The 143,222-nt window shown below is 55.9% G+C and overlaps 1 protein-coding gene across 1 annotated transcript; it reads right to left on the reverse strand.

Moving 5' to 3' along the window:
- Positions 1-26,469: 26,469 nt before the first annotated feature.
- On the reverse strand, positions 26,470-65,642 carry LOC140385662 (rac GTPase-activating protein 1-like). Its single transcript, XM_072468051.1, has 9 exons — positions 65,570-65,642; positions 61,902-62,044; positions 60,393-60,557; positions 45,908-46,003; positions 37,822-38,020; positions 33,251-33,353; positions 31,755-31,887; positions 26,625-26,733; positions 26,470-26,546 (listed from the first exon to the last, which is right to left on the reverse strand). Exons 1-9 carry the CDS (start codon positions 65,640-65,642, stop codon positions 26,470-26,472), a joined length of 1,098 nt encoding a protein of 365 aa, XP_072324152.1.
- Between the last annotated feature and the right edge of the window lie 77,580 nt (positions 65,643-143,222).

The raw sequence follows: 143,222 nt of genomic DNA on the forward strand, positions 1-143,222 counted from the left end.
GCTGCACTGTCAGAGGGTCAGTACTGAGGGAGTGCTGCACTGTCAGAGGGTCAGTACTGAGGGAGTGCTGCACTGTCAGAGGGTCAGTACTGAGGGAGTGCTGCACAGTCAGAGGGTCAGTACTGGAGGAGTGCTGCACTGTCACAGGGCCAGTACTGAGGGAGTGCTGCACTGTCAGAGGGTCAGTACTGAGGGAGTGCTGCACTGTCAGAGGGTCAGTACTGAGGGAGTGCTGCACTGTCAGAGGGTCAGTCCTGAGGGAGTGCTGCACTGTCAGAGGGTCAGTACTGAGGGAGTGCTGCACAGTCAGAGGGTCAGTACTGAGGGAGTGCCGCACTGTCAGAGGGTCAGTACTGATGGAGTGCTGCACTGTCAGAGGGTCAGGATGAGGGAGTGCTGCACTGTCAGAGGGCCAGTACTGAGGGAGTGCTGCACTGTCAGAGGGTCAGTACTGAGGGAGTGCTGCACTGTCAGAGGGTCAGTACTGAGGGAGTGCTGCACTGTCAGAGGGTCAGTACTGAGGGAGTGCTGCACAGTCAGAGGGTCAGTACTGAAGGAGTGCTGCGCTGTCAGAGGGCCAGTACTGAGGGAGTGCTGCACTGTCAGAGGGTCAGTACTTAGGGAGTGCTGTACTGTCAGAGGGTCAGTACTGAGGGAGTGCTGCACTGTCAGAGGGTCAGTACTGAGGGCGTGCTGCACTGTCAGAGGGTCAGTACTGAGGGAGTGCTGCACTGTCAGAGGGACAGTACTGAGGTAGTGCCGCACTGTCAGAGGGTCAGTACTGAGGGCGTGCTGCACTGTCAGAGGGTCAGTACTGAGGGAGTGCTGCACTGTCAGAGGGCCAGTCCTGAGGGAGTGCTGCACTGTCAGAGGGTCAGTACTGAGGGAGTGCTGCACAGTCAGAGGGTCAGTACTGAAGGAGTGCTGCACTGTCAGAGGGCCAGTACTGAGGGAGTGCTGCACTGTCAGAGGGTCAGTACTGAGGGCGTGCTGCACTGTCAGAGGGTCAGTACTGAGGGAGTGCTGCACAGTCAGAGGGTCAGTACTGTAGGAGTGCTGCACTGTCAGAGGGTCAGGATGAGGGAGTGCTGCACTGTCAGAGGGTCAGGATGAGGGAGTGCGGCACTGTCAGAGGGCCAGTACAGAGGGAGTGCTGCACTGTCAGAGGGCAAGTACTGAGGGAGTGCTGCACTGTCAGAGGGTCAGTACTGAGGGAGTGCTGCACTGTCAGAGGGTCAGGATGAGGGTGCGCCGCACTGTCAGAGGGTCAGTCCTGAGGGAGTGCTGCATTGTCAGAGGGTCAGTACTGAGGGAGTGCTGCACTGTCAGAGAGTCAGTACTGAGGGAGTGCTGCACTGTCAGAGGGTCAGGATGAGGGAGTGCTGCACTGTCAGAGGGTCAGTACTGAGGGAGTGCTGCACTGTCAGAGGGTCAGTACTGAGGGAGTGCTGCACTGTCAGAGGGTCAGTACTGAGGGAGTGCTGCACTGTCAGAGGGTCAGTACTGAGGGAGTGCCGCACTGTCAGAGGGTCAGTACTGGAGGAGTGCTGCACTGTCAGAGGGCCAGTACTGAGGGAGTGCTGCACTGTCAGAGGGTCAGTACTGAGGGAGTGCTGCACTGTCAGAGGGTCAGTACTGAGGGAGTGCTGCACTGTCAGAGGGTCAGTCCTGAGGGAGTGCTGCACTGTCAGAGGGTCAGTACTGAGGGAGTGCTGCACAGTCAGAGGGTCAGTACTGAGGGAGTGCCGCACTGTCAGAGGGTCAGTACTGAAGGAGTGCTGCACTGTCAGAGGGTCAGGATGAGGGAGTGCTGCACTGTCAGAGGGCCAGTACTGAGGGAGTGCTGCACTGTCAGAGGGTCAGTACTGAGGGAGTGCTGCACTGTCAGAGGGTCAGTACTGAGGGCGTGCTGCACTGTCAGAGGGTCAGTACTGAGGGAGTGCTGCACTGTCAGAGGGACAGTACTGAGGTAGTGCCGCACTGTCAGAGGGTCAGTACTGAGGGAGTGCTGCACTGTTAGAGGGCCAGTACTGAGGGAGTGCTGCACTGTCAGAGGGTCAGTACTGAGGGAGTGCTGCACAGTCAGAGGGTCAGTACTGAAGGAGTGCTGCACTGTCAGAGGGCCAGTACTGAGGGAGTGCTGCACTGTCAGAGGGTCAGTACTGAGGGAGTGCTGCACTGTCAGAGGGTCAGTACTGAGGGAGTGCTGCACTGTCAGAGGGTCAGTACTGAGGGAGTGCTGCACTGTCAGAGGGTCAGTACTGAGGGAGTGCTGCACTGTCAGAGGGTCAGTACTGAGGGAGTGCTGCACAGTCAGAGGGTCATTACTGAAGGAGTGCTGCACTGTCAGAGGGCCAGTACTGAGGGAGTGCTGCACTGTCAGAGGGTCAGTACTGAGGGAGTGCTGCACTGTCAGAGGGTCAGTACTGAGGGAGTGCTGCACTGTCAGAGGGTCAGTCCTGAGGGAGTGCTGCACTGTCAGAGGGTCAGTACTGAGGGAGTGCTGCACAGTCAGAGGGTCAGTACTGAGGGAGTGCCGTACTGTCAGAGGTCAGTACTGAAGGAGTGCCGCACTGTCAGAGGGTCAGGATGAGGGAGTGCTGCACTGTCAGAGGGCCAGTACTGAGGGAGTGCTGCACTGTCAGAGGGTCAGTACTGAGGGAGTGCTGCACTGTCAGAGGGTCAGTACTGAGGGAGTGCTGCACTGTCAGAGGGTCAGTACTGAGGGAGTGCTGCACTGTCAGAGGGTCAGTACTGAGGGAGTGCTGCACAGTCAGAGGGTCAGTACTGAAGGAGTGCTGCGCTATCAGAGGGCCAGTACTGAGGGAGTGCTGCACTGTCAGAGGGTCAGTACTTAGGGAGTGCTGCACTGTCAGAGGGTCAGTACTGAGGGAGTGCTGCACTGTCAGAGGGTCAGTACTGAGGGCGTGCTGCACTGTCAGAGGGTCAGTACTGAGGGAGTGCTGCACTGTCAGAGGGACAGTACTGAGGGCGTGCTGCACTGTCAGAGGTCAGTACTGAGGGAGTGCTGCACTGTCAGAGGGCCAGTACTGAGGGAGTGCTGCACTGTCAGAGGGTCAGTACTGAGGGAGTGCTGCACAGTCAGAGGGTCAGTACTGAGGGAGTGCTGCACTGTCAGAGGGCCAGTACTGAGGGAGTGCTGCACTGTCAGAGGGTCAGTACTGAGGGCGTGCTGCACTGTCAGAGGGTCAGTACTGAGGGAGTGCTGCACAGTCAGAGGGTCAGTACTGAAGGAGTGCTGCACTGTCAGAGGGTCAGGATGAGGGAGTGCTGCACTGTCAGAGGGTCAGGATGAGGGAGTGCGGCACTGTCAGAGGGCCAGTACAGAGGGAGTGCTGCACTGTCAGAGGGTCAGTACTGAGGGAGTGCTGCACTGTCAGAGGGTCAGTACTGAGGGAGTGCTGCACTGTCAGAGGGTCAGGATGAGGGTGCGCCGCACTGTCAGAGGGTCAGTACTGAGGGAGTGCTGCATTGTCAGAGGGTCAGTACTGAGGGAGTGCTGCACTGTCAGAGGGTCAGTACTGAGGGAGTGCTGCACTGTCAGAGGGTCAGTACTGAGGGAGTGCTGCACTGTCAGAGGGTCAGTACTGAGGGAGTGCTGCACAGTCAGAGGGTCAGTACTGGAGGAGTGCTGCATTGTCAGAGGGCCAGTACTGAGGGAGTGCTGCACTGTCAGAGGGTCAGTACTGAGGGAGTGCTGCACTGTCAGAGGGTCAGTACTGAGGGAGTGCTGCACTGTCAGAGGGTCAGTCCTGAGGGAGTGCTGCACTGTCAGAGGGTCAGTACTGAGGGAGTGCTGCACAGTCAGAGGGTCAGTACTGAGAGAGTGCCGCACTGTCAGAGGGTCAGTACTGAAGGAGTGCTGCACTGTCAGAGGGTCAGGATGAGGGAGTGCTGCACTGTCAGAGGGCCAGTACTGAGGGAGTGCTGCACTGTCAGAGGGTCAGTACTGAGGGAGTGCTGCACTGTCAGAGGGTCAGTACTGAGGGAGGGCTGCACTGTCAGAGGGTCAGTACTGAGGGAGTGCTGCACTGTCAGAGGGTCAGTACTGAGGGCGTGCTGCACTGTCAGAGGGTCAGTACTGAGGGAGTGCTGCACAGTCAGAGGGTCAGTACTGAGGGAGTGCCGCACTGTCAGAGGGTCAGTACTGAAGGAGTGCTGCACTGTCAGAGGGTCAGGATGAGGGAGTGCTGCACTGTCAGAGGGCCAGTACTGAGGGAGTGCTGCACTGTCAGAGGGTCAGTACTGAGGGAGTGCTGCACTGTCAGAGGGTCAGTACTGAGGGAGTGCTGCACTGTCAGAGGGTCAGTACTGAGGGAGTGCTGCACAGTCAGAGGGTCAGTACTGAAGGAGTGCTGCACTGTCAGAGGGCCAGTACTGAGGGAGTGCTGCACTGTCAGAGGGTCAGTACTTAGGGAGTGCTGCACTGTCAGAGGGTCAGTACTGAGGGAGTGCTGCACTGTCAGAGGGTCAGTACTGAGGGCGTGCTGCACTGTCAGAGGGTCAGTACTGAGGGAGTGCTGCACTGTCAGAGGGACAGTACTGAGGTAGTGCCGCACTGTCAGAGGGTCAGTACTGAGGGCGTGCTGCACTGTCAGAGGGTCAGTACTGAGGGAGTGCTGCACTGTCAGAGGGTCAGTACTGAGGGAGTGCTGCACAGTCAGAGGGTCAGTACTGAAGGAGTGCTGCACTGTCAGAGGGCCAGTACTGAGGGAGTGCTGCACTGTCAGAGGGTCAGTACTGAGGGCGTGCTGCACTGTCAGAGGGTCAGTACTGAGGGAGTGCTGCACAGTCAGAGGGTCAGTACTGAAGGAGTGCTGCACTGTCAGAGGGTCAGGATGAGGGAGTGCGGCACTGTCAGAGGGCCAGTACAGAGGGAGTGCTGCACTGTCAGAGGGTCAGTACTGAGGGAGTGCTGCACTGTCAGAGGGTCAGTACTGAGGGAGTGCTGCACTGTCAGAGGGTCAGGATGAGGGTGCGCCGCACTGTCAGAGGGTCAGTACTGAGGGAGTGCTGCATTGTCAGAGGGTCAGTACTGAGGGAGTGCTGCACTGTGAGAGAGTCAGTACTGAGGGAGTGCTGCACTGTCAGAGGGTCAGGATGAGGGAGTGCTGCACTGTCAGAGGGTCAGTACTGAGGGAGTGCTGCACTGTCAGAGCGTCAGTACTGAGGGAGTGCTGCACTGTCAGAGGGTCAGTACTGAGGGAGTGCTGCACTGTCAGAGGGTCAGTACTGAGGGAGTGCTGCACTGTCAGAGGGTCAGTACTGAGGGAGTGCTGCACAGTCAGAGGGTCAGTACTGGAGGAGTGCTGCACTGTCACAGGGCCAGTACTGAGGGAGTGCTGCACTTTCAGAGGGTCAGTACTGAGGGAGTGCTGCACTGTCAGAGGGTCAGTACTGAGGGAGTGCTGCACTGTCAGAGGGTCAGTCCTGAGGGAGTGCTGCACTGTCAGAGGGTCAGTACTGAGGGAGTGCTGCACAGTCAGAGGGTCAGTACTGAGGGAGTGCCGCACTGTCAGAGGGTCAGTACTGAAGGAGTGCTGCACTGTCAGAGGGTCAGGATGAGGGAGTGCTGCACTGTCAGAGGGCCAGTACTGAGGGAGTGCTGCACTGTCAGAGGGTTAGTACTGAGGGAGTGCTGCACTGTCAGAGGGTCAGTACTGAGGGAGGGCTGCACTGTCAGAGGGTCAGTACTGAGGGAGTGCTGCACTGTCAGAGGGTCAGTACTGAGGGCGTGCTGCACTGTCAGAGGGTCAGTACTGAGGGAGTGCTGCACTGTCAGAGGGACAGTACTGAGGTAGTGCCGCACTGTCAGAGGGTCAGTACTGAGGGCGTGCTGCACTGTCAGAGGGTCAGTACTGAGGGAGTGCTGCACTGTTAGAGGGCCAGTACTGAGGGAGTGCTGCACTGTCAGAGGGTCAGTACTGAGGGAGTGCTGCACAGTCAGAGGGTCAGTACTGAAGGAGTGCTGCACTGTCAGAGGGCCAGTACTGAGGGAGTGCTGCACTGTCAGAGGGTCAGTACTGAGGGCGTGCTGCACTGTCAGAGGATCAGGATGAGGGTGCGCCGCACTGTCAGAGGGTCAGTACTGAGGGAGTGCTGCACTGTCAGAGAGTCAGTACTGAGGGAGTGCTGCATTGTCAGAGGGTCAGTACTGAGGGAGTGCTGCACTGTCAGAGGGTCAGGATGAGGGAGTGCTGCACTGTCAGAGGGTCAGTACTGAGGGAGTGCTGCACTGTCAGAGGGTCAGGATGAGGGAGTGCTGCACTGTCAGAGGGTCAGTACTGAGGGCGTGCTGCACTGTCAGAGGGTCAGGATGAGGGTGCGCCGCACTGTCAGAGGGTCAGTACTGAGGGAGTGCTGCATTGTCAGAGGGTCAGTACTGAGGGAGTGCTGCACTGTCAGAGAGTCAGTACTGAGGGAGTGCTGCACTGTCAGAGGGTCAGGATGAGGGAGTGCTGCACTGTCAGAGGGTCAGTACTGAGGGAGTGCTGCACTGTCAGAGGGTCAGTACTGAGGGAGTGCTGCACTGTTAGAGGGTCAGTACTGAGGGAGTGCTGCACTGTCAGAGGGTCAGTACTGAGGGAGTGCTGCACTGTCAGAGGGTCAGTACTGAGGGAGTGCTGCACAGTCAGAGGGTCAGTACTGAAGGAGTGCTGCACTGTCAGAGGGCCAGTACTGAGGGAGTGCTGCACTGTCAGAGGGTCAGTACTGAGGGAGTGCTGCACTGTCAGAGGGTCAGTACTGAGGGAGTGCTGCACTGTCAGAGGGTCAGTCCTGAGGGAGTGCTGCACTGTCAGAGGGTCAGTACTGAGGGAGTGCTGCACAGTCAGAGGGTCAGTACTGAGGGAGTGCCGCACTGTCAGAGGGTCAGTACTGAAGGAGTGCTGCACTGTCAGAGGGTCAGGATGAGGGAGTGCTGCACTGTCGGAGGGCCAGTACTGAGGGAGTGCTGCACTGTCAGAGGGTCAGTACTGAGGGAGTGCTGCACTGTCAGAGGGTCAGTACTGAGGGAGGGCTGCACTGTCAGAGGGTCAGTACTGAGGGAGTGCTGCACAGTCAGAGGGTCAGTACTGAAGGAGTGCTGCGCTATCAGAGGGCCAGTACTGAGGGAGTGCTGCACTGTCAGAGGGTCAGTACTTAGGGAGTGCTGCACTGTCAGAGGGTCAGTACTGAGGGAGTGCTGCACTGTCAGAGGGTCAGGACTGAGGGCGTGCTGCACTGTCAGAGGGTCAGTACTGAGGGAGTGCTGCACTGTCAGAGGGACAGTACTGAGGGCGTGCTGCACTGTCAGAGGTCAGTACTGAGGGAGTGCTGCACTGTCAGAGGTCAGTACTGAGGGAGTGCTGCACTGTCAGAGGGTCAGGATGAGGGAGTGCTGCACTGTCAGAGGGTCAGGATGAGGGAGTGCGGCACTGTCAGAGGGCCAGTACAGAGGGAGTGCTGCACTGTCAGAGGGTCAGTACTGAGGGAGTGCTGCACTGTCAGAGGGTCAGTACTGAGGGAGTGCTGCACTGTCAGAGGGTCAGGATGAGGGTGCTCCTCACTATCAGAGGGTCAGTACTGAGGGAGTGCTGCATTGTCAGAGGGTCAGTACTGAGGGAGTGCTGCACTGTCAGAGGGTCAGTACTGAGGGAGTGCTGCACTGTCAGAGGGTCAGTACTGAGGGAGTGCTGCACTGTCAGAGGGTCAGTACTGAGGGAGTGCTGCACAGTCAGAGGGTCAGTACTGGAGGAGTGCTGCACTGTCAGCGGGCCAGTACTGAGGGAGTGCTGCACTGTCAGAGGGTCAGTACTGAGGGAGTGCTGCACTGTCAGAGGGTCAGTACTGAGGGAGTGCTGCACTGTCAGAGGGTCAGTCCTGAGGGAGTGCTGCACTGTCAGAGGGTCAGTACTGAGGGAGTGCTGCACTGTCAGAGGGCCAGTACTGAGGGAGTGCTGCACTGTCAGAGGGTCAGTACTGAGGGAGTGCTGCACTGTCAGAGGGTCAGTACTGAAGGAGTGCTGCACTGTCAGAGGGTCAGGATGAGGGAGTGCTGCACTGTCAGAGGGCCAGTACTGAGGGAGTGCTGCACTGTCAGAGGGTCAGTACTGAGGGAGTGCTGCACTGTCAGAGGGTCAGTACTGAGGGAGTGCTGCACTGTCAGAGGGACAGTACTGAGGTAGTGCTGCACTGTCAGAGGGTCAGTACTGAGGGAGTGCTGCACTGTCAGAGGGACAGTACTGAGGTAGTGCCGCACTGTCAGAGGGTCAGTACTGAGGGCGTGCAGCACTGTCAGAGGGTCAGTACTGAGGGAGTGCTGCACTGTCAGAGGGCCAGTACTGAGGGAGTGCTGCACTGTCAGAGGGTCAGTACTGAGGGAGTGCTGCACAGTCAGAGGGTCAGTACTGAAGGAGTGCTGCACTGTCAGAGGGCCAGTACTGAGGGAGTGCTGCACTGTCAGAGGGTCAGTACTGAGGGCGTGCTGCACTGTCAGAGGGTCAGTACTGAGGGAGTGCTGCACAGTCAGAGGGTCAGTACTGAAGGAGTGCTGCACTGTCAGAGGGTCAGGATGAGGGAGTGCGGCACTGTCAGAGGGCCAGTACAGAGGGAGTGCTGCACTGTCAGAGGGTCAGTACTGAGGGAGTGCTGCACTGTCAGAGGGTCAGTACTGAGGGAGTGCTGCACTGTCAGAGGGTCAGGATGAGGGTGCGCCGCACTGTCAGAGGGTCAGTACTGAGGGAGTGCTGCATTGTCAGAGGGTCAGTACTGAGGGAGTGCTGCACTGTGAGAGAGTCAGTACTGAGGGAGTGCTGCACTGTCAGAGGGTCAGGATGAGGGAGTGCTTCACTGTCAGAGGGTCAGTACTGAGGGAGTGCTGCACTGTCAGAGGGTCAGTACTGAGGGAGTGCTGCACTGTCAGAGGGTCAGTACTGAGGGAGTGCTGCACTGTCAGAGGGTCAGTACTGAGGGAGTGCTGCACTGTCAGAGGGTCAGTACTGAGGGAGTGCTGCACAGTCAGAGGGTCAGTACTGGAGGAGTGCTGCACTGTCACAGGGCCAGTACTGAGGGAGTGCTGCACTGTCAGAGGGTCAGTACTGAGGGAGTGCTGCACTGTCAGAGGGTCAGTACTGAGGGAGTGCTGCACTGTCAGAGGGTCAGTCCTGAGGGAGTGCTGCACTGTCAGAGGGTCAGTACTGAGGGAGTGCTGCACAGTCAGAGGGTCAGTACTGAGGGAGTGCCGCACTGTCAGAGGGTCAGTACTGAAGGAGTGCTGCACTGTCAGAGGGTCAGGATGAGGGAGTGCTGCACTGTCAGAGGGCCAGTACTGAGGGAGTGCTGCACTGTCAGAGGGTCAGTACTGAGGGAGTGCTGCACTGTCAGAGGGTCAGTACTGAGGGAGGGCTGCACTGTCAGAGGGTCAGTACTGAGGGAGTGCTGCACTGTCAGAGGGTCAGTACTGAGGGCGTGCTGCACTGTCAGAGGATCAGTACTGAGGGAGTGCTGCACTGTCAGAGGGACAGTACTGAGGTAGTGCCGCACTGTCAGAGGGTCAGTACTGAGGGCGTGCTGCGCTGTCAGAAGGTCAGTACTGAGGGAGTGCTGCACTGTTAGAGGGCCAGTACTGAGGGAGTGCTGCACTGTCAGAGGGTCAGTACTGAGGGAGTGCTGCACAGTCAGAGGGTCAGTACTGAAGGAGTGCTGCACTGTCAGAGGGCCAGTACTGAGGGAGTGCTGCACTCTCAGAGGGTCAGTACTGAGGGCGTGCTGCACTGTCAGAGGATCAGGATGAGGGTGCGCCGCACTGTCAGAGGGTCAGTACTGAGGGAGTGCTGCACTGTCAGAGAGTCAGTACTGAGGGAGTGCTGCATTGTCAGAGGGTCAGTACTGAGGGAGTGCTGCACTGTCAGAGGGTCAGGATGAGGGAGTGCTGCACTGTCAGAGGGTCAGTACTGAGGGAGTGCTGCACTGTCAGAGGGTCAGGATGAGGGAGTGCTGCACTGTCAGAGGGTCAGTACTGAGGGCGTGCTGCACTGTCAGAGGGTCAGGATGAGGGTGCGCCGCACTGTCAGAGGGTCAGTACTGAGGGAGTGCTGCATTGTCAGAGGGTCAGTACTGAGGGAGTGCTGCACTGTCAGAGAGTCAGTACTGAGGGAGTGCTGCACTGGCAGAGGGTCAGGATGAGGGAGTGCTGCACTGTCAGAGGGTCAGTACTGAGGGAGTGCTGCACTGTCAGAGGGTCAGTACTGAGGGAGTGCTGCACTGTCAGAGGGTCAGTACTGAGGGAGTGCTGCACTGTCAGAGGGTCAGTACTGAGGGAGTGCTGCACTGTCAGAGGGTCAGTACTGAGGGAGTGCTGCACAGTCAGAGGGTCAGTACTGAAGGAGTGCTGCACTGTCAGAGGGCCAGTACTGAGGGAGTGCTGCACTGTCAGAGGGTCAGTACTGAGGGAGTGCTGCACTGTCAGAGGGTCAGTACTGAGGGAGTGCTGCACTGTCAGAGGGTCAGTCCTGAGGGAGTGCTGCACTGTCAGAGGGTCAGTACTGAGGGAGTGCTGCACTGTCAGAGGGTCAGTACTGAGGGCGTGCTGCAATGTCAGAGGGTCAGTACTGAGGGAGTGCTGCACTGTCAGAGGGACAGTACTGAGGGCGTGCTGCACTGTCAGAGGTCAGTACTGAGGGAGTGCTGCACTGTCAGAGGGCCAGTACTGAGGGAGTGCAGCACTGTCAGAGGGTCAGTACTGAGGGAGTGCTGCACAGTCAGAGGGTCAGTACTGAAGGAGTGCTGCACTGTCAGAGGGCCAGTACTGAGGGAGTGCTGCACTGTCAGAGGGTCAGTACTGAGGGCGTGCTGCACTGTCAGAGGGTCAGTACTGAGGGAGTGCTGCACTGTCAGAGGGTCAGTACTGAAGGAGTGCTGCACTGTCAGAGGGTCAGGATGAGGGAGTGCTGCACTGTCAGAGGGTCAGGATGAGGGAGTGCGGCACTGTCAGAGGGCCAGTACAGAGGGAGTGCTGCACTGTCAGAGGGTCAGTACTGAGGGAGTGCTGCACTGTCAGAGGGTCAGTACTGAGGGAGTGCTGCACTGTCAGAGGGTCAGGATGAGGGTGCGCCGCACTGTCAGAGGGTCAGTACTGAGGGAGTGCTGCATTGTCAGAGGGTCAGTACTGAGGGAGTGCTGCACTGTCAGAGGGTCAGTACTGAGGGAGTGCTGCACTGTCAGAGGGTCAGTACTGAGGGAGTGCTGCACTGTCAGAGGGTCAGTACTGAGGGAGTGCTGCACAGTCAGAGGGTCAGTACTGGAGGAGTGCTGCACTGTCAGCGGGCCAGTACTGAGGGAGTGCAGCACTGTCAGAGGGTCAGTACTGAGGGAGTGCTGCACTGTCAGAGGGTCAGTACTGAGGGAGTGCTGCACTGTCAGAGGGTCAGTCCTGAGGGAGTGCTGCACTGTCAGAGGGTCAGTACTGAGGGAGTGCTGCACTGTCAGAGGGTCAGTACTGAGTGAGTGCCGCACTGTCAGAGGGTCAGTACTGAAGGAGTGCTGCACTGTCAGAGGGTCAGGATGAGGGAGTGCTGCACTGTCAGAGGGCCAGTACTGAGGGAGTGCTGCACTGTCAGAGGGTCAGTACTGAGGGAGTGCTGCACTGTCAGAGGGTCAGTACTGAGGGAGGGCTGCACTGTCAGAGGGTCAGTACTGAGGGAGTGCTGCACTGTCAGAGGGTCAGTACTGAGGGCGTGCTGCACTGTCAGAGGGTCAGTACTGAGGGAGGGCTGCACAGTCAGAGGGTCAGTACTGAGGGAGTGCCGCACTGTCAGAGGGTCAGTACTGAAGGAGTGCTGCACTGTCAGAGGGTCAGGATGAGGGAGTGCTGCACTGTCAGAGGGCCAGTACTGAGGGAGTGCTGCACTGTCAGAGGGTCAGTACTGAGGGAGTGCTGCACTGTCAGAGGGTCAGTACTGAGGGAGTGCTGCACTGTCAGAGGGTCAGTACTGAGGGAGTGCTGCACTGTCAGAGGGTCAGTACTGAGGGAGTGCTGCACAGTCAGAGGGTCAGTACTGAAGGAGTGCTGCGCTGTCAGAGGGCCAGTACTGAGGGAGTGCTGCACTGTCAGAGGGTCAGTACTTAGGGAGTGCTGCACTGTCAGAGGGTCAGTACTTAGGGAGTGCTGCACTGTCAGAGGGTCAGTACTGAGGGAGTGCTGCACTGTCAGAGGGTCAGTACTGAGGGCGTGCTGCACTGTCAGAGGGTCAGTACTGAGGGCGTGCTGCACTGTCAGAGGGTCAGTACTGAGGGAGTGCTGCACTGTCAGAGGGCCAGTACTGAGGGAGTGCTGCACTGTCAGAGGGTCAGTACTGAGGGAGTGCTGCACAGTCAGAGGGTCATACTGAAGGAGTGCTGCACTGTCAGAGGGCCAGTACTGAGGGAGTGCTGCACTGTCAGAGGGTCAGTACTGAGGGCGTGCTGCACTGTCAGAGGGTCAGTACTGAGGGAGTGCTGCACAGTCAGAGGGTCAGTACTGAAGGAGTGCTGCACTGTCAGAGGGTCAGGATGAGGGAGTGCGGCACTGTCAGAGGGCCAGTACTGAGGGAGTGCTGCATTGTCAGAGGGTCAGTACTGAGGGAGTGCTGCACTGTCAGAGAGTCAGTACCGACGGAGTGCTGCACTGTCAGAGGGTCAGGATGAGGGAGTGCTGCACTGTCAGAGGGTCAGTACTGAGGGAGTGCTGCACTGTCAGAGGGTCAGTACTGAGGGAGTGCTGCACTGTCAGAGGGTCAGTACTGAGGGAGTGCTGCACTGTCAGAGGGTCAGTACTGAGGGAGTGCTGCACTGTCAGAGGGTCAGTACTGAGGGAGTGCTGCACAGTCAGAGGGTCAGTACTGGAGGAGTGCTGCACTGTCACAGGGCCAGTACTGAGGGAGTGCTGCACTGTCAGAGGGTCAGTACTGAGGGAGTGCTGCACTGTCAGAGGGTCAGTACTGAGGGAGTGCTGCACTGTCAGAGGGTCAGTCCTGAGGGAGTGCTGCACTGTCAGAGGGTCAGTACTGAGGGAGTGCTGCACAGTCAGAGGGTCAGTACTGAGGGAGTGCCGCACTGTCAGAGGGTCAGTACTGAAGGAGTGCTGCACTGTCAGAGGGTCAGGATGAGGGAGTGCTGCACTGTCAGAGGGCCAGTACTGAGGGAGTGCTGCACTGTCAGAGGGTCAGTACTGAGGGAGTGCTGCACTGTCAGAGGGTCAGTACTGAGGGAGGGCTGCACTGTCAGAGGGTCAGTACTGAGGGAGTGCTGCACTGTCAGAGGGTCAGTACTGAGGGCGTGCTGCACTGTCAGAGGGTCAGTACTGAGGGAGTGCTGCACTGTCAGAGGGACAGTACTGAGGTAGTGCCGCACTGTCAGAGGGTCAGTACTGAGGGCGTGCTGCACTGTCAGAGGGTCAGTACTGAGGGAGTGCTGCACTGTTAGAGGGCCAGTACTGAGGGAGTGCTGCACTGTCAGAGGGTCAGTACTGAGGGAGTGCTGCACAGTCAGAGGGTCAGTACTGAAGGAGTGCTGCACTGTCAGAGGGTCAGTACTGAGGGAGTGCTGCACAGTCAGAGGGTCAGTACTGAAGGAGTGCTGCACTGTCTGAGGGCCAGTACTGAGGGAGTGCTGCACTGTCAGAGGGTCAGTACTGAGGGCGTGCTGCACTGTCAGAGGGTCAGGATGAGGGTGCGCCGCACTGTCAGAGGGTCAGTACTGAGGGAGTGCTGCACTGTCAGAGAGTCAGTACTGAGGGAGTGCTGCATTGTCAGAGGGTCAGTACTGAGGGAGTGCTGCACTGTCAGAGGGTCAGTACTGAGGGAGTGCTGCACTGTCAGAGAGTCAGTACTGAGGGAGTGCTGCACTGTCAGAGGGACAGTACTGAGGTAGTGCCGCACTGTCAGAGGGTCAGTACTGAGGGCGTGCTGCACTGTCAGAGGGTCAGTACTGAGGGCGTGCTGCACTGTCAGAGGGTCAGGATGAGGGTGCGCCGCACTGTCAGAGGGTCAGTACTGAGGGAGTGCTGCACTGTCAGAGAGTCAGTACTGAGGGAGTGCTGCACTGTCAGAGGGTCAGGATGAGGGAGTGCTGCACTGTCAGAGGGTCAGTACTGAGGGAGTGCTGCACTGTCAGAGGGTCAGTACTGAGGGAGTGCTGCACTGTCAGAGGGTCAGTACTGAGGGAGTGCTGCACTGTCAGAGGGTCAGTACTGAGGGAGTGCTGCACAGTCAGAGGGTCAGTACTGAAGGAGTGCTGCACTGTCAGAGGGCCAGTACTGAGGGAGTGCTGCACTGTCAGAGGGTCAGTACTGAGGGAGTGCTGCACTGTCAGTGGGTCAGTACTGAGGGAGTGCTGCACTGTCAGAGGGTCAGTCCTGAGGGAGTGCTGCACTGTCAGAGGGTCAGTATTGAGGGAGTGCTGCACAGTCAGAGGGTCAGTCCTGAGGGAGTGCCGCACTGTCAGAGGGTCAGTACTGAAGGAGTGCTGCACTGTCAGAGGGTCAGGATGAGGGAGTGCTGCACTGTCAGAGGGCCAGTACTGAGGGAGTGCTGCACTGTCAGAGGGTCAGTACTGAGGGAGTGCTGCACTGTCAGAGGGTCAGTACTGAGGGAGTGCTGCACTGTCAGAGGGTCAGTACTGAGGGAGTGCTGCACAGTCAGAGGGTCAGTACTGAAGGAGTGCTGCGCTGTCAGAGGGCCAGTACTGAGGGAGTGCTGCACTGTCAGAGGGTCAGTACTTAGGGAGTGCTGCACTGTCAGAGGGTCAGTACTGAGGGAGTGCTGCACTGTCAAAGGGTCTGTACTGAGGGCGTGCTGCACTGTCAGAGGGTCAGTACTGAGGGAGTGCTGCACTGTCAGAGGGACAGTACTGAGGTAGTGCCGCACTGTCAGAGGGTCAGTACTGAGGGCGTGCTGCACTGTCAGAGGGTCAGTACTGAGGGAGTGCTGCACAGTCAGAGGGTCAGTACTGAAGGAGTGCTGCACTGTCAGAGGGTCAGGATGAGGGAGTGCTGCACTGTCAGAGGGTCAGGATGAGGGAGTGCGGCACTGTCAGAGGGCCAGTACAGAGGGAGTGCTGCACTGTCAGAGGGTCAGTACTGAGGGAGTGCTGCACTGTCAGAGGGTCAGTACTGAGGGAGTGCTGCACTGTCAGAGGGTCAGGATGAGGGTGCGCCGCAATGTCAGAGGGTCAGTACTGAGGGAGTGCTGCATTGTCAGAGGGTCAGTACTGAGGGAGTGCTGCACTGTCAGAGGGTCAGTACTGAGCGAGTGCTGCACTGTCAGAGGGTCAGTACTGAGGGAGTGCTGCACTGTCAGAGGATCAGTACTGAGGGAGTGCTGCACAGTCAGAGGGTCAGTACTGGAGGAGTGCTGCACTGTCAGAGCGCCAGTACTGAGGGAGTGCTGCACTGTCAGAGGGTCAGTACTGAGGGAGTGCTGCACTGTCAGAGGGTCAGTACTGAGGGAGTGCTGCACTGTCAGAGGGTCAGTCCTGAGGGAGTGCTGCACTGTCAGAGGGTCAGTACTGAGGGAGTGCTGCACAGTCAGAGGGTCAGTACTGAGGGAGTGCCGCACTGTCAGAGGGTCAGTACTGAAGGAGTGCTGCACTGTCAGAGGGTCAGGATGAGGGAGTGCTGCACTGTCAGAGGGCCAGTACTGAGGGAGTGCTGCACTGTCAGAGGGTCAGTACTGAGGGAGGGCTGCACTGTCAGAGGGTCAGTACTGAGGGAGTGCTGCACTGTCAGAGGGACAGTACTGAGGTAGTGCCGCACTGTCAGAGGGTCAGTACTGAGGGAGTGCTGCACTGTTAGAGGGCCAGTACTGAGGGAGTGCTGCACTGTCAGAGGGTCAGTACTGAGGGAGTGCTGCACAGTCAGAGGGTCAGTACTGAAGGAGTGCTGCACTGTCAGAGGGCCAGTACTGAGGGAGTGCTGCACTGTCAGAGGGTCAGTACTGAGGGCGTGCTGCACTGTCAGAGGGTCAGTACTGAGGGAGTGCTGCACAGTCAGAGGGTCAGTACTGAAGGAGTGCTGCACTGTCAGAGGGTCAGGATGAGGGAGTGCTGCACTGTCAGAGGGTCAGGATGAGGGAGTGCGGCACTGTCAGAGGGCCAGTACAGAGGGAGTGCTGCACTGTCAGAGGGTCAGTACTGAGGGAGTGCTGCACTGTCAGAGGGTCAGTACTGAGGGAGTGCTGCACTGTCAGAGGGTCAGGATGAGGGTGCGCCGCACTGTCAGAGGGTCAGTACTGAGGGAGTGCTGCACTGTCAGAGGGTCAGTACTGAGGGAGTGCTGCACTGTCAGAGATTCAGTACTGAGGGAGTGCTGCACTGTCAGAGGGTCAGGATGAGGGAGTGCTGCACTGTCAGAGGGTCAGTACTGAGGGAGTGCTGCACTGTCAGAGGGTCAGTACTGAGGGAGTGCTGCACTGTCAGAGGGTCAGTACCGAGGGAGTGCTGCACTGTCAGAGGGTCAGTACTGAGGGAGTGCTGCACTGTCAGAGGGTCAGTACTGAGGGAGTGCTGCACAGTCAGAGGGTCAGTACTGAAGGAGTGCTGCACTGTCAGAGGGCCAGTACTGAGGGAGTGCTGCACTGTCAGAGGGTCAGTACTGAGGGAGTGCTGCACTGTCAGAGGGTCAGTACTGAGGGAGTGCTGCACTGTCACAGGGTCAGTCCTGAGGGAGTGCTGCACTGTCAGAGGGTCAGGATGAGGGAGTGCTGCACTGTGAGAGGGTCAGGATGAGGGAGTGCGGCACTGTCAGAGGGTCAGTACTGAAGGAGTGCTGCACTGTCAGAGGGTCAGGATGAGGGAGTGCTGCACTGTCAGAGGGCCAGTACTGAGGGAGTGCTGCACTGTCAGAGGGTCAGTACTGAGGGAGTGCTGCACTGTCAGAGGGTCAGTACTGAGGGAGTGCTGCACTGTCAGAGGGTCAGTACTGAGGGAGTGCTGCACAGTCAGAGGGTCAGTACTGAAGGAGTGCTGCGCTGTCAGAGGGCCAGTACTGAGGGAGTGCTGCACTGTCAGAGGGTCAGTACTTAGGGAGTGCTGCACTGTCAGAGGGTCAGTACTGAGGGAGTGCTGCACTGTCAGAGGGTCAGTACTGAGGGCGTGCTGCACTGTCAGAGGGTCAGTACTGAGGGAGTGCTGCACTGTCAGAGGGACAGTACTGAGGTAGTGCCGCACTGTCAGAGGGTCAGTACTGAGGGCGTGCTGCACTGTCAGAGGGTCAGTACTGAGGGAGTGCTGCACTGTCAGAGGGCCAGTACTGAGGGAGTGCTGCACTGTCAGAGGGTCAGTACTGAGGGAGTGCTGCACAGTCAGAGGGTCAGTACTGAAGGAGTGCTGCACTGTCAGAGGGTCAGGATGAGGGAGTGCTGCACAGTCAGAGGGTCAGTACTGAAGGAGTGCTGCACTGTCAGAGTGTCAGGATGAGGGAGTGCTGCACTGTCAGAGGGTCAGGATGAGGGAGTGCTGCACTGTCAGATGGCCAGTACTGAGGGAGTGCTGCACTGTCAGAGGGTCAGTACTGAGGGAGTGCTGCACTGTCAGAGGGTCAGTACTGAGGGAGGGCTGCACTGTCAGAGGGTCAGTACTGAGGGAGTGCTGCACTGTCAGAGGGTCTGTACTGAGGGAGTGCTGCACTGTCAGAGGGTCAGTACTGAGGGAGTGCTGCACTGTCAGAGGGTCAGTACTGAGGGAGTGCTGCACTGTCAGAGGGTGAGGGACTGAGGGAGTGCTGCACAGTCAGAGGGTCAGTACTGAGGGAGTGCTGCACTGTCAGAGGGTCAGTACTGAAGGAGTGCTGCACTGTCAGAGGGTCAGTATTGAGGGAGTGCCGCACTGTCAGAGGGTCAGTACTGAGGGAGTGCTGCACTGTCAGAGGGTGAGGGACTGAGGGAGTGCTGCACTGTCAGAGGGTCAGTATTGAGGGAGTGCCGCACTGTCAGAGGGTCAGTACTGAGGGAGTGCTGCACTGTCAGAGGCTCAGTATTGAGGGAGTGCCGCACTGTCAGAGGGTCAGTACTGAGGGAGTGCTGCATTGTCAGAGGGTCAGTACTGAGGGAGTGCTGCACTGTCAGAGGGTCAGCACTGAGGGAGTGCCGCACTGTCAGAGGGTCAGTACTGAGGGAGTGCTGCACTGTCAGAGGGTCAGTATTGAGGGAGTGCCGCACTGTCAGAGGGTCAGTACTGAGGGAGTGCTGCACTGTCAGAGGGTCAGCACTGAGGGAGTGCCGCACTGTCAGAGGGTCAGTACTGAGGGAGTGCCGCACTCTCAGAGGGTCAGTACTGAGGGAGTGCCGCACTGTCAGAGGGTCAGTACTGAGGGAGTGCCGCACTGTCAGAGGGTCAGTACTGAGGGAGCGCTGCACTGTCAGAGGGTCAGTACTGAGGGAGTGCCGCACTGTCAGAGGGTCAGTACTGAGGGAGTGCTGCACTGTCAGAGGGTCAGTATTGAGGGAGTGCCGCACTGTCAGAGGGTCAGTACTGAGGGAGTGCTGCACTGTCAGAGGGTCATAGAACATAGAACATAGAACATAGAACAATACAGCGTAGTACAGGCCCTTCGGCCCACGATGTTGCACCGAAACAAAAGCCATCTAACCTACACTATGCCATTATCATCCATATGTTTATCCAATAAACTTTTAAATGCCCTCAATGTTGGCGAGTTCACTACTGTAGCAGGTAGGGCATTCCACGGCCTCACTACTCTTTGCGTAAAGAACCTACCTCTGACCTCTGTCCTATATCTATTACCCCTCAGTTTAAAGTTATGTCCCCTCGTGCCAGCCATATCCATCCGCGGGAGAAGGCTCTCACTGTCCACCCTATCCAACCCCCTGATCATTTTGTATGCCTCTATTAAGTCTCCTCTTAACCTTCTTCTCTCCAACGAAAACAACCTCAAGTCCGTCAGCCTTTCCTCATAAGATTTTCCCTCCATACCAGGCAACATCCTAGTAAATCTCCTCTGCACCCGCTCCTAAGCCTCCACGTCCTTCCTATAATGCGGTGACCAGAACTGTACGCAATACTCCAAATGCGGCCGGACCAGAGTTCTGTACAGCTGCAACATGACCTCCCGACTCCGGAACTCAATCCCTCTACCAATAAAGGCCAACACTCCATAGGCCTTCTTCACAACCCTATCAACCTGGGTGGCAACTTTCAGGGATCTATGTACATGGACACCTAGATCCCTCTGCTCAGCCACACTTTCAAGAACTTTACCATTAGCCAAATATTCCGCATTCCTGTTATTCCTTCCAAAGTGAATCACCTCACACTTCTCTACATTAAACTCCATTTGCCACCTCTCAGCCCAGCTCTGCAGCTTATCTATATCCCTCTGTAACCTGCTACATCCTTCCACACTATCGACAACACCACCGACTTTAGTATCATCTGCAAATTTACTCACCCACCCTTCTGTGCCTTCCTCTAGGTCATTGATAAAAATGACAAACAGCAACGGCCCCAGAACAGATCCTTGTGGTACTCCACTTGTGACTGTACTCCATTCTGAACATTTCCCATCAACCACCACCCTCTGTCTTCTTTCAGCTAGCCAATTTCTGATCCACATCTCTAAATCACCCTCAATCCCCAGCCTCCGTATTTTTTGCAATAGCCTACCGTGGGGAACCTTATCAAACGCTTTGCTGAAATCCATATACACCACATCAACTGCTCTACCCTCGTCTACCTGTTCAGTCACCTTCTCAAAGAACTCAATAAGGTTTGTGAGGCATGACCTACCCTTCACAAAGCCATGCTGACTATCCCTGATCATATCATTCCTATCTAGATGATTATAAATCTTGTCCCTTATAATCCCCTCCAAGACTTTACCCACTACAGACGTGAGGCTCACCGGTCTATAGTTGCCGGGGTTGTCTCTGCTCCCCTTTTTGAACAAAGGGACCACGTTTGCTGTCCTCCAGTCCTCTGGCACTATTCCTGTAGCCAATGATGACATAAAAATCAAAGCCAAAGGTCCAGCAATCTCTTCCCTGGCCTCCCATAGAATCCTAGGATAAATCCCATCAGGTCCCGGGGACTTATCTATTTTCAGCCTGTCCAGAATTGCCAACACCTCTTCCCTACGTACCTCAATGCCATCTATTCTATTAGCCTGGGGCTCAGCATTCTCCTCCACAACATTATCTTTTTCCTGAGTGAATACTGACGAAAAATATTCATTTAGTATCTCACCTATCTCTTCAGACTCCACACACAATTTCCCATCCCTGTCCTTGACTGGTCCTACTCTTTCCCTAGTCATTCGCTTATTCCTGACATACCTATAGAAAGCTTTTGGGTTTTCCTTGATCCTTCCTGCCAAATACTTCTCATGTCCCCTCCTTGCTCGTCTTTGCTCTCTCTTTAGATCCTTCCTCGCTACCTTGTAACTATCCATCGCCCCAACCGAAACTTCACACTTCATCTTCACATAGGCCTCCTTCTTCCTCTTAACAAGAGATTCCACTTCCCTGGTAAACCACGGTTCCCTCGCTCGACGCCTTCCTCCCTGTCTGACCGGTACATACTTATCAAGAACACGCAGTAGCTGATCCTTGAACAAGCCCCACTTATCCAGTGTGCCCAACACTTGCAGCCTACTTCTCCACCTTATCCCCCCCAAGTCACGTCTAATGGCATCATAATTGCCCTTCCCCCAGCTATAACTCTTGCCCTGCGGTGTATACTTATCCCTTTCCATCATTAACGTAAACGTCACCGAATTGTGGTCACTGTCCCCAAAGTGCTCTCCTACCTCCAAATCTAACACCTGGCCTGGTTCATTACCCAAAACCAAATCCAACGTGGCCTCGCCTCTTGTTGGCCTGTCAACATATTGTTTCAGGAAACCCTCCTGCACACACTGTACAAAAAACGACCCATCTATTGTACTCGAACTATATCTTTTCCAGTCAATATTTGGAAAGTTAAAGTCTCCCATAATAACTACCCTGTTACTTTCGCTCATATCCAGAATCATCTTCGCCATCCTTTCCTCTACATCCCTAGAACTATTAGGAGGCCTATAAAAAACTCCCAACAGGGTGACCTCTCCTTTCCTGTTTCTAACTTCAGCCAATACTACCTCGGAAGAAGAGTCCCCATCTAGCATCCTCTCCGCCACCGTAATACTGCTCTTGACTAGCAGCGCCACACCTCCCCCTCTTTTGCCTCCTTCTCTGAGCTTACTAAAACACCTAAACCCCGGAACCTGCAACATCCATTCCTGTCCCTGCTCTATCCATGTCTCCGAAATGGCCACAACATCGAAGTCCCAGGTACCAACCCACGCTGCCAGTTCCCCTACCTTGTTTCGTATACTCCTGGCATTGAAGTAGACACACTTCAAACCACCTACCTGAACGCTGGCCCCCTCCTGCGACGTCAAATCTGTGCTCCTGACCTCTATACTCTCATTCTCCCTTACCCTAAAACTACAATCCAGGTTCCCATGCCCCTGCTGCATTAGTTTAAACCCCCCCAAAGAGCACTAACAAATCTCCCCCCCAGGATATTTGTGCCCCTCAGGTTCAGATGTAGACCATCCTGTCTGTAGAGGTCCCACCTTCCCCAGAAAGAGCCCCAGTTATCCAAAAATCTGAAACCCTCCCGCCTGCACCATCCCTGTAGCCACGTGTTTAAATGCTCTCTCCCTATTCCTCATCTCACTATCACGTGGCACGGGCAACAACCCAGAGATAACAACTCTGTTTGTTCTAGTTCTGAGCTTCCATCCTAGCTCCCTGAAAGCCTGCCTGACATCCTTGTCCCCTTTCCTACCTATGTCGTTGGTGCCAATGTGGACCACGACTTGGGGCTGCTCCCCCTCCCCCCTAAGGACCCGGAAAACACGATCCGAGACATCACGTACCCTTGCACCTGGGAGGCAACATACCAAACGTGAGTCTCTCACGCTCCCACAAAATCTCCTATCTGTGCCCCTGACTATAGAGTCCCCAATTACTAATGCTCTGCTCCTCTCCCCCCTTCCCTTCTGAGCAACAGGGACAGACTCCGTGCCAGAGGCCCGTACCCCATGGCTTACCCCTGGTAAGTCTCCCCCCCCCCCCCCAGAAGTATCCAAAGCGGTATACTTGTTTCTCAGGGGAACGACCGCAGGGGATCCCTGCACTGACTGTTTTTTCCCAGTCCCTCTTACAGTTACCCACCTATCTCCAATCTTTGGTGTAACTAATTCCCTGAAGCTGCTATCTATGACCCCTTCTGCCTCCCGAATGATCCGAAGTTCTTCCAACTCCAGCTCCAGTTCCCTAACTCGGTCTTGGAGGAGCTGGAGATGGCAGCACTTCCTGCAGGTAAAATCAGCAGGGACACTAACTGCATCCCTCACCTCAAACATCCTGCAGGAGGAACATTGTACTCCCTTCCCTGCCATTCCTCTAACTTTCTACCAAGATCTGGCTAACAACTAAATTAAATTTTTATAAAAAATAATAATAATATAATAAAAATATGGTACTTACCTCAGACCAATGGGTTTTATTATTAGGTTAGAGGAGGGGGGCGGGTGGGAGACACTACACGTGTAGTGTCTCGGGTTTCCTCTCCACCAGAATTTATTGGTGAGGGTCTTCCCAGACGTCCGCGGGTCGACTTCCTGATCCCGCCTAAAAAACTAATTTAAAGAAAAGAGAAAAAGTCTCAGCTCCTGCTGAAACTGACTCACCAGCTGCTCTCACGCCGCTGAAATCGACTGGCCTGCCCCTGCAAAGAGAAGTGCTTTTAAAGGTTGACTTACCTCCCAGCACCCTCCTTCCGCAATGCTCCCGCTGAAACTGACTAACCAGCTGTTCTCACGCCGCCGAAATCGACTGGCCTGCCCCTGCAAAGAGAAGTGCTTTTAAAGGTTGACTTACCTCCCAGCACCCTCCTTCCGCAATGCTCCCGCTGAAACTGACTAACCAGCTGTTCTCACGCCGCCGAAATCGACTGGCCTGCCCCTGCAAAGAGAAGTGCTTTTAAAGGTTGACTTACCTCCCAGCACCCTCCTTCCGCAATGCTCCCGCTGAAACTGACTAACCAGCTGTTCTCCCGCCGAAATCGACTGGCCTGCCCCTGCAAAGAGATCAGTTTTGAGGGAGTGCCGCACTGTCAGAGGGTCAGTACTGAGGGAGTGCTGCACTGTCAGAGGGTGAGGGACTGAGGGAGTGCTGCACTGTCAGAGGGTCAGTATTGAGGGAGTGCCGCACTGTCAGAGAGTCAGTACTGAGGGAGTGCTGCATTGTCAGAGGGTCAATACTGAGGGAGTGCTGCACTGTCAGAGGGTCAGTACTGAGGGAATGCCGCACAGTCAGAGGGTCAGTACTGAGGGAGTGCCGCACTGTCAGAGGGTCAGTACTGAGGGAGTGCCGCACTGTCAGAGGGTCAGTACTGAGGGAATGCTGCACTGTCAGAGGGTCAGTACTGAGGGAGTGCTGCACTGTCAGAGGGTCAGTATTGAGGGAGTGCCGCACAGTCAGAGGGTCAGTACTGAGGGAGTGCTGCACTGTCAGAGGGTCAGTATTGAGGGAGTGCCGCACTGTCAGAGGGTCAGTACTGAGGGAGTGCTGCACTGTCAGAGGGTCAGTACTGAGGGAGCGCTGCACTGTTAGAGGGTCAGTACTGAGGGAGTGCCGCACTGTCAGAGGGTCGGTACTGAGGGAGTGCTGCACTGTCAGAGGGTCAGTACTGAGGGAGTGCTGCACTGTCAGAGGGTCAGTACTGAGGGAGTGCCGCACTGTCAGAGGGTCAGTACTGAGGGAGTGCTGCACTGTCAGAGGGTCAGTACTGAGGGAGGCCGCTCTGTCAGAGGGTCAGTCCTGAGGGAGTGCTGCACTGTCAGAGGGTCAGTACTGAGGGAGTGTCAGAGGGTGAGGGACTGAGGGACCTGCTCCCTTACGACGATATAATAAGTGATCCAATCACATCATTTTGAAGAGCAGCAGAGCTCCCAGATCATCAAAACACATCTCCGATGATTCCACTTTCCAAAATGGTGCTTCGAAAATGTCTTCCTTCTTCCTCAACCGTGATTTCCCACCGACAGTTGTGGACAGGGCCCTCAGTGTGCGGTCCATCTCCCGCACCACTACCCTCACCCCCTCCCAGAACAAGATCCCCCTCGTTCTCACATTTCATCCCACCAGCCTCCGAATCCTCCGCCATTTTCGCCAACTCCAGCGTGATGCCACCACCAAACACATCTTCCCTTCACTCCCTCTGTCAGCATTCCGCAGAGACCGTTCCCTCCGAGACAATCTGGTCCACTCCTCCACCATACCCAGTACCTCTCCCATCACCCATGGCACCTTCCCATGCAATCGCAGGAGGTGTAACCCCTGCCCCTTTACCTCTTCCATGCTCAACATCTCAGGCCCAAAACACTCATTCCAGGTTAAGCAGCGTTTCACTTGCACCTCTTCCAATCTGGTCTCCTGCATTCGCTGCTCCCAACGTGGTCTCCTCTATATTGGAGAGACCAAACGCAGTCTGGGTGATCGCTTTGCTGAGCATCTTCGGTCTGTGCGCATTCAGGACCCTGCCTTCCCGTTGCTTGCCATTTTAACACAAGACCCTGCTCCCAGGCCCACATGTCTGTCCTTGGCCTGCTGCAGTGTTCCAGTGAAGCTCAACGCAAACTGGAGGAACCACATCTCATCTTCCGGTTAGGCACGGGTCTCAACATCGAATTCAACAACTTCAGATGATCAGCTCTACCCCACCTCGACCCATTGTTCTCATCCCATTTCATTTTAACTGTCTTTTACCATTTCTTTCGTTCGTAATATATATTTAACCCACCCCCACCACCATTTTATCCACCTTTCCTTACCCTTTCTCCTCTTTGCTTCCCCCTTCCCTTCCCCCACATCTACAGTTCACCCTCTGATGTTAGTTTCTCTGCTGTTTGGCCTTTCACATATTTTGTTCTCTCTGGAGACTGCCATTAGCTCTCTTTCCCCTGGGTTACTGTGGCCATTAGCACCCGGTTTCCCTGGGTTACTGTGGCCATTAGCACCCGGTTTCCCTGGGTTACTGTGGCCATTAGCACCCGGTTTCCCTGGGTTACTGTGGCCATTAGCACCTGGTTTCCCTGGGTTACTGTGGCCATTAGCACTCTGTTCCCTGGGTTTCTGTGGCCATTAGCACCTGGTTTCCCTGGGTTACTGTGGCCATTAGCACCTGGTTTCCCTGGGTTACTGTGGCCATTAGCACCCGGTTTCCCTGGGTTACTGTGGCCATTAGCACCCGGTTTCCCTGGGTTACTGTGGCCATTAGCACTCTGTTCCCTGGGTTTCTGTGGCCATTAGCACCCGGTTTCCCTGGGTTTCTGTGGCCATTAGCACCCGGTTTCCCTGGGTTACTGTGGCCATTAGCACCCGGTTTCCCTGGGTTACTGTGGCCATTAGCACTCTGTTCCCTGGGTTTCTGTGGCCATTAGCACCCGGTTTCCCTGGGTTTCTGTGGCCATAAGCACCCGGTTTCCCTGGGTTTCTGTGGCCATTAGCACTCTGTTCCCTGGGTTTCTGTGGCCATTAGCACCCGGTTTCCCTGGGTTTCTGTGGCCATTAGCACCCGGTTTCCCTGGGTTTCTGTGGCCATTAGCACCCGGTTTCCCTGGGTTTCTGTGGCCATTAGCACTCTGTTCCCTGGGTTTCTGTGGCCATTAGCACCCGGTTTCCCTGGGTTTCTGTGGCCATTAGCACCCGGTTTCCCTGGGTTTCTGTGGCCATTAGCACCCGGTTTCCCTGGGTTTCTGTGGCCATTAGCACCCGGTTTCCCTGGGTTTCTGTGGCCATTAGCACTCTGTTCCCTGGGTTTCTGTGGCCATTAGCACCCGGTTTCCCTGGGTTTCTGTGGCCATTAGCACCCGGTTTCCCTGGGTTTCTGTGGCCATTAGCACCCGGTTTCCCTGGGTTTCTGTGGCCATTAGCACCCGGTTTCCCTGGGTTTCTGTGGCCATTCGCACCCGGTTTCCCTGGGTTTCCGTGGCTATGACCCATCTTTCATTCTCACTCCACAGTATAAATATTCCCCAATTTCTCTGTTCACTTTGACAAAGAGTCATCGGACTCGAAACGTTCGCTCTTTTCTCTCCCTGCGGAAGCTGCCAGACCTGCTAAGATTTTCCAGCATTTTCTCTTTCGTTTCAGATTCCAGCGTCCGCAGTAATTTGCTTTCATCGAAACACATCTGGTCATTATCAAATTTGCGGGATCCTGCTGTGCTCAAGTTGGCAGCCGAATTTCCTACAATTATGGCTACACTTCAAATAGATACTTCATTGAGTGGATGGGATGACCATGTACGTCAAGCACTCGGTTGTTTTAGTCCGTGTCCATTGACACTCTCTGTTCACCCCTCATTCCTCGGTAACTGTCCAAACTGCCCTCTGCCACCATTGATACTCCCGGCAGAGTCTGGCATTCAGGCCATCCACTCATTTTCCTGTTCTTGTGCACCTGGAGCAATGGCCTGTCGCCCAAGAATACTTGTCACTGTACCTTGGGGCACGTGACAATAAACAAAATCAAAAACCCAATCTAAGATTTCCCCCAAAACTAAAAGAAGAGCATTCTCACCGGATAAGACGAGACCGGATTCAGCGCTGCTCGATCCCGTCTGGGCTGTCTCCTCTCCCACCATCTGGTTCCAATAGTCAGAGGACAACGAGAGAAGATTCTCCACAATCTGAGGGAATGAAGGATATGCAACAGCAGCGAAGGGATAGAGACCACCCTGACAGGGCTCAGCATCTGCTCATCAACATTTCATCAAACCCAATTAGGAGTAAAAAGTAATGTGGCCACAGCCCCAGAGGACCAGAGGCTGCTCGCCCCCATTGAGGGGGTGAGCTGACTGGTGATGGTTTGACCCGGCCTCAGGCGAGGGGCAAGCTTGAGAAGGCGGAGCCTTCATCAATAACCTCAGGTTAACGGGGAATCGAACCCACACTGCTGGCCTCACGCAGCATCACGGACCAGCTGTCCAGCCCACGGAGCTAAACAGGCCCCAATTAGGAGTAAAGAGATAACAAAATCTTCAAAGCACCTTCCAACCCACACACTCGACCAGGAAGGACAAGGGCAGGAGCTTCATGGGGACATCAACTCGAGGGAGGCAAACTAGTGACCGTTTTATCTGGGGTGGGGGGGGTCTGGCAGGAGCTAGGGCACAAATGAGGAAGGTAGGAACTGGAGAGCACGGATTTGAAAATACAGATTTCACTGCTTGGAAAGACAAACAGCAACTTTATCAGGTGGTCTGAAACATAAAAATTGAAAAGTAATGTTTCAACTGCACAGGGTGAGATACAGAGTAAAGCTCCCTCTACACTGTCCCCATCAAACACTCCCAGGACAGGTACAGGACGGGGTTAGATACAGAGTAAAGCTCCCTCTACACTGTCCCCATCAAACACTCCCAGGACAGGCACAGCACGGGGTTAGATACAGAGTAAAGCTCCCTCTACACTGTCCCCATCAAACACTCCCAGGACAGGTACAGCACGGGGTTAGATACAGAGTAAAGCTCCCTCTACACTTTCCCCATCAAACACTCCCAGGTCAGGTACAGCATGGGGTTAGATACAGGGTAAAGCTCGCTCTACACTGTCCCCATCAAACACTCCCAGGACGGGTACAGCACGGGATTAGATACAGAGTAAAGCTCCCTCTACACTGTCCCCACCAAACACTCCCAGGACAGGGACAGCACGGGGTTAGATACAGAGTAAAGCTCCCTCTAAACTGTCCCCATCAAACACTCCCAGGACAGGTACAGCACGGGGTTAGATACAGCGTAAAGCTCCCTCTACACTCTCCCCATCAAACACTCCCAGGACAGGTACAGCACGGGGTTAGATACAGAGTAAAGCTCCCTCTACACTGTCCCCATCAAACACTCCCAGGACAGGTACAGCACGGGGTTAGATACAGAGTAAAACTCCCTCTACACTCTCCCCATCAAACACTCCCAGGACAGGTACAGCACGAGGTTAGATACAGAGTAAAGCTCCCTCTACACTGTCCCTATCAAAAACTCCCAGGACAGGTACAGCACGGGGTTAGATACAGAGTAAAGCTCCCTCTACACTGTCCCCATCGAACACTCCCAGGCCAGGTACAGCACGGGGTTAGATACAGAGTAAAGCTGCCTCTACACTGTCCCCATCAAACACTCCCAGGAGAGGTACAGAATTGCCTCCTCCAATGAATGCACAATCTATTTAAAAATAAATATTTCCACCATGTCTGGCACTAACGGATTATTGTATTGTGCTTTCTCCTCACGCTCAAATCTCATTCTATAACTTCCACACCTCTCCAGACAAAACAAAAAATGGGGAAAAGATAAGTGAGATAGGTTAAAGTCTAGGACCAGAGAGCATAGCTGCAGAATAAAGGGAGGCCAGTTTGGACCAGAGAGCGTAGCTGCAGAATTAAAGGAGGCCAATTTGAGACTGAGATGAGGAAGTATTTATTCTCTCAGAGGGTTGGGAGTTTTGGAATTTCTTGCCCGGTCCTTGTGTATATTTAAGGCTGAGATGGATTCTTATCAGTAAGGGAATCAAGGCTTATGGAGAAGGACAGGAAAAGTGTCAGATCATCCATGATTCTATAGAATGGTGGAGCAGGCTCGAGGGGCCGAATGGGATGGCACGGTAGCACAGTGGTTAGCACTGATGCCTCACAGCTCCAGAGTCCTAGGTTCGATTCCCGTCTTGGGTCACTGTCTGTCTGGAGTCTGCACGTTCTCCCCGTGTCTGCGTGAGTTTAGAACATAGAACGTACAGTGCAGAAGGAGGCCATTCGGCCCATCGAGTCTGCGCCGACCCACTTAAGCCCTCACTTCCACCCTATCCCCATAACCCCTCCTAACCTTTCAGGACACGGAGGGCAATTTAGCACGGCCAATCCACCTAACCCTCCGGGTGCTCCGGTTTCCTCCCACAAGTCCCGAAAGACGTGCTGTTAGGTGAATTGGACATTCTGAATTCTCCCTCGGTGTACCCGAACAGGCGCCGGAATGTGGCGACGAGGGGCTTTTCACAGTAACTTCATTGCAGTGTTAATGTAAACCTACTTGTGACAATAATAAAGATTATCATTAATGGCCTACCCCTATTGCTTATCGTCTTGTGAGCAATCAGTCTGCATCTTGCACGCCCTGATTTGATCCACGAGGAGGTACATGGTGACTTTCTACCAGCAGGTCTGACTGATTCAAACCCAGCCGTCACTGCCCAGTTTGTTGCACAGTCTCCATTTAGAAAGCATTCCTAACATGGGCACATTTCCCAAACACGCTGCACAGGGAGTGCGTCAAACGCTGCGTTACACTGAGCCACAGGCAGATAGCCAGCTCTGCGACTCGCCCGAAAAGCAGAAACAGAGAGATGAATTTTAAAAGCATCATTAAGAAGAGATGGAAAGAGGCAGAGCGGTTTCGGGAGGTTATTGCAGAGCTCGAGGTCCTTGGCAACTGAAGACACGGCCGTAGTGAAGCAATTAAAGTCAGGGCGATGAGCCAGAGGGCCGAGTGAGAGGAACGCCTATCTCAGGGGGGTTGTGGGCTGGAGGAGATTCGAGGGAGGGGGAAGGGAAAGAGGAATTTGAAATCAAGGATGAAGCTGTTGCTGGACAGCGTAAAGACCAAAGGTCAAAGGTCGTGAGGGGGCAGCGTCTGCAGAGAGAAAAATCAAACAATGCCAGCGATCAATAATCCTGCATCAGTTCTGACCGATCAGCAACAAAGTGGTAAATTTGTGCATGGGGGAAACTTCCAGTATTTCAACGAGTCTCCTCCAACAACACCTTCCAAACCCACCGCCACTCCCATCTAGAAGGACAAGAGCAGCAGATACCTGGGAACCCCACCACCTGGAGGTTCCCCTCCGAGTCACTCACCACCCTGACTGGGAAATATATCGGCCGTTCCTTCACTGTCGCTGGGGCAACATCCTGGAACTCCCTCCCTAACAGCACTGTGGGTGTACCTACACCTCAGGGACTGCAGCGGTTCAAGGCAGCAGCTCACCCCCACCTTCTGAAGGGCAATTAAGAATGAGCAGCAAATGCCGGCCTAACCGGAAAAGCCTCCATTACTGAATAAACTGAAAAACCCAGGATTACTAGTGTTCAGGTGACTGGGGACGTGGAATAATTAGAACAGCGCATGGATTTCATTCAATCTCTATTTATTTTCAATTCTAACTTCACTCCGACAATTTTGATTGTAAATTGGTGATTACATATCCACACCAGTGAACCAGTGCTGCTGCCAGTGAGCCACTGCAGCTGCCAGTGAGCCAGTGCAGCTGCCAGTGAGCCAGTGCAGCTGCCAGTGCTGCCGCCAGTGGGCCAGTGCTGCTGCCAGTGCAGCTGCCAGTGAGCCAGTGCTGCTGCCAGTGCTGCTGCCAGTGAACCAGTGCTGCTGCCAGTGAGCCATTGCTGCTGCCAGTGCTGCTGCCAGTGAACCAGTGCTGCTGCCAGTGCAGCTGCCAGTGAGCCAGTGCTGCTGCCAGTGAACCAGTGCTGCTGCCAGTGAACCAGTGCTGCTGCCAGTGCTGCTGCCAGTGAACCAGTGCTGCTGCCAGTGAGCCAGTGCTGCTGCCAGTGAACCAGTGCTGCTGCTGCAGGATCAACAGAACAGGGGCAGTGTGTTTCCAGAGGCAATTCCCATTATAGCGGAGACAGAACTTCAATGGAAATAGCTGACAGATTAGTTTCATTCGGGTATAACAGGGCAAACGGAACTGACGGGATGTGTGAATAGGTTGAGGTGAAGAGGGTGGGAGGAGGCCCGTGTGGAGCAGAAACACCCAGAATGAATCAGTTGCCTTTGCAATAATTGTGTGTTTGACAAGATAGAAAAACACAAACTGTCCAAAATTCACTGGCAGAAAACAAGGCGATTAACCAACTTTCTATACATCAAGGCAGATGTTCCAGCTCTCCTCACCTTCCCCAAGTTGTTTGTCCATTTCCTAACTCCAAATGAACAGATCCCATCTCGATACAAGCAGTCAGTGAGGTCCATTCACTCCCTGACTGCAATAGTCGATCCACAGTCTGTTCCTGGGAGGGAAACATACCCAAATCTCCAGGTTTGATTGCGGCCTCACTGTTGGGACATCCAGGATCATTTCCCAATGTGGAGGCGATTTACTGGAATGGGACCAGGGTGAGGGACAGTTAAACTGGAGAGAGCGGGTAGAGAAGGTCAAGAGGAAATGGTGAAGGGGAGATTTATTGGAGGCGTTTTGAGAGGGTAAACAAGGAGATGGTGTTTCCAGTGATAGGAGGGAGATTTAAATTAGCGAAAGAACCAAAGCGAACGTGAAGACTTTTATCTTTAAAAGAAATGCAGAGTCTCTGCTGCCTGAAGGACGGCGGAAGCTGATTCAATAACTTTTGAAGAAGAAAGATTCTCAGAGCTATGGGGAAAGAGGAGAGGGACTGATACTAAGCAGATAGCTTTCACAGAGCTAGCACTGGCAGGATGGGATGAATGGCCACCCCCCGTGCTGTTTCCAAGTCCTCACTCTTCCCCGTTCCACAAAATCCAAGTTCAGCTGCTTGAACCTCCCTCCAGGGCCCAGAACTATCCGGAGACTTGGGGATGTGTTTTGCAATGAGACACTCGAAGCACGCCCTTCCCCAATCACACTGTGCTACTTACAGATAGAGCCCCAAGGATTGGACACAAACCTTTGGCTGGCGTTTTGTGTCTTCAAAGACCTCCAGTGGGTTTGGGTTGGGGTTCGAGTGACCCACGATGGTTGGACCAAAGATCCTGGCAATGCTCTGTTTGTCCATTTTACATTCCGGACTCACCATCACCCTGGCAAGAGACACAGACAGACCAGCTCAGCAATTATGGCTCCCTCTGCCTCTGGACGAACCCACGCTAGACCTTGCAACCTCAGCAACTGCTTCACTGGTTCCACGAACTGACTGGAAACCTTGAGCTGGGCCCACCCCAAACACTGAACCCCCAGTGGGAGCACCGTCAATGGGGCAGCTCCCCAGAGGCACATTATACTGAGATCCTGCCTGCTTGCTGGTTAAGAATCCAATGGAACTACTGGAAATGCAAAGACGTCATCCTTAAGTCAATCAAATGGTCATTTGTCACAGTGCTGCTTCTCTGGGATCTTGCTGTGTAAAACACTGAAGTCTTTGCTACATAGAGAGTAGCAATGGAAGGGTGCTTTTCTGATTGGAGGGCTGTGACCAGTGGTGTTCCACAGGGATCAGTGCTGGGACCTTTGCTCTTTGTAGTATATATAAATGATTTGGAGGAAAATGTAACTGGTCTGATTAGTAAGTTTGCAGACGACACAAAGGTTGGTGGAATTGCGGATAGCGATGAGGACTGTCAGAGGATACAGCAGGATTTAGATTGTTTGGAGACTTGGGCGGAGAGATGGCAGATGGAGTTTAATCCGGACAAATATGAGGTAACGCATTTTGGAAGATCTAATGCAGGTAGGGAATATATAGTGAATGGTAGAACCCTCAAGAATATTGACAGTCAGAGATCCAGGAGTACAGGTCCACAGGTCACTGAAAGGGGCAACACAGGTGGAGAAGGTAGTCAAGAAGGCATACGGCATGCTTGTCATCATTGGCCGGGGCATTGAGTATAAGAATTGGCAAGTCATGTTGCAGCTGTATAGAACCTTAGTTAGGCCACACTTGGAGTTTCGTGTTCAATTCTGGTCGCCACACTACCAGAAGGATGTGGAGGTTTTAGAGAGGGTGCAGAAGAGATTTACCAGAATGTTGCCTGGTATGGAGGGCATTAGCTATGAGGAGCGGTTGAATAAACTTGGTTTGTTCTCACTGGAACGAAGGAGGTTGAGGGGAGGCCTGATCGAGGTCTACAAAATTATGAGGGGCATAGACAGAGTGGATAGTCAGAGGCTTTTCCCCAGGGTAGAGGGGTCAATTACTAGGGGGCATAGGTTTAAGGTGAGAGGGGCAAGGTTTAGAGTAGATGTACGAGGCAGGTTTTTTACACAGAGGGTCGTGGGTTCCTGTGCTGTACTTTTCTTTGTTCTTTGATTGGTCAAGGACAGAGAAGTTTTGCAGTTATGTAGAATGACAAATCTGCAGAACCCAACCGGGACTTGAACCTGAAACTGGGTGAGGCGTTCAGAACATTGTGAGCATTTAACCAGCTTCAGATCCGTGAATCTTACCTCTGAAGGTGGACGATGAGAAAGGCCAATGTGTCTCGGTTAGCTCGAGGCAGTCTGTGCACAGCTCGACTGAGATTCTGGACGCTCTCATCATCTGGTAGGTCTAGAGAGAGAGAAACAAATGCAAACATGGACTGGAGTTCACGCAGCAAGCAGACATGTACAGGCCTCGTTCATCATTCCTGAACCTCTGACTAACAGGAAGGAGAGAGTACAGAAAAGGTTTACCAGGATGTTGCCTGGAATGGAGGGTATTAGCTATGAGGAGAGATTGAATAAACTGGGATTGTTTTCCCTGGAGAGACGGAGGTTGAGGGGCGACCCGAGAGAAGTTTATAAATTATTCGGGGTATAGATAGGGTGAACAGTTGGAGGCTTTTTCCCAGGGCGGAAATGACAATTACAAGGGGGCACAGGTTCAAAGTGAGGGGGGAAAGGTTCAGTGGAGATGTGCGGGGGAAGTTTTTTTACACAGAGGGTGGTGGTGCCCTGGAATGCACGGCCAAGTGAGGTGTGATCAATTACACTGAGACGAGAGTCGGATGTAATCAAGGCTTTATTACACTGAGATGTGTGGCCTCCTACAGCAGCTGACGAAATGGCTGCTGTACTGGGAGCACACATATTTATACTCCGCCTACTGGGCGGAGCCAGCAGGCAGGGATCTACCCTCGTACCTGTAGTACAGGGGCCTTACCGCAAAGCACCTATATCAACATCCTATAACACAATATATATATATCAGTGGTGACTACCACATTCACCCCCTGTTTATAAAATGAGTCCGGCGGGGGTGGTGGAGAACTATATACAGAAAGTTGTGTTTTAAAAGTACAGATAATATTACAAATTCAGGCAGTCCGGTGCCGTGATCTGTCGTTGAGAGCGCCGCAGTGCTGGTGGCGACTCCAGTGGCGGCTTGGTCTTCGGTGACCCCGGGAGCGTGTCGAAATCCTCTTCATCCCCGGGTGTGAGCGCTCACTGGCCACACATGGTTGTAGGAGGGGAAGGTGGCGGCGCCCACTGGCTGCACGTGGGGGGTGCCGGGACAATAGCGGCGATTGAGCGGGCCTGGCACACTGCAGCGAAATGTCCCTTCTTGCCACAGGCCTTGCAAAGGGCGCTCCGCGCTGGGCAGCGCTGTCGGGGGTGTTTTGACTGCCCACAGAAGTAGCATTTGGGGCCCCCGGGGTTGGTTGGCTGCCGCGCGGCGCAGGCGTGGGATTGGCTGAGGGCGGTCACTGATGGGGTCCACGATGGGGCGGCCGTCTGCGGAGTCCACGATGCCCAAGGGGGGTGGGCCGCGTGGTCGGGGGCATAGGCCTGAATGTTGCGTGATGCGACCGTAAGTGAAAGCGCTAGTTTTTTGGTCGCCGCGAGGTCGAGCGTGGCCCCCTCTAAGAGGCGCTGGCGGATGTAGTCAGACCCTATGCCCGTAACAAATGCGTCTCTCGTTGGCAAATTCGAGTGTTCCGTGGCCGAAACGGCCCGACAGTCACAGTCTCTGACCCGGGGAGCAGGGCGCGCCAGAAATCTTCCACCCACTCACCGGGAAGGTGACGCCGCGTGGAGAGGAGGTGCCTGGCGTAGAGTGTGTTAGTCCGCTGAGCGTAGTTTTCCTTCAGTAGCACCATGGCCTCTGCGTAGGTCGGCGCGCCCTGGACGAGGGGAAAGACGTTGGAGCTCAGCCGCGTGTAAAGGACCTGGAGCTTCTGTGCTTCTGGAATGTCGTCTGCCGCAGACCCGATGTCCGCTTCAAAACAGGCTCGCCGATGTTCACGGTCCTGTTTGCCGTTGTCTGCTGGCGGATGCAGCTGCTGCCGATCCGGATTGACGCGGATGCAGCTGCTGGCGATCCGGATTGATGCAGATGCAGCTGCTGGCGATCCGGATTGACGCGGATGCAGCTGCTGGCGATCCGGATTGACGCGGACGCAGCTGCTGGCGATCCGGATTGACGCGGATGCAGCTGCAGACGATCCGGATTGACGCGGATGCAGCTGCAGGCGATCCGGATTGACGCGGATGCAGCTGCAGGCGATCCGGATTGACGCGGATGCAGCTGCTGGTGATCCGGATTGACGCAGATGCAGCTGCAGGCGATCCGGATTGACGCGGATGCAGCTGCTGGTGATCCGGATTGATGCGGAGATCCATCTCTGAAAAACTCAGTGTAATAAATTGATGCTCGATCAATTACACAGAGACGAGAGTAGGATGTAATCGAGGCTTTATTACACAGAGATGTGTGGCGTCCTACAGCAGCTGGTGAAATGGCTGCTGTACTGGGAGCACACATATTTATACTCCGCCTACTGGGCGGAGCCAGCAGGCAGGGATCTACCCCCGTACTTGTAGTACAGGGGCCTTACCGTAAAGCACCTATATCAACATTCTATATATACAATATATACATCAGTGGTGACTACCACAAGGTGGTTGAGCAGATATGTTAGCGCCTTTAAGACTTATCTGGATAGGCACATGAACAGACGGGGTATAGAAGGATACAGGAGGTCGGTCTGGATAGGACACGTGATAGGTGCAGGTTTGGAGGGCCGAAGGGCCTGTTCCTGTGCTGTATTGTTCTTTGTTGTTGTGTGGGACTTTTTTTAATATCACAGACCGTAGGGGCTCCTGGGAGCTCACCATCACTTTCTGAAAGAAAAGAAACGAGCCTGGACAATAATACCCACTTCACTAACCTCACCTGATTTTGACCATGGCGTTTGGGGCAAACGGCAGGTGATGTTAGCTTACCTGCATTTAGTGCCTGACTCGAGGGGCGTGAACCATGTTGGTGTGTGGCTGGAGTCCTCCACCTCGACTGGGGTCAGAGACGTCGACCGGGGTCAGAGACCTCGATCGGGGTCAGGGACCGAGACTGGTTAAGGGTTCCTTCCATAAAGATGTCACTAAATCCACTGGACATCTGAACCAAATCAGGTTTCTTTGCATATTAAACGTGACCAAATTTAAGTGGACTCCACACTGGTGGGTTATTTATCCCAGGTGTAGAGCTCTGCACATTACAGAATCCCTATAGTACAGGAGGCCACTCAGCCCATCGAGTCTGCAACAACCTCCGAAAGAGCCAAGGCCCACCCTCCCCTCGTAATCCCACATTGATCGCGGCCAGCCACTTAACCGGCACACCTTTGGACTGGTTTGTCGTCCACTGACCTCAGGTTATAATGAAAAAGTAAATCAACATTTCCCACCAGTGTTGAACAAAACTGACGTGGTGTTGTTGAGACATTCCGATCTCAGATTTTTAAACCTCGGAATAACTTTGCCAATGACCAGGGGTTTGATGGCAGCCAATGGATTAATTCATGATTTTAAAATCTTTTTCCTGTAAATTTGGAGGACCCAATTCTTTTTTTTTTCCCAATTTAGGGGCAGGACTCACGCAGACATGTGGGAGGCTGGGCAATCTCCAAATGGACAGTGAGCCGAGGCGGGAATCGAACCCGGGCTCTCAGTGCTAACCACTGCACCACCTGCTGCCTGGATTTCAGCACGGTTAAGTGGGAAACTGCCATTACGCCGGATGGCATCGGCTGAGGCGACAGTAGCCAGCACTGACATGATGGGCCACATGGCCTGGTACTGTGTGTAACTGTGAATGAAGAGACACAGGACTGGGGACAAACCCAGTTCTGCTAAATCTGCATCAAACCTTGGTTGGAGCAGACTTGGGAACATTAAATAGTTCCTCTGGGGGATCTTCCGCTCTGCTGGCAGCGCACCCACGTCCGCGCGTTTCCCGACGGGGTAGGGTGACCCACAATGGGCATCCCCAGTGGCTGGGAACAGAGAATCCCGCTTCCGGCAGGGGGAGGTGGGGGGGGGGGGGGGGCGGAAAGCGGGGCTGGGGGGACCGAGAATGCCGTCCTCGGTCTCCATGTTAGACAGGAGATGGTTCAGATGGTGTGGAAAAGATGATTCCAAAATGGAGAGATCACAGCCTCCAGGGAAGTTTAGAAATCTAACCTGCTCATGGGGAACACGAGACGATTGAGGGGTGACCGAATCGAGGTCTTTAAAATTAGAAGAATGTTTAAAAGGCGACACGGCTGGAGATGATGTTTCGCTCGGAGGGCAGAGTTGATGAGGCGAATGGTGTTGCGTTCTTTATGTCGATATAAACACCATTCACTCAAAAGGGATTGGGTAAATATGTGGATCAATTGATTAAATTTGGGCACATGAGAATATTTATACAAAGGTGGAGAGTTGGAAAACGTCAGTAGCAGAGCTGCGCGTGTGTGATCTGCTCACTAGCAAAAGTGAAACTGAGACTGGGTCACGATACTTACCTGTGATGCCATGCTGCAATTCCTTAAAGGCATATTACAACCAATAGAAAGCTGGATTAAAAACAGGAGGGATAGAGAGATAGGAGGAGAAGGCCCATTTGGAGCAGATAGATCAGCAGAGATGCAGATGGCCTGAATGGCTTGTTCCTGTGCTGTTAATTCCATAAACACGAAGAATAAAATCCAGTCTACAGAAAGCAGAGGATGGGAGGTTGACCACCAGGATTGTCGAGAGAGAAGCAGCCATACCTGTCAATGCCATGAACGTTGAGTGGAGTTTAAAGGTCACCAGAGGCTCCTTCAGCTTGCGGAGAAAATCTTTCAGCAACCCACAAAGCACGTGGATGTTGGTGACTCGACTGAGCAATGGGAGGCCCTTCCCACGCACATAATTCTCTTTCAGCTCCCTCACCATTCGCTCACCACCAGGGACCCGATAAATCCCAGGCTGGCAGAGAGAGAGAGACAGCGCAGTGTCAGAACAATATATCACCCACACCAAGAATCGCAGCTTACCGCACCCTGGGCCTCAGCAATACTCACAGGGAGGCCCAAACCTCCACCTCCCGTCACCCACTCGCCCTTCCCAAAGCTCTGAAGCTAATAACCCCATACACAGATCCGCTGAACCCCTCACATAGCCTTAGTGTACGACACGCAAACACACACACTCAGACAGGTGCACACACACAGACACACACTCAGAGACGCACACACTCAGACACGCACACACTCAGACACGCACACACTCAGACACGCACACACTCAGACACGCACACACTCAGACACGCACACACTCAGACACACACACAGACACGCACACACACAGACACGCACACACACAGACACGCACACACACAGACACGCACACACACAGACACGCACACACACAGACACGCACACACACAGACACGCACACACACAGACACGCACACACACAGACACGCACACACACAGACACGCACTCAGACACGCACTCAGACACGCACTCAGACACGCACTCAGACACGCACTCAGACACGCACTCAGACACGCACTCAGACACGCACACACTCAGACACGCACACACTCAGACACGCACACACTCAGACACACACACTCAGACACGCACACAGGCACGCACTCAGGCACGCACTCAGACACGCACTCAGACACGCACTCAGACACGCACTCAGACACGCACTCAGACACGCACTCAGACACGCACTCAGACACGCACTCAGACACGCACTCAGACACGCACTCAGACACGCACTCAGACACACAGACACACTCAGACACGCACACTCAGACACGCACACTCAGACACGCACACTCAGACACGCACACTCAGACACGCACACTCAGACACGCACACACACATTCAGACACGCACACACTCAGACACACACACAGACACACTCAGACACGCACACACACATTCAGACACGCACACACACATTCAGACACGCACACACTCAGACACGCACACACTCAGACACGCACACACACATTCAGACACGCACACACATTCAGTCACGCACACACATTCAGACACGCACACCCACTCAGACACACACACACACTCAGACACACACACACACACACTCAGACACACACACACACACACTCAGACACACACACACACACACTCAGACACACACACACATACACTCAGACACACACACACATACACACTCAGACACGCACACATACACACTCAGGCACACACATTCAGACACGCACACACACTCAGACACGCACACACATGCACTCAGACATGCACACACTCAGACACACATACACACACACGCACACACATTCAGACACATTCAGACACGCACATACACTGACACGCACACACACACTCAGACACGTGCACACACACAGGCAGACGCACACACACAGGCACGCACACACACAGGCACGCACACACACACAGACATGCACACACACACAGACATGCACACACACACATATTCAGACAAGCACAGACACATTCAGACACGCACAGACACATTCAGACACGCACACACACACACATTCAGACACGCACACACACACACATATTCAGACACGCACACGCACACATTTTCAGACACGCACACACATACGCACACACACACTTACAGACACGCACACACATTCAGACACGCACACACACACATTCAGACACGCACACACATTCAGACACGCACACACACATTCAGATACGCACACACACACTTACAGACACGCACATTCAGACACGCACACACACATTCAGACACGCACACACACATTCAGACACGCACACACACATTCAGACACGCACACACACATTCAGACACGCACACACACACATTCAGACACGCACACACACACATTCAGACACGCACACACACACATTCAGACACGCACACACACATTCAGACACGCACACACATTCAGACACGCACACACATTCAGACACGCACACACACACATTCAGACACGCACACACACACAGGCAGACACGCACACACAGGCAGACACGCACACACAGGCAGACACGCACACACATTTAGACACGCACACACATTTAGACACGCACACACATTCAGACACGCACACACACACACATTCAGACACGCACTCACACACATTCAGACACGCACACACACACATTCAGACACGCACACACACACACATTCAGACACGCACACACACACACACACTTAGACACACACACACTCAGACACACACACACTTAGACACACACACACTCAGACACGCACACATACACACTCAGACACGCACACATACACACTCAGGCACACACATTCAGACACACACACAGGCACGCACACGCACTCAGACACGCACTCAGACGTGCACACACACATACACGCACTCAGACGTGCACACACACATACACGCACTCAGACGTGCACACACACACACACGCACTCAGACGTGCACACACACACACACACGCACTCAGACGTGCGCACACACGCACACACGCACACACTCAGGCACTCAGGCACGCACACACTCAGGCACGCCCACACTCAGGCACGCGCCCACACCCTGACACGCGCACACACCCTGACACGCACACACACCCTGACACGCACACACACCCTGACACGCACACACACCCTGACACGCACACACACCCTGACACGCACACACACCCTGACACGCACACACACCCTGACACGCACACACACCCTGACACGCACACACACCCTGACACGCACACACACCCTGACACGCACACACACCCTGACACGCACACACACCCTGACACGCACACACACCCTGACACGCACACACACCCTGACACGCACACACACCCTGACACGCACACACACCCTGACACGCACACACACCCTGACACGCACACACACCCTGACACGCACACACACCCTGACACGCACACACACCCTGACACGCACACACACCCTGACACGCACACACACCCTGACACGCACACACACCCTGACACGCACACACACCCTGACACGCACACACACCCTGACACGCACACACACCCTGACACGCACACACACCCTGACACGCACACACACCCTGACACGCACACACACCCTGACACGCACACACACCCTGACACGCACACACACCCTGACACGCACACACACCCTGACACGCACACACACCCTGACACGCACACACACCCTGACACGCACACACACCCTGACACGCACACACACCCTGACACGCACACACACCCTGACACGCACACACACCCTGACACGCACACACACCCTGACACGCACACACACCCTGACACGCACACACACCCTGACACGCACACACACCCTGACACGCACACACACCCTGACACGCACACACACCCTGACACGCACACACACCCTGACACGCACACACACCCTGACACGCACACACACCCTGACACGCACACACACCCTGACACGCACACACACCCTGACACGCACACACACCCTGACACGCACACACACCCTGACACGCACACACACCCTGACACGCACACACACCCTGACACGCACACACACCCTGACACGCACACACACCCTGACACGCACACACACCCTGACACGCACACACACCCTGACACGCACACACACCCTGACACGCACACACACCCTGACACGCACACACACCCTGACACGCACACACACCCTGACACGCACACACACCCTGACACGCACACACACCCTGACACGCACACACACCCTGACACGCACACACACCCTGACACGCACACACACCCTGACACGCACACACACCCTGACACGCACACACACCCTGACACGCACACACACCCTGACACGCACACACACCCTGACACGCACACACACCCTGACACGCACACACACCCTGACACGCACACACACCCTGACACGCACACACACCCTGACACGCACACACACCCTGACACGCACACACACCCTGACACGCACACACACCCTGACACGCACACACACCCTGACACGCACACACACCCTGACACGCACACACACCCTGACACGCACACACACCCTGACACGCACACACACCCTGACACGCACACACACCCTGACACGCACACACACCCTGACACGCACACACACCCTGACACGCACACACACCCTGACACGCACACACACCCTGACACGCACACACACCCTGACACGCACACACACCCTGACACGCACACACACCCTGACACGCACACACACCCTGACACGCACACACACCCTGACACGCACACACACCCTGACACGCACACACACCCTGACACGCACACACACCCTGACACGCACACACACCCTGACACGCACACACACCCTGACACGCACACACACCCTGACACGCACACACACCCTGACACGCACACACACCCTGACACGCACACACACCCTGACACGCACACACACCCTGACACGCACACACACCCTGACACGCTCACACACCCTGACACGCACACACACCCTGACACGCACACACACCCTGACACGCACACACACCCTGACACGCACACACACCCTGACACGCACACACACCCTGACACGCACACACACCCTGACACGCACACACACCCTGACACGCACACACACCCTGACACGCACACACACCCTGACACGCACACACACCCTGACACGCACACACACCCTGACACGCGCACACACCCTGACACGCGCACACACCCTGACACGCGCACACACCCTGACACGCGCGCACACTCAGACACGCACGCACACTCAGACACGCACACACACTCAGACACGCACACACACTCAGACACGCACACACACTCAGACACGCACACACACTCAGACACGCACACACACTCAGACACGCACACACACTCAGACACGCACACACACTCAGACACGCACACACACTCAGACACGCACACACACTCAGACACGCACACACACTCAGACACGCACACACACTCAGACACGCACACACACTCAGACACGCACACACACTCAGACACGCACACACACTCAGACACGCACACACACTCAGACACGCACACACACTCAGACACGCACACACACTCAGACACGCACACACACTCAGACACGCACACACACTCAGACACGCACACACACTCAGACACGCACACACACTCAGACACGCACACACACTCAGACACGCACACACACTCAGACACGCACACACACTCAGACACGCACACACACTCAGACACGCACACACACTCAGACACGCACACACACTCAGACACGCACACACACTCAGACACGCACACACACTCAGACACGCACACACACTCAGACACGCACACACACTCAGACACGCACACACACTCAGACACGCACACACACTCAGACACGCACACACACTCAGACACGCACACACACTCAGACACGCACACACACTCAGACACGCACACACACTCAGACACGCACACACACTCAGACACGCACACACACTCAGACACGCACACACACTCAGACACGCACACACACATTCAGACACGCACACACACATTCAGACACGCACACACACATTCAGACACACACACACATACACATACACACTCAGACACGCACACATACACACTCAGACACGCACACATACACACGCTCAGGCACACACGCTCAGACACGCACACACGCTCAGACACGCACACACACTCAGACACGCACACACACTCAGACACGCACACACACTCAGACACGCACACACACTCAGACACGCACACACACTCAGACACGCACACACACTCAGACACGCACACACACTCAGACACGCACACACACTCAGACACGCACACACACTCAGACACGCACACACACTCAGACACGCACACACACTCAGACACGCACACACACTCAGACACGCACACACACTCAGACACGCACACACACTCAGACACGCACACACACTCAGACACGCACACACACTCAGACACGCACACACACTCAGACACGCACACACACTCAGACACGCACACACACTCAGACACGCACACACACATTCAGACACGCACACACACATTCAGACACACACACACACATTCAGACACACACACACACATTCAGACACACACACACATACACATACACACTCAGACACGCACACATACACACTCAGACACGCACACATACACACGCTCAGGCACACACGCTCAGACACGCACACACACTCAGACACGCACACACACTCAGACACGCACACACACTCAGACACGCACACACACTCAGACACGCACACACACTCAGACACGCACACACACTCAGACACGCACACACACTCAGACACGCACACACACATTCAGACACGCACACACACATTCAGACACACACACACACATTCAGACACACACACACATACACATACACACTCAGACACGCACACATACACACGCTCAGACACGCACACACACTCAGACACGCACACACACTCAGACACGCACACACACTCAGACACGCACACACACTCAGACACGCACACACACTCAGACACGCACACACACTCAGACACGCACACACACTCAGACACGCACACACACTCAGACACGCACACACACTCAGACACGCACACACACTCAGACACGCACACACACTCAGACACACACACACATACACATACACACTCAGACACGCACACATACACACTCAGGCACACACATTCAGACACACACAGACACGCACACATACTGACACGCACACACACTCAGACACGCACACACGCACTCAGACATGCACACACTCAGACACACATACACACACGCGCACACACATTCAGACACACACACACAGACACGCACACACTCACAGACACATTCAGACACGCACACACTCACAGACACATTCAGACACGCACACACATTCAGACACGCACGCACACACACGCAGACACGTGCACACACAGGCAGACACGCACACACACAGACACGCACACACACAGACACGCACACACACAGACACGCACACACACAGACACGCACACACACAGACACGCACACACACAGACACGCACACACACAGACACGCACACACACAGACACGCACACACACAGACACGCACACACAGACACGCACACACACAGACACGCACACACACAGACACGCACACACAGACACACACACACACAGACACGCACACACACAGACACAGACACGCACACACACAGACACGCAGACACGCACACACGCAGACACACACACAGACAGACACGCACACACACAGACAGACACGCACACACAGACACGCACACACACAGACACGCACACACACAGACACGCACACACACAGACACGCACACACACAGACACGCACACACACAGACACGCAGACACGCACACACACAGGCACACACAGACACGCACACACACAGACACGCACACACAGACACACACACACACAGACACGCACACACACAGACACAGACACGCACACACACAGACACGCAGACACGCACACACGCAGACACACACACAGACAGACACGCACACACACAGACAGACACGCACACACAGACACGCACACACACAGACACGCACACACACAGACACGCACACACACAGACACGCACACACACAGACACGCACACACACAGACACGCACACACACAGACACGCAGACACGCACACACACAGGCACACACAGACACGCACACACACAGACACGCACACACACAGACACGCACACACACAGACACGCACACACACAGACACGCACACACATTCAGACACGCACACATACGCGCACACACATTCAGACACACACAGGGACACACAGGGACACACATTCAGACACGCACACACACAGACACGCACACATATTCAGACACGCGCACACACACACATACGCGCGCACACACACAGGCACACACTCAGACACGCACACACACACTCAGACACATGCTCACCTCCTGCAAGCCTCTCTGTTCAATTTCATTGGCACAATGGATGACCAGAGATGGGATCATGGGAACAGTCAGTGGAGCAAAATCTGCAACAGTTCCCTGGAAGAGAAGGTGTGGGTTAGTAATCCGGAAACTGACCAGTCAGCACAGAGAGCAAACTCTTTGTTAAACTCCGTTACTCAGTCGGTCCCTCCCATGGGGCCAAGCCGCTGGACATTAGCCCCGCTGGTTCCTCAAGAGGCCAGAATATTGAATCATGAGGCAGCAGGTTACATCTGACACCTCAACCAACACAAACCCAGGGTCACTGGACATGGGATGGCACGGTGATTATCACTGTCTGTGTGGAGTCTGCACATCCTCCCCGTGTGTGCGTGGGTTTCCTCCGGGTGCTCCGGTTGCCTCCCACAGCCCAAAGCTGTGCAGGTTAGGTGGAGTTACAGGAATAGGGTGGGGGAGTGGGCCCAAGGTAGATTATTCTTTCAGAGAGTCAGTGCAAACTCAATGGGCAGAATGGCCTCCTTGGGCACGGTGGGAATTCTATGGTCCTGTGGTCAGGAGTGAGGCCCCATTTCCCCCCCCACCCCCAATGGCACCGACACCGATTCTCTCCCCACCCTGCTCCCGTGACTTAGACCAACGCATTTTGCTCCAATTGAACTATAGGGAGCAGAGACTACGGATCTGAAACGTCACCTGACCTCACTCCAACCTCAGCTGCTACAGCCCCTCACCCTCTCCGACGGTTCAACCTGCTCCCGACCAGCGTCCCACATTCCTCCCTTTTCCTGACCAATTACCTCGGACCTGCGCTGGCTCCTGGTTAAGCAATGCTTTGCTTTTTAAAGTTCTCAACCTTGTTTCCAAATCCCGCCAGGATCTCTCCACGAGGCATCGCCATGGTTACCCTCCAACCCTACAATCCTCAGTCTCCAACTTAGGCCTCTGGAATATCCTGGATTTCCATAGTTTCCCCGGAGCTGCTCTGGAATAAACTCCTGACCCCCTCTCCCTCTCCTCATGGTGCATCTTCAAATCTACTCCCCCCCCCCCCCCCGCCCCCCCAGTCCGAATATCTCCTGATCAGGAAGGAAATAAAAACAGAAAATGCTGGATCAACTCGGCAGGTCTGGCAGCACCTGTGGAGAGAGACGGAGTTAACGAGACAGAGTGCAGCAGGGAAATGGGAGTCCAGGCTCGGAGTTCGGGAAGTGGGGAGAGCTCTGGAAAGGGGGGGGCTCCTTTAGGTTAGCCTTTTGTTATCTTTCCACACAGAGGAATTTCAGATGTTGTATTATTTATTGTGTCCAGATTTTTCTATCTTTCTCACCCTGGAGGACTGGTCCTGACTCTATCTCAGGGAAAGGAGCTGGTTGCGTGTGTAGAATCGGGTAAGCTCTTCTCTCTCCCAAAGATTTAAAACTATACACAACTTGGTGGTGAAGTTAATACAAAATGTTTTTAAAAAAGGAAAATAAGATAAAAAGTCGTAAATTCAAACACATTAAGGACGGATGATGCGTCAAGGCTGCAGCAAGTGGGATATCCTGGATTACATTACGATCCAGGCCAAACACGGTGCCTGTGGCTGGAGGACCATTGGCCCAGTCACTGAGCTGGAGGCTGATCTGCGGACACTGAATCAGCTCAGTCATTGAGCTGGAGGCTGATCTGCGGACACTGACATCAGCTCACTCACTGAGCTGGAGACTGATCTGCGGTCACTGACATCAGCTCAGTCACTGAGCTGGAGGCTGATCTGCGGACACTGAATCAGCTCAGTCACTGAGCTGGAGGCTGATCTGCGGACACTGACATCAGCTCAGTCACTGAGCTGGAGGCTGGTCTGCGGACACTGAATCAGCTCAGTCACTGAGCTGGAGGCTGATCTGCGGACACTGAATCAGCTCAGTCACTGAGCTGGAGGCTGATCTGCGGACACTGAATCAGCTCAGTCACTGAGCTGGAGGCTGATCTGCGGACACTGAATCAGCTCAGTCACTGAGCTGGAGGCTGATCTGCGGACACTGAATCAGCTCAGCCATTGAGCTGGAGGCTGATCTGCGGACTCTGACATCAGCTCAGTCACTGAGCTGGAGACTGATCTGCGGACACTGAATCAGCTCAGTCACTGAGCTGGAGGCTGATCTGCGGACACTGACATCTGCTCAGTCACTGAGCTGGAGGCTGATCTGCGGACACTGACATCAGCTCAGTCACTGAGCTGGAGGCTGATCTGCGGACACTGAATCAGCTCAGTCACTGAGCTGGAGGCTGATCTGCGGACACTGAATCAGCTCAGTCACTGAGCTGGAGGCTGATCTGCGGACACTGAATCAGCTCAGCCATTGAGCTGGAGGCTGATCTGCGGACACTGACATCAGCTCAGTCACTGAGCTGGAGGCTGATCTGCGGACACTGAATCAGCTCAGCCATTGAGCTGGAGGCTGATCTGCGGACTCTGACATCAGCTCAGTCACTGAGCTGGAGACTGATCTGCGGACACTGAATCAGCTCAGTCACTGAGCTGGAGGCTGATCTGCGGACACTGACATCTGCTCAGTCACTGAGCTGGAGGCTGATCTGCGGACACTGAATCAGCTCAGTCACTGAGCTGGAGGCTGATCTGCGGACACTGAATCAGCTCAGTCACTGAGCTGGAGGCTGATCTGCGGACACTGAATCAGCTCAGTCACTGAGCTGGTGAATCAGCTCAGTCACTGAGCTGGAGGCTGATCTGCGGACACTGAATCAGCTCAGTCACTGAGCTGGAGGCTGATCTGCGGACACTGAATCAGCTCAGTCACTGAGCTGGAGGCTGATCTGCGGACATTGAATCAGCTCAGCCATTGAGCTGGAGGCTGATCTGCGGACACTGAATCAGCTCAGTCACTGAGCTGGAGGCTGATCTGCGGACACTGAATCAGCACAGTCACTGAGCTGGAGGCTGATCTGCGGACACTGAATCAGCTCAGTCACTGAGCTGGAGGCTGATCTGCGGACACTGAATCAGCTCAGTCACTGAGCTGGAGGCTGATCTGCGGACACTGAATCAGCTCAGTCACGGAGCTGGAGGCTGATCTGCGGACACTGAATCAGCTCAGTCACTGAGCTGGAGACTGATCTGCGGACACTGAATCAGCTCAGTCACTGAGCTGGAGACTGATCTGCGGACACTGAATCAGCTCAGTCACTGAGCTGGAGGCTGATCTGCGGACACTGAATCCGCTCAGCCATTGAGCTGGAGACTGATCTGCGGACACTGAATCAGCTCAGTCACTGAGCTGGAGGCTGATCTGCGGACACTGAATCAGCTCAGTCACTGAGCTGGAGGCTGATCTGCGGACACTGAATCAGCTCAGTCACTGAGCTGGAGGCTGATCTGCGGACACTGAATCAGCTCAGTCACTGAGCTGGAGGCTGATCTGCGGACACTGACATCAGCTCAGTCACTGAGCTGGAGGCTGATCTGCGGACACTGAATCAGCTCAGTCACTGAGCTGGAGGCTGATCTACAGACACTGAATCAGCTCAGTCACTGAGCTGGAGGCTGATCTGCGGACACTGACATCAGCTCAGTCACTGAGCTGGAGGCTGATCTGCGGATACTGACATCAGCTCAGTCATTGAGTTGGAGGCTGATCTATGAACACGGACATCAGGGAGGGAGAGTTATCTGGCCAATTGGTTTCAGGAGTCGGTAACACCCCTTGGACAGGCCGGTGATCAGGGAGAGAGAGTGAGGCAGGTAAGGGGACTTTGTGAGGTTCTCTCACTGGTTAGAATGAGAGTGGGGCCAGAAGGTGGATGAGTTGACCTGACCATGGCACCATGGTACAGGAAGCCATTCAAGTGACAGGAGCAAACAGGAATGAAGTCGCAGCAAGGCCTGGGGAATTGATACCAGTCGCTGCCAGGGTCCAGACAGCTGTGTTGTCCGCCCAGTGCCATGGTTCGGGCCATGTGCTCGGGGCTGGAGGGGAACTTGCAGTGGGAGGATCCTGTTGCTGTGGTTCATGTAAGCCATGCCACAGGTAGAACGAGGAAAGAGGTTCTACATGGAGAGTGTGAAGAGCCAGGCGTCACATTAAAAAGCAGAATCCCAAAAGGTTACAATCTCTGGATTATTACCGGAGCTTTTTGCAAATTTGCATCAGGTGCATAAAATCAGCGAGATGAATACAAGGCTCAAAGACTGGTTGTTGAGAAGAGGGTTCTGCTGGCGGGTCACTGGAGTCTGTCCGGAGAAAGTGGGGGCTGGGACGCTGGGGCAGTCGACACCTGAATGGTGCTGAGAGCAGTGACTTGGGGAGTCACATAACTAGGAAAGTAGAGAGAGGATTTTAAACTAAACAGTTGAGGTAAAGGGTCAAATACAGAAAGATGTGGTATATCAAAGAGTAACGATATAAAAACATTGCAGCAATATCTGTAAACCAAGAGGTGGAAAGGAGAGGGGAACTTGGTGAAATTGCAATCTCTGGGGAAGCGGTCCTGAGCAAATTGATGGAGCTGCGGCCTGACAGGCCCCAGGGTCCTGATGGACTTCATCCCAGAGTCTTCAAAGAGGCGGCCAATCAGCTTGTAGAAGTGTTGGTGTTAATGTTCCAAAATTCACCCCATTCCAAAAACGCTCCATCCGACTGGAAAGTAGCAAATATAACCCCTCTATTCAAGAAGGGAGGGAGGCAGAAAACAGGAAACCCTGTCCCAGGGAGTGAGACACCCGTCATGGGGAAGGTGTTCGAATCGATCATTGAGGAGGTTACAGCTGGGCACTTAGAAAAACCCTAATCGAAAAACCCTAATCGGGAAGAGACAGCGCGATTGTGTGACAGGGAAATCATGTCTAACCAATTTAATGGAGTTGATTTGAAGGAGTAACATGCCCTGTAGATAAAGGGGACCCTGTAGTTGTACTGTACTTGGATTTCCAGAAGGTATTTGATAAGGTGCCCATGATTAACATAGGAATTTCAGAGATATTGTAGTCATTATTGTGTCCTATTTTGCTCTCCTTATGAGGAAGGATGTAGTGGCATTGGAGACAGTTCAGAGGCGGTTCACCAGATTGATTGCGGGGATGTATTTTGATGTATTTTGGGCTTATACAGTGCTAAACATTTTTCTAACACAGTATGTAGATTGTCCGACCAGAGGAGGGGCAATATTGGATTTAGTACTGGGTAATGAACCAGGGCAAGTGATAGATTTGTTAGTGGGGGAGCATTTTGGAGATAGTGACCACAATTCTGTGACTTTCACTTTAGTAATGGAGAGGGATAGGTACGTGCAACAGGGCAAGGTTTACAATTGGGGTAGGGTAAATACGATGTTGTCAGACAAGAATTGAAGTGCATAAGTTGGGAACATAGGCTGTCAGGGAAGGACACAAGTGAAATGTGGAACTTGTTCAAGGAACAGGTGCTACGTGTCCTTGATATGTATGTCACTGTCAGGCAGGGAAGAGATGGTCGAGTGAGGGAACCATGGTTGACAAGAGAGGTTGAATGTCTTGTTAAGAGGAAAAAGGAGACTTGTGTAAGGCTGAGGAAACAAGGTTCAGACAGGGCATTGGAGGGATACAAGATAGCCAGGAGGGAACTGAAGAAAGGGATTAGGAGAGCTAAGAGAGGGCATGAACAATCTTTGGCGGGTAGGATCAAGGAAAACCCCAAGGCCTTTTAAACATATGTGAGAAATATGAGAATGACTAGAGCGAGGGTAGGTCCGATCAAGGACAGTAGCGGGAGATTGTGTATTGAGTCTGAAGAGATAGGAGAGGTCTTGAACAAGTACTTTTCTTCTGTATTTACAAATGAGAGGGGCGATATTGTTGGAGAGGACAGTGTGAAACAGATTGGTAAGCTCGAGGAAATACTTGTTAGGAAGGAAGATGTGTTGGGCATTTTGAAAAACTTGAGGATAGACAAGTCCCCCGGGCCTGACGGGATATATCCAAGGATTCTATGGGAAGCAAGAGATGAAATTGCAGAGCCGTTGGCAATGATCTTTTCGTCCTCACTGTCAACAGGGGTGGTACCAGGGGATTGGAGAGTGGCGAATGTCGTGCCCCTGTTCAAAAAAGGGACTAGGGATAACCCTGGGAATTACAGGCCAGTTAGTCTTACTTCGGTGGTAGGCAAAGTAATGGAAAGGGTACTGAAGGATAGGATTTCTGAGCATCTGGAAAGACACTGCTTGATTAGGGATAGTCAGCACGGATTTGTGAGGGGTAGGTCTTGCCTTACAAGTCTAATTGAATTCTTTGAGGAGGTGACCAAGCATGTGGATGAAGGTAAAGCAGTGGATGTAGTGTACATGGATTTTAGTAAGGCATTTGATAAGGTTCCCCATGGTAGGCTTATGCAAAAAGTAAGGAGGCATGGGATAGTGGGAAATTTGGCCAGTTGGATAACGAACTGGCTAACCGATAGAAGTCAGAGAGTGGTGGTGGATGGTAAATATTCAGCCTGGATCCCAGTTACCAGTGGCGTACCGCAGGGATCAGTTCTGGGTCCTCTGCTGTTTGTGATTTTCATTAATGACTTGGATGAGGGAGTTGAAGGGTGGGTCAGTCAATTTGCAGACGATACGAAGATTGGTGGAGTTGTGGATAGTGAGGAGGGCTGTTGTCCGATGCAGTCAGAGTTAAACGCCTGGGTTAGTGCGTATGACTGCTGCAGTAGTGTTTTTTTAAATCCTGGTCTGCAAGGCAGCTAGGCGTTTTGGCAGCCTGATACGCAATTAAAGCATCATAAAAGTTTGGGCTGATGGTCTTTTATATGAACAGTGTTCCCTGCAGAATAGTTAAGCTCCTGAAGAAATACAGCCAGAGATAGTATGCATTGTTCTGACAGGGGTCAGGTCTCCTTTCTTACAAGCAGCCTCAAAAAATCTCTCTTCCTCAAAGTAGAGCATCCAGAATTTCTGAGTGCTAACTGGATTACCCAATTCTTTTCTTTCCAATTAAGGGGCAATTTCGGGTGGCCAATCCATCTACCCTGCACATCTTTGGGTTGTGGGGGTGAGGCCCACACAGACACGGGAGAATGTGCAAACTCCACACGGACAGTGACCTGAGGCCAGGATCGAACCTGGGACCTTGGCACCATGAGGCAGCAGTGCTAAACATTTTAGAGTCCATTAGTAAAGATGAGATCGCGGAGTACTTGGAAGTGCATGATAAAATAGGACTGAATCAGCACGGCTTTGTCAAGGGGAGGTCGTGTCTGACAAATCCGTTAGAGTTCTTTGAGGAAGTAACAAGGAAGTTACACTCCTGACTTGTACCTTGTCGATGGTGGACAAGCTATGTTATTGTGTCACTGTATGATTAGCATTGTTTCAGGGATAATTATAAGCTATTTCCTTGTGTGATGTTAAAGATATTTTAATCCCCAAGTGGGGAAATTCTCCATCTGTGGGTCGGAGGAGGTCTTCCACAGAACGTGGGAGCCATTCACTCAGTTGTTTAAAGACCTGTTTGTAGCCAACAACTGGGAGGCAAAAGAGCAGGAGGGGGTCGTCATGACACAGTGAGGAAGAATGGGGGTGGGGTGGGGGGGGGGGGGGGGGAGACATGGAACTCAACCAAGCCCAACAAGAGAAACAGGATTGGATTGGATTTGTTTATTGTCACGTGTACCGAGGTACAGTGAAAAGTATTTTTCTGCGAGCAGCTCAACAGATCATTAAATGCATGGGAAGAAAAGAAAATATATAATAGGGCAATACGGTAGCATTGTGGATAGCACAATTGCTTCACAGCTCCAGGGTCCCAGGTTCGATTCCGGCTTGGGTCACTGTCTGTGCGGAGTCTGCACATCCTCCCCGTGTCTGCGTGGGTTTCCTTCGGGTGCTCCGGTTTCCTCCCACAGTCCAAAGATGTGCAGGTTAGGTGGATTGGCCATGATAAATTGCCCTTAGTGTCCAAAATTGCCCTTAGTGTTGGGTGGGGTTACTGGGTTATGGGGATAGGGTGGAGGTGTTGACCTTGGGTAGGGTGCTCTTTCCAAGAGCCGGTGCAGACTCGATGGGCCGAATGGCCTCCTTCTGCACTGTGAATTCTATGATAATCTATTGTGGTAGTATGTATTGGGGGTCATGTGGGACTGGAAGCCCTAATGTCATTGGCTGACAGATCCCGGGTCCTGGTTGGCCGTTGACCTCATGCTCCGCCCTGAAGGCGAAGTATAAGAAGCCGGCGCCTTCCCCCGCAGGCCAGTTTACTATCGGGCTGCTGGGGAACAGACACGCTTAATAAAGCCTCATCGACTTCACTCTATTCGTCTCACGGAGTCTTTGTGCGCCACAATTTATTAAGCGTGTCTAAAAAGGACTATGGAGCTCAGGATCATTCCAGAATGCCTGAGGATCAGCCCCCACGCAGTGAATGCGGCAGCAGCCTTCAAACACTGGCAGACTTGCTTCGAGGCCTACATCACATCGACCACAGGCCGAGTCTCAGACGAACAAAAACTGCAGGTCCTGCACTCGAGGGTGAGCACGGAGATTTTCACCCTCATTGAAGACACCCGCGATTTCCAGACGGCGTTCGCAGCACTGAGAAGTCTCTACGTTCGCCCAGTTAACCAAATCTACGCTCGCTACCAGCTCGCGACGAGACGGCAAGCTCCCGGAGAATCGATGGACGAGTTCTACGCCGCGCTGCTGATTTTGGGACGAGCCTGCAGCTGCCCGTCGGTGAACGCAAACGAACATACGGACATGTTAATGCGCGATGCTTTTGTTGCAGGTATACAATCCTCCCAAATCCGCCAAAGACTTCTAGAAAAAGAGTCACTAGGACTCTCAGAGGCACGGGCCCTGGCAGCCTCGCTGGACGTAGCCGCGCGTAATACCCGCGCCTACGGCCCCGACCGCGCGGCAGGCCATTGGGCCCCGTACGTACCCGCCGCGGCAAACCCCCTACACCCCCCCCCGGACACCCCACAGGCTTGCGCAGTCCAAACGCCGAGTCGCACCGGGGGCGCCCGCTGTTATTTCTGCGGCCAGGCGAAGCACCCCCGACAACGCTGTCCGGCCCGCGCAGCCATCTGCAAAAGCTGCGGGAAAAAGGGCCACTATGCGGTGGTGTGCCGGTCCCGCGTGGTCGCCGCCGTCCCGGGAGAACAGGGAGCCCTACAGGCAGTCTATGCCTCCCAACCCCCCCCAGCACGCCATGTGCGACCCCCAGGCGCCGCCATTTTGGGTCCCGACCACCGCGGCCCCGGGAGAACTGGGAGCCCTGCACGCCGCCTACGCCCCCCAACCCCCCTCCCCGCAGCCCATGTACGACCCGCCGCCGGCGCTCCCGATTTGGGTGCCGGCCAACACTCTCCACGGAGAGGAAGGGGTTTTTCGTATCCCGAACGCCACCCTCACCCCCGTCCCGCGCCCCACGCCTGACCCGCCAGCGCCGCCGACCTGGGCCCTCGCCCCCGTCCCGCGCCCCACGCCTGACCCGACAGCGCCGCCGACCTGGGCCCTCGCCCCCGTCCCGCGCCCCACGCCTGACCCGCCGACCTGGGTCCTCGCCCCCGTCCCGCGCCCCACGCCTGACCCGCCGACCTTGGCCCTCGCCCCCGTCCCGCGCCCCACGCCTGACCCGCCGACCTGGGCCCTCACCCCCGTCCCGCGCCCCACGCCTGACCCGCCGGCAATACAACTTACCTGGACCCCGATCTCCGTCCCCGGCGAGGGACCTCCTCACGGTCCCAGCGCTCGCAGTACTGACCTGCCGGCCTTGGCCCCGAACACCGCGGTCCCCAGCGAGGGAGCTCCGCTCGGTCCTAGCGCCCGCGGCCCCGGAACTCCGCGCGGTCCTAGCGCCCCCCAGCACTCAATGTGCGACCCGCAGACGCCGCCATTTTGGGTCCCGACCACCACGAGGGGAGGAGGGGCCCCGCCATCTTGGACCGCCCCCGACCTGTACGACGCATGGGGGCGGCCATTTTGTCCACCCCCGACGCCATCTTGTGACCCCTCATCTACGGGCGAGGTATGGGGGTGGCCATTTTGTCCATCCCCGACGCCATCTTGGACGGCAACAACGGACCCCACCCCACTACTACAACCACGGCTCGCTTCGGTTACACTCGATCAGGCTCGGCCCCGGACTCTCCAGACGACGACGACAACGGTCCTAATTAACGGCCACGAGACGCCATGCCTAGTCGACTCCGGGAGCACGGAAAGTTTTATACATCCCGACACGGTAAGACGCTGTTCCTTAACTACCTACCCCAGCGCACAAAAGATTTGCCTAGCTGCAGGATCCCACTCCGTACAGATCCAGGGATTCTGCATAGTTACCCTAACGGTACAGGGGAGGGAATTCAAAAACTACAAACTTAACGTCCTTCCCCAACTCTGTGCCCCCACCTTGCTGGGCTTAGATTTTCAATGCAATCTACAGAGCCTTACGTTCAAATTCGGCGGCCCCATACCCCCACTCACTATCTGCGGCCTCGCCACCCTCAAGGTGCAACCCCCGTCCTTGTTTGCGAACCTCACCCCGGATTGCAAACCCGTCGCCACTAGGAGCAGACGGTACAGCGCCCAGGACTGGACCTTCATTCGCTCCGAAGTCCAGCGGCTACTAAAGGAGGGCATAATCCAGGCCAGCAATAGTCCCTGGAGAGCGCAGGTGGTAGTAGTGAAGACAGGGGAGAAACAAAGGATGGTCATTGACTATAGCCAGACCATCAACAGGTACACACAACTAGACGCGTACCCTCTCCCCCGCATATCCGACATGGTCAATCGGATTGCCCAGTATAAAGTCTTCTCCACCGTGGACCTCAAGTCCGCCTACCATCAGCTCCCCATCCGCCCAAGTGACCGCAAGTACACAGCCTTCGAGGCAGACGGGCGATTATACCACTTCCTAAGGGTCCCTTTTGGCGTCACAAACGGCGTCTCGGTCTTCCAACGGGAAATGGACCGAATGGTTGATCAACATGGGTTACGGGCCACGTTCCCGTACCTCGACAATGTAACCATCTGCGGCCACGATCAGCAGGACCACGACGCCAACCTCCAAAAATTCCTCCAGACTGCCAAAGCCTTGAACCTCACGTACAACGAGGACAAGTGCGTTTTTAGCACCGATCGGCTAGCCATTCTGGGCTACATAGTGCGCAATGGGATAATAGGCCCCGACCCCGAACGTATGCGCGCACTCATGGCATTTCCCCTCCCGCACTGCCCAAAAGCCCTGAAACGCTGCCTGGGGTTCTTTTCATACTATGCCCAGTGGGTCCCCCAGTACGCAGACAAGGCCCGCCCCCTAATACAGACCACGACTTTCCCGCTGTCGACAGAGGCTTGCCAGGCTTTCAGCCGCATCAAAGCGGACATCGCAAAGGCCACGATGCGCGCCATCGACGAGTCCCTCCCCTTCCAGGTCGAGAGCGACGCCTCTGACGTAGCTCTCGCGGCTACCCTTAACCAAGCGGGCAGACCCGTGGCCTTCTTCTCCCGAACCCTCCATGCCTCAGAAATCCGCCACTCCTCAGTGGAAAAGGAAGCCCAAGCCATAGTGGAGGCTGTGCGACATTGGAGGCATTACCTGGCCGGCAGGAGATTCACTCTCCTCACTGACCAACGGTCGGTAGCCTTCATGTTCGATAATGCACAGCGGGGCAAGATCAAGAACGACAAGATCTTGCGGTGGAGGATCGAACTCTCCACCTTCAACTATGAGATCTTGTACCGGCCCGGAAAGCTGAACGAGCCGTCTGATGCCCTATCCCGCGGGACATGTGCCAACGCACAAATTGACCGCCTCCAAGCCCTCCACGAGGACCTCTGCCACCCGGGGGTCACTCGGTTTTACCACTTCATCAAGTCCCGCAATCTCCCATACTCCTTAGAGGAGGTCCGTACAGTCACAAGAGACTGCCACATCTGCGCAGAATGCAAACCGCATTTTTTCAGGCCAGATGGAGCGCACCTGATTAAGGCTTCCCGTCCCTTTGAACGCCTCAGTCTCGATTTCAAAGGGCCCCTCCCCTCCACCGACCGCAACGCGTATTTCCTTAATGTAGTGGACGAATACTCCCGCTTCCCTTTTGCCATTCCCTGCTCCGACATGACCGCGGCCACAGTCATTAAAGCCCTGAACAGCATATTCACACTGTTCGGTTATCCCGCATACGTCCACAGCGACAGGGGGTCCTCTTTCATGAGTGACGAGCTGCGCCAGTTCCTGCTCAGCAAGGGTATAGCTTCAAGCAGGACGACCAGCTACAACCCCCGGGGGAACGGGCAAGTAGAAAGGGAGAACGGCACGGTCTGGAAGGCCGTCCTACTGGCCCTACGGTCCAGGGATCTCCCAGTTTCACGGTGGCAGGAGGTCCTCCCGGACGCTCTCCATTCCATCCGGTCGCTATTATGTACGAGCACTAATCAAACGCCTCACGAGCGTCTCCTTGTCTTCCCTAGGAGGTCCTCCTCTGGAACGTCGCTGCCGACCTGGCTGGCGGCCCCAGGACCCATCCTGCTCCGAAAGCACGTGCGGGCACATAAGGCGGACCCGTTGGTCGAAAGGGTTCACCTCCTCCACGCAAACCCCCAGTACGCCTACGTGGAGTACCCCGACGGCCGACAGGACACGGTCTCCCTGCGGGATCTGGCGCCCGCCGGCACCACGCACACCCCCCCGGCACCATCAACCCAACCGCCCCCCTTCCTGCCACCGCCGCACCCCGCGACCGCCCCCTTCCCAGGAGGATCAGTCCCCCTCCCCTTTGCACCAACAGCTAAAACCGTGCGGTTCCCGGAGGCGACAATGCTGGTACAAGCACTACCACCACCGCCGGGGCCGAGGCGATCGACACGGACGACCAGACCGCCCGACCGACTAGTGGCGTCGATGTAAAACAAAGATGGACTGTCCAATGAACATTTTGTTTTCCTATATCCTCTGTAAATAGTTGTAACAGGACGATACTGTCCAATACGGTACTACCATGTAACTGTTCTCTCCTCCCAGGACCAGTACTGTAAACCCTTACCACCATACGAAGCATCACCCCGCCGGGTTCATTTTTGACAAAGGGTGAATGTGGTAGTATGTATTGGGGGTCATGTGGGACTGGAAGCCCTAATGTCATTGGCTGACAGATCCCGGGTCCTGGTTGGCCGTTGACCTCATACTCCGCCCTGAAGGCGAAGTATAAGAAGCCGGTGCCTTCCCCCGCAGGCCAGTTTACTATCGGGCTGCTGGGGAACAGACACGCTTAATAAAGCCTCATCGACTTCACTCTATTTGTCTCATGGAGTCTTTGTGCGCCACATCTATGAAACTCTGAAGTGTAGAGGGACCTGGGTGTTCTAGTGCAGGAGTCAAAGTTAGTGTGCCGGTACGGCAAGTCATTAATATTATGGAATATTATCCTTTGTAAAAAGAGGAGATGCTAATGTCCAGTTACACAGGGCCGCCTGGTCTGGTTTCCACTGGAGCTCAGACGAGTGAGGGGTGATTGATTGAAGTTGAAAAGATTCTGAACGGTGGCAACAAGGTGGACGTAGAAAGAATGGCGAGTCTTTTGGACGAGTCGAGAACCAGGGGGACGGTTTGTAAATTAGAGGTGGCCCTTTGCCCTTTGTGAATAGAGGAGCAGAAATGTTCGGAGGTTTCTGTGACTTTAGAACTCTGCCTCAGGTGGTGGTGGAGGTCAGGGGTCAGTGAATATTTTTAAGGTGGAGGTAGATTGATTTTTGTTGGGCAAAGGAATCAAAGGCGGGTGTTAACGGTCTACTTCTCCTATTGCATCTGTGCGTACGAGTCCGTGTGACTATTCACCAACAGACTTGAAACGCTCACTCAGTGACTCTCTGCACAGATGCGCTGGGTTTATCCAGCATTTTTATGATTCAGATCTCCAGTATTTTGCTTTGATCCCGGGTTAGATTGTTTGAAATGGTCCATTCAATGTATTAGAGACATTTTTTGAAGTTAACCAGGCTACAGAAACAGTAAGAAGTCTTACAACACCAGGTTAAAGTCCAACAGGTTTCTCTGAAATCACTAGCTTTTGGAGTGTAGCTCCTTCCTCAATGCTACAGAAATGTACATAGATACCTAGATACATAGAGGATGGGAACAGGAGGAGGCCTTTCGGCCCTTCGAGCCGGCTCCGCCATTCATCACCATCATGGCTGATCATCCAACTCAATAGCCTAATCCTGCTTTCTCCCCATAGCCTTTGATCCCATTCTCCCCAAGTGCTATATCCAGCCGCCTCTTGAATATATTCAGGGTTTTAGCATCAACTACTTCCTGTGGGAATGAATTCCACAGGCTCACCGCTCTTTGTGTGAAGAAATGTCTCCTTATCTCTGTCCGAAATGGTTTACCCCGAATCCTCAGACTGTGACCCCTGGTTCTGGACACACCCATCATTGGGAACATCTTCCCTGTCTAGTTGTTGATGCCCGAGAGAGCCTGCAAGGGGGAAACTGTTCCCGGTGTCCATACCTGACCATTTTTCACCGAGGTCACAGTGAAATTGGGGGCGCAGATTGGCGGGCAGCGATCTTTGCAGTCTGGATGGGTCACCACGTTACAGCGACGACACTTTAAAGCCATCCTCCCGAATCTGATCCGTTTCCCACAGGGAACGCACACCTCCGGCATAATGATCTGAGGGACAAGAAAAGGCAACTTCAAACAACACACGACCTGCAGCTCACTGACCGAGGCAAAGGAAAGACCCAATTAAAACTGGCAACTGGCACTGTGGTGTGGGAGACACCAGGGGGCAGTATTTCACACGGCCCTATCCGGCCCCTCCACCCCCCCCCCCCCCCGCCGGCCCCTCCCCCGCCGGCCCCTCCACCCTCCCCCCGCCGGCCCCTCCACCCTCCCCCCGCCGGCCCCTCCTCCGCCGGCCCCTCCTCCGCCATTTGATAATATCCTGACTGATCTGACTGTGATCCGAGCTCCACATTATCCCTTCCCGGTTTCCCATGTCTGGGATGTTATTTGCATCCCCGGTGGTGACCTGCCATTTCCTTATTCTCCATTATTAATTCTCCATCTTTACTCTCTGCTGGGCTATCACTCGCTTTACTAATTTCCTCTTTAAATAGCTGTAGAAATTCTTACCAGCTCTCTTTAAATTTGTAGCTAGCCTTTTCTCGGTCTCTAATTTCCCCCGATGTTATTAATATTTTAGATCTTTTTTGCTATTCTTTATATTCTGTCCAACCATTTGATCTGCCATTAATCTTTGGAAAATTCTGCATTTTTGTTTAAATTTTAGATTGTTTTTAACTTCTTTTGTTGGGTGGAGATGGCGTGTCTGACACATGAAAATGTTTCAATAAAAAACATTGTCGTAAATTCCCCAAAACTTCAATAGATACCGGCCCACCTTATCTGTGATAAGCCCCTCATCCCAGGGACTAGTTGAGTGAATGTTCTCTGAACTGCTTCCAACACTATTATATACTCTTTCAAATAACAAGTTCAAAACTTTACTCCGTATTCCAGATGTGGCCTCACCAAGGTCCAGCACAGCTGCAGGAAATCCCACCCCTGATGCACAGTAACGGTCGTGTTCCCCACCATTTATAAACCGGAAATCAGAGTGAGAAACAGCTTTGATCACGGGCGGGTAGTGAGCGGGGAAATTGGAGCAGTTTAAATAACCCCCTTGTCCGTAACACCCTCCTACAAACGTAATCGGAACTTGTGCTGGGCCGCAGATACCGTTTGGAAATGCAAGTACGCAAGCTCCTCTTTATCTGCCCTGCTGGCTCCTTCCTCAAAATTCAGATTCACTCAGCACAATATCCCCTTTCACCGGCAATGTTGATTATGCCTCATCACATCGTGACCAGAACCTTACATTTTCCCTGTGACAGATGTTAAACTCACAGGCCCTTAATTTCCGGATTTCTGTCCCTCTCGATTCGTGAAGAAACACATTACACGAGCTTGTCTCTTTCCTAATCGGCCAATTAAGAGTGTGTGTCCTTTTACCGTTTTAGAGACAAAGATATGTGGTCTGGCTTGGGCTGTGTTCCCTGGGGTTGTGAATGGATCTGGAGACGGTGCTTCCGGAAACTCTGGGTCAGTCACCAGGGTCAGCTGGTTTCCCACAATGCAGTCCTCTGGGATCTGCTCTGTAACAGAAGGGACACAAAAGTCATCGCGCTTCCCTCAATATTGTCACAGTGCAAATCTCGGCACAAACGATACAGGTCACAGGTCATTCCTGTGGACGACCAAACCTCTGGATCTTTCTTTGCAGTCAGCGAAACATTTTTAACATCAGTTCCTGGGAGCTGGGCGGAGTGTCTCAGATTACAAAGTAAAGTTTTGCCTGCAAGTTGTGATTGCAAAAAGAAATAATGTCCCAAATGTCATTGCTATTCATGTTGTGAGCTGAAAAGCACAGGCGGGATTCTCTGATCCTGGGGCTAAGTGTCCCGCCCGGTCAGACCCGCCCGGCCAGACCCGCCCGGCCAGACCCGCCCGGCCAGACCCGCCCGGCCAGACCACATGTGAACGCCACCAGCGGGATTTGGCCGAACTTGGCGGCCACTCGGCCCATCCCACGCGTAGAATCGCGGTGTAGATCCCCGACCAGCGGCGTGCCAACACCAACGGTGACGATTCTCCGGTCACCGGGGAATGGGTGGACCGGCGTCGCGTGAATCACGTAACCCCCCCCCCCCGGGGACCCCCTCGGCCGGCCCGGGGTCAGAGAATCCCGCCCCACATTTCTGTTTCAGGTCAACCTATTCTGAAGTGGGGAGGTGGTGGTGGGAATTGAAGATAAAATAAACATCCTGTGGGGCTTTTGAAAGTACATCCTCCAATGGCGATCAGAGGTATGACCGGGAGCGGTGCGGGAGGGAGTCCCAGAGTCGGCGAGGGGCCGGAGGGAGTCCCAGAGTCGGCGAGGGGCCGGAGGGGGTCCCAGAGTCGGCGAGGGGCCGGAGGGGGTCCCAGAGTCGGCGAGGGGCCGGAGGGGGTCCCAGAGTCGGCGAGGGGCCGGAGGGGGTCCCAGAGTCGGCGAGGGGCCGGAGGGGGTCCCAGAGTCGGCGAGGGGCCGGAGGGGGTCCCAGAGTCGGCGAGGGGCCGGAGGGGGTCCCAGAGTCGGCGAGGGGCCGGAGGGGGTCCCAGAGTCGGCGAGGGGCCGGAGGGGGTCCCAGAGTCGGCGAGGGGCCGGAGGGGGTCCCAGAGTCGGCGAGGGGCCGGAGGGGGTCCCAGAGTCGGCGAGGGGCCGGAGGGGGTCCCAGAGTCGGTGAGGGGCCGGAGGGGGTCCCAGAGTCGGCGAGGGGCCGGAGGGGGTCCCAGAGTCGGCGAGGGGCCGGAGGGAGTCCCAGAGTCAGCGAGGGGCCGGAGGGGGTCCCAGAGTTGGCGAGGGGCCAGAGGGGGTCCCAGAGTCAGCGAGGGGCCGGAGGGGATTAGAGTCGGCGAGGGGCCAGAGGGGGTCCCAGAGTCAGCGAGGGGCCGGAGGGGGTTCCAGAGTTGGCGAGGGGCCGGAGGGGGTTCCAGAGTCGGCGAGGGGCCGGAGCCGGTTCCAGAGTTGGCGAGGGGCCGGAGCCGGTTCCAGAGTCAGCGAGGGGCCGGAGGGGGTTCCAGAGTCAGCGAGGGGTCGGAGGGGGTTACAGAGTCGGCGAGGGGCCGGAGCCGGTTCCAGAGTCGGCGAGGGGCCGGAGCCAGAGTCGGCGAGGGGCCGGTGCCGGTTCCAGAGTCGGCGAGGGGCCGGAGCCGGTTCCAGAGTCAGCGAGGGGCCGGAGCCGGTTCCAGAGTCGGCGAGGGGCCGGAGGGGGTTACAGAGTCGGTGAGGGGCCGGAGCCGGTTCCAGAGTCGGCGAGGGGCCGGAGGGGGTTCCAGAGTTGGCGAGGGGCCGGAGGGGGTTCCAGAGTCGGCGAGGGGCCGGAGCCGGTTCCAGAGTCGGCGAGGGGCCGGAGGGGGTTCCAGAGTTGGCGAGGAGCCGGAGGGGGTTCCAGAGTCGGCGAGGGGCCGGAGCCGGTTCCAGAGTTGGCGAGGGGCCGGAGCCGGTTCCAGAGTCAGCGAGGGGCCGGAAGGGGTTCCAGAGTCAGCGAGGGGTCGGAGGGGGTTACAGAGTCAGCGAGGGGCCGGAGGGGGTTACAGAGTCGGCGAGGGGCCGGAGCCGGTTCCAGAGTCAGCGAGGGGCCGGAGGGGGTTACAGAGTCAGCGAGGGGCCGGAGGGGGTTACAGAGTCAGCGAGGGGCCGGAGGGGTTCCAGAGTCAGAGAGGGGCCGGAGGGGGTTCCAGAGGCGGCTGAGGGATCGGTGGGGGTTCCAGAGTCAACGAGGGACTGGAGGGGGTTACAGAGGCAGCAAGGTGCTGGAAGGGGTACCAGAGCCAGCGAGGGGTCGGAGGGGGTTCCAGAGGCAGTTAAGGGCTTTGGGGCTGGAGGAGATTTCAGGGAAAGGAGGGGAGGTTGTGGAAGGAGTTGTAAGTAAGCTGTGAAGTTGAGGTGTTGCTGGTCCAGAGGTCAGTGCAGTTCAGGAAGCACAGGGAGGTGGGTGAGTCCTGCCATACCCCCTCTGACCCACAAACCTGCCAACCAGGGATGTTGCTTGTTGCAGTCAGCACGCCGTAGGCGGACGAGCTCCCTCGGGGAGTCTGAGCGAATCGCACACTCACCTCCTGTATCGCTGTCCTGGAATCAACAGAAAAACAGATGATACTTGCATTTCTATAGCACCTTCCAGCATTTCCAAAGTGTTTACAGCCAACTAAAGGCGTTGGCAGAGTGGTCACTCGACCAGTGAGCCAGAAGTCCAAGGTCGTGGTCAGGGGACCGGTGTTTGAACCCCACCACGGCAGGCGATGGGATTAAACTCAATCTGCAATCGTCAATTGTTGTAAAAACCCATCTGGGTCACGAACGTCCTTTAGGGAAGGAAATCTGCCGCCCTTACCCGGTCTGGCCTACACGTGACTCCAGACCCACAGCAATGTGGTGACTTTGAAATGACCGAGCGAGACGTTCAGTTGTATTAAACCGCGACGGAAACACAAAAAAGGAATGAAAGCGGACGGAACACCCGGCATCGAGTGGATTGGCTACGCTGAACTGCCCTTAGTGTCCAGGGGTGCGTTGGGTAGGTTTAAGGGATTGTCAAAATAGGGCAGACAAGTGAGCTTGGGTGGCGTGCTCTACCACAGAGTCGGTGCAGACTTGATGGGCCGATTGGCCTCCTTATGCACTGTACGGATTCTGTGATTCTATGTCACAAAACATATTATTTTTGAACCATCAGATGGATAATGAGAGACTTCAAACATAGACACAGGTGGAAGACTAAATTCAATGCAGAGAGTGTGAAGCAAAACATTTTTGGTTGTAATAACATGGGAGACAGTTTAAAAAGAACAAAGAGTACGATAATGGCCACTACAGGCATCTGCATATTAGGAACAGTCAATATGCCCAAACATCGGACACAACAAGCTCTTAAGATGGCCGCCATAAATCATCTGATCAGACACTGAATTCTCCAGCAAATACCCAACTAAATGTGAACATAGACGAGGTTCTCGCAAACACCTGTGGAATTCTCATCTCATTGCTTAAGGATGGGCCAACACCTAAAGACCATCGAGTTGTCAGACTGCCTGTCTCTACATTTTATACTTGACAAACGGGATCAAAACCTACCAACCTTCCTTTGAATCCTGGTGTCCCCCTCCATCCAAAGTAGACTCAGGTGTCGGAGGTGTTAACCCAACAGTCATGTGCTTAATTCTGGTTTCAAGGAATGCGACTTCATTATCCCCAGACCCGGCCGACCCCAGGCCCGGCCGACCCCAGTCACCCCAGGCCCGGCCGACCCCAGGCCCGGCCGACCCCAGTCATCCCAGGCCCGGCCGACCCCAGTCCCGGCCGACCCCAGACCCGACCGATCCGTCAGAACCAGTCATCAGACAGTCTGAGAACAAGACTTAAACTAGCTGCAAATCATCCAACAACCAAAGTATTTAATCTATTCCAGTTTCAAAGTTTCCCCTGAGAAGCCACAGAGCTGCCATGTGCAAGACCAGAAACTGCAAATTACAGATGGAATTAACAGTAATCTGTAATAATCGGAATGGTGTGCTATTGTGGTAAATCAGGATAGTAAAAAGTCTGACAACACCAGGTTAAAGTCCAACAGGTTTGTTTCGATGTCACTAGCTTTCGGAGCGCTGCTCCTTCCTCAGGTGAATGAAGAGGTCTGTTCCAGAAACATATATATAGACAGATTCAAAGATGCCAGACAATGCTTGGAATACGAGCATTAGCAGGTGATTAAATCTTTACAGACCCAGAGATGGGGTAACCCCAGGTTAAAGAGGTGTGAATTGTGTCAAGCCAGGACAGTTGGTGGGATTTCCCAGGCCAGGTGGTGGGGGCCTCCAGTTCAATGGTGAATCCAGCTCTGGGTACCAGACTCCAGGAACTGGGCAGAAGGCACTGGAGAGGGTGCAGCAAAGATTTAGTAGAAGGAAGTCCCTCGTCCCTGAAACCAGGTTCTGAGAATAACTTGGAGAACAAAGAAAATTACAGCACGGGAACAGGCCCTTCGGCCCTCCCAGCCTGCGCCGATCCAGATCCTTTATCTAAACCTGTCTTCTATTTTCCAAGGATCTACTTCCCTCTGTTCCCCGCCCGTTCATATATCTGTCTAGATGCATCTTAAATGATGCTATCGTGCCCGCCTCTACCACCTCCGCTGGCAAAGCATTCCAGGCACCCACCATCCTCTGCGTAAAAAACTTTCCACGCACATCTCCTTAAACTTTCCCCCTCTCACCTTGAAATCGTGACCCCTTGTAATTGACACCCCCACTCTTGGAAAAAGCTTGTTGCTATCCACCCTGTCCATACCTCTCATAATTCTGTAGACCTCAATCAGGTTCCCCCTCAACCTCCGTCTTTCCAACGAAAACAATCCTAATCTACTCAACCTTTCTTCATAGCTAGCACCCTCCATACCAGGCAACATCCTGGTGAACCTCCTCTGCACCCTCTCTAAAGCATCCACATCCTTCTGGTAATGTGGCGACCAGAACTGCACGCAGTATTCCAAATGTGGCCTAACCAAAGTCCTATACAACTGTAACATGACCTGCCGACTCTTGTACTCAAAACCCCGTCCGATCAAGACAAGCATGCTGTATGCCTTCTTGACCACTCTATCGACCTGCGTTGCCACCTTCAGGGTACAATGGACCTGAACTCCCAGATCTCTCTGGACACCAATTTTCCCCAGGACTCTTCCATTGACCGTATAGTCCGCTCTTGAATTAGATCTTCCAAAATGCATCACCTCGCATTTGCCTGGATTGAACTCCATCTGCCATTTCTCTGCCCAACTCTCCAATCTATCTATATTTTGCTGTATTCTCTGACAACCCTCCTCACTATCTGCAACTCCACCAATCTTAGTATCATCTGCAACCTTGCTAATCAAACCACCTATACCTTCGTCCAGATCATTTATGTATATCACCAACAACAGTGGTCCGAGCACGGATCCCTGTGGAACACCACTAGTCACCTTTCTCCATTTTGAGACACTCCCTTCCACCACTACTCTGTCTCCTGTTGCCCAGCCAGTTCTTTATCCATCTAGCTAGTACACCCTGAACCCCATACGACTTCACTTTTTCCATCAACCTGCCATGGGAAACTTTATCAAACGCCTTACTGAAGTCCATGTATATGACATCTACAGCCCTTCCCTCATCAATTAACTTTGTCACTTCCTCAAAGCATTCTATTAGGTTTGTAAGACATGACCTTCCCTGCACAAAATCATGCTGCTGATCACTGATAAGTCTATTTTCTTCCAAATGTGAATAGATCCTACCCCTCAGTATCTTCTCCAACAGTTTGCCTACCACTGACGTCAAGCTCACAGGTCTATAATTCCCTGGATTATCCCTGCTACCCTTCTTAAACAAAGGGACAACATTAGCAATTCTCCAGTCCTCCGGGACCTCACCCATGCTCAAGGATGCTGCAAAGATATCTGTTAAGGCCCCAGCTATTTTGTCCCTCGCTTCCCTCAGAAACCTGGGATAGATCCCACCTGGACCTGGGGACTTGTCCACCTTAATGCCTTTTAGAATACCCAAAACTTCCCCCTTCATGATGCCGACTTGACCTAGAGTATTTAAACATCCATCCTGAGCCTCAACATCCGTCATGTCCCTCTCCTTGGTGAATACCGATGCAAAGTACTCAGAAAGAATCTCACCCATTTCCTCTGACTCCACGCATAAATTCCCTCTTTTGTCTTTGAGTGGGCCAATCCTTTCTCTCGTTACCCTCTTGCTCCTTATATACGAATAAAAGGCTTTGGGATTTTCCTTAACCCTGTTAGCCAAAGATATTTCATGACCCCTTTTAGCCCTCTTTATTGCGCGTTTGAGATTTGTCCTACTTTCCAGATATTCCTCCAAAGCTTCATCAGATTTAAGCTTCATGCTTATCATACATAAGCATGATCTTATGTATGCTTCCTTTTTCATCTTAGCTAGTCTCACAATTCCACCCGTCATCCATGGTTCCCTAATCTTGCCATCTCTATCCCTCATTTTCACAGGGACATGTCTGTCCTGCACTCTAATCAACCTTTCCTTAAAAGACTCCCACATTTCAAATGTGGATTTACCCTTAAACAGCTGCTCCCAATCCACATTCCCTAGCTCCTGCCGAATTTTGTTATACTTGGCCTTTCCCCAATTTAGCACTCTTTCTTCAGGACCACTCTCGTCTTTGTCCATGAGTATTCTAAAACTTACGGAATTGTGATCGCTATTCCCAAAGTAATCACCGACTGAAACTTCAACCACCTGGCCGGGATCATTCCCCAATACCAGGTCCAGTATGGCCCCTTCCCGAGTTGGACTATTTACATACTGCTCTAAAAAATTCTCCTGGATGTTCCTTACAAATTCTGCTCCATCTACGCCTCCAACACTACATGAGTCCCATTCAATGTTGGGGAAGATAAAATCTCCCATCACGACCACCTTATTGCTCCTACATTTTTCCATAATCTGTCTACATATTTGTACCTCTACTTCATGCTCGCTTTTGGGAGGCCTGTAGTAAAGTCCCAACAATGTTACTGCACCCTTCCTATTTCTTAGCTCCACCCATATTGCCTCAGTGCTCGAATCCTCCATCGTGCCCTCCTTAATCATAGCTGTGATATCATCTCTGACCAGTAATCCAACTCCTCCACCCCTTTTACCTCCCTCTCTATCCCTCCTGAAGCATCTATACCCTGGGATATTTAGTTGCCAGTCTTGCCCTTCCCTCAACCAAGTCTCCGTAATACCAATAACATCATATTCCCAGGTACTAATCCAAGCCCTAAGTCCATCTGCCCTACCTGCGACACTTCTCGCATTGAAACAAATGCACCTCAGACCACCTGTCCTTTTGGGTTCATCATCTCTTCCCTGCCTACTCTTCCCCTTAGTCACATTGAGTTTATTATCTCGTACCTTACTGGCTTTAGTTGTTGCCTCTTTACTGACCTCTAACTTCCTAATCTGGTTCCCATCCCCCTGCCACATTAGTTTAAAACCTCCCCAACAGTGTTAGCAAAAGCACCCGCTAGGACATTGGTTCCAGTCCTGCCCAGGTGTAGACCATCCGATTTGTAATGGTCCCACCGCCCCCAGAACCGATTCCAATGTCCCAAAAATCTGAATCCCTCTCGCCTGCACCATCTCTAAAGCCACGTATTCATTCTGACTATTCTTGAATTTCTACTCTGACTGTCTCGTTGCACTGGTAGCAGTCCTGAGATTACTACCTTTGAGGTCCTACTTGTTAAACTTATCTCCTAACTCAAAGCCCACCAGCCTCCTTTGTATTCTGGTGTCCCACTCCATCTAAAGTAGACTCGGGTGTCGGAGGTGTCAACCCAAAAGTCATGTGCTTAATTCTGGTTTCAAGGAATGCAACTTGACCCGACACCAGACCCGGCCGTCCCCAGGCCCCTGGCCACTGCCTCCACCGCAAATCTGAAGGCCACCTCTCCGGCAGCTGTGTCCCCGCCACTCTCCTCGCGCTCTTTCACTGAGTCTCCGCTGCTCTCCTCGCGCTCTTTAACTGTGTCCCCACCGCTCTCCACGCGCTCTTTTATCCTGTGCCCCCGCTGCTCTCCTCACGCTTTTATCCTGTGTCCCCGCTGCTCTCCTCACGCTTTTATCCTGTGTCCCCGCTGCTCTACTCGCGCTATTTCACTGTGTCCCCGCCGCTCTACTCCCGCTCTTCTATCCTGTGTCCCCGTCGCTCTCCTCGCTCTCTTTCACTGTGTCCCCGCCGCTCTCGTCGCGCTCTTTCACTGTGTCCCCGCCGCTCTCCTCGCTCTCTTTCACTGTGTCCCCGCCGCTCTCCTTCACTGTGTCCCCGTCGTTCTCCTCGCTCTCTTTCACTGTGTCCCCGCCGCTCTCGTCGCGCTCTTTCACTGTGTCCCCGCAGCTCTCCTCGTGCTCCTTCTTTGTGTCCCCGTCGCTCACCTCGCTCTCTTTCACTGTGTCCCCGCCGATCTCGTCGCGCTCTTTCACTGTGTCCCCGCCGCTCTCCTCGCTCTCTTTCACTGTGTCCCCCCCCCGCTCTGCTCGCGCTCTTTCACGGTGTCCCCGCCGCTCTCCTCGCGCTCTCTCACTGCGTCCCCACCGCTCTCCTTGCGCTCTTTCATTGTGTCTCCGCCGCTCTCCTCGCGCTCTTTTATCCTGTGTCCCCGCCGCTCTCCTCACTCTCTTTCTCGGTGTCCCCGCTGCTCTCCTCGCTCTCTTTCTCGGTGTCCCCGCCGCTCTCTTCGCGCTCTTTTATCCTGTGTCACCGCCGCTCTCCTCACACTCTTTCACTGTCTCCGCCGCTCTCCTCGCGCTCTTTCACTGTGTCTCCGCCGCTCTCCTCGAGCTCTTTCACTGTGTCCCCGGCGTTCTTTCACTGTGTCCCCGCCGCTCTCCTCGCGCTCTTTCACCGTGTCCCCGCCGCTCTCTTGGCGCACTTTCACTGCATCCCCGCCGCTCTCCTCGCGCTCTTTCACTGCGTCCCCACCGCTCTCCTCGCGCTCTTTCACTGCGTCCCCACCGCTCTCCTCGCGCTCTTTCACTCTGTCCCCGCCGCTCTCCTCGCACTCTTTCACTGCGTCCCCACCGCTCTCCTCGCGCTCTTTCACGGTGACCCCGCCGCTCTCCTCGCACTCTTTCACGGTGACCCCGCCGCTCTCCTCGCGCTCTTTCACTGTGTCCCAGCTTCTCTCTTCGCGCTCTTTTATCCTGTGCCCCCGCCGCTCTTTCACTGTGTCCCCGCCGCTCTCCTGGCGCTCTTTCACTGTGTCCCCGCCGCTCTCCTCGCGCTCTTTCACAGTGTCCCCACCGCTCTCCTCGAGCTCTTTCACTCTGTCCCTGCCCCTCTCCTCGCGCTCTTTCACTGTGTCTCCGCCACTCTCATCGCGCTCGTTCAGTGTCCCCGCCGCTGTCCTCGCGCTCTTTTATCCCGTATCCCCACCGCTCTCCTCGCGCTCTTTTAGCCCGTGTCCCCGCTGCTCTCTTCGCGCTCTTAAATCCTGTGTCTCCGCTGCTCTCCTCGTGCTCTTTCACTGTGTCCCCACCGCTCTCCTAGCACTCTTTCACTGTGTCCCAGCTTCTCTCTTCGCGCTCTTTTATCCTGTGTCCCCGCCGCTCTCCTCGCGCTCTTTCACTGTGTCTCCGCCGCACCCCTCGCGCGCTTTTATCCTGTGTCTCCGCTGCTCTTCTCGCGCTCTTTCACTGTGTCCCCGCCGCTCTCCTCGCGCTCTTTCACTGTGTCCCCGCCGCTCTCCTCGCGCTCTTTTATCCCGTGTCCCCTCCGCTCTCCTCGCGCTCTTTTACCTTTTACCCAGTGTCCCCGCTGCTCTCCTCGCGCTCTTTTATCCTGTGTCTCCGCCGCTCTCCTCGCGCTCTTTCACTGTGTCCCCGCCACTCTCCTCGCGCTCTTTTACCCTGTGTCCCCGCTGCTCTCCTCGCGCTCTTTTATCCTGTGTCTCCGCCGCTCTCCTCGCACTCTTTCACTGTCCCTGCCGATCTCCTCACGCTCTTTCACTGCGACCCCGCCGGTCTCCTCGCGCTCTTTCACTGTGTCTATGCCGCTCTCCTCGCGCTCTTTCACTGAGTCCCCGCCACTCTCCTCACACTCTTTTATCCTGTGTCCCCGCCGCTCTCCTCGCGCACTTTCACTGTGTCCCCGCCGCTCTCCTCGCGCTCTTTCACTGCGACCCCGCCGGTCTCCTCGCGCTCTTTCACTGTGTCTATGCCGCTCTCCTCGCGCTCTTTCACTGAGTCCCCGCCACTCTCCTCACACTCTTTTATCCTGTGTCCCCGCCGCTCTCCTCGCGCACTTTCACTGTGTCCCCGCCGCTCTCCTCGCGCTCTTTCACTGGGTCTCCGCCGCTCTCCTCGCGCTCTTTCACTGTGTCCCCACCGCTCTCCTCGCTCTCTTTCACTGTGTCCCCCCCCGCTCTGCTCGCGCTCTTTCACGGTGTCCCCGCCGCTCTCCTCGCTCACTTTCACTGTGTCCCCACCGCTCTCCTCGCGCTCTCTCACTGCGTCCCCACCGCTCTCCTTGCGCTCTTTCATTGTGTCTCCGCCGCTCTCCTCGCGCTCTTTTATCCTGTGTCCCCGCCGCTCTCCTCACTCTCTTTCTCGGTGTCCCCGCTGCTCTCCTCGCTCTCTTTCTCGGTGTCCCCGCCGCTCTCTTCGCGCTCTTTTATCCTGTGTCACCGCCGCTCTCCTCACACTCTTTCACTGTCTCCGCCGCTCTCCTCGCGCTCTTTCACTGTGTCTCCGCCGCTCTCCTCGAGCTCTTTCACTGTGTCCCCGGCGTTCTTTCACTGTGTCCCCGCCGCTCTCCTCGCGCTCTTTCACCGTGTCCCCGCCGCTCTCTTGGCGCACTTTCACTGCATCCCCGCCGCTCTCCTCGCGCTCTTTCACTGCGTCCCCACCGCTCTCCTCGCGCTCTTTCACTGCGTCCCCACCGCTCTCCTCGCGCTCTTTCACTCTGTCCCCGCCGCTCTCCTCGCACTCTTTCACTGCGTCCCCACCGCTCTCCTCGCGCTCTTTCACGGTGACCCCGCCGCTCTCCTCGCACTCTTTCACGGTGACCCCGCCGCTCTCCTCGCGCTCTTTCACTGTGTCCCAGCTTCTCTCTTCGCGCTCTTTTATCCTGTGCCCCCGCCGCTCTTTCACTGTGTCCCCGCCGCTCTCCTGGCGCTCTTTCACTGTGTCCCCGCCGCTCTCCTCGCGCTCTTTCACAGTGTCCCCACCGCTCTCCTCGAGCTCTTTCACTCTGTCCCTGCCCCTCTCCTCGCGCTCTTTCACTGTGTCTCCGCCACTCTCCTCACGCTCTTTCACTGTGTCCCCGCCGCTCTCCTCGCGCTCTTTCACCGTGTCCCCGCCCCTCTCTTGGCGCTCTTTCACCGTGTCCCCGCCCCTCTCTTGGCGCACTTTCACTGCATGCCCGCCGCTCTCCTCGCGCTCTTTCACTGTCCCCGCCGGTCTCCTCGCACTCTTTCACTGCGTCCCCACCGCTCTCCTCGCGCTCTTTCACGGTGACCCCGCCGCTCTCCTCGCGCTCTTTCACTGTGTCCCAGCTTCTCTCTTCGCGCTCTTTTATCCTGTGCCCCCGCCGCTCTTTCACTGTGTCCCCGCCGCTCTCCTGGCGCTCTTTCACTGTGTCCCCGCCGCTCTCCTCGCGCTCTTTCACAGTGTCCCCACTGCTCTCCTCGCGCTCTTTCACTCTGTCCCTGCCCCTCTCCTCGCGTTCTTTCACCGTGTCCCCGCCACTCTCATCGCGCTCGTTCAGTGTCCCCGCCGCTGTCCTCGCGCTCTTTTATCCCGTATCCCCACCGCTCTCCTCGCGCTCTTTTAGCCCGTGTCCCCGCTGCTCTCTTCGCGCTCTTAAATCCTGTGTCTCCGCTGCTCTCCTCGTGCTCTTTCACTGTGTCCCCACCGCTCTCCTAGCACTCTTTCACTGTGTCCCAGCTTCTCTCTTCGCGCTCTTTTATCCTGTGTCCCCGCCGCTCTCCTCGCGCTCTTTCACTGTGTCTCCGCCGCACCCCTCGCGCGCTTTTATCCTGTGTCTCCGCTGCTCTTCTCGCGCTCTTTCACTGTGTCCCCGCCGCTCTCCTCGCGCTCTTTCACTGTGTCCCCGCCGCTCTCTTCGCGCTCTTTCACTGTGTCTCCGCCGCTCTCCTCGCGCTCTTTCACTGTGTCTCCGCCGCTCTCCTCGCACTTTTTCACTGTGTCTCCGCTGCTCTTCTCGCGCTCTTTCACCGTGTCCCCGCCACTCTCCTCGCTCTCTTTCACTATGCCCACGCTGCTCTCCTCGCTCTCTTTCACTGTGTCCCCGCCGCTCTCCTCGCGCTCTTTTATCCTGTGTCCCCGCTGCTCTTCTCGCGCTGTTTTACTGTGTCTCCGCCACTCTCCTCACTCTCTTTCACTGAGTCTCCGCCGCTCTCCTCCCGCTCTTTCACTGTGTCTCCGCCGCTCTCCTCGCGCTCTTTCACTGTGTCCCCGCCGCTCTTTCACTGTGTCCCCGCCGCTCTCCTCACGCTCTTTTATCCTGTGTCCCCGCCGCATTCCTCATGCTCTTTCACTGTGTCCCCGCTGCTCTCCTCGCGCTCTTTCACTCTGTCCCCGCCGCTCTCCTCTCGCTCTTTCACCGTGTCCCCGCCGCTCTCCTTGCACTCTTTTAACCCATGTCCCCACCGCTCTCCTCGCGCTCTTTTACCCTGTGTCCCTGCTGCTCTCCTAGCGCTCTTTCACTGTGTCCCCGCCGCTCTCCTCGCGCTCTTTCACTGTGTCCCCACCGCTCTTTTACCGTGTCCCCGCTGCTCTCCTCACGCTCTTTCACTGTGTCCCTGCTGCTCTCATTGCGCTCTTTCACCATGTCCCCGCAACTCTCCTTGCGCTCTTCCACCGTGTCCCCACCGCTCTCCTCGCGCTCTTTTAACCCCTGTCCCCACCGCTCTCCTCGCGCTCTTTTACCCTGTTTCCCTGCTGCTCTCCTCGCTCTCTTTCACTATGTCCCCGCCGCTCTCCTCGCGCTCTTTCACTGTGTCCCTGCTGCTCTCATTGCGCTCTTTCACTGTGTCCCCGCCGCTCTCCTCGCGCTCTTTTATCCTGTGTCCCCGCCGCTCTCCTCGCGCTCTTTCACTCTGTCCCTGCCCCTCTCCTCGCGCTCTTTCACTGTGTCCCCGCCGCTCTCATCGCGCTCGTTCAGTGTCCCCGCCGCTGTCCTCGCGCTCTTTTATCCCGTATCCCCACCGCTCTCCTCGCGCTCTTTTAGCCCGTGTCCCCGCTGCTCTCTTCGCGCTCTTAAATCCTGTGTCTCCGCTGCTCTCCTCGTGCTCTTTCACTGTGTCCCCACCGCTCTCCTAGCACTCTTTCACTGTGTCCCAGCTTCTCTCTTCGCGCTCTTTTATCCTGTGTCCACGCCGCTCTCCTCGCGCTCTTTCACTGTGTCTCCACCGCACCCCTCGCGCGCTTTTATCCTGTGTCTCCGCTGCTCTTCTCGCGCTCTTTCACTGTGTCCCCGCCGCTCTCCTCCCGCTCTTTCACTGTGTCCCCGCCGCTCTCTTCGCGCTCTTTCACTGTGTCTCCGCCGCTCTCCTCGCGCTCTTTCACTGTGTCTCCGCCGCTCTCCTCGCACTTTTTCACTGTGTCTCCGCTGCTCTTCTCGCGCTCTTTCACCATGTCCCCGCCACTCTCCTCGCGCTCTTTCACTATGCCCACGCTGCTCTCCTCGCTCTCTTTCACTGTGTCCCCGCCGCTCTCCTCGCGCTCTTTTATCCTGTGTCCCCGCTGCTCTTCTCGCGCTGTTTTACTGTGTCTCCGCCACTCTCCTCACTCTCTTTCACTGAGTCTCCGCCGCTCTCCTCCCGCTCTTTCACTGCGTCCCCACCGCTCTTTCACTGTGTCTCCGCCGCTCTCCTCGCGCTCTTTCACTGTGTCCCCGCCGCTCTTTCACTGTGTCCCCGCCGCTCTCCTCACGCTCTTTTATCCTGTGTCCCCGCCGCATTCCTCATGCTCTTTCACTGTGTCCCCGCTGCTCTCCTCGCGCTCTTTCACTCTGTCCCCGCCGCTCTCCTCTCGCTCTTTCACCGTGTCCCCGCCGCTCTCCTTGCACTCTTTTAACCCATGTCCCCACCGCTCTCCTCGCGCTCTTTTACCCTGTGTCCCTGCTGCTCTCCTAGCGCTCTTTCACTGTGTCCCCGCCGCTCTCCTCGCGCTCTTTCACTGTGTCCCCACCGCTCTTTTACCGTGTCCCCGCCTCTCTCCTCGCGCTCTTTCACTGTGTCCCTGCTGCTCTCATTGCGCTCTTTCACCATGTCCCCGCAACTCTCCTTGCGCTCTTCCACCGTGTCCCCACCGCTCTCCTCGCGCTCTTTTAACCCCTGTCCCCACCGCTCTCCTCGCGCTCTTTTACCCTGTTTCCCTGCTGCTCTCCTCGCTCTCTTTCACTGTGTCCCTGCTGCTCTCATTGCGCTCTTTCACTGTGTCCCCGCCGCTCTCCTCGCGCTCTTTCACTGTGTCCCTGCTGCTCTCATTGCGCTCTTTCACTGTGTCCCCGCCGCTCTCCTCGCGCTCTTTTATCCTGTGTCCCCGCCGCTCTCCTTGCGCTCTTTTATCCTGTGCCCCCGCTGCTCTTCTCGCGCTCTTTCACTGTGTCTCCGCCGCTCTCCTCGCTCTCTTTCACTGTGTCTCCGCTGCTCTTCTCGCGCTCTTTCACTGTGTCCACGCCACTCTCCTCGCGCTCTTTCACTGTGTCGCCGTCGCTCTCCTCGCTTTCTTTCACTGTGTCCCCGCCGCACTCCTCGCTCTCTTTTATCCTGTGTCCCCGCTGCTCTTCTTGCGCTCTTTTACTGTGTCTCCGCCAGTCTCCTCACTCTTTCACTGTGTCTCCGCCACTCTCCTCGTGCTCTTTAACTGTGTCCCCGCCGCTCTCCTCGCGCTCTTTCACCGTGCCCCCGCCGCTCTCCTCGCGCTCTTTCACTGTGTCTCCGCCGCTCTCCTCGCGCTCTTTCAATGTGTCCCCGTCGCTCTCCTCGCGCTCTTTCACTGTGTCCCCGCTGCTCCCCTCGCGCTCTTTCACTGTGTCCACGGCGCTCTCCTCGCGCTCTTTCAGTGTCCCCGTCGCTCTTTCACTGTGTCCCCGCCGATCTCCTCGCGCTCTTTCACTGTGTCCCCGCCTTCTCCTTGCTCTCACTGCGTCCCCGCCACTCTCTTCGCGATCTTTCACCGTGTCCCTGCCGCTTTCCTCGCGCTCTTTTATCCCGTGTCCCCGCTGCTCTTCTCACGCTCTTTCGCTGTGTCCCCGCCGCTCTCCTCGCGCTCTTTCACCGTGTCCCCGCCACTCTCCTCGCGCTCTTTCACCGTGTCCCCACTGCGCTCTTTGCGCTCTTTCACTGTGTCCCCGCTGCTCTCCTCGCGCTCTTTCACCGTGTCCCCGCCACTCTCCTCGCGCTCTTTCACCGTGTCCCCGCCACTCTCCTCGGGCTCTTTCACTATGTCCATGCTGCTCTCCTCATGCTCTTTTATCCTGTGTCTCCGCCACTCTGCTCGCGCTCTTTCACCGTGTCCCCGCCGCTCTCCTCTCGCTCTTTCACTATGTCCCCGCCGCTCTCCTCGTGCTCTTTTATCCTGTGTCCCTGCCGCTCTCCTCGCACTCTTCCATTGTGTCTACGCCGCTCTCCTCGCGCTGTTTTATCTTGTGTCCCCGCTGCTCTCCTCGCGCTCTTTCACTGTGTCTCCGCTGCGCTACTCGCGCTCTTTTATCCTGTGTCCCCGCCGCTCTCCTCGCGCTCTTTCACTGTGTCCCCGCCGCTCTCCTTGCGCTCTTTTATCCTGTGTCCCCGCTGCTCTTCTCGCGCTCTTTCACCGTCTCCACCGCTCTCCTCACTCTCTTTCACTGTGCCTCCGCCGCTCTCCTCGCTCTCTTTCACTTTGTCTCCGCCGCTCTCCTCACTCTCTTTCACTGTGCCCCTGCTGCTCTTCTCGCGCTCTTTTATCCTGTGTCCCCGCTGCTCTTCTCGCGCTCTTTTACTGTGTCTCCGCCACTCCTCGTGCTCTTCCACCGTGCCCCCACCGCTCTCCTCGCGCTCTTTCACTCTGTACCCGCCGCTCTCCTCGTGCTCTTTCACTGTCCCCCCGCCGCTCTCCTCGCGCTCTTTTATCCTGTGTCTCCGCCACTCTCCTCGCGCTCTTTCACTGTGCCCACTCTGCTCTCCTCGCGCTCTTTCACTCTGTCCCTGCCGCTCTCCTCGCGCTCTTTCAGTGTCCCCGCCGCTCTCCTCGCGCTCTTTCAGTGTCCCCGCCGCTATCCTCGCGCTCTTCCAGTGTCCCCGCCGCTCTCCTCGCGCTCTTTGTGTCCCCGCCGCTATCCTCGCGCTCTTTTATCCTGTGTCTCCGCCACTCTCCTCGCGCTCTTTCACTGTGTCCCCGCCGCTATCCTCGCGCTCTTTTATCCTGTGTCTCTGCCACTCTCCTCGCGCTCTTTCACTGTGCCCACGCTGCTCTCCTCGCTCTCTTTCACTGTGTCCCCGCCGCTCTCTTTTATCCTGTGTCCCCGCTGCTCTTCTCGCGCTCTTTTACTGTGTCTCCGCCACTCTCCTCACTCTCTTTCACTGAGTCTCCGCCGCTCTCCTCGCGCTCTTTCACTGCGTCCCCGCCGCTCTCCTCGCACACTTTCACTGTGTCTCTGCCGCTCTCCTCGCGCTATTTCACTGTGTCCCCGCCGCTCTCCTCGCGCTCTTTCAGTCTCCCCGCCGCTCTCCTCGCGCTCTTTCAGTGTCCCCGCCGCTATCCTCGCGCTCTTTCAGTGTCCCCGCCGCTCTCCTCGCGCTCTTTCAGTGTCCCCGCCGCTATCCTCGCGCTCTTTTATCCTGTGTCTCCGCCACTCTCCTCGCGCTCTTTCACTGTGTCCCCGCCGCTATCCTCGCGCTCTTTTATCCTGTGTCTCTGCCACTCTCCTCACGCTCTTTCACTGTGCCCACGCTGCTCTCCTCGCTCTCTTTCACTGTGTCCCCGCAGCTCTCTTTTATCCTGTGTCCCCGCTGCTCTTCTCGCGCTCTTTTACTGTGTCTCCGCCACTCTCCTCACTCTCTTTCACTGAGTCTCCGCCGCTCTCCTCGCGCTCTTTCACTGCGTCCCCGCCGCTCTACTCGCACACTTTCACTGTGTCTCCACCGCTCTCCTCGCGCTATTTCACTGTGTCCCCGCCGCTCTCCTCACGCTCTTTTATCCTGTGTCCCTGCCGCATTCCTCGTGCTCTTTCACTGTGTCCCCGCTGCTCTCCTCGCGCTCTTTCACTCTGTCCCCGCCGCTCTCCTCGCGCTCTTTCACCGTGTCCCCGCCACTCTCCTTGCGCTCTTTCACCGTGTCCCCGCCGCTCTCCTTGCGCTCTTTTAACCCGTGTCCCCACCGCTCTCCTCGCGCTCTTTTACCCTGTGTCCCTGCTGCTCTCCTAGCGCTCTTTCACTGTGTCCCCGCCGCTCTCCTCGCGCTCTTTCACTGTGTCCCCACTGCTCTCCTCGCGCTCTTTTCCCGTGTCCCCGCCGCTCTCCTCGTGCTCTTTCACTATGTCCCCGCCGCTCTCCTCGCGGTCTTTTATCCTGTGTCTCCGCCACTCTCCTCGCGCTCTTTCACTGTGCCCACGCTGCTCTCCTCGCTCTCTTTCACTGTGTCCCCGCCGCTCTCCTCGCGCTCTTTCAGTGTCCCCGCCGCTATCCTTGCGCTCTTTTATCCTGTGTCTCCGCCACTCTCCACGCGCTCTTTCACTGTGCCCACGCTGCTCTCCTCGCTCTCTTTCACTGTGTCCCCGCCGCTCTCCTCGCGCTCTTTTATCCTGTGTCCCCGCTGCTCTTCTCGCGCTCTTTTACTGTGTCTCCGCCACTCTCCTCACTCTCTTTCACTGAGTCTCCGCCGCTCTCCTCGCACTCTTTCACTGTGTCTCCGCCGCTCTCCTCGCGCTCTTTCACCGTGTCCCCGCCGCTCTCCTCCCGCTCTTTCACTGCGTCCCCGCCGCTCTCCTCGCACTCTTTCACTGTGTCTCCGCCGCTCTCCTCGCGCTCTTTCACTGTGTCCCCGCCGCTCTCCTCACGCTCTTTTATCTGTGTCCCCGCCGCATTCCTCGCTCTCTTTCACTATGTCCCCGCCGCTCTCCTCGCGCTCTTTCACTGTGTCCCCGCCGCTCTCCTCGCGCTCTTGTATCCTGTGTCCCCGCCGCTCTCCTCGCGCTCTTTCACTGTGTCTCCGCCGCTCTCCTCGCCCTTTTATCCTGTGTCCCCGCCGCTCTTCTCGCGCGCTTTTATCCTGTGCCCCCGCTGCTCTTCTCGCTCTTTTATCCTGTGTCCCCGCCGCTCTGCTTGCGCTCTTTTATCCTGTGTCCCCGCCGCTCTCCTCGCGCTCTTTCACTGTGTCTCCGCCGCTCTCCTCGCGCTCTTTCACGGTGTCCCCGCTGCTCCCCTCGCGCTCTTTCACTGTGTCCCCACCGCTCTCCTCACGCTCTTTCACTGAGTCCCTGCCGCTCTCCTCGTGCTCTTTCACTGTGTCCCCGCCGATCTCCTCGCTTTCTTTCACTGTGTCCCAACCTTCTCCTTGCTCTCACTGTGCCCCCGCCACTCTCCTCGCGCTCTTTCACCGTGTCCCCGCCGCTTTCCTCGCGCTCTTTTATCCCGTGTCCCCGCGGCTCTCCTCACGCTCTTACCTGTGTCCCCGCCGCTCTCCTCTCACTCTTTCACTATGCCCCCGCCGCTCTCCTCTTGCTCTTTTATCCTGTGTCCCTGCCGCTCTCCTCGCGCTCTTTTATCCTGTGGCCCCGCTGCTCTCCTCGCTCCCTTTCACTATGTCCCCGCCGCACTCCTCGTGCTCTTTTATCCTGTGCCCCTGCCGCTCTCCTCGCGCTCTTTCACTGTGTCTCCACTGCTCTACTCGCGCTCTTTTATCCTGTGTCCCCGCCGCTCTCCTCGCGCTCTTTCACTATATCTCCGCTGCTCTACTCGCGCTCGTTCATCCTGTGTCCCCGCCGCTCTCCTCGCGCTCTTTCACTGTGTCTCCGCTGCTCTACTCGCGCTCTTTTATCCTGTGTCCCCGCCGCTCTCCTCGCGCTCTTTCACTGTCTCCGCCGCTCTCCTCGCGCTCTTTTATCCTGTGTCCCCGCTGCTCTCCTCGCGCTCTTTCACTATATATCCGCTGCTCTACTCGCGCTCTTTTATCCTGTGTCCCCGCCGCTCTCCTCGCGCTCTTTCACTGTGTCTCCGCCGCTCTCCTCGCCCTTTTATCCGGTGTCCCCGCCGCTCTCCTCGCGCGCTTTTATCCTGTGCCCCCGCTGCTCTTCTCGCGCTCTTTCACTGTGTCTCCGCCGCTCTCCTCGCGCTCTTTCACTGTCTCCGACGCTCTCCTCGCGCTCTTTTATCCTGTGTCCCCGCTGCTCTCCTCGCGCTCTTTCACTATATATCCGCTGCTCTACTCGCGCTCTTTTATCCTGTGTCCCCGCCGCTCTCCTCGCGCTCTTTCACTGTGTCTCCGCCGCTCTCCTCGCCCTTTTATCCGGTGTCCCCGCCGCTCTCCTCGCGCGCTTTTATCCTGTGCCCCCGCTGCTCTTCTCGCGCTCTTTCACTGTGTCTCCGCCGCTCTCCTCGCTCTCTTTCACTGTGTCTCCGCTGCTCTTCTCGCGCTCTTTCACTGTGTCCACGCCGCTCTCCTCGCGCTCTTTCACTGTGTCGCCGTCGCTCTCCTCGCGCGCTTTTATCCTTTGCCCACGCTGCTCTTCTCGCGCTCTTTCACTGTGTCTGCGCCGCTCTCCTCGCGCTCTTTCACTGTGACTCCGCCGCTCTCCTCACACTCTTTCACTGTGTCTCCGCTGCTCTTCTCGCGCTCTTTCACCTGGTCCACGCCGCTCTCCTCACGCTCTTTCACTGTGTCGCCGTCGCTCTCCTCGCTCTCTTTCACTGTGTCCCCGCCGCACTCCTCGCGCTCTTTTATCCTCTGTCCCCGCTGCTCTTCTCGTGCTCTTTTACTGTGTCTCCGCCACTCTCCTCACTCTCTTTCACTGAGTCTCCGCCGCTCTCCTCCCGCTCTTTCACTGCGTCCCCGCCGCTCTCCTCGCACTCTTTCACTGTGTCTCCGCCGCTCTCCTCGCGCTATTTCACTGTGTCCCCGCCGCTCTTTCACTGTGTCCCCGCCGCTCTCCTCACGCTCTTTTATCCTGTGTCCCCGCCGCTCTCCTCGCGCTCTTTCACCGTGTCCCCGCCACTCTCCTTGCGCTCTTTTAACCCGTGTCCCCACCGCTCTCCTCGCGCTCTTTTACCCTGTGTCCCTGCTGCTCTCCTAGCGCTCTTTCACTGTGTCCCCGCCGCTCTCCTCGCGCTCTTTCACTGTGTCCCCACTGCTCTCCTCGCGCTCTTTTCCCGTGTCCCCGCCGCTCTCCTCGCGCTCTTTTATCCTGTGTCTCCGCCACTCTCCTCGCGCGCTTTCACTGTGCCCACACTGCTCTCCTCGCGCTCTTTCACTCTGTCCCCGCCGCTCTCCTCGCGCTCTTTTATCCTGTGTCTCCGCCACTCTCCACGCGCTCTTTCACTGTGCCCACGCTGCTCTCCTCGCTCTCTTTCACTGTGTCCCCGCCGCTCTCCTCGCGCACTTTTATCCTGTGTCCCCGCTGCTCTTCTCACGCTCTTTTACTGTGTCTCCGCCACTCTCCTCACTCTCTTTCACTGAGTCTCCGCCGCTCTCCTCGCACTCTTTCACTGTGTCTCCGCCGCTCTCCTCACGCTCTTTCACCGTGTCCCCGCCGCTCTCCTCCCGCTCTTTCACTGCGTCCCCGCCGCTCTCCTCGCACTCTTTCACTGTGTCTCCGCCGCTCTCCTCGCGCTCTTTCACTGTGTCCCCGCCGCTCTTTCACTGTGTCCCCGCTGCTCTCCTCACGCTCTTTTATCCTGTGTCCCCGCCGCATTCCTCGTGCTCTTTCACTGTGTCCCCGCTGCTCTCCTCGCGCTCTTTCACTCTGTCCCCGCCGCTCTCCTTGCGCTCTTTCACCGTGTCCCCGGCACTCTCCTCGCGCTCTTTTACCGTGTCCCCGCCGCTCTCCTTGCGCTCTTTTAACCCGTGTCCCCACCGCTCTACTCGCGCTCTTTTACCCTGTGTCCCTGCTGCTCTCCTACCGCTCTTTCACTGTGTCCCCGCCGCTCTCCTCGCGCTCTTTCACTGTGTCCCCACCGCTCTCCTCGCGCTCTTTTACCCTGTGCCCCCGCTGCTCTCCTCGCTCTCTTTCACTATGTCCCCGCCGCTCTCCTCGCGCTCTTTCACTGTGTCTCCTCCGCTCTCCTCGCGCTCTTTCACTGTGTCCCCGCCGCTCTCCTCGTGCTCTTTCACTGTGTCCCCGCTGCTCTCCTCGCGCTCTTTCACTCTGTCCCCGCCGCTCTCCTCGCGCTCTTTCACTGTGTCTCCGCCGCTCTCCTCGCCCTTTTATCCGGTGTCCCCGCCGCTCTCCTCGCGCGCTTTTATCCTGTGCCCCCGCTGCTCTTCTCGCGCTCTTTCACTGTCTCCGCCGCTCTCCTCGCTCTCTTTCACTGTGTCTCCCCTGCTCTTCTCGCGCTCTTTCACTGTGTCCACGCCACTGTCCTCGCGCTCTTTCACTGTGTCGCCGTCGCTCTCCTGGCTCTCTTTCACTGTGTCTCCGCTGCTCTCCTCACGCTCTTCCACTATGTCTCCACCGCTCTCCTCGCGCGCTTTTATCCTTTGCCCACGCTGCTCATCTCGCGCTCTATCACTGCGTCTGCGCCACTCTCCTCGCGCTCTTTCACTGTGTCTCCGCCGCTCTCCTTGCACTCTTTCACTGTGTCTCCGCTGCTCTTCTCGCGCTCTTTCACCTGGTCCACGCCGCTCTCCTCGCGCTCTTTCACTGTGTCGCCGTCGCTCTCCTCGCTCTCTTTCACTGTGTCCCCGCCGCACTCCTCGCGCTCTTTTATCCTCTGTCCCCGCTGCTCTTCTCGCGCTCTTTTACTGTGTCTCCGCCACTCTCCTCACTCTCTTTCACTGAGTCTCCGCCGCTCTCCTCCCGCTCTTTCACTGCGTCCCCGCCGCTCTCCTCGCACTCTTTCACTGTGTCTCCGCCGCTCTCCTCGCGCTCTTTTATCCTGTGTCCCCGCCGCATTCCTCGTGCTCTTTCACTGTGTCCCCGCTGCTCTCCTCGCGCTCTTTCACTCTGTCCCCGCCGCTCTCCTCGCGCTCTTTCACCGTGTCCCCGCCACTCTCCTTGCGGTCTTTCACCGTGTCCCCGCCGCTCTCCTTGCGCTCTTTTAACCCGTGTCCCCACCGCTCTCCTCGCGCTCTTTTACCCTGTGTCCCTGCTGCTCTCCGAGCGCTCTTTCACTGTGTCCCCGCCGCTCTCCTCGCGCTCTTTTACTGTGTCCCCACTGCTCTCCTCACGCTCTTTTCCCGTGTCCCCGCCGCTCTCCTCGTGCTCTTTCACTATGTCCACGCCGCTCTCCTCGCGCTCTTTTATTCTGTGTCTCCGCCACTCTCCTCGCACGCTTTCACTGTGCCCACGCTGCTCTCCTCGCGCTCTTTCACTCTGTCCCCGCCGCTCTCCTCGCGCTCTTTTATCCTGTGTCTCCGCCACTCTCCACGCACTCTTTCACTATGCCCACGCTGCTCTCCTCGCTCTCTTTCACTGTGTCCCCGCCGCTCTCCTCGCGCTCTTTTATCCTGTGTCCCCGCTGCTCTTCTCGTGCTCTTTTACTGTGTCTCCGCCACTCTCCTCACTCTCTTTCACTGAGTCTCCGCCGATCTCCTCGCGCTCTTTCGCCGTGTCCCCGCCGCTCTCTCACTGCGTCCCCGCCGCTCTCCTCGCACTCTTTCACTGTGTCTCCGCCGCTCTCCTCGCGCTCTTTCACTGTGTCCCCGCCGCTCGCCTCACGCTCTTTTATCCTGTGTCCCCGCCGCATTCCTCGTGCTCTTTCACTGTGTTCCCGCTGCTCTCCTCGCGCTCTTTCACTCTGTCCCCGCCGCTCTCCTTGCGCTCTTTCACCGTGTCCCCGCCACTCACCTCGCGCTCTTTTACCGTGTCCCCGCCGCTCTCCTTGCGCTCTTTTAACCCGTGTCCCCACCGCTCTCCTCGCGCTCTTTTACCCTGTGTCCCTGCTGCTCTCCTACCGCTCTTTCACTGTGTCCCCGCCGCTCTCCTCGCGCTCTTTCACTGTGTCCCCACCGCTCTCCTCGCGCTCTTTTACCCTGTGCCCCCACTGCTCTCCTCGCTCTCTTTCACTATGTCCCCGCCGCTCTCCTCGCGCTCTTTCACTGTGTCCCCGCCGCTCTCCTCGCGCTCTTTTATCCTGTGTCCCCGCCGCTCTCCTCGCGCTCTTTCACTGTGTCTCCTCCGCTCTCCTCGCGCTCTTTCACTGTGTCCCCGGCGCTCGCCTCACGCTCTTTTATCCTTTGTCCCCGCCGCATTCCTCGTGCTCTTTCACTGTGTCCCCGCTGCTCTCCTCGCGCTCTTTCACTCTGTCCCCGCTGCTCTCCTTGCGCTCTTTCACCGTGTCCCCACCACTCTCCTCGCGCTCTTTCACCGTGTCCCCGCCGCTCTCCTTGCGCTCTTTTAACCCGTGTCCCCACCGCTCTCCTCGCGCTCTTTTACCCTGTGTCCCTGCTGCTCTCCTACCGCTCTTTCACTGTGTCCCCGCCGCTCTCCTCGCGCTCTTTCACTGTGTCCCCACCGCTCTCCTCGCGCTCTTTTACCCTGTGCCCCCGCTGCTCTCCTCGCTCTCTTTCACTATGTCCCCGCCGCTCTCCTCGCGCTCTTTCACTGTGTCCCCGCCGCTCTCCTCGCGCTCATTTATCCTGTGTCCCCGCCGCTCTCCTCGCGCTCTTTCACTGTGTCTCCGCCGCTCTCCTCGCCCTTTTATCCTGTGTCCCCGCCGCTCTCCTCGCGCGCTTTTATCCTGTGCCCCCGCTGTTCTTCTCGTGCTTTTATCCTGTGTCCCCGCCGCTCTCCTTGCGCTCTTTTATCCTGTGTCCCCGCCGCTCTCCTCGCGCTCTTTCACTGTGTCTCCGCCGTCTCCTCGCGCTCTTTCACTGCGTCCCCGACGCTCTCCTCGCGCTCTTTCACTGTGTCTCCGCCGCTCTCCTCGCGTTCTTTCACTGTGTCTCCGCCGCTCTCCTCGCGCTCTTTCACTGTGTCTCCGCCGCTCTCATCGCGCTATTTCACGGTGTCCCCGCTGCTCCCCTCGCGCTCTTTCACTGTGTCCCCGCCGCTCTCCTCACGCTCTTTCACTGAGTCCCCGCCGCTCTCCTCGTGCTCTTTCACTGTGTCCCCGCCAATCTCCTCGCTTTCTTTCACTGTGTCCCAACCTTCTCCTTGCTCTCACTGTGCCCCCGCCACTCTCCTCGCGCTCTTTCACCGTGTCCCCGCCGCTTTCCTCGCGCTCTTTCACTGTGTCCCCGCCGCTCTCCTCTCACTCTTTCACTCTGCCCCCGCCGCTCTCCTCTTGCTCTTTTATCCTGTGTCCCTGCCGCTCTCCTCGCGCTCTTTTATCCTGTGGCCCCGCTGCTCTCCTCGCTCTCTTTCACTGTGTCTCCGCTGCTCTTCTCGCGCTCTTTCACCTGGTCCACGCCGCTCTCCTCACGCTCTTTCACTGTGTCGCCGTCGCTCTCCTCGCTCTCTTTCACTGTGTCCCCGCCGCACTCCTCGCGCTCTTTTATCCTCTGTCCCCGCTGCTCTTCTCGCGCTCTTTTACTGTGTCTCCGCCACTCTCCTCACTCTCTTTCACTGAGTCTCCGCCGCTCTCCTCCCGCTCTTTCACTGCGTCCCCGCCGCTCTCCTCGCACTCTTTCACTGTGTCTCCGCCGCTCTCCTCGCGCTATTTCACTGTGTCCCCGCCGCTCTTTCACTGTGTCCCCGCCGCTCTCCTCACGCTCTTTTATCCTGTGTCCCCGCCGCTCTCCTCGCGCTCTTTCACCGTGTCCCCGCCACTCTCCTTGCGCTCTTTTAACCCGTGTCCCCACCGCTCTCCTCGCGCTCTTTTACCCTGTGTCCCTGCTGCTCTCCTAGCGCTCTTTCACTGTGTCCCCGCCGCTCTCCTCGCGCTCTTTCACTGTGTCCCCACTGCTCTCCTCGCGCTCTTTTCCCGTGTCCCCGCCGCTCTCCTCGTGCTCTTTCACTATGTCCCCGCCGCTCTCCTCGCGCTCTTTTATCCTGTGTCTCCGCCACTCTCCTCGCGCGCTTTCACTGTGCCCACACTGCTCTCCTCGCGCTCTTTCACTCTGTCCCCGCCGCTCTCCTCGCGCTCTTTTATCCTGTGTCTCCGCCACTCTCCACGCGCTCTTTCACTGTGCCCACGCTGCTGTCCTCGCTCTCTTTCACTGTGTCCCCGCCGCTCTCCTCGCGCACTTTTATCCTGTGTCCCCGCTGCTCTTCTCGCGCTCTTTTACTGTGTCTCCGCCACTCTCCTCACTCTCTTTCACTGAGTCTCCGCCGCTCTCCTCGCACTCTTTCACTGTGTCTCCGCCGCTCTCCTCGCGCTCTTTCACCGTGTCCCCGCCGCTCTCCTCCCGCTCTTTCACTGCGTCCCCGCCGCTCTCCTCGCACTCTTTCACTGTGTCTCCGCCGCTCTCCTCGCGCTCTTTCACTGTGTCCCCGCCGCTCTTTCACTGTGTCCCCGCTGCTCTCCTCACGCTCTTTTATCCTGTGTCCCCGCCGCATTCCTCGTGCTCTTTCACTGTGTCCCCGCTGCTCTCCTCGCGCTCTTTCACTGTGTCCCCGCCGCTCTCCTTGCGCTCTTTCACCGTGTCCCCGGCACTCTCCTCGCGCTCTTTTACCGTGTCCCCGCCGCTCTCCTTGCGCTCTTTTAACCCGTGTCCCCACCGCTCTCCTCACGCTCTTTTACCCTGTGTCCCTGCTGCTCTCCTACCGCTCTTTCACTGTGTCCCCGCCGCTCTCCTCGCGCTCTTTCACTGTGTCCCCACCGCTCTCCTCGCGCTCTTTTACCCTGTGCCCCCGCTGCTCTCCTCGCTCTCTTTCACTATGTCCCCGCCGCTCTCCTCGCGCTCTTTCACTGTGTCTCCTCCGCTCTTTCACTGTGTCCCCGCCGCTCTTTCACTGTGTCCCCGCCGCTCTCCTCACGCTCTTTTATCCTGTGTCCCCGCCGCATTACTCGTGCTCTTTCACTGTGTCCCCGCTGCTCTCCCCGCGCTCTTTCACTCTGTCCCCGCCGCTCTCCTCGCGCTCTTTCACTGTGTCTCCGCCGCTCTCCTCGCCCTTTTATCCGGTGTCCCCGCCGCTCTCCTCGCGAGCTTTTATCCTGTGCCCCCGCTGCTCTTCTCGCGCTCTTTCACTGTGTCTCCGCCGCTCTCCTCGCTCTCTTTCACTGTGTCTCCACTGCTCTTCTCGCGCTCTTTCACTGTGTCCACGCCACTCTCCTCGCGCTCTTTCACTGTGTCGCCGTCGCTCTCCTGGCTCTCTTTCACTGTGTCTCCGCTGCTCTCCTCACGCTCTTCCACTATGTCTCCACCGCTCTCCTCACTCTCTTTCACTGTGTCTCCGCCGCTCTCCTCGCGCGCTTTTATCCTTTGCCCACGCTGCTCTTCTCGCGCTCTTTCACTGTGTCTCCGCCGCTCTCCTTGCACTCTTTCACTGTGTCTCCGCTGCTCTTCTCGCGCTCTTTCACCTGGTCCACGCCGCTCTCCTCGCGCTCTTTCACTGTGTCGCCGTCGCTCTCCTCGCTCTCTTTCACTGTGTCCCCGCCGCACTCCTCGCGCTCTTTTATCCTCTGTCCCCGCTGCTCTTCTCGCGCTCTTTTACTGTGTCTCCGCCACTCTCCTCACTCTCTTTCACTGAGTCTCCGCCGCTCTCCTCCCGCTCTTTCACTGCGTCCCCGCCGCTCTCCTCGCACTCTTTCACTGTGTCTCCGCCGCTCTCCTCGCGCTCTTTTATCCTGTGTCCCCGCCGCATTCCTCGTGCTCTTTCACTGTGTCCCCGCTGCTCTCCTCGCGCTCTTTCACTCTGTCCCCGCCGCTCTCCTCGCGCTCTTTCACCGTGTCCCCGCCACTCTCCTTGCGGTCTTTCACCGTGTCCCCGCCGCTCTCCTTGCGCTCTTTTAACCCGTGTCCCCACCGCTCTCCTCGCGCTCTTTTACCCTGTGTCCCTGCTGCTCTCCTCACGCTCTTTTCCCGTGTCTCCGCCGCTCTCCTCGTGCTCTTTCACTATGTCCACGCCGCTCTCCTCGCGCTCTTTCACTGTGTCCCCGCCGCTCTCCTCGCGCTCTTTTATCCTGTGTCCCCGCCGCTCTCCTCGCGCTCTTTCACTGTGTCTCCGTTGCTCTCCTCGCCCTTTTATCCTGTGTCCCCGCCACTCTCCTCGCGCGCTTTTATCCTGTGCCCCCGCTGTTCTTCTCGCGCTTTTATCCTGTGTCCCCGCCGCTCTCCTTGCGCTCTTTTATCCTGTGTCCCCGCCGCTCTCCTCGCGCTCTTTCACTGTGTCTCCGCCGTCTCCTCGCGCTCTTTCACTGCGTCCCCGACGCTCTCCTCGCGCTCTTTCACTGTGTCTCCGCCGCTCTCATCGCGCTCTTTCACGGTATCCCCGCTGCTTCCCTCGCGCTCTTTCACTGAGTCCCCGCCGCTCTCCTCGTGCTCTTTCACTGTGTCCCAACCTTCTCCTTGCTCTCACTGTGCCCCCGCCACTCTCCTTGCGCTCTTTCACCGTGTCCCCGCCGCTTTCCTCGCGCTCATTTATCCCGTGTCCCTGCGGCTCTCCTCACGCTCTTACCTGTGTCCCCGCCGCTCTCCTCGCGCTCTTTCACTGTGTCCCCGCTGCTCTCCTCGCGCTCTTTCACTCTGTCCCCGCCGCTCTCCTTGCGCTCTTTCACCGTGTCCCCGCCACTCTCCTCGCGCTCTTTCACCGTGTCCCCGCCGCTCTCCTTGCGCTCTTTTAACCCGTGTCCCCACCGCTCTCCTCGCGCTCTTTTACCCTGTGTCCCTGCTGCTCTCCTACCGCTCTTTCACTGTGTCCCCGGCGCTCTCCTCGCGCTCTTTCACTGTGTCCCCACCGCTCTCCTCGCGCTCTTTTACCCTGTGCCCCCGCTACTCTCCTCGCTCTCTTTCACTATGTCCCCGCCGCTCTCCTCGCGCTCTTTTATCCTGTGTCCCCGCCGCTCTCCTCGCGCTCTTTCACTGTGTCTCCGCCGCTCTCCTAGCCCTTTTATCCTGTGTCCCCGCCGCTCTCCTCGCGCGCTTTTATCCTGTGCCCCCGCTGTTCTTCTCGCGCTTTTATCCTGTGTCCCCGCCGCTCTCCTTGCGCTCTTTTATCCTGTGTCCCCGCCGCTCTCCTCGCGCTCTTTCACTGTGTCTCCGCCGTCTCCTCGCGCTCTTTCACTGCGTCCCCGACGCTCTCCTCGCGCTCTTTCACTGTGTCTCCGCCGCTCTCCTCGCGCTCTTTCACTGTGTCTCCGCCGCTCTCCTCGCGCTCTTTCACTGTGTCTCCGCCGCTCTCATCGCGCTCTTTCACGGTGTCCCCGCTGCTCCCCTCGCGCTCTTTCACCGTGTCCCCGCCACTCTCCTTGCGGTCTTTCACCGTGTCCCCGCCGCTCTCCTTGCGCTCTTTTAACCCGTGTCCCCACCGCTCTCCTCGCGCTCTTTTACCCTGTGTCCCTGCTGCTCTCCTAGCGCTCTTTCACTGTGTCCCCGCCGCTCTCCTCGCGCTCTTTTACTGTGTCCCCACTGCTCTCCTCACGCTCTTTTCCCGTGTCTCCGCCGCTCTCCTCGTGCTCTTTCACTATGTCCACGCCGCTCTCCTCGCGCTCTTTCACTGTGTCCCCGCCGCTCTCCTCGCGCTCTTTTATCCTGTGTCCCCGCCGCTCTCCTCGCGCTCTTTCACTGTGTCTCCGTTGCTCTCCTCGCCCTTTTATCCTGTGTCCCCGCCACTCTCCTCGCGCGCTTTTATCCTGTGCCCCCGCTGTTCTTCTCGCGCTTTTATCCTGTGTCCCCGCCGCTCTCCTTGCGCTCTTTTATCCTGTGTCCCCGCCGCTCTCCTCGCGCTCTTTCACTGTGTCTCCGCCGTCTCCTCGCGCTCTTTCACTGCGTCCCCGACGCTCTCCTCGCGCTCTTTCACTGTGTCTCCGCCGCTCTCATCGCGCTCTTTCACGGTATCCCCGCTGCTCCCCTCGCGCTCTTTCACTGAGTCCCCGCCGCTCTCCTCGTGCTCTTTCACTGTGTCCCAACCTTCTCCTTGCTCTCACTGTGCCCCCGCCACTCTCCTCGCGCTCTTTCACCGTGTCCCCGCCGCTTTCCTCGCGCTCATTTATCCCGTGTCCCTGCGGCTCTCCTCACGCTCTTACCTGTGTCCCCGCCGCTCTCCTCGCGCTCTTTCACTGTGTCCCCGCTGCTCTCCACGCCCTCTTTCACTCTGTCCCCGCCGCTCTCCTTGCGCTCTTTCACCGTGTCCCCGCCACTCTCCTCGCGCTCTTTCACCGTGTCCCCGCCGCTCTCCTTGCGCTCTTTTAACCCGTGTCCCCACCGCTCTCCTCGCGCTCTTTTACCCTGTGTCCCTGCTGCTCTCCTACCGCTCTTTCACTGTGTCCCCGGCGCTCTCCTCGCGCTCTTTCACTGTGTCCCCACCGCTCTCCTCGCGCTCTTTTACCCTGTGCCCCCGCTACTCTCCTCGCTCTCTTTCACTATGTCCCCGCCGCTCTCCTCGCGCTCTTTTATCCTGTGTCCCCGCCGCTCTCCTCGCGCTCTTTCACTGTGTCTCCGCCGCTCTCCTCGCCCTTTTATCCTGTGTCCCCGCCGCTCTCCTCGCGCGCTTTTATCCTGTGCCCCCGCTGTTCTTCTCGCGCTTTTATCCTGTGTCCCCGCCGCTCTCCTTGCGCTCTTTTATCCTGTGTCCCCGCCGCTCTCCTCGCGCTCTTTCACTGTGTCTCCGCCGTCTCCTCGCGCTCTTTCACTGGGTCTCCGCCGCTCTCATCGCGCTCTTTTAACCCGTGTCCCCACCGCTCTCCTCGCGCTCTTTTACCCTGTGTCCCTGCTGCTCTCCTACCGCTCTTTCACTGTGTCCCCGGCGCTCTCCTCGCGCTCTTTCACTGTGTCCCCACCGCTCTCCTCGCGCTCTTTTACCCTGTGCCCCCGCTACTCTCCTCGCTCTCTTTCACTATGTCCCCGCCGCTCTCCTCGCGCTCTTTTATCCTGTGTCCCCGCCGCTCTCCTCGCGCTCTTTCACTGTGTCTCCGCCGCTCTCCTAGCCCTTTTATCCTGTGTCCCCGCCGCTCTCCTCGCGCGCTTTTATCCTGTGCCCCCGCTGTTCTTCTCGCGCTTTTATCCTGTGTCCCCGCCGCTCTCCTTGCGCTCTTTTATCCTGTGTCCCCGCCGCTCTCCTCGCGCTCTTTCACTGTGTCTCCGCCGTCTCCTCGCGCTCTTTCACTGCGTCCCCGACGCTCTCCTCGCGCTCTTTCACTGTGTCTCCGCCGCTCTCCTCGCGCTCTTTCACTGTGTCTCCGCCGCTCTCCTCGCGCTCTTTCACTGTGTCTCCGCCGCTCTCATCGCGCTCTTTCACGGTGTCCCCGCTGCTCCCCTCGCGCTCTTTCACCGTGTCCCCGCCACTCTCCTTGCGGTCTTTCACCGTGTCCCCGCCGCTCTCCTTGCGCTCTTTTAACCCGTGTCCCCACCGCTCTCCTCGCGCTCTTTTACCCTGTGTCCCTGCTGCTCTCCTAGCGCTCTTTCACTGTGTCCCCGCCGCTCTCCTCGCGCTCTTTTACTGTGTCCCCACTGCTCTCCTCACGCTCTTTTCCCGTGTCTCCGCCGCTCTCCTCGTGCTCTTTCACTATGTCCACGCCGCTCTCCTCGCGCTCTTTCACTGTGTCCCCGCCGCTCTCCTCGCGCTCTTTTATCCTGTGTCCCCGCCGCTCTCCTCGCGCTCTTTCACTGTGTCTCCGTTGCTCTCCTCGCCCTTTTATCCTGTGTCCCCGCCACTCTCCTCGCGCGCTTTTATCCTGTGCCCACGCTGTTCTTCTCGCGCTTTTATCCTGTGTCCCCGCCGCTCTCCTTGCGCTCTTTTATCCTGTGTCCCCGCCGCTCTCCTCGCGCTCTTTCAGTGTCTCCGCCGTCTCCTCGCGCTCTTTCACTGCGTCCCCGACGCTCTCCTCGCGCTCTTTCACTGTGTCTCCGCCGCTCTCATCGCGCTCTTTCACGGTATCCCCGCTGCTCCCCTCGCGCTCTTTCACTGAGTCCCCGCCGCTCTCCTCGTGCTCTTTCACTGTGTCCCAACCTTCTCCTTGCTCTCACTGTGCCCCCGCCACTCTCCTCGCGCTCTTTCACCGTGTCCCCGCTGCTTTCCTCGCGCTCATTTATCCCGTGTCCCTGCGGCTCTCCTCACGCTCTTACCTGTGTCCCCGCCGCTCTCCTCGCGCTCTTTCACTGTGTCCCCGCTGCTCTCCACGCGCTCTTTCACTCTGTCCCCGCCGCTCTCCTTGCGCTCTTTCACCGTGTCCCCGCCACTCTCCTCGCGCTCTTTCACCGTGTCCCCGCCGCTCTCCTTGCGCTCTTTTAACCCGTGTCCCCACCGCTCTCCTCGCGCTCTTTTACCCTGTGTCCCTGCTGCTCTCCTACCGCTCTTTCACTGTGTCCCCGGCGCTCTCCTCGCACTCTTTCACTGTGTCCCCACCGCTCTCCTCGCGCTCTTTTACCCTGTGCCCCCGCTACTCTCCTCGCTCTCTTTCACTATGTCCCCGCCGCTCTCCTCGCGCTCTTTTATCCTGTGTCCCCGCCGCTCTCCTCGCGCTCTTTCACTGTGTCTCCGCCGCTCTCCTCGCCCTTTTATCCTGTGTCCCCGCCGCTCTCCTCGCGCGCTTTTATCCTGTGCCCCCGCTGTTCTTCTCGCGCTTTTATCCTGTGTCCCCGCCGCTCTCCTTGCGCTCTTTTATCCTGTGTCCCCGCCGCTCTCCTCGCGCTCTTTCACTGTGTCTCCGCCGTCTCCTCGCGCTCTTTCACTGCGTCCCCGACGCTCTCCTCGCGCTCTTTCACTGTGTCTCCGCCGCTCTCCTCGCGCTCTTTCACTGTGTCTCCGCCGCTCTCCTCGCGCTCTTTCACTGTGTCTCCGCCGCTCTCATCGCGCTCTTTCACGGTGTCCCCGCTGCTCCCCTCGCGCTCTTTCACTGTGTCCCCGCCGCTCTCCTCACGCTCTTTCACTGAGTCCCCGCCGCTCTCCTCGTGCTCTTTCACTGTGTCCCAACCTTCTCCTTGCTCTCACTGTGCCTCCGCCACTCTCCTCGCGCTCTTTCACCGTGTCCCCGCCGCTTTCCTCGCGCTCATTTATCCCGTGTCCCCGCGGCTCTCCTCACGCTCTTACCTGTGTCCCCGCCGCTCTCCTCGCGCTATTTCACTGTGTCCCCGCCGCTCTCCTCTCACTCTTTCACTATGCCCCCGCCGCTCTCCTCTTGCTCTTTTATCCTGTGTCCCTGCCGCTCTCCTCGCGCTCTTTTATCCTGTGGCGCCGCTGCTCTCCTCGTTCTCTTTCACTATGTCCCCGCCGCACTCCTCGTGCTCTTTTATCCTGTGCCCCTGCCGCTCTCCTCGCGCTCTTTCACTATATCTCCGCTGCTCTACTCGCGCTCGTTTATCCTGTGTCCCCGCCGCTCTCCTCGCGCTCTTTCACTGTGTCTCCGCTGCTCTACTCGCGCTCTTTTATCCTGTGTCCCCGCCGCTCTCCTCGCGCTCTTTCACTGTCTCCGCCGCTCTCCTCGCGCTCTTTTATCCTGTGTCCCCGCTGCTCTCCTCACGCTCTTTCACTATATATCCGCTGCTCTACTCGCGCGCTTTTATCCTGTGTCCCCGCCGCTCTCCTCGCGCTCTTTCACTGTATCTCCGCCGCTCTCCTCGCCCTTTTATCCGGTGTCCCCGCCGCGCTCCTCGCGCGCTTTTATCCTGTGCCCCCGCTGCTCATCTCGCGCTCTTTCACTGTGTCTCCGCCGCTCTCCTCGCTCTCTTTCACTGTGTCTCCGCTGCTCTTCTCGCGCTCTTTCACTGTGTCCACGCCGCTCTCCTCGCGCTCTTTCACTGTGTCGCCGTCGCTCTCCTGGCTCTCTTTCACTGTGTCTCCGCTGCTCTCCTCACGCTCTTTCACTATGTCTCCACCGCTCTCCTCACTCTCTTTCACTGTGTCTCCGCCGCTCTCCTCGCGCGCTTTTATCCTTTGCCCACGCTGCTCTTCTTGCGCTCTCTTACTGTGTCCCCGCCGCTCTCCTCGCGCTCTTTCACTGCGTCCCCGCCGTCTCCTCGTGCTCTTTCACTGCGTCCCCGCCGCTCTCCTCGCGCTCTTTCACTGAGTCCCCGCCGCTCTCCTCGTTCTCTTTCACTGTGTCCCCGCCGAACTCCTCGCGCTCTTTCACGGTGTCCCCGCCTTCTACTTGCTCTCACTGCGTCCCCTCCACTCTCCTCTAGCTCTTTCACCATGTCTTCGCCGTTTTCCTCGCGCTCTTTTATCCCGTGTCCCCGCTGCTCTCCTCGCGCTCTTTCACCGTGTCCCCACTACGCTCTTTGCGCTCTTTCACTGTGTCCCCGCTGCTCTCCTCGCGCTCTTTCACCGTGTCCCCGCCACTCTCCTCGCGCTCTTTCACCGTGTCCCCGCCACTCTCATCGGGCTCTTTCACTGTGTCCATGCTGCTCTCCTCGTGCTCTTTTATCCTGTGTCTCCGCCACTCTCCTCGTGCTCTTTCACCGTGTCCCCGCCGCCCTCCTCTCGCTCTTTCACTATGTCCCCGCCGCTCTCCTCGTGCTCTTTTATCCTGTGTCCCTGCCGCTCTCCTCGCGCTCATTTATCCTGTGTCCCCGCTGCTCTCCTCGCTCTCTTTCACTATGTCCCCGCCGCTCTCCTCGTGCACTTTTATCCTGTGTCCCTGCCGCTCTCCTCGCGCTCTTTCACTGTGTCTCCGCCGCTCTCCTCGTGCTCTTTTATCCTGTGTCCCCGCTGCTCTCCTTGCGCTCTTTCACTATATCTCCGCTGCTCTACTCGCGCTCTTTTATCCTGTGTCCCCACCGCTCTCCTTCACTATGTCCCCGCCGCTCTCCTCGCGCTCTTTCACTGTGTCCCCGCCGCTCTCCTCGCGCTCTTTTATCCTGTGTCCCCGCCGCTCTCCTCGTGCTCTTTCATTGTGTCTCCGCCGCTCTCCTCGCGCGCTTTTATCCTGTGCCCCCGCTGCTCTTCTCGCGCTTTTATCCTGTGTCCCCGCCGCTCTCCTTGCGCTCTTTTATCCTGTGTCTCCGCCACTCTCCTCGTGCTCTTTCACCGTGTCCCCGCCGCCCTCCTCTCGCTTTTTCACTATGTCCCCGCCGCTCTCCTCGTGCTCTTTTATCCTGTGTCCCTGCCGCTCTCCTCGCGCTCATTTATCCTGTGTCCCCGCTGCTCTCCTCGCTCTCTTTCACTATGTCCCCGCCGCTATCCTCGTGCACTTTTATCCTGTGTCCCTGCCGCTCTCCTCGCGCTCTTTCACTGTGTCTCCGCCGCTCTCCTCGTGCTCTTTTATCCTGTGTCCCCGCTGCTCTCCTTGCGCTCTTTCACTATATCTCCGCTGCTCTACTCGCGCTCTTTTATCCTGTGTCCCCACCGCTCTCCTTCACTATGTCCCCGCCGCTCTCCTCGCGCTCTTTCACTGTGTCCCCGCCGCTCTCCTCGCGCTCTTTTATCCTGTGTCCCCGCCGCTCTCCTCGTGCTCTTTCACTGTGTCTCCGCCGCTCTCCTCGCGCGCTTTTATCCTGTGCCCCCGCTACTCTCCTCGCTCTCTTTCACTATGTCCCCGCCGCTCTCCTCGCGCTCTTTTATCCTGTGTCCCCGCCGCTCTCCTCGCGCTCTTTCACTGTGTCTCCGCCGCTCTCCTCGCCCTTTTATCCTGTGTCCCCGCCGCTCTCCTCGCGCGCTTTTATCCTGTGCCCCCGCTGTTCTTCTCGCGCTTTTATCCTGTGTCCCCGCCGCTCTCCTTGCGCTCTTTTATCCTGTGTCCCCGCCGCTCTCCTCGCGCTCTTTCACTGTGTCTCCGCCGTCTCCTCGCGCTCTTTCACTGCGTCCCCGACGCTCTCCTCGCGCTCTTTCACTGTGTCTCCGCCGCTCTCCTCGCGCTCTTTCACTGTGTCTCCGCCGCTCTCCTCGCGCTCTTTCACTGTGTCTCCGCCGCTCTCATCGCGCTCTTTCACGGTGTCCCCGCTGCTCCCCTCGCGCTCTTTCACTGTGTCCCCGCCGCTCTCCTCACGCTCTTTCACTGAGTCCCCGCCGCTCTCCTCGTGCTCTTTCACTGTGTCCCAACCTTCTCCTTGCTCTCACTGTGCCTCCGCCACTCTCCTCGCGCTCTTTCACCGTGTCCCCGCCGCTTTCCTCGCGCTCATTTATCCCGTGTCCCCGCGGCTCTCCTCACGCTCTTACCTGTGTCCCCGCCGCTCTCCTCGCGCTATTTCACTGTGTCCCCGCCGCTCTCCTCTCACTCTTTCACTATGCCCCCGCCGCTCTCCTCTTGCTCTTTTATCCTGTGTCCCTGCCGCTCTCCTCGCGCTCTTTTATCCTGTGGCGCCGCTGCTCTCCTCGTTCTCTTTCACTATGTCCCCGCCGCACTCCTCGTGCTCTTTTATCCTGTGCCCCTGCCGCTCTCCTCGCGCTCTTTCACTATATCTCCGCTGCTCTACTCGCGCTCTTTTATCCTGTGTCCCCGCCGCTCTCCTCGCGCTCTTTCACTGTCTCCGCCGCTCTCCTCGCGCTCTTTTATCCTGTGTCCCCGCTGCTCTCCTCACGCTCTTTCACTATATATCCGCTGCTCTACTCGCGCGCTTTTATCCTGTGTCCCCGCCGCTCTCCTCGCGCTCTTTCACTGTATCTCCGCCGCTCTCCTCGCCCTTTTATCCGGTGTCCCCGCCGCGCTCCTCGCGCGCTTTTATCCTGTGCCCCCGCTGCTCATCTCGCGCTCTTTCACTGTGTCTCCGCCGCTCTCCTCGCTCTCTTTCACTGTGTCTCCGCTGCTCTTCTCGCGCTCTTTCACTGTGTCCACGCCGCTCTCCTCGCGCTCTTTCACTGTGTCGCCGTCGCTCTCCTGGCTCTCTTTCACTGTGTCTCCGCTGCTCTCCTCACGCTCTTTCACTATGTCTCCACCGCTCTCCTCACTCTCTTTCACTGTGTCTCCGCCGCTCTCCTCGCGCGCTTTTATCCTTTGCCCACGCTGCTCTTCTTGCGCTCTCTTACTGTGTCCCCGCCGCTCTCCTCGCGCTCTTTCACTGAGTCCCCGCCGCTCTCCTCGTTCTCTTTCACTGTGTCCCCGCCGAACTCCTCGCGCTCTTTCACGGTGTCCCCGCCTTCTCCTTGCTCTCACTGCGTCCCCTCCACTCTCCTCTAGCTCTTTCACCATGTCTTCGCCGTTTTCCTCGCGCTCTTTTATCCCGTGTCCCCGCTGCTCTCCTCGCGCTCTTTCACCGTGTCCCCACTACGCTCTTTGCGCTCTTTCACTGTGTCCCCGCTGCTCTCCTCGCGCTCTTTCACCGTGTCCCCGCCACTCTCCTCGCGCTCTTTCACCGTGTCCCCGCCACTCTCATCGGGCTCTTTCACTGTGTCCATGCTGCTCTCCTCGTGCTCTTTTATCCTGTGTCTCCGCCACTCTCCTCGTGCTCTTTCACCGTGTCCCCGCCGCCCTCCTCTCGCTCTTTCACTATGTCCCCGCCGCTCTCCTCGTGCTCTTTTATCCTGTGTCCCTGCCGCTCTCCTCGCGCTCATTTATCCTGTGTCCCCGCTGCTCTCCTCGCTCTCTTTCACTATGTCCCCGCCGCTATCCTCGTGCACTTTTATCCTGTGTCCCTGCCGCTCTCCTCGCGCTCTTTCACTGTGTCTCCGCCGCTCTCCTCGTGCTCTTTTATCCTGTGTCCCCGCTGCTCTCCTTGCGCTCTTTCACTATATCTCCGCTGCTCTACTCGCGCTCTTTTATCCTGTGTCCCCACCGCTCTCCTTCACTATGTCCCCGCCGCTCTCCTCGCGCTCTTTCACTGTGTCCCCGCCGCTCTCCTCGCGCTCTTTTATCCTGTGTCCCCGCCGCTCTCCTCGTGCTCTTTCATTGTGTCTCCGCCGCTCTCCTCGCGCGCTTTTATCCTGTGCCCCCGCTGCTCTTCTCGCGCTTTTATCCTGTGTCCCCGCCGCTCTCCTTGCGCTCTTTTATCCTGTGTCTCCGCCACTCTCCTCGTGCTCTTTCACCGTGTCCCCGCCGCCCTCCTCTCGCTCTTTCGCTATGTCCCCGCCGCTCTCCTCGTGCTCTTTTATCCTGTGTCCCTGCCGCTCTCCTCGCGCTCATTTATCCTGTGTCCCCGCTGCTCTCCTCGCTCTCTTTCACTATGTCCCCGCCGCTATCCTCGTGCACTTTTATCCTGTGTCCCTGCCGCTCTCCTCGCGCTCTTTCACTGTGTCTCCGCCGCTCTCCTCGTGCTCTTTTATCCTGTGTCCCCGCTGCTCTCCTTGCGCTCTTTCACTATATCTCCGCTGCTCTACTCGCGCTCTTTTATCCTGTGTCCCCACCGCTCTCCTTCACTATGTCCCCGCCGCTCTCCTCGCGCTCTTTCACTGTGTCCCCGCCGCTCTCCTCGCGCTCTTTTATCCTGTGTCCCCGCCGCTCTCCTCGTGCTCTTTCACTGTGTCTCCGCCGCTCTCCTCGCGCGCTTTTATCCTGTGCCCCCGCTGCTCTTCTCGCGCTTTTATCCTGTGTCCCCGCCGCTCTCCTTGCGCTCTTTTATCCTGTGTCCCCGCCGCTCTCCTCGCGCTCTTTCACTGTGTCTCCGCCGTCTCCTCGCGTTCTTTCACTGCATCCACGCCGCTCTCCTCGCGGTCTTTCACTGTGTCTCCGCCGCTCTCCTCGCGCTCTTTCACGGTGTCCCCGCTGCTCTCCTCGTGCTCTTTCACTGTATCCCCGCTGCTCTCCTCACGCTCTTTCACTGTGTCCCAACCTTCTCCTTGCTCTCAGTGTGCCCCCGCCACTCTCCTCGCGCTCTTTTATCCCGTGTCCCCGCCGCTTTCCTCGCGCTCTTTTATCCCGTGTCCCCGCGGCTCTCCTCACGCTCTTACCTGTGTCCCCGCCGCTCTCCTCGCGCTCTTTCACCGTGTCCCCGCCACTCTCCTCGCGCTCTTTAACCGTGTCCCCACTACGCTCTTTGCGCTCTTTCACTGTATCCCCGCTGCTCTCCTCGCGCTCTTTCACTGTGTCCCCGCCGCTCTCCTCTCACTCGTTCACAATGTCCCCGCCGCTCTCCTCTCGCTCTCTTTCACTATGTCCCCGCCGCACTCCTCGTGCTCTTTTATCCTGTGCCCCTGCCGCTCTCCTCGCGCTCTTTCACTGTTTCTCCACTGCTCTACTCGCGCTCTTTTATCCTGTGTCCCCGCCGCTCTCCTCGCGCTCTTTCACTATATCTCCGCTGCTCTACTCGCGCTCGTTTATCCTGTGTCCCCGCCGCTCTCCTCGCGCTCTTTCACTGTGTCTCCGCTGCTCTACTCGCGCTCTTTTATCCTGTGTCCCCGCCGCTCTCCTCGCGCTCTTTCACTGTCTCTGCCGCTCTCCTCGCGCTCTTTTATCCTGTGTCCCCGCTGCTCTCCTCGCGCTCTTTCACTATATATCCGCTGCTCTACTCGCGCTCTTTTATCCTGTGTCCCCGCCGCTCTCCTCGCCCTTTTACCCGGTGTCCCCACCGCTCTCCTCGCGCGCCTTTATCCTGTGCCGCCGCTGCTCTTCTCGCGCTCTTTCACTGTGTCTCCGCTGCTCTTCTCGCGCTCTTTCACTGTGTCCACGCCGCTCTCCTCGCGCTCTTTCACTGTGTCGCCGTCGCTCTCCTGGCTCTCTTTCACTGTGTCTCCGCTGCTCTCCTCACGCTCTTTCACTAGGTCTCCACCGCTCTCCTCACTCTCTTTCACTGTGTTTCCGCCGCTCTCCTCGCGTGCTTTTATCCTTTGCCCACGCTGCTCTTCTCGCGCTCTTTCACTGTGTCTCCGCCGCTCTCCTCGCTCTCTTTCACTGTGTCTCCGCTGCTCTTCTCGCGCTCTTTCACCTGGTCCACGCCGCTCTCCTCGCGCTCTTTCACTGTGCCGCCGTCGCTCTCCTCGCTCTCTTTCACTGTGTCCCCACCTCACTCCTCGCTCGCTTTTATCCTGTGTCCCCGCTGCTCTTCTTGCGCTCTTTTACTGTGTCCCCGTCGCTCTGCTCGCGCTCTTTCACCGTGCCCCCGCCGCTCTCCTCGCGCTCTTTCACTGCGCCCCCGCCGTCTCCTCGCGCTCTTTCACTGCGTCCCCGCCACTCTCCTCGCGCTCTTTCACTGAGTCCCCGCCGCTCTCCTCGTTCTCTTTCACTGTGTCCCTGCCGAACTCCTCGCGCTCTTTCACGGTGTCCCCACCTTCTCCTTGCTCTCACTGCGTCCCCGCCACTCTCCTCGCGCTCTTTCACCGCGTCTTCGCCGTTTTCCTCGCGCTCTTTTATCCCGTGTCCCCGCTGCTCTCCTCACTCTCTTTCGCTGTGTCCCCGCCGCTCTCCTCGCGCTCTTTCACCATTTCCCCGCCACTCTCCTCGCGCTCTTTCACCGTGTCCCCACTACGCTCTTTGCGCTCTTTCACTATGTCCCCGCCGCTCTCCTCGTGCTCTTTTATCCTGTGTGCCTGCCGCTCTCCTCGCGCGCTTTTATCCTTTGCCCCCGCTGCTCTTCTCGCGCTCTTTCACTGTCTCCGCCGCTCTCCTCGCGCTCTTTCACTGTGTCTCCGCCGCTCTCCTCGCTCTCTTTCACTGTGTCTCCGCTGCTCGTCTCGCGCTCTTTCACCTGGTCCACGCCGCTCTCCTCGCGCTCTTTCACTGTGTCGCCATCGCTCTCCTCGCTCTCTTTCACTGTGTCCCCGCCGGACTCCTCGCTCTCTTTTATCCTGTGTCCCCGCTGCTCTTCTTGCGCTCTTTTACTGTGTCTCCGCCAGTCTCCTCACTCTTTCACGGTGTCTCCGCCACTCTCCTCGCGCTCTTTAACTGTGTCCCCGCCGCTCTCCTCACGCTCTTTCACCGTGCCCCCGCCGCTCTCCTCGCGCTCTTTCACTGCGTCCCCGCCGCTCTCCTCGCGCTCTTTCACTGAGTCCCCGCCACTCTCCTCATTCTCTTTCACTGTGTCCCCGCCGATCTCCTCGCGCTCTTTTATACCGTGTCCCCGCTGCTCTCCTCACTCTCTTTCGCTGTGTCCCCGCCGCTCTCCTCGCGCTCTTTCACTGTGTCTCCGCCGCTCTCCTTGCGCTCTTTCACTGTGTCTCCGCCGCTCTCCTCGCGCTCTTTCACTGTGTCTCCGCCGCTCTCCTAGCACTCTTTCACTGTGTCTCCGCCGCTCTCCTCGCGCTCTTTCACTGGGTCTCCGCCGCTCTCTTAGCACTCTTTCACTGTGTCTCCGCCGCTCTCCTCGCGCTCTTTTATCCTGTGTCTCCGCCGCTCTCCTCGCACTCTTTCACCGTTTCCCCGCCACTCTCCTCGCGCTCTTTCACATTGTCCCCACTACGCTCTTTGCGCTCTTTCACTGTGTCCCCGCTGCTCTCCTCGCGCTCTTTCACTGTGTCCCCGCCACTCTCCTCGCGCTCTTTCACCGTGTCCCCGCCACTCTCCTCGGGCTCTTTCACTGTGTCCATGCGGCTCTCCTCGTGCTCTTTTATCCTGTGTCTCCGCCACTCTCCTCGTACTCTTTCACCGTGTCCCCGCCGCTCTCCTCTCGCTCTTTCACTATGTCCCCGCCGCTCTCCTCGTGCTCTTTTATCCTGTGTCCCTGCCGCTCTCCTCGCGCTCATTTATCCTGTGTCCCCGCTGCTCTCCTCGCTCTCTTTCACCATGTCCCCGCCGCTCTCCTCGTGCACTTTTATCCTGTGTCCCTGCCGCTCTCCTCGCGCTCTTTCACTGTGTCTCCGCTGCTCTACTCGCGCTCTTTTATCCTGTGTCCCCGCCGCTCTCCTCGCGCTCTTTCACTATGTCTCCGCCGCGCTCCTTGCGCTCTTTCACCGTGTCCCCGCCACTCTCCTCGCGCTCTTTTACCGTGTCCCCGCCGCTCTCCTTGCGCTCTTTTAACCCGTGTCCCCACCGCTCTCCTCGCGCTCTTTTACCCTGTGTCCCTGCTGCTCTCCTACCGCTCTTTCACTGTGTCCCCGCCGCTCTCCTCGCGCTCTTTCACTGTGTCCCCACCGCTCTCCTCGCGCTCTTTTACCCTGTGCCCGCGCTGCTCTCCTCGCTCTCTTTCACTATGTCCCCGCCGCTCTCGTCGCGCTCTTTCACTGTGTCCCCGCCGCTCTCCTCACGCTCTTTTATCCTGTGTCCCCGTCGCATTCCTCGTGCTCTTTCACTGTGTCCCCGCTGCTCTCCTCGCGCTCTTTCACTCTGTCCCCGCCGCTCTCCTTGCGCTCTTTCACCGTGTCCCCGCCACTCTCCTCGCGCTCTTTCACCGTGTCCCCGCCGCTCTCCTTGCGCTCTTTTAACCCGTGTCCCCACCGCTCTCCTCGCGCTCTTTTACCCTGTGTCCCTGCTGCTCTCCTACCGCTCTTTCACTGTGTCCCCGCCGCCCTCCTCGCGCTCTTTCACTGTGTCCCCACCGCTCTCCTCGCGCTCTTTTACCCTGTGCCTCCGCTGCTCTCCTCGCTCTCTTTCACTATGTCCCCGCCGCTCTCCTCGCGCTCTTTCACTATGTCCCCGCCACTCTCCTCGCGCTCTTTTATCCTGTGTCCCCGCCGCTCTCCTCGCGCTCTTTCACTGTGTCTCCGCCGCTCTCCTCGCCCTTTTATCCTGTGTCCCCGCCGCTCTCCTCGCGCGCTTTTATCCTGTGCCCCCGCTGCTCTTCTCGCGCTTTTATCCTGTGTCCCTGCCGCTCTCCTTGCGCTCTTTTATCCTGTGTCCCCGCCGCTCTCCTCGCGCTCTTTCACTGTGTCTCCGCCGTCTCCTCGCGCTCTTTCACTGGGTCTCCGCCGCTCTCATCGCGCTCTTTCACGGTGTCCCCGCTGCTCCCCTCGCGCTCTTTCACTGTGTCCCAACCTTCTCCTTGCTCTCACTGTGCCCCCGCCACTCTCCTCGCGCTCTTTCACCGTGTCCCCGCCGCTTTCCTCGCGCTCTTTTATCCCGTGTCCCCGCGGTTCTCCTCACGATCTTACCTGTGTCCCCGCCGCTCTCCTCGCGCTCTTTCACTGTGTCCCCGCCGCTCTCCTCTCACTCTTTCACTATGCCCCCGCCGCTCTCCTCTTGCTCTTTTATCCTGTGTCCCTGCCGCTCTCCTCGCGCTCTTTTATCCTGTGGCCCCGCTGCTCTCCTCGCTCTCTTTCACTATGTCCCCGCCGCACTCCTCGTGCTCTTTTATCCTGTGCCCCTGCCGCTCTCCTCGCGCTCTTTCACTATATCTCCGCTGCTCTACTCGCGCTCGTTTATCCTGTGTCCCCGCCGCTCTCCTCGCGCTCTTTCACTGTGTCTCCGCTGCTCTACTCGCGCTCTTTTATCCTGTGTCCCCGCCGCTCTCCTCGCGCTCTTTCACTGTCTCCGCCGCTCTCCTCGCGCTCTTTTATCCTGTGTCCCCGCTGCTCTCCTCGCGCTCTTTCACTATATATCCGCTGCTCTACTCGCGCGCTTTTATCCTGTGTCCCCGCCGCTCTCCTCGCGCTCTTTCACTGTATCTCCGCCGCTCTCCTCGCCCTTTTATCCGGTGTCCCCGCCGCTCTCCTCGCGCGCTTTTATCCTGTGCCCCCGCTGCTCTTCTCGCGCTCTTTCACTGTGTCTCCGCCGCTCTCCTCGCTCTCTTTCACTGTGTCTCCGCTGCTCTTCTCGCGCTCTTTCACTATGTCTCCACCGCTCTCCTCACTCTCTTTCACTGTGTCTCCGCCGCTCTCCTCGCGCGCTTTTATCCTTTGCCCACGCTGCTCTTCTTGCGCTCTCTTACTGTGTCCCCGCCGCTCTCCTCGCGCTCTTTCACCGTGCCCCCGCCGCTCTCCTCGCGCTCTTTCACTGCGTCCCCGCCGTCTCCTCGTGCTCTTTCACTGCGTCCCCGCCGCTCTCCTCGCGCTCTTTCACCGAGTCCCCGCCGCTCTCCTCGTTCTCTTTCACTGTGTCCCCGCCGAACTCCACGCGCTCTTTCACGGTGTCCCCGCCTTCTCCTTGCTCTCACTGCGTCCCCGCCACTCTCCTCGCGCTCTTTCACCGTGTCTTCGCCGTTTTCCTCGCGCTCTTTTTCCCGTGTCCCCGCTGCTCTCCTCGCGCTCTTTCACCGTGTCCCCACTACGCTCTTTGCGCTCTTTCACTGTGTCCCCGCTGCTCTCCTCGTGCACTTTCACTGCGTCCCCGCCGCTCTCCTCGCGCTCTTTCACTGAGTCCCCGCCGCTCTCCTCGTTCTCTTTCACTGTGTCCCCGCCGAACTCCTCGCGCTCTTTCACGGTGTCCCCGCCTTCTCCTTGCTCTCACTGCGTCCCCGCCACTCTCCTCGCGCTCTTTCACCGTGTCTTCGCCCTTTTCCTCGCGCTCTTTTATCACGTGTCCCCGCTGCTCTCCTCGCGCTCTTTCACCGTGTCCCCACTACGCTCTTTGCGCTCTTTCACTGTGTCCCCGCTGCTCTCCTCGCGCTCTTTCACCGTGTCCCCGCCACTCTCCTCGCGCTCTTTCACCGTGTCCCCGCCACTCTCATCGGGCTCTTTCACTGTGTCAATGCTGCTCTCCTCGTGCTCTTTTATCCTGTGTCTCCGCCACTCTCCTCGTGCTCTTTCACCGTGTCCCCGCCGCTCTCCTCTCGCTCTTTCACTATGTCCCCGCCGCTCTCCTCGTGCTCTTTTATCCTGTGTCCCTGCCGCTCTCCTCGCGCTCATTTATCCTGTGTCCCCGCTGCTCTCCTCGCTCTCTTTCACTATGTCCCCGCCGCTCTCCTCGTGCTCTTTTATCCTGTGTCCCTGCCGCTCTCCTCGCGCTCATTTATCCTGTGTCCCCGCTGCTCTCCTCGATCTCTTTCACCATGTCCCCGCCGCTCTCCTCGTGCACTTTTATCCTGTGTCCCTGCCGCTCTCCTCGCGCTCTTTCACTGTGTCTCCGCTGCTCTACTCGCGCTCTTTTATCCTGTGTCCCCGCCGCTCTCCTCGCGCTCTTTCACTATGTCTCCGCCGCTCTCCTCGCGCTCTTTTATCCTGTGTCAAACAAAGAACAAAGAACAAAGAAATGTACAGCACAGGAACAGGCCCTTCGGCCCTCCAAGCCCGCGCCGACCATACTGCCCGACTAAACTACAATCTTCTACACTTCCTGGGTCCGTATCCTTCTATTCCCATCCTATTCATATATTTGTCAAGATGCCCCTTAAATGTCCCTATCGTCCCTGCTTCCACTACCTCCTCCGGTAGCGAGTTCCAGGCACCCACTACCCTCTGCGTAAAAAACTTGCCTCGTACATCTACTCTAAACCTTGCCCCTCTCACCTTAAACCTATGCCCCCTAGTAATTGACCCCTCTACCCTGGGGAAAAGCCTCTGACTATCCACTCTGTCTATGCCCCTCATAATTTTGTAGACCTCTATCAGGTCGCCCCTCAACCTCCTTCGTTCCAGAGAGAACAAACCGAGTTTATTCAATCGCTCCTCATAGCTTATGCCCTCCATACCAGGCAACATTCTGGTAAATCTCTTCTGCACCCTCTCTAAAGCCTCCACATCCTTCTGGTAGTGTGGCGACCAGAATTGAACACTATACTCCAAGTGTGGCCTAACTAAGGTTCTATACAGCTGCAACATGACTTGCCAATTCTTATACTCAATGCCCCGTCCAATGAAGGCAAGCATGCCGTATGCCTTCTTGACTACCTTCTCCACCTGTGTTGCCCCTTTCAATGACCTGTGGACCTGTACTCCTAGATCTCTTTGACTTTCAATACTCTTGAGGGTTCTACCATTCACTGTATATTCCCTACCTGCATTAGCCCTTCCAAAATGCATTACCTCACATTTGTCCGGATTAAACTCCATCTGCCATCTCTCCGCCCAAGTCTCCAGACAACCTAAATCCTGCTGTATCCTCAGACAGTCCTCATCGCTATCCGCAATTCCACCAACCTTTGTGTCGTCTGCAAACTTACTAATCAGACCAGTTACATTTTCCTCCAAATCATTTATATATACTACAAACAGCAAAGGTCCCAGCACTGATCCCTGTGGAACACCACTGGTCACAGCCCTCCAATTAGAAAAGCATCCCTCCATTGCTACCCTCTGCCTTCTATGGCCTAGCCAGTTCTGAATCCACCTTGCCAGCTCACCCCTGATCCCGTGTGACTTCACCTTTTGTACTAGTCTACCATGAGGGACCTTGTCAAAGGCCTTACTGAAGTCCATGTAGACAACATCCACTGCCCTACCTGCATCAATCATCTTAGTGACCTCCTCGAAAAACTCTATCAAGTTAGTGAGACACGACCTCCCCTTCACAAAACCGTGCTGCCTCTCACTAATACGTCCATTTGCTTCCAAATGGGAGTAGATCCTGTCTCAAAGAATTCTCTCCAGTAATTTCCCTACCACTGAAGTAAGGCTCACCGGCCTGTAGTTCCCGGGATTATCCTTGCTACCCTTCTTAAACAGAGGAACAACATTGGCTATTCTCCAGTCCTCCGGGACATCCCCTGAAGACAGCGAGGATCCAAAGATTTCTGTCAAGGCCTCAGCAATTTCCTCTCCAGCCTCCTTCAGTATTCTGGGGTAGATCCCATCAGGCCCTGGGGACTTATCTACCTTAATATTTTTTAAGACACCCAACACCTCGTCTTTTTGGATCACAATGTGACCCAGGCTATCTACACCCCCTTCTCCAGACTCAACATCTACCAATTCCTTCTCTTTGGTGAATACTGATGCAAAGTATTCATTTAGTACCTCGCCCATTTCCTCTGGCTCCACACATAGATTCCCTTGCCTATCTTTCAGTGGGCCAACCCTTTCCCTGGCTACCCTCTTGCTTTTTATGTAAGTGTAAAAAGCCTTGGGATTTTCCTTAACCCTATTTGCCAATGACTTTTCATGACCCCTTCTAGCCCTCCTGACTCCTTGCTTAAGTTCCTTCCTACTTTCCTTATATGCCACACATGCTTCGTCTGTTCCCAGCCTTTTAGCCCTGACAAATGCCTCCTTTTTCTTTTTGACGAGGCCTACAATATCACTCGTCATCCAAGGTTCCCGAAAATTGCCGTATTTATCTTTCTTCCTCACAGGAACATGCCTGTCCTGTATTCCCTTCAACTGACACTTGAAAGCCTCCCACATGTCAGATGTTGATTTGCCCTCAAACATCCGCCCCCAATCTATGTTCTTCAGTTCCCGCCTAATATTGTCATAATTAGCCTTCCCCCAATTTAGCACATTCATCCTCGGACCACTCTTATCCTTGTCCACCAGTACTTTAAAACTTACTGAATTGTGGTCACTGTTACCGAAATGCTCCCCTACTGAAACATCTACCACCTGGCCGGGCTCATTCCCCAATACCAGGTCCAGTACCGCCCCTTCCCTAGTTGGACTGTTTACATATTGTTTTAAGAAGCCCTCCTGGATGCTCCTTACAAACTCTGCCCCGTCTAAGCCCCTGGCACTAAGTGAGTCCCAGTCAATATTGGGGAAGTTGAAGTCTCCCATCACCACAACCCTGTTGTTTTTACTCTTTTCCAAAATCTGTCTACCTATCTGCTCCTCTATCTCCCGCTGGCTGTTGGGAGGCCTGTAGTATACCCCCAACATTGTGACTGCACCCTTCTTATTCCTGATCTCTACCCATATAGCCTCACTGCCCTCTGAGGTGTCCTCTCGCAGTATAGCTGTGATATTCTCCCGAACAAGTAGCGCAACTCCGCCTCCCCTTTTACATCCCCCTCTATCCCGCCTGAAACATCTAAATCCTGGAACGTTTAGCTGCCAATCCTGTCCTTCCCTCAACCAGGTCTCTGTAATGGCAATAACATCATAGTTCCAAGTAGTAATCCAAGCTCTAAGTTCATCTGCCTTACCCGTAATGCTCCTTGCATTAAAACATATGCACTTCAGGCCACCAGACCCGCTGTGTTCAGCAACTTTTCCCCGTCTGCTCTGCCTCAGAGCCACACTGTCCCTATTCCCTAGTTCTCCCTCAATGCTCTCACCTTCTGACCTATTGCTCCCGTACCCACCCCCCTGCCATACTAGTTTAAACCCTCCCGTGTGACACTAGCAAACCTCGCGGCCAGGATATTTATGCCTCTCCGGTTTAGATGCAACCCGTCCATCTTATACAGGTCACACCTGCCCCGGAAGAGCTCCCAGTGGTCCAGAAAACGGAAACCCTCCCTCCTACACCAGCTGTTTAGCCACGTGTTTGTCTGCTCTATCTTCCTATTTCTAGCCTCACTGGCACGTGGCACAGGGAGTAATCCCGAGATTACAACCCTCGAGGTCCTGTCCTTTAGCTTTCTGCCTAGCTCCCTGAACTCCTGCTGCAGGACCTCATGCCCCTTCCTGCCTATGTCGTTAGTACCAATATGTACAACGACCTCTGCCTGTTTGCCCTCCCCCTTCAGAATTCCCTCTACCCGTTCGGAGACATCCTGGACCCTGGCACCAGGGAGGCAACATACCATCCTGGAGTCTCTTTCACGTCCACAGAAGCGCCTATCTGTGCCCCTGACTATAGAGTCCCCTATTACTATTACTCTTCTGCGCTTTGACCCTCCCTTCTGAACATCAGAGCCAGCCGTGGTGCCACTGCTCTGGCTGCTGCTGTTTTCCCCTGATAGGCTATCCCCCCCGACAGTATCCAAAGGGGTATATCTGTTCGAGAGGGGGACAACCACAGGGGATTCCTGCACTGACTGCCTGCCCTTTCTGGTGGTCACCCATTTCTCTGCCTGCACCTTGGGTGTGACCACATTTACATAACTGCGATCTATGACGCTTTCCGCCACCTGCATGCTCCTAAGTGCATCCAATTGCTGCTCCAACCGAACCATGCGGTCTGTGAGGAGCTCCAGTTGGGTGCACTTTCTGCAGATGAAGCCACCCGGGACGCTGGAAGCCTCCCGGACCTGCCACATCTCACAGTCAGAGCACAGCACCCCTCTAACTGACATTGCGTCAATTAATTAAAATTAAAATTTGTCTCTTTTTTTTTTTTTATAAATACTTTTTTTTTTAAATTGCAAAGTTACTGTCAACTATCTGTTTCCTAGCACTAAATTTCTAATAGAAATGCGATAGCTAACTATAATACTCTCCGATCTCTGGCTTAGATATCCTCTAAATTATAATTAAGTTATTATGTTTAATTAGTTCCCAAATACTCAAATATTTTTTAAATTTAGGTTAGAATCCCAACCAGCCACTCAGGTCACAGCTTTTCTGTGATGTCGCTTCAATTTCCCCCCCGACACACACAATTTGAAAAAAGGTATAAAAGTAAAAATCACTTACTTGCCTTCTGAGTGTCTGAGATGTTCTCAGGTTCTCTCGCTGACAGAGACTGCTCCTCCACCACCGATCCTTGACCTGCACAATGCTAATAATATAATATGGCACTTACCTTACACCAATGGGTCTTATTATTAGGTTAGAGGAGGAGGGCGGGTGGGAGACACTACACGTGTAGTGTCTCGGGTTTCCTCTCCACCAGAATTTATTGGTTGGGGGGGGGGGGGCACTTGCCAGAGGTAGAACTTCCGGTTCCCGCCTTATATAAAAACAAATAAAACTGCTGTCACTACTCACCTCCAAGAAGGCCCCTGCGCACCAAAATCCAATGGGCTGCTCCTGTAAAGGTAAGGTTTTTAAACTAACTACTCACCTCCCAGAAGGCCCCTGCGCACCGCTGCCGCCGAAATCCAAAGGGCTGCTCCTGTAAAGGTAAGTGGTTTTAAATTCACTACTCACCTCCAAGAAGGCCCCTGCGCACCGCTGCCGCCGAAATCCAAAGGGCTGCTCCTGTAAAGGTAAGTGGTTTTAAATTCACTACTCACCTCCCAGAAGGCCCCTGCGCACCGCTGCCGCCGAAATCCAATGGGCTGCTCCTGTAAAGGTAAGTGGTTTTAAACTAACTACTCACCTCCCAGAAGGCCCCTGCGCACCGCTGCCGCCGAAATGCAAAGGGCTGCTCCTGTAAAGGTAAGTGGTTTTAAATTCACTACTCACCTCCAAGAAGGCCCCTGCGCACCGCTGCCGCCGAAATCCAATGGGCTGCTCCTGTAAAGGTAAGGTTTTTAAACTAACTACTCACCTCCCAGAAGGTGTCCCCGCTGCTCTCCTCGCGCTCTTTCACTCTGTCCCCGCCGCTCTCCTTGCGCTCTTTCACCGTGTCCCCGCCACTCTCCTCGCGCTCTTTTACCGTGTCCCCGCCGCTCTCCTTGCGCTCTTTTAACCCGTGTCCCCACCGCTCTCCTCGCGCTCTTTTACCCTGTGTCCCTGCTGCTCTCCTACCGCTCTTTCACTGTGTCCCCGCCGCTCTCCTCGCGCTCTTTCACTGTGTCCCCACCGCTCTCCTCGCGCTCTTTTACCCTGTGCCCGCGCTGCTCTCCTCGCTCTCTTTCACTATGTCCCCGCCGCTCTCGTCGCGCTCTTTCACTGTGTCCTCGCGCTCTTTTATCCTGTGTCCCCGCCGCTCTCCTCGCGCTCTTTCACTGTGTCTCCTCCGCTCTCCTCGCGCTCTTTCACTGTGTCCCCGCCGCTCTCCTCACGCTCTTTTATCCTGTGTCCCCGCCGCATTCCTCGTGCTCTTTCACTGTGTCCCCGCTGCTCTCCTCGCGCTCTTTCACTCTGTCCCCGCCGCTCTCCTTGCGCTCTTTCACCGTGTCCCCGCCACTCTCCTCGCGCTCTTTCACCGTGTCCCCGCCGCTCTCCTTGCGCTCTTTTAACCCGTGTCCCCACCGCTCTCCTCGCGCTCTTTTACCCTGTGTCCCTGCTGCTCTCCTACCGCTCTTTCACTGTGTCCCCGCCGCCCTCCTCGCGCTCTTTCACTGTGTCCCCACCGCTCTCCTCGCGCTCTTTTACCCTGTGCCTCCGCTGCTCTCCTCGCTCTCTTTCACTATGTCCCCGCCGCTCTCCTCGCGCTCTTTCACTATGTCCCCGCCACTCTCCTCGCGCTCTTTTATCCTGTGTCCCCGCCGCTCTCCTCGCGCTCTTTCACTGTGTCTCCGCCGCTCTCCTCGCCCTTTTATCCTGTGTCCCCGCCGCTCTCCTCGCGCGCTTTTATCCTGTGCCCCCGCTGCTCTTCTCGCGCTTTTATCCTGTGTCCCTGCCGCTCTCCTTGCGCTCTTTTATCCTGTGTCCCCGCCGCTCTCCTCGCGCTCTTTCACTGTGTCTCCGCCGTCTCCTCGCGCTCTTTCACTGGGTCTCCGCCGCTCTCATCGCGCTCTTTCACGGTGTCCCCGCTGCTCCCCTCGCGCTCTTTCACTGTGTCCCCGCCGCTCTCCTCACGCTCTTTCACTGAGTCCCCGCCGCTCTCCTCGTGCTCTTTCACTGTGTCCCCGCCGCTCTCCTCACGCTCTTTCACTGAGTCCCCGCCGCTCTCCTCGTGCTCTTTCACTGTGTCCCCGCCGATCTCCTCGCTTTCTTTCACTGTGTCCCAACCTTCTCCTTGCTCTCACTGTGCCCCCGCCACTCTCCTCGCGCTCTTTCACCGTGTCCCCGCCGCTTTCCTCGCGCTCTTTTATCCCGTGTCCCCGCGGTTCTCCTCACGATCTTACCTGTGTCCCCGCCGCTCTCCTCGCGCTCTTTCACTGTGTCCCCGCCGCTCTCCTCTTGCTCTTTTATCCTGTGTCCCCGCCGCACTCCTCGTGCTCTTTTATCCTGTGCCCCTGCCGCTCTCCTCGCGCTCTTTCACTATATCTCCGCTGCTCTACTCGCGCTCGTTTATCCTGTGTCCCCGCCGCTCTCCTCGCGCTCTTTCACTGTCTCCGCCGCTCTCCTCGCGCTCTTTTATCCTGTGTCCCCGCTGCTCTCCTCGCGCGCTTTTATCCTGTGCCCCCGCTGCTCTTCTCGCGCTCTTTCACTGTGTCTCCGCCGCTCTCCTCGCTCTCTTTCACTGTGTCTCCGCTGCTCTTCTCGCGCTCTTTCACTATGTCTCCACCGCTCTCCTCACTCTCTTTCACTGTGTCTCCGCCGCTCTCCTCGCGCGCTTTTATCCTTTGCCCACGCTGCTCTTCTTGCGCTCTCTTACTGTGTCCCCGCCGCTCTCCTCGCGCTCTTTCACCGTGCCCCCGCCGCTCTCCTCGCGCTCTTTCACTGCGTCCCCGCCGTCTCCTCGTGCTCTTTCACTGCGTCCCCGCCGCTCTCCTCGCGCTCTTTCACTGAGTCCCCGCCGCTCTCCTCGTTCTCTTTCACTGTGTCCCCGCCGAACTCCACGCGCTCTTTCACGGTGTCCCCGCCTTCTCCTTGCTCTCACTGCGTCCCCGCCACTCTCCTCGCGCTCTTTCACCGTGTCTTCGCCGTTTTCCTCGCGCTCTTTTTCCCGTGTCCCCGCTGCTCTCCTCGCGCTCTTTCACCGTGTCCCCACTACGCTCTTTGCGCTCTTTCACTGTGTCCCCGCTGCTCTCCTCGCGCTCTTTCACCGTGTCCCCGCCACTCTCCTCGCGCTCTTTCACCGTGTCCCCGCCACTCTCATCGGGCTCTTTCACTGTGTCCATGCTGCTCTACTCGCCCTTTTATCCGGTGTCCCCGCCGCTCTCCTCGCGCGCTTTTATCCTGTGCCCCCGCTGCTCTTCTCGCGCTCTTTCACTGTGTCTCCGCCGCTCTCCTCGCTCTCTTTCACTGTGTCCCCGCCGCTCACCTCGCGCTCTTTCACCGTGCCCCCGCCGCTCTCCTCGCGCTCTTTCACTGCGTCCCCGCCGTCTCCTCGTGCTCTTTCACTGCGTCCCCGCCGCTCTCCTCGCGCTCTTTCACTGAGTCCCCGCCGCTCTCCTCGTTCTCTTTCACTGTGTCCCCGCCGAACTCCTCGCGCTCTTTCACGGTGTCCCCGCCTTCTCCTTGCTCTCACTGCGTCCCCGCCACTCTCCTCGCGCTCTTTCACCGTGTCTTCGCCCTTTTCCTCGCGCTCTTTTATCACGTGTCCCCGCTGCTCTCCTCGCGCTCTTTCACCGTGTCCCCACTACGCTCTTTGCGCTCTTTCACTGTGTCCCCGCTGCTCTCCTCGCGCTCTTTCACCGTGTCCCCGCCACTCTCCTCGCGCTCTTTCACCGTGTCCCCGCCACTCTCATCGGGCTCTTTCACTGTGTCCATGCTGCTCTCCTCGTGCTCTTTTATCCTGTGTCTCCGCCACTCTCCTCGTGCTCTTTCACCGTGTCCCCGCCGCTCTCCTCTCGCTCTTTCACTATGTCCCCGCCGCTCTCCTCGTGCTCTTTTATCCTGTGTCCCTGCCGCTCTCCTCGCGCTCATTTATCCTGTGTCCCCGCTGCTCTCCTCGCTCTCTTTCACTATGTCCCCGCCGCTCTCCTCGTGCACTTTTATCCTGTGTCCCTGCCGCTCTCCTCGCGCTCTTTCACTGTGTCTCCGCCGCTCTCCTCGTGCTCTTTTATCCTGTGTCCCCGCTGCTCTCCTTGCGCTCTTTCACTATATCTCCGCTGCTCTACTCGCGCTCTTTTATCCTGTGTCCCCGCCGCTCTCCTCGCTCTCTTTCACTATGTCCCCGCCGCTCTCCTCGCGCTCTTTCACTGTGTCCCCGCCGCTCTCCTCGCGCTCTTTTATCCTGTGTCCCCGCCGCTCTCCTCGCGCTCTTTCACTGTGTCTCCGCCGCTCTCCTCGCGCGCTTTTATCCTGTGCCCCCGCTGCTCTTCTCGCGCTTTTATCCTGTGTCCCCGCCGCTCTCCTTGCGCTCTTTTATCCTGTGTCCCCGCCGCTCTCCTCGCGCTCTTTCACTGTGTCTCCGCCGTCTCCTCGCGCTCTTTCACTGCGTCCCCGCCGCTCTCCTCGCGGTCTTTCACTGTGTCTCCGCCGCTCTCCTTGCGCTCTTTCACGGTGTCCCCGCTGCTCCCCTCGTGCTCTTTCACTGTATCCCCGCTGCTCTCCTCACGCTCTTTCACTGAGTCCCCGCCGCTCTCCTCGTGCTCTTTCACTGTGTCCCCGCCAATCTCCTCGCTTTCTTTCACTGTGTCCCAACCTTCTCCTTGCTCTCACTGTGCCCCCGCCACTCTCCTCGCGCTCTTTCACCGTGTCCCCGCCGCTTTCCTCGCGCTCTTTTATCCCGTGTCCCCGCGGCTCTCCTCACGCTCTTACCTGTATCCCCGCCGCTCTCCTCGCGCTCTTTCACCGTGTCCCCGCCACTCTCCTCGCGCTCTTTCACTGTGTCCCCGCTGCTCTCCTCGCGCTCTTTCACTGTGTCCCCGCCGCTCTCCTCTCACTCGTTCACAATGTCCCCGCCGCTCTCCTCTCGCTCTTTTATCCTGTGTCCCTGCCGCTCTCCTCGCGCTCTTTTATCCTGTGGCCCCGCTGCTCTCCTCGCTCTCTTTCACTATGTCCCCGCCGCACTCCTAGTGCTCTTTTATCCTGTGCCCCTGCCGCTCTCCTCGCGCTCTTTCACTGTTTCTCCACTGCTCTACTCGCGCTCTTTTATCCTGTGTCCCCGCCGCTCTCCTCGCGCTCTTTCACTATATCTCCGCTGCTCTACTCGCGCTCGTTTATCCTGTGTCCCCGCCGCTCTCCTCGCGCTCTTTTATCCTGTGTCCCCGCCGCTCTCCTCGCGCTCTTTCACTATATATCCGCTGCTCTACTCGCGCTCTTTTATCCTGTGTCCCCGCCGCTCTCCTCGCCCTTTTATCCGGTGTCCCCACCGCTCTCCTCGCGCGCTTTTATCCTGTGCCGCCGCCGCCGGTCTCCTCGCGCTCTTTCACTATATCTCCGCTGCTCTACTCGCGCTCTTTTATCCTGTGTCCCCGCCGCTCTCCTCGCGCTCTTTCACTGTGTCTCCGCTGCCCCTCCGGGCGGCCCTCCCCACCGGGCCGTCCTCCCCACCGGCGGCCCCGGCCCTCCCCACCGGGCGGCCCCGGCCCTCCCCACCGGCGGCCCCGGCCCTCCCCACCGGCGGCCCCGGCCCTCCCCACCGGGCGACATCAGGATTGTTAGCTTGGGAGTGGGTTTAAGTCTTTTTGAGTGCTGTCTGAATCAGATGGGACGAAGCCCATCGGGCCCCACACGGTTTTGGTTGTCAGGACCGACATGACAAACATTCCTCAATTGCTTCATCTTCAGATAGAATTCTCAAATGCACAAGCCTCATGTCAGCTTTCCACACTGACACATCCTCCCCACCCGGAACTATTCCCAATCACTGCCCGGGAATCTCAGACCCCCAGTCAGCATGGCCACCCGGACACTCCAGAAGCAGTTACCTTGCCAGGTGTGGAACTCACACCTTCCACAATCTGTTCAAAGGAGTGTGAGCGGGACCTCCTGGGAGGGACAGGAGGGCGGTCCACTAGAATACGACTGGATCGCTGGAGGAGAATCAGAAGAAGATCCAGGTTAACTGGCTGGTCTCAGTCCCAGCCAAGAAAAAGCACAGCAAGAGGCCACTTGTAGGTTTCCTACCCTCTTGTCTCGATTCTTCAGTTTCACTGTCGACAAATTAACATCCTGCCGGGAGACAGAGACACGAATTAACTACTGGATTCTTGCCCAGCCCCACTCTGCCCAAGAACGCCAACTGCCTATTAACCAATTCCCTCTCGCACCACAGCAGACTATGGCACGCCGCCCATAGCTATAAACAAGACCCTCTGCCCCGACCACGGCCTTCAGAACGCCCCCTCCCACTGAGAGGGGACACAAGACCAGAGTAATACCCAAAACCTGTCCAGAAGGACAGATTACCCCCCTTCCCCCCTCACATTTAACACAATGCTTGCTGACCACCGACGGCCCCGCTCGCCGACCGACCCCCCGCTCGCTGACCGACTCCCCGGCTCGCTGACCGATTCCCCCGCTCGCTGACCGATTCCCCGGCTCGCTGACCGATCCCCGGGCTCGCTGACCGACAGCCCCGCTCGCTGACCGATTCCCCCGCTCGCTGACCGACAGCCCCGCTCGCTGACCGACAGCCCCGCTCGCTGACCGATTCCCCGGCTCGCTGACTGACAGCCCCGCTCGCTGACCGACAGCCCCGCTCGCTGACCGACAGCCCCGGCTCGCTGACCGACATCCCCGGCTCGCTGACCGATTCCCCGGCTCGCTGACCGATTCCCCGGCTCGCTGACCGATTCCCCGGCTCGCTGACCGATTCCCCGGCTCGCTGACCGATTCCCCGGCTCGCTGACCGATTCCCCGGCTCGCTGACCGATTCCCCGGCTCGCTGACCGATTCCCCGGCTCGCTGACCGATTCCCCGGCTCGCTGACCGATTCCCCGGCTCGCTGACCGATTCCCCGGCTCGCTGACCGATTCCCCGGCTCGCTGACCGATTCCCCGGCTCGCTGACCGATTCCCCGGCTCGCTGACCGATTCCCCGGCTCGCTGACCGATTCCCCGGCTCGCTGACCGATTCCCCGGCTCGCTGACCGATAGCCCCGCTCGCTGACCGATTCCCCGGCTCGCTGACCGATTCCCCGGCTCGCTGACCGATTCCCCGGCTCGCTGACCGATTCCCCGGCTCGCTGACCGGTTCCCCGGCTCGCTGACCGATTCCCCGGCTCGCTGACCGATTCCCCGGCTCGCTGACCGACAGCCCCGGCTCGCTGACCGATTCCCCGGCTCGCTGACCGATTCCCCAGCTCGCTGACCGATTCCCCAGCTCGCTGACCGATAGCCCCGCTCGCTGACCGACTCCCCGGCTCGCTGACCGACTCCCCGGCTCGCTGACCGATAGCCCCGCTCGCTGACCGATAGCCCCGCTCGCTGAACGATTCCCCGGCTCGCTGACCGATAGCCCCGCTCGCTGACCGATAGCCCCGCTCGCTGACCGATTCCCCAGCTCGCTGACCGATAGCCCCGCTCGCTGACCGATTCCCCGGCTCGCTGACCGACCCCCCGCTCGCTGACCGATTCCCCGGCTCGCTGACCGATTGCCCGGCTCGCTGACCGACAGCCCCGCTCGCTGACCGACTCCCCGGCTCGCTGACCGATTCCCCGGCTCGCTGACCGACTCCCCGGCTCGCTGACCGATTCCCCGGCTCGCTGACCGATTCCCCGGCTCGCTGACCGATTCCCCGGCTCGCTGACCGACCACCCGGCTTGCTGACCGATTCCCCGGCTCGCTGACCGACAGCCCCGCTCGCTGACCGATTCCCCGGCTCGCTGACCGATTCCCCGGCTCGCTGACCGACAGCCCCGCTCGCTGACCGACCCCCCGGCTCGCTGACCGACCCCCCGCTCGCTGACCGACAGCCCCGCTCGCTGACCGACAGCCCCGCACGCTGACCGATTCCCCGGCTCGCTGACCGACCCCCGGCTCGCTGACCAACAGCCCGGCTCGCTGACCGATTCCCCGGCTCGCTGACCGACAGCCCCGCTCGCTGACCGACAGCCCCGCTCGCTGACCGACAGCCCCGCTCGCTGACCGACTCCCCGGCTCGCTGACCGACAGCCCCGCTCGCTGACCGACAGCCCCGCTCGCTGACCGACTCCCCGGCTCGCTGACCGACTCCCCGGCTCGCTGACCGATTCCCCGGCTCGCTGACCGACAGCCCGGCTCGCTGACCGATTCCCCGGCTCGCTGACCGACAGCCCCGCTCGCTGACCGACAGCCCCGCTCGCTGACCGACCCCCCGGCTCGCTGACCGACCCCCCGCTCGCTGACCGACAGCCCCGCTCGCTGACCGACAGCCCCGCACGCTGACCGATTCCCCGGCTCGCTGACCGATTCCCCGGCTCGCTGACCGACCCCCGGCTCGCTGACCGACCCCCCGCTCGCTGACCGACAGCCCCGCTCGCTGACCGACAGCCCCGCACGCTGACCGATTCCCCGGCTCGCTGACCGACAGCCCCGCTCGCTGACCGATTCCCCGGCTCGCTGACCGACAGCCCCGCTCGCTGACCGACCCCCGGCTCGCTGACCGACAGCCCCGCACGCTGACCGATTCCCCGGCTCGCTGACCGATTCCCCGGCTCGCTGACCGATTCCCCGGCTCGCTGACCGACAGCCCCGCTCGCTGACCGATTCCCCGGCTCGCTGACCGACAGCCCCGCTCGCTGACCGACTCCCCGGCTCGCTGACCGACTCCCCGGCTCGCTGACCGATTCCCCGGCTCGCTGACCGACAGCCCCGCTCGCTGACCGATTCCCCGGCTCGCTGACCGATTCCCCGGCTCGCTGACCGATTCCCCGGCTCGCTGACCGATTCCCCGGCTCGCTGACCGATTCCCCGGCTCGCTGACCGATTCCCCGGCTCGCTGACCGACCACCCGGCTCGCTGACCGATTCCCCGGCTCGCTGACCGATTCCCCGGCTCGCTGACCGATTCCCCGGCTCGCTGACAGACCACCCGGCTTGCTGACCGATTCCCCGGCTCGCTGACCGACAGCCCCGCTCGCTGACCGATTCCCCGGCTCGCTGACCGATTCCCCGGCTCGCTGACCGACAGCCCCGCTCGCTGACCGACCCCCCGGCTCGCTGACCGACCCCCCGCTCGCTGACCGACAGCCCCGCTCGCTGACCGACAGCCCCGCTCGCTGACCGATTCCCCGGCTCGCTGACCGATTCCCCGGCTCGCTGACCGACAGCCCCGCTCGCCTACCGACAGCCCCGCTCGCTGACCGATTCCCCGGCTCGCTGACCGATTCCCCGGCTCGCTGACCGACAGCCCGGCTCGCTGACCGATTCCCCGGCTCGCTGACCGACAGCCCCGCTCGCTGACCGACAGCCCCGCTCGCTGACCGACAGCCCCGCTCGCTGACCGACTCCCCGGCTCGCTGACCGACAGCCCCGCTCGCTGACCGACTCCCCGGCTCGCTGACCGACTCCCCGGCTCGCTGACCGATTCCCCGGCTCGCTGACCGACAGCCCCGCTCGCTGACCGATTCCCCGGCTCGCTGACCGATTCCCCGGCTCGCTGACCGATTCCCCGGCTCGCTGACCGATTCCCCGGCTCGCTGACCGACAGCCCCGCTCGCTGACCGACTCCCCGGCTCGCTGACCGACTCCCCGGCTCGCTGACCGACAGCCCCGCTCGCTGACCGATTCCCCGGCTCGCTGACCGATTCCCCGGCTCGCTGACCGATTCCCCGGCTCGCTGACCGATTCCCCGGCTCGCTGACCGATTCCCCGGCTCGCTGACCGATTCCCCGGCTCGCTGACCGACAGCCCCGCTCGCTGACCGACAGCCCCGCTCGCTGACCGACAGCCCCGCTCGCTGACCGACAGCCCCGCTCGCTGACCGATCCCCGGCTCGCTGACCGATAGCCCCGCTCGCTGACCGACAGCCCCGCTCGCTGACCGATCCCCGGCTCGCTGACCGATCGCCCCGCTCGCTGACCGATCCCCCGGCTCGCTGACCGATTCCCCGGCTCGCTGACCGATAGCCCCGGCTCGCTGACCGATAGCCCCGCCTCGCTGACCGATAGCCCCGCTCGCTGACCGATACCTCATCGCAGGTCCTGTCGTAGCTGATGCTGGAACAGGAGAAGTTCGAAGTCATCGTTTCATCAACAGTACGGAGTCTGGAAATGAGACAGGAAATCAGGCTGAGAGATGGATTGTGCTGCATTTTACTAACGCCTCCTCTTCACAACATCCCTAAACATTCCAGAGCAAATGTAAATGAAATCAGATTTCTCATTGTTTTAGTCGAGGACTGACAGTTGGCTCAGTCCAAAATTAATAACTTGTAATAATGACCAATGCTGGAAATGTACAAGAAACTGGGTAACATTCAAATTCCGGGTGATTGACAGCTGTCCAAACAGGCTTTTCCCCAGGGTAGAGGGGTCAATTACTAGGGGGCATAGGTTTAAGGTGAGAGGGGCAAAGTTTAGAGTAGATGTACGAGGCAAGTTTTTTACGCAGAGGGTAGTGGGTGCCTGGAACTCACTACCGGAGGAGGTAGTGGAGGCAGGGACGATAGGGACATTTAAGGGGCATCTTGACAAATATATGAATAGGATGGGAATAGAAGGATACGGACCCAGGAAGTGTAGAAGATTGTAGTTTAGTCGGGCAGTATGGTCGGCACGGGCTTGGAGGGCCGAAGGGCCTGTTCCTGTGCTGTACATTTCTTTGTTCTTTGTTCTTTGTTATGTGGCAGAAACAAGTTTGTTCGGAGGATCAGGGACATATCTCAATGTCAGTTCAATGACATCATTAATGTAATGTGGGTGTCGCTGGGCTGGGCCAGCATTTATTACCCATCCTGATTGACCTTGTCCCGAGTGTCCCGCTCGGCCATTTCAGGGGGAATTTCAGAGTTAACCCTATTTCTGTGGTTCTGGAGTCACAGGTAGGCCAGATCAAGTAAGGACGGCAGATTTCCTTCCCTAAAGGACCTTAGTGAACCAGATGGGTTTTTACGACAATAGTTACATGGTCATCAAAGAGGGAGACTCGAGGGCAGGTAGAAGTAGAAAGAAGTTGAACCATTACGTCACAGCCTGCAGCTAAGTGATTGGCTGGTGACTGGTAAGTAGTTTTTCTTTTCCATGAGGTGTTATCGTGCGGGGCGCAATGGTTGCTGAGTGAGTGCTTGCTGAGAAGGGGGTACATTTTTAAAAAAAACTTACTGTTGGGAGTTTCCAGCTGAATCCGGTCGGAGTGAGGACAGAGTGACTGCTGGGTAAGTAGTAAAGATTTAAATTGTTTGCGCAGGCCCATAACAGCTGATTGCTGTTCTCGTGTGGGGTGCAGTGACTGCTGGTTAAGTGTTTTATTTTTACCGATAAACCGTTTGTGGGTGAGCACTTTGGAGATAGTGACCACATTTTGGTGTCTTTCACTATTGTATTTAAGTTGGGCAGTTTCTAAACTCTAGACACTAAACCTGTAGTGTCCCCCACCCTTCCACCTCCTTTAACCTGAGGGATAGAGTGAACAACAGACAAGCTCTTTCTTTCTTTTGCTTGTTTTATCTAGAGGGGATGGCAGGGAAGGCAGGGCAATGTTCCTCCTGCAGGATGTTTGAGGTGAGGGACGCCGTCAGTGTCCCTGCTGATTTCACCTGTGGGAAGTGCACCCATCTCCAGCTCCTCAGAAACCGTGTTAGGGAACTGGAGCTGGAGCTGGATGAACTTCGGATCATTCGGGAGGCAGAGGTGGTCATAGATAGTAGCTTCAGGGATGTAGTTACTCCGAAGAATCAAGGTAGATGGGTGACGGTGAGAGGGGCTGGGAGGAAGCAGTCAGTACAGGGATCCCCTGTGGTCGTTCCCCTCAGTAACAAGTATCCCGCTTTGGATACTGTTGGGGGGGGGCACTTACCAGGGGTAAGCCACGGTGAACGGATCTCCAGCACTGAGTCTGTCCCTGTGGCTCAGAAGGGAAGGAGGGGGAGCAGGAGAGCAATAGTTATTGGGGACTCGATAGTTAGAGGGACAGACAGACGGTTCTGTGGCAACGAAAGAGACTCACGGATCGTATGTTGCCTCCCGGGTGCCAGGGTCCGTGACGTCTCGGACCGTGTTTTCAGAATCCTTAAGGGGGAGGGGGAACAGTCACAAGTCGTGGTACACATCGGTACCAACGACATAGGTAAGAGAAGGGACGGGGATTTAAAACAGGAATTTAGGGAGCTAGGGTGGAAGCTGAGAGCCAGGACAAACCATGTTGTCATCTCTGGGTTGTTGCCGGTGCCACGTGCTAGCGAGGTGAGGAACAGGGAGAGAGTGCAGATAAACACGTGGCTGCAGGGATGGTGTAGGAGGGAGGGTTTCAGGTACGTGGATAATTGGAGCACATTCTGGGGAAGGTGGGACATGTACAGACAGGACGGTTTGCACCTGAAACAGAGGGGCACCAATATCCTGGGAGGGAAATTTGCTACGGCTCTCCGGGGGTGGGGGGGGGCTAAACTAATTTGTCAGGGGGCTGGGAAAACGAGCTGTGTCCCAGAAGCCAGTGTTGAGAGTAGTGAGGTACTGAGGAGGGTATCAAGGTCGCAGGAGTGTACCGGCAGACAGAACGGTGGGTTGAAGTGTGTCTACTTCAATGCAAGGAGCATCCGGAATAAGGGAGGTGAACTTGGAGCGTGGATTGGTACTTGGGACTACGATGCAAACAGAGTGTATCTAAGTTTGGGTAAGGCTGAGTGAGGGTAAGAGGTGAGTGAGGGCTGTGTTTGTTTTTTGGAGTTTGGTGTTGAGTTTCCCCCCCCAAAAAAAAAAAATCCAATTGATTAAGTAAATTAATTAACTAGTTAAGGGAATTTGGTGCTCATCTTAAGGAGGTGCAGAGAAGCAGACCTGTGAGGGAGCCTCGGAAGCAATTACATCACAGCCAGCAGGTAAGTGATTGGCTTGTGACTGGTAAGTGATTTCTCACTCTTTGACTTTCTCTTAGCTGTGTAGTGTAGTTCAAATTTAACTTCAGGTTTAAGTCATGGCAGGAGAGCTCAGACCCGTGTCATGCTCCTCTTGTGAGATGTGGCAAGTCAGGGACCCTTCTGGTGTCCCCGACTCCTTCATCTGCAAGAAGTGTGTCCAACTGCAGCTCCTATTAGACCACTTGACGCCTCTGGAGCTGCGGATGGACTCACTTTGGAGCATCCGCGAAGCTGAGGACGTTGTGGATAGCACATTCAGTGAGTTGGTCACACCGCAGATTAAAATTACTGAGGCAGATAGGGAATGGGTGACCAACAGACAGAGGAAGAGTAGGAAGGCAGTGCAGGGATCCCCTGCGGTCATCGCCCTCCAAAACAGATTTACCGTTTTGGAAACTGTTGGGGGAGATGGCTCACCAGGGGAAGGTGGCAGCAGCCAGGTTCATGGCACCGTGGCTGGCTCTGCTGCACAGAAGGGCGGGAAAAAGAGTGGCAGAGCTATAGCGATAGGGGATTCAATTGTAAGGGGAATAGACAGGCGTTTCTGCGTACGCAAACGAGAATCCAGGTTGGTATGTTGCCTCCCTGGTGCAAGGGTCAAGGATGTCTTGGAGCGGCTGCAGGGCATTCTGGAGGGGGAGGGTGAACAGCCAGCTGTCGTGGTGCATATAGGCACCAACGATATAGATAAAAAACGGGATGAGGTCCTACAAGCTGAATTTAGGGAGTTAGGAGTTAAACTAAAAAGTAGGACCTCAAAGGTAGTAATCTCAGGATTGCTGCCAGCGCCACGTGATAGGCAGAGTAGGAATGACAGGATAGCTAGGATGAATACGTGGCTTGAGAGATGGTGCAAGAGGGAGGGTTTCAAATTCCTGGGACATTGGGACCGGTTCTGGGGGAGGTGGGACCTGTACAAATCGGACGGTCTGCATCTGGGTGGGACCGGAACCAATGTTCTCGGGGGTGTGTTTGCTAGTGCAGTTGGGGAGGGTTTAAACTAATGTGGCAGGGGGATGGGAACCGATGTAGGAAGTCAGTGGGGACAGAAACAAAAGGCAGGAAGGGAGAGTGTGTAAAGCGTGACCAGAGAAAGCAGGGCAGAGAGCAAGGAAGGTCTACATTAAACTGCATTTATTTCAATGCAAGGGGCCTGACGGGCAAAGTGGATGAACTCAGGGCATGGACGGGCACATGGGACTGGGATATTATAGCTATGACTGAAACATGGCTAAGGGAGGGGCAGGACTGGCAGCTCAATGCGGGGTACTGATGCTATAGAAAGGATAGAACAGGAGGTAAGAGAAGAGGGGGAGTGGCGTTTTTGATTAGGGAGAACATCACGGCAGTACTTAGAGGGGATATATCCGAGGGTTCGCCCACTGAGTCTATATGGGTGGAACTGAAAAATAAGAAGGGAGAGATCACCTTGGTAGGACTGTACTACAGGCCCCCAAATAGTCAGCGGGAAATTGAGGAGCAAATATGTAAGGAGATTACAGATAGCTGCAAGAATAATAGGGTGGTAACAGTAGGGGACTTTAACTTTCCCAACATTGACTGGGACAGCCATAGCATTAGGGGCTTGGATGGAGGGAAATTTGTTGAGTGTATTCAGGAGGAACTTCTCATTCAGCATGTGGATGGACCGACTAGAGAGGGGGCAAAACTTGACCTCGTCTTGGGAAATAAGGAAGGGCAAGTGACAGAAGTGCTAGTGAGAGATCACTTTGGGACAAGTGATCATAACTCCATTAGTTTTAAGATAGCTTTGGAGAATGATAGGTCTGGCCCAAGAGTTAAAATTCTTAATTGGGGCAAGGCCAATTTTGATGGTATCAGACAGGAACTTGCAGAGGTAGATTGGGGGAGACAGTTGGCAGGCAAAGGGACGGCTGGTAAATGGGAGGCTTTTAAAAATGTGTTAACCAGGGTGCAGGGTAAGCACATTCCCTTTAGAGTGAAGGGCAAGGCTGGTAGAAGTAGGGAACCCTGGATGACTCGAGATATTGAGACTCTGGTCAAAAAGAAGAAGGAGGCATATGACGTACATAAGCAACTGGGATCAAGTGGATCCCTTGAAGAGTATAGAGATTGTCGAAATAGAGTTAAGAGGGAAATCAGGAGGGCAAAAAGGGGACATGAAATTGCTTTGGCAAATAATGCAAGGGAGAACCCAAAGAGATTCTACAGATACATAAAGGGGAAAAGAGTAACTAGGGACAGAGTAGGGCCTCTTAAGGATCAACAAGGGCATCTATGTGCAGAGCCACAAGAGTTGGGTGAGATCCTGAATGAATATTTCTCATCAGTATTCACGGTGGAGAAAGGCATGGATGTTAGGAAACTAAGGGAAATAAATAGTGATGTCTTGAGAAGTGTGCATATTACAGAGGAGGAGGTGCTGGAAGTTTTAAAGCGCATCAAGGTAGATAAATCCCCGGGACCTGATGAAATGTATCCCAGGATGTTGTGGGAGGCTAGGGAGGAAATTGCGGGTCCCCTAACAGACATATTTGAATCATCGGCAGCCACAGGTGAGGTGCCTGAAGATTGGAGAGTGGCGAATGTTGTGCCCTTGTTTAAGAAGGGCAGCAGGGAAAAGCCTGGGAACTACAGACCGGTGAGCCTAACGTCTGTAGTAGGTAAGTTGCTAGAAGGTATTCTGAGAGACAGGATCTACAAGCATTTAGAGAGGCAAGGACTGATTCGGGGCAGTCAGCATGGCTTTGTGCGTGGAAAATCATGTCTCACAAATTTGATTGAGTTTTTTGAGGGGGTGACCAAGAAGGTAGATGAGGGCAGTGCAGTAGACGTTGTCTACATGGACTTTAGCAAAGCCTTTGACAAGGTACCGCATGGTAGGTTGTTGCAGAAGGTTAAAGCTCACGGGATCCAGGGTGAGGTTGCCAATTGGATTCAAAATTGGCTGGACGACAGAAGGCAGAGGGTGGTTGTAGAGGGTTGTTTTTCAAACTGGAGGCCTGTGACCAGTGGTGTGCCTCAGGGATCGGTGCTGGGTCCACTGTTATTTGTGATTTATATTAATGATTTGGATGAGAATTTAGGAGGCATGGTTAGTAAGTTTGCAGATGACACCAAGATTGGTGGCACAGTGGATAGTGAAGAAGGTTATCTAGGATTGCAATGGGATCTTGATCAATTAGGCCAGTGGGCCGACGAATGGCAGATGGAGTTTAATTTAGATAAATGTGAGGTGATGCATTTTGGCAGATCGAATCAGGCCAGGGCCTACTCAGTTAATGGTATGGCGTTGGGGAGAGTTATAGAACAAAGAGATCTAGGAGTACAGGTTCATAGTTCCTTGAAGGTGGAGTCGCAGGTGGACAGGGTGGTGAAGAAGGCATTCGGCATGCTTGGTTTCATTGGTCAGAACATTGAATATAGGAGTTGGGACGTCTTGTTGAAGTTGTACAAGACATTGGTACGGCCACACTTGGAATGCTGTGTGCAGTTCTGGTCACCCTATTATAGAAAGGATATTATTAAACTGGAAAGAGTGCAGAAAAGATTTACTAGGATGTTGCCGGGACTTGATGGTTTGAGTTAGAAGGAGAGGCTGGATAGCCTGGGACTTTTTTCCCTGGAGCGTAGGAGGCTTAGGGGTGATCTTATAGAGGTCTATAAAATAATGAGGGGCATAGATAAGGTAGATAGTCAACATCTTTTCCCAAAGGTAGGGGAGTCTAAAACTAGAGGGCATAGGTTTAAGGTGAGAGGGGAGAGATTCAGAAGGGCCCAGAGGGGCAATTTCTTCACTCAGAGGGTAGTGAGTGTCTGGAATGGGCTGCCAGAGGTAGTAGTAGAGGCGGGTACAATTGTGTCTTTTAAAAAGCATTTAGATAGTTACATGGGTAAGATGGGTATAGAGGGTTATGGGCCAAGTGCGGGCAACTGGGACTAGCTTAATGGTAAAAACTGGGCGGCATGGACTGGTTGGGCCGAAGGGCCTGTTTCCATGCTGTAAACTTCTATGATTCTATGATGTTATGGCCATTACGGAGTCATGGTTAGAACAGGGACAGGAATGGTTGTTGGAAGTTCCGGGGTATAGATGTTTCAGTAAGAGTAGGGAAGGTGGTAAAAGAGGTGGAGGAGAGGCATTGTTAATCAAGGATAGTTTAATGGCTGCAGAAAAGCAGTTTGAGGAGGATCTGCCTGAGGTAATATGGGCCAAAGTTAGAAATAGGAAAGGAGCGGTCACATTGTTAGGAGTTTTCTATCGGCCCCCAAATAGTAATAGAGATGTGGAGGAAGAAATTGCTAAACAGATTATGGATAGGTGTGGAGGTCTCAGGGTAGTTGTCATGGGTGACTTTAACGTTCCAAATATTGATTGGAACCTGTATAGGTCGAACAGTTCGGATGGGGCAGTTTTTGTACAGTGTGTGCAGGAGGGTTTCCTGACACAAGATGTGGATAGGCCAACAAAGGGGTGGGCCACATTGGATTTGGTACTGGGTAATGAACCAGGCCAAGTGTTAGATTTGGTTGTGGGAGAGCACTTTGGAGATAGTGACCACAATTCGGTGTCTTTCACTATTGCAATGGAGAGGGATAGGGCCATACGGCAGGGCAAGGTTTATAATTGGGGGAGGGGTAATTATGATGCGATTAGGCAAGAATTAGGGACATAAGATGGGAACAGAAACTGTCAGGGAAAGGCACAAATGAAAAGTGGAGCTTGTTCAAGGAACAAATATTGCGGGTCCTTGATAGGCATGTCCCTGTCTGACAGGGAGGAAATGGCCATGTGAGGGAACAATGGTTCACAAAAGAGGTTGAATGTCTTGTCAAGAGGAAAAAGGAAGAGTATGTAAGGATGAGAAAACAAGGTTCAGTAGGGTCGCTCGAGGATTACAAGGTAGCAAGGAATGAGATGAAAAAAGGGCTTAGGAGAGCTAGGAGGGGGCATGAGAAGTACTTGGTGGGTCGGATCAAGGAAAACCCCACAGCTTTTTACTCATGTGAGAAATAAAAGAATGACCAGGGTGAGGGTAGGGCCGGTCAAGGACAGTAGTGGGAACTTGTGCATGGAGTCAGAAGAAATAGGCGAGACGTTGAATGGATACTTTTCTTCAGTGTTCACCAAGGAGAGGGGCCATGTTTTTGAGGATGAGTGTGAGATTCAGGCGGGTAGGCTGGAGGAACCAGATGTTCTGAAGGAGGATGTCTTAGCAATTTTGAAAAACCTGAGGGTCGACAAATCCCCTGGGCCAGATGGGATATATCCAAGGATTCTTTGGCAGGCAAGGGATGAGATTGCAGAGCCTTTGGCTTTGATCTTTGGGTCCTCGCTGTCCACGGGGATAGTGCCAGAGGACTGGAGAGTGGCGAATGTTGTTCCTCTGTTCAAGAAAGGGAATAGGAATGACCCTGGTAATTATAGGCCAGTTAGTCTGACTTCGGTGGTCGGGAATATAATGGAAAAGGTCCTGAAGGATAGGATTCATGAACATTTGGAAAGATGCAGCTTAATCCGGGATAGTCAACACGGATTCGTGACGGGTAGGTCTTGCCTCACAAATTTGATTGAATTCTTTGAGGAGGTAACTAAGTGTGTAGATGAAGGTAGAGCAGTTGATGTCATATACATGGATTTTAGTAAGGCGTTTGATAAGGTTCCCCATGGTCGGCTCATGAAGAAAGGAAGGAGGTGTGGGATAGAGGGAAATTTGGCCAATTGGATAAGTAACTGGCTATCACATAGAAGACAGAGGGTGGTGGTGGATGGAAAATTTTCAGACTGGAGACCAGTTACCAGCGGTATACCACAGGGATCAGTGCTGGGTCCTCTGCTATTTGTGATTTTTATCAATGACTTGGAGGAGGGGGCTGAAGGGTGGGTCAGTAAATTAGCTGATGACACCAAGATTGGCGGAGTAGTGGATGAGGTGGAGGGCTGTTGTAGGCTGCAAAGAGACATTGATAGGATGCAGAGCTGGGCCGAAAAATGGCAGATGGGGTTTAACCCTGATAAGTGCGAGGTGATTCATTTTGGTAGAAACAATTTGAATGCGGAAAACAGCGGCTGACTCTTTGCTACAGCGTGTCATGCGCCACCTAACAGACGGGTGGCTCAAGGGCCAATGCCGCAGTTCTATAACGTCAGAAATGATCTGGCGGTAGTAGATGGGATTCTTCGGAAACTGGACCACATTGTCATCCCGCATAGCATGCACCAGCTCGTCCTGGAACAGCTACACGAGGGCCATCTTGGCGTGGGAAAGTGCCGCCGATGGGCCCGAGAGGCTGTGTACTGGCCCAGCATCAATGACGACATCGCCAACACAGTGCTCAACTGCCCCACTTGTCAGCGCTTCCAGCCGGCCCAACCACGTGAGACCCTGCAGCCCCATGAGTTGGTCACGTCACCTTGGACCAAGGTCGGCATCGACCTGTTCCATGCGCTGGGCAGGGACTATGTCCTGATCGTGGACTACTTTTCAAATTACCCGGAGGTGATACGGTTGCACGACATCACCTCGTCTGCAATCATCCGTGCCTGTAAGGACACCTTTGCTCGACACGGCATCCCACTCACTGTGATGTCGGACAATGGCACCTGCTTCGCAAGCCAGGAATGGTCCAACTTTGCCAGGAGGTACAACTTTGTGCATGTGACATCCAGTCCCCTGTACCCCAATCCAATGGCAAAGTGGAGAAGGGCGTTCACATCGTCAAACGGCTCCTCTGCAAGGCTGCCGATGCTGGGTCCGATTTCTACCTCGCCTTGCTGGCCTATCGCTCGGCCCCACTCTCCACGGGCCTGTCGCCAGCCCAGCTGCTCATGGGTCGCACCCTGAGGACGACGGTGCCGTCCATCCATGTCCCAGACCTCGACCACGTTCCGGTCCTTCGCCGGATGCAACAGTCTCGTGCACAGCACAAGACGGCTCATGACTCCCGTGCAGCTGATGTCCCTGCTCTGGCTCCAGATGACAACATCCATCTACCGGATGGTGGCTGGTCTGCAACTGCTGTGGTTCTTCGGCAGGTGGCCCCACGCTCGGCCCTGGTTCGTCTACCGGATGGCTCCATTCTGCGCCGCAATCGACGTGCCCTTCGTCTCGTTCCGCGCTCGCTACATGAACCTCCACCAGTGCCACGCCCTCTTGCTGACCCTGACCTGGACTATGCGGAGATCCCGGTTACTCTGCCTCCTCCTCACTCTGCCGCAGTCCAGCCCGCTCCTCAGCCGGCGGCTCCTGACCCACCCTTGAGGCGGTCAACCAGAATTCGTCGCCCACCTCAGAGACTTAATTTGTGAACTTGTGGACTTATGGACTTTCTGATTTGTTCTGTTCTTCCGTTGAATCGTTCAAGTGGTTTGTATATAGTGTTCATCTCCTTATTCTTGTGACACACTGTTTTTCTGCACCAGGCACCTTCCCATGTAAATAGCTTAGTTTCATGTACATAGTCCTGTAAATATTTCACACACACGTAGTCTGGAACATTCACCACACACTATTTATTGCCACGCAGGTACATTTTTAAAATAAAAATGGGGGGGATGTCATAATATACACCAGTGTATCATGGTGCAGACACACACTGATGGACACACAGTGGGACCAATCAACACACACAACACCGCAGCCAATCACCAGTGAGAGCACACGCACTATAAAGACAGGGGGCATCAGAGTTCCCGCTCATTCGAGTTGCAGCTAGCTGGGAGGTCTAACTTCCTTGTTACTTCCTTGTTACTTCCTCCAAGAACTCTAATAGATTTGTCAGACGTGACCTCCCCTTGACGAAGCCGTGCTGACTCAGTCCTATTTTTGCACTTCCAAGTACTCCGCGATCTCATCTTTAATAACAGACTCTAAAATCTTACCAATGACCGAAGTCAGGCTAACCGGACGATAATTTCCCGTCTTCTGCCTCCCTCCCTTCTTAAACAGGGGTGTTACATTAGCCACCTTCCAGTCCTCTGGGACCCTTCCTGCCTCCAGTGATTCCTGGCCATCATTAGACTTTTTAAAATTTTTATTGAATTCAAATTTCACCACCTGCAGGATTTGAACCCGCGCCCCCAGAGCATGACTCTGGCTCCCTGGTTTCCAGTCCAGTGACGATACCACAAAGCCACCGTCTCTAAACGTGGATTTCAAATTCAATCCCATCATTGTGATTTGGACAAGTGTGCTGTGGAACCGAACTCTGACATCTCCCCTATACCTTCCTCCAATCACCTTAAAATTATGTCCCCTCGTGACAGCCATTTCCACCCTGGGGAAAAGTCTCTGGCTATCCACTCTATCCATGCCTCTCATCACCTTGTCCACCTCTATCAAGTCACCTCTCTGCCTTCTTCGCTCCAGTGAGAAAAGCCCTCGCTCCTTAAGCCCTTCTTCATAAGACATGCCCTCCAGTCCAGGCAGCATCCTGGTAAATCTCCTCTGTCCCCTCTCCAAAGCATCCACATCCTTCCTATAATGAGGTGACCAGAACTGGACACAATATTCCAAGTGTGGTCTAACTAGGGTTTAATAAAACTGCAGCAAAACCTCGCGGCTCTTAAACTCAATCCCCCTGTTAATGAAAGCCAACACAGCATACGCCTTCTTAACAACCCCATCAACCTGGGTGGCAACTTTGAGGGATCTATGTACGTGGACCCCAAGATCCCTCTGTTCCTCCACATTTCCAAGAATCCTGCCTTTAACCCTGTATTCAGCATTCAAATTCGACCTTCCAAAACAAATCACTTCACATTTATCAAGGTTGAACTCCATCTGCCACTTCTCAGCCCAGCTCTGCATCCTGTCAATGTCCTGTTGTAACCTGCAACAACCCTCAACACTATCTACAACTCCCCCAACCTTCGTGTCATCGGTAAACTTACTAACCCACCCTTCCACTTGCTCATCCAAGTCATTTATAAAAACCACAAAGAGCAGAGGTCCCAGAACAGATCCCTGCGGGACACCACTGGTCACCGACCTCCAGGCGGAATACTTTCCATCCACTACCACTCACTGTCTTCTTTCGGCCAGCCAATTCTGTATCCAGACAGCCACATTTCCCTGTATCCCATGCCCCCTAACTTTCTGAATGAGCCTATCATGGGGAACCTTATCAAATGCCTTACTGAAATCCATATACACCACATCCACTGCCCGACCTTCATCAATGTGTCTCGTCACATCCTCAAAGAATTCAATGAGGCTTGTGAGGCATGACCTGCCCCTCACAAAGCCATGCTGACTATCTTTAATCAAACTTTGTTTTTCTAAATAGTCATAAATCCTATCTCTCAGAATCCTTTCCAATATTTTACTCACCACAGACGTAAGACTGATGGGTCTGTAATTCCGAGGGATTTCCCTATTCCATTTCGTGAATAGGTGAACAACATTCGCCTCCCTCCAATCACCCGGTACTACTCCAGTGGAGAGTGAGGACACAAAGATCATCGCCAACGGCGCAGCAATCTCCTCCCTCGCTTCCTGTAGTAACCTTGGGTATATCCCGTCAGGCCCAGAGGACTTATCTATCCTGATGCTTTTTGAAATTTCCAGCACATCCTCCTTCTTAATATCAACCTGTTCGAGTCTATTAACCTGGTTCACACTGTCCTCATGAGCAACAAGGTCCCTCTCTCGAGTAGAGTTTAGGATTACAGGAGAAACAGATGTTTTGAGTTTCCAGTCTTTGAGGGACCAAGTGCGTACTGTTAAGGTGCCAAAGTGTAAGATTGAGAGTTTCATTCCTTTAAGAAATGCTTGTTTAATGAAAGATGTTGGAGTCCTCACTGTCTCGGCAGACATTTCAAATTACACCAAACCAGTTTTTCAGATTTGCACACTCGCACACACATCAGCGGGATTTATCACAATAGCTCAGGATGGAAGGTTACTGCGCAGACTGTACCTGGCACCGGTCTTCCCCTCGGGCCCAGTGTGGCCTGTCAGGGCTTGGAGGAGACTCCTCTGATCTTCATTCTGCAAGGCCCTGCTTGAAACGTCACTCTTTAGTACATCATGAACCAAGTGCAGCCTGCGTTCCTGGAGAGGGGAATAAAACAGCAGAGGAAGGGAAAAGACATTGGACCCGGGGCTCAGTGGTAGGACAAGGGGTCAGCCATCGAGGATGGACATGGAAGGCAAGGGACCACAAGGAAAGAAACTGCCCACAAGGACTGAGCTAATCTGTACCTCACCCACCAACTACCAAAGCCTGAAAATATAACAAACAGGCCCCATTTAGAGGGGTGTAAAGAGAAGGACCTGGCGGGGATTATTCAGAAATCTTGGATGGTAACAGCACAAGTTGACAAGGAGATTCCGTGAATGAGGTACTTTGATATGTAAATAAGTTATACTTTGAGAAATCTGGTTTCGGGATATTGTGACACCCACACACTGGAAAGAGGACAAGGACAATATCAGAGCCTTCAGTGATGGCGAGAGAGTGAAGTCAGGAGAGCCCTCCTCAGAAGAGTAGATTAACGAGAGATTTTTCTCCATCTGGAACCTGGGTCAGTAACCAAAAATTATTCATACATGGGACGTGGGCATTGGAGGCTGGGCCAGCATTTATTCCCAATCGTGTTGTGCCTCCGGGATCGGTGCTGGGTCCACTGTTATTTGTTATATAAATGAATGATTTGGATGAGAATGTAGGAGGCATGGTTAATAAGTTTGCAGATAGGACAGCGCCGAGGACCAGGTTCGATCCCGGTTCTGGGTCACTGCCGGGTGGAGTTTGCACATTCTCCCCGTGCCTGCGTGGGTTTTGCCCCCCCCAACCCGAAGATGTGCAGCGTAGGTGGATTGGCCACGCTAAATTGCCCCTTAATTGGAAAAAATGAATTGGGTACTCTTAAATTTAAAAAAAACATTAGAAATAAATTTTTTTTAAAAATGTTTGCAGATGACACCAAGATTAGTGGCAGAGTGGACAGTGAAGAAGGTTATCTGGGATTGCAACAGGATCCTGACCAATTGGACCAGTGGGCCGATGAATGGCAGATGGAGTTTAATTTGGATAAATGTGAGGTGATGCATTTTGGTCGATCAAATCAGGGCAGGACCTACTCAGTTAATGGTAGGGAGTTGGGGAGAGTTATAGAACAAAGAGATCTAGGGGTACAGGTTCATAGCTCCTTAAAGGTGGAGTCGCAGGTGGACAGGGTGGTGAAGGCGGCATTCGGCATGCTTGGTTTCATTGGTCAGAACATTGAATACAGGAGTTGGGACGTCTGGTTGAAGTTGTACAAGACATTGGTACGGCCACACATGGAACACTGTGTACAGTTCTGGTCACCCTATTATAGGAAGGATATTGTTAAACTAGAAAGAGTGCAGGAGAGATTTACGAGGATGCTACCAGGACTTGATGGTCTGAGTTATAAGGAGAGGCTGGATAGGCTGGGACTTTTTTCCCTGGAGCGTGGGAGGCTTAGGGGTGAACTTAGAGGTCTAAAAATAATGAGGGGCACAGATAAGGTAGATAGTCAACATCTTTCCCCAAAGGTAGGGGAGTCTAGAGCTAGCAGCATAGGCTTAAGGTGAGAGGGGAGAGATACGAAAGAGACCAGAGGGAAGTTTCTGCACACAGAGGGTGGTGAGTGTCTGGAATGAGCTGCCAGAGGCAGTGGTAGAGTTTTGTCCTTTAAAAAGCAGTTAGACAGTTACGTGGGCAGAGTGGGTATAGAGGGATATGGGCCAAATGTGGGCAAGTGGGACTAGCTCAGTGATAGAAACTGGGCAGCATGGACAAGCTGGGCCGAAGGACCTGTTTCCTTGCTGCAAACAGGTGTGACTCTAATTACCCTCGAGGGGGCATTGCTGTGGGATAAGGACATTAATGACCTAGATGGGTTTTTACAACGACGACAATGGTTTCATTCCAGATTATTATTTAATTCAGATTTTACCATCTGCAGTGGCAGGATTTGAATCTGGGGCCGCAGCGCAGTACTCTGGGTCTCGGGATTACTAGTCCCAGTGACAATACCATTGCCCCACCACCTCCTCAAGATCAGAACTTAATTAGTATACGATGCAGAGTGTCATGTGAGTGTACCTTTAAGAAATGGGTGTTTATAAATGGGTGTGTATCTAAATATCTGTAGTGAGAGTACCTTTAAGAAATGGGTGTTTACTACTGCAGTGATGTCAGAGAGTGGGTGGAGCTGGGCTGTCTCTCAGCTTTTTACTTTTGTTTTTGAGCAGGCTGCAGGGTGTGTTTTAGTTTGGTTTCAGTGTTGGAGCTGAAGCCAGACAGAGCAGGTGTACTGCTGTTCTCTCTGCCATCAAAAGACTATCTCTTGATCATTTGGTGAATTCAGAATTATAAATGTTCTCAGTAGTGAATGTAAACCTAATGTGCTTCTGTTAAAAGGTGTTTTTAAGTCATATGGATTTTAAAAGGAAAGCTTAAAGGATTACTTAGTGTTATATTAATTGGGGGATTGTATTTGAATTAATGGTTGCTAAGATGTTCACTGTATGTTTTAAAAAGGTTAACTTGAGTTCATAGAATAAACATTGTTTTGCTTTAAAAAATACTTTTCCATTTCTGCTGTCCCACACCTGTAGAGTGAGCTGTGTGCTCCCCATACCACAATCTATTAAAAGTTGTGCGTCAGGTCAACTCCATGATACACTTTGGGGTTCTCTAAACCCTGGCCCAGAAGAGGGAAATGAGGAGAAAATTCTTCTTCACACACAGTCGCGAAGATTGGGATGTACGGAGAACTTGGTGGAATTGGGTTCCATAAAAATGTTCAAAGAGCAAGTGGCCATGTATCTGGTGAACTGGTTGGGTTACGAGGATTAAGATTAATTGTCTAAATCTTCCAAATTGCCAATAGCAATACGCCAAAATACCTCCCTTCAATAATTCCAATTGCAAAGGTAGTGCAAATTCAAGCGAGAACACCACTCATGGTCAAAACAATCTCACCAACCAGCCTCCCCATAACAGACATCACCAACCTGCTCATAACCAACCTCTCAAACCTGCCATAACCAATCTCACCAACACGCCCATAACCAATCTCACCAACCAGCCCATAACAAATCTCACCAACCCGCCCATAACCAACCACTCCAACCCGCCCATAACCAGCCTCACCAACCCGCCCATAACCAATCTCACCAACCGGCCCATAACCAACCTCTCCAACCCGCCTATAACCAGCCTCACCAACCCGCCCATAACCAATCTCACCAACCCGCCCATAACCAATCTCACCAACCCGCCCATAACCAATCGCACCAACACGCCCACAACCAATCTCACCAACCCGCCCATAACCAATCTCACCAACCCGCCCATAACCAATCTCACCAACCCGCCCATAACCAATCTCACCAACCCGCCCATAACCAATCTCACCAACCCGCCCATAACCAATCTCACCAACCCGCCCATAACCAATCTCACCAACCAGCCCATAACCAATCTCACCAACCAGCCCATAACCAATCTCACCAACCAGCCCATAACCAATCTCACCAACCAGCCCATAACCAATCTCACCAACCAGCCCATAACCATTCTCACCAACCAGCCCATAACCAATCTCCCCAACCCGCCCATAACCAACCACTCCAACCCGCCCATAACCAGCCTCACCAACCCGCCCATAACCAACCTCTCCAAACGGCCCATAACCAATCTCACCAACACGGCCATAACCAAAGTCACCAACCTGCCCATAACCAAAATCACCAACCCGCCCATAACCAAAATCACCAACCCGCCCATAACCAAAATCACCAACCCGCCCATAACCAACCTCACCAACCTGCCCATAACCAAAATCACCAACCCGCCCATAACCAAAATCACCAACCCGCCCATAACCAACCTCACCAACCTGCCCATAACCAACCTCACCAACCTGCCCATAACCAACCCGTCCAACCCGCCCATAACCAATCTCACCAACCCGCCCATAACCAAAATCACCAACCCGCCAATAACCAACCTCACCAACCCGCCCACAACCAATCTCACCAACCCACACAACCAATCTCACCAACCCGCCCATAACAAACCTCACCAACCCACCCATAACCAACCCGCCCATAACCAATCTCACCAACCCGCCCATAACCAATCTCACCAACCCACCCATAACCAATCTCTCCAACCATCCCATAACCAACCTCACCAACCCGCCTAAAACAAACCTCTCTAACCCACCCATAACAAACCTCACCGACCTGCCACTAACCAATCGCACCAATAACCCATAACCAATCTCACCAACCCGCCCATAACCAATCTCACCAACCCGCCCATAACCAATCTCCCCAACTCGCCCATAACCAAAATCACCAACCCGCCCATAACCAATCCCACCAACCCGCCCATAACCAATCCCACCAACCCGCCCATAACCAACCTCACCAACCCGCCCATAACCAACCTCACCAACCCGCCCATAACCAATCCCACCAACCCGCCCATAACCAATCTCTCCAACTCGCCCAGAACCAATCTCTCCAACTCGCCCATAACCAATCTCACCAACCCGCCCATAACCAATCTCACCAACCTGCCCATAACCAATCTCACCAACCAGCCCATAACCAACCTCCCCAACCAGCCCATAACCAATCTCCCCAACTCGCCCATAACCAATCTCACCAACCAGCCCATAACCAACCCGCCCATAACCAATCTCACCAACCTGCCACAAACCAATCTCACCAACCCGCCCATAACCAATCTCACCAACCCGCCCATAACCAATCTCACCAACCCGCCCATAACCAATCTCACCAAACCGCCAATACCCAATCTCTCCAACTCGCCCAGAACCAATCTCTCCAACTCGCCCATAACCAATCTCACCAACCAGCCCATAACCAATCTCACCAACCTGCCCATAACCAACCACTCCAACCCGCCCATAACCAATCTCACCAACTCGCCCATAACCAATCTCACCAACCCGCCCATAACCAACCTCACCAACCCGCCCATAACCAATCTCCCCAACTCGCCCATAATCAAAATCACCAACCCGCCCATAACCAATCCCACCAACCCGCCCATAACCAATCTCACCAACCAGCCCATAACCAACCACTCCAACACGCCCATAACCATTCTCACCAACCAGCCCATAACCATTCTCACCAACCAGCCCATAACCAATCTCACCAACCAGCCCATAACCAACCTCACCAACCCGCCCATAACCAATCTCCCCAACTCGCCATAATCAAAATCACCAACCCACCCATAACCAATCCCACCAACCCGCCCATAACCAATCCCACCAACCCGCCCATAACCAACCTCACCAACCCGCCCATAACCAACCTCACCAACCCGCCCATAACCAATCCCACCAACCCGCCCATAACCAATCCCACCAACCCGCCCATAACCAATCCCACCAACCCGCCAATAACCAACCTCACCAACCAGCCCATAACCAATCTCACCAACCCGCCTAAAACAAACCTCTAACCCACCCATAACAAGCCTCTCCAACCCGCCCATAACCAATCTCACCAACTTGCCCATAACCAACCTGCCACTAACCAATCGCACCAATAACCCAGAACCAATCTCACCAACCCGCCCATAACCAATCTCACCAACCCGCCCATAACCAATCTCACCAACCCTCCCATAACCAATCTCACCAACCCGCCCATAACCAATCTCACCAAACCGCCAATATCCAATCTCACCAACTCACCCATAACCAATCTCACCAACCCTCTCACCAACCGGCCCATAACCAATCTCTCCAACTCGCCCATAACCAACCTCACCAACCCGCCCATAACCAATCCCACCAACCCGCCCATAACCAATCCCACCAACCCGCCCATAACCAATCCCACCAACCCGCCCATAACCAATCCCACCAACCCGCCCATAACCAACCTCACCAACCAGCCCATAACCAATCTCACCAACCCGCCTAAAACAAACCTCTAACCCACCCATAACAAGCCTCTCCAACCCGCCCATAACCAATCTCACCAACTTGCCCATAACCAACCTGCCACTAACCAATCGCACCAATAACCCAGAACCAATCTCACCAACCCGCCCATAACCAATCTCACCAACCCGCCCATAACCAATCTCACCAACCCGCCCATAACCAATCTCACCAAACCGCCAATATCCAATCTCACCAACTCACCCATAACCAATCTCACCAACCCTCTCACCAACCGGCCCATAACCAATCTCTCCAACTCGCCCAGAACCAATCTCTCCAACTCGCCCATAACCAATCTCTCCAACTCGCCCATAACCAATCTCACCAACCCTCCCATAACCAATCTCACCAACCCGCCCATAACCAATCTCACCAAACCGCCAATATCCAATCTCACCAACTCACCCATAACCAATCTCACCAACCCTCCCACCAACCAGCCCATAATCAATCTCACCAACCTGCCCATAAACAATCTCTCCAACTCGCCCAGAACCAATCTCTCCAACTCGCCCATAACCAATCTCACCAACCCGCCCATAACCAATCTCACCAACCTGCCCATAACCAATCTCACCAACCAGCCCATAACCAACCTCCCCAACCAGCCCATAACCAATCTCCCCAACTCGCCCATAACCAATCTCACCAACCAGCCCATAACCAACCCGCCCATAACCAATCTCACCAACCTGCCACAAACCAATCTCACCAACCCGCCCATAACCAATCTCACCAACCCGCCCATAACCAATCTCACCAACCCGCCGATAACCAATCTCACCAAACCGCCAATACCCAATCTCTCCAACTCGCCCAGAACCAATCTCTCCAACTCGCCCATAACCAATCTCACCAACCAGCCCATAACCAATCTCACCAACCTGCCCATAACCAACCACTCCAACCCGCCCATAACCAATCTCACCAACTCGCCCATAACCAATCTCACCAACCCGCCCATAACCAACCTCACCAACCCGCCCATAACCAATCTCCCCAACTCGCCCATAATCAAAATCACCAACCCGCCCATAACCAATCCCACCAACCCGCCCATAACCAATCTCACCAACCAGCCCATAACCAATTTCACCAACCAGCCCATAACCAACCACTCCAACACGCCCATAACCAATCCCACCAACCCGCCCATAACCAATCTCACCAACCAGCCCATAACCATTCTCACCAACCAGCCCATAACCAATCTCACCAACCAGCCCATAACCAACCTCACCAACCCGCCCATAACCAATCTCCCCAACTCGCCCATAATCAAAATCACCAACCCGCCCATAACCAATCCCACCAACCCGCCCATAACCAATCTCACCAACCAGCCCATAACCAATTTCACCAACCAGCCCATAACCAACCACTCCAACACGCCCATAACCATTCTCACCAACCAGCCCATAACCATTCTCACCAACCCGCCCATAACCAATCGCACCAACCCGCCCATAACCATTCTCACCAACCAGCCCATAACCAATCCCACCAACCCGCCCATAACCAATCTCACCAACCAGCCCATAACCAATTTCACCAACCAGCCCATAACCAACCACTCCAACACGCCCATAACCATTCTCACCAACCAGCCCATAACCATTCTCACCAACCAGCCCATAACCAACCTCACCAACCAGCCCATAACCATTCTCACCAACCAGCCCATAACCATTCTCACCAACCAGCCCATAACCAATCTCACCAACCAGCCCATAACCAATCTCACCAACCAGCCCATAACCATTCTCACCAACCAGCCCATAACCAATCTCCCCAACCCGCCCATAACCAACCTCTCCAACACGCCCATAACCAATCTCACCAACCAGCCCATAACCAATCTCACCAACTCGCCAATAACCAACCTCACCAACCCGCCCATAACCAGCCTCACCAACCCGCCCATAACCAATCTCACCAACACGGCCATAACCAATCTCACCAACCAGCCCATAACCAATCTCACCAACCCGCCCATAACCAATCTCACCAACCCGCCCATAACCAACCTGCCCATAACCAATCTCACCAACCCGCCCATAACCAATCCCACCAACCCGCCCATAACCAATCTCACCAACCAGCCCATAACCAACCTCACCAACCAGCCCATAACCAACCTCACCAACCAGCCCATAACCAATCTCACCAACCCTCTCACCAACCCGCCCATAACCAATCTCACCAACCCGCCCAGAACCAATCTCACCAACCCGCCCATAACCAATCTCACCAACCCGCCCATAACACGCCTCTCCAACCTGCCAGTGACCAATCTCACCAACCCACCCATAACCAACCTGCCAATAACCAACGTCACCAACCCGCTGTGATAAACCATTGTTAGTGTATTATATGTATTGTGGTAAACAGTTACTGTACTACATGTATTGTGGTAAACCACTGCCTGATGGCTCCGACTCCCCTCGGGCTCATTATAAAGGTGGCTGACCTCCGGCCCTGCCTCAGTTCAGGGTCAGAGGCCAGGAGGCTTTCTGTTTAGCTTATTAAAGCCACAGTTTTGTTCACTACTCGTCTCGTGTTAACTGATGGCACATCAATTTAATAAGCTAAACTTTTAAGCTAACACTCAGGCCTGATCGCCTGGAGCTGGACCCACAAGCAGCCGACACCACTGCGACATTCGAGCACTGGCTAAGCTGCTTCGAAGCGTACCTCGGATCCTCCACAACAACGTCACTGACCTCCAAAAGCTTCAAATACTCAACGCACGGGTGAGCCCGCAGGTTTTCCTGATCAGAGACGCCCCCTCTTATACGGAGGCGATAATGCTGCTGAAGGGACAGTACGTAACGGCAGTAAACGAGGTGAACGTCAGGCACCTCCCTGCCACGAGGCGACAACGCCCCGGGGAATCACAAGCCGAATTCCTGCGTGCATTGCTGGTACTCGGCCGGAACTGTGCTTCCCAGGCGGTATCGGCTGTCCAACACACTGAGCTGCTGAGCAGGGACGCCTCTGTCGCGGGCATTAAATCCAATTACATCCGCCAGCGCTTGCTAGAAGGGGGTACACCCGGCCTCCCAGAGACAGTGCAGCTCTCAAACTCACTGGAAGTGGCTTTCCAGAACATGGAGGCCTACACCTCCGACCACCATCACCCGACCCGGGTGCAGCGCAAGCCTGTGCCGCGCAGCAGCCCAACACCGGAAGCCCGAAATGCTACTTTTGCGGTCAGGGTAAGCAGCCCAAACAACGCTGTCCTGCACGGAACGCGATTTGCAACGGGTGTGGGAGGAAGGGCCACTTCGCCAAAGTCTGCCAGGCCCAACCTGTCCCTAAAGTTCCTAGGCCCAGCAGCGCTGCCTGTCGTCTGTCGGGACCACCCAATCTGCCTCGCCAGCCACCACGCACGACCCATGGGGGCCGCCATTTTGGAACCACACTGCCGCCTCCCAGGACCCCTGCTCACCCGGTCGTACGCTGGCCACCGCTACCTCGGACCAGCCCACCCACCACCTTCCGAAGCTCGCCTCCATCACACTCGGCCAGTCTCGACCTCATCATCTCACTAAATCTACGATGGCCGTCCGGATCAACGGGCACGGGACGGCCTGCTTCTTCAACTCCGGGAGCACAGACAGCTTTATCCACCCAGATACGGCAAGGCGCTGCTCCCTCCCAATTTTACCCGCGACCCAGAAAATCTCCCTGGCTTCCGGATCAAATTCCGTATCAATCCGGGGGTACTGTGTCGTGATCCTTTCGGTACAAGGCGTAGAGTACACTAACTTTAAGCTCTACGTCCTCCCCCATCTCTGCGCTGCCCTATTACTGGGGCTTGACTTCCAGTGCCACCTCCAAAGCCTTACCTTAAAGTTTGGTGGACCCCTGCCCCCCTCACCGTCTGTAGCCTCACGAACCTGAAGGTCGCCCC

Source organism: Scyliorhinus torazame, chromosome 2 (assembly GCF_047496885.1).
Source record: "Scyliorhinus torazame isolate Kashiwa2021f chromosome 2, sScyTor2.1, whole genome shotgun sequence".
Classification (NCBI taxonomy): domain Eukaryota; kingdom Metazoa; phylum Chordata; class Chondrichthyes; order Carcharhiniformes; family Scyliorhinidae; genus Scyliorhinus; species Scyliorhinus torazame.

What these genes read in the sequence shown, in the direction of transcription:
- LOC140385662 (XM_072468051.1), bottom strand. Translation starts at nt 65,642, where the DNA reads ATGACTGTTGGGTTAACACCTCCGACACCTGAGTCTACTTTGGATGGA. An exon ending in ATATCTTTGTCTCTAAAACG is followed by an intron (nt 60,558 to 61,901) that starts GTAAAAGGACAC and finishes CTTGTCCCTCAG; the next exon opens with ATCATTATGCCGGAGGTGTG. An exon ending in AACAGAGAGGCTTGCAGGAG is followed by an intron (nt 38,021 to 45,907) that starts GTGAGCATGTGT and finishes TCTCTCTGCCAG; the next exon opens with CCTGGGATTTATCGGGTCCC.